The following is a 117,508-nucleotide window of genomic DNA, read 5'->3' as shown; positions in this document are numbered from 1 at the left end:
GTGCAGACCCCCCCCCCATGTACAGGGTGCAGACCCCCCCCCCCCCGTGTACAGGGTGCAGACCCCCCACCCCCCATGTACAGGGCGCAGACCCCCTCCCCCTCCCCCCCCGAGCACAGGGTGCAGACCCCCCCCCCCCCGTGTACAGGGTGCAGACCCCCCCCTGTGTACAGGGTGCAGACCCCCCCCCGTGTACAGGGTGCAGACCCCCCCCCCCCTTGTACAGGGTGCAGACCCCCCCCGAGCACAGGGTGCAGACACCCCCCCCTGTGTACAGGGCGCAGACCCCCTCCCCCTCCCCCCCCCCCGAGCACAGGGTGCAGACCCCCCCCTCCCGTGTACAGGGTGCAGACCCCCCCCCCCCCCCGCCGTGTACAGGGTGCGGACCCCCGAGCACAGGGTGCAGACCCCCCGAGCACGAGGTGCAGACCCCCCCTGTGCACAGGGTGCAGACCCCCCCTCCCGTGTACAGGGTGCAGACCCCCCCTCCCGTGTACAGGGTGCAGACCCCCCCCCTGCCGTGTACAGGGTGCAGACCCCCCCCGTGTACAGGGTGCAGACCCCCTCCCCCTCCCCCCCATGTACAGGGTGCAGACCCCCCCCCGAGCACAGGGTGCAGACCCCCCCCCCGTGTACAGGGTGCAGACCCCCCCCCGTGTACAGGGTGCAGACCCCCCCGAGCACAGGGTGCAGACCCCCCCCCCATGTACAGGGTGCAGACCCCCCCCCCATGTACAGGGTGCAGACCCCCCCCGTGTACAGGGTGCAGACCCCCCCCCCCGTGTACAGGGTGCAGACCCCCCCCCCGTGTACAGGGCGCAGACCCCCTCCCCCTCCCCCCCCCGAGCACAGGGTGCAGACCCCCCGCTCGTGTACAGGGTGCATCCCCCCCCCCCCGTGTACAGGGTGCAGACCCCCCCCGTGTACAGGGTGCACACCCCCCCACGAGCACAGGGTGCAGACCCCCCCCGTGTACAGAGTGCAGACCCCCTCCCTCCCCCCCCCCGAGCACAGGGTGCAGACCCCCGGGCACAGGGTGCAGACCCCCGAGCACAGGGTGCAGACCCCCCCCCCCGTGTACAGGGTGCAGACCCCCCCCCCGTGTACAGGGCGCAGACCCCCTCCCCTCCCCCCCAGCACAGGGTGCAGACCCCCCCCCATGTACAGTGTGCAGGCCCCGCCCCGTGTACAGGGTGCAGACCCCCCCCCCCCCATGTACAGGGTGCAGACCCCCCCCCCCCCGAGCACAGGGTGCAGACCCCCCCCCCCCCGTGTACAGGGTGCAGACCCCCTTTCCCCCCCCCCCCCCCCCCGTGTACAGAGTGCAGACCCCCGAGGGTGGAGGTCAGATTCTCCGCCCTGTGCCCTGGCGGGGGCGGGGGGACCTGCTGGAGCTCTTAACGCTCAAGAAAGTGAAGTCCGAGTTGAGAGGGAGGATGGAAGGGTTCTACAACTCATGGGCTTTGTTTATCATGCATTTTCAAGAATTGGATGACAGTGAACATTGGGGGTGTGGGGGCTGGGGGAATGTGTAGGTTATTGGGGGTGTGGGGGCTGGGGGAATGTGTAGGTTATTGGGGGTGTAGGGGCTGGGGGAATGTGTAGGTTATTGGGGGTGTGGGCGCTGGGGGAATGTGTAGGTTATTGGGGGTGTGGGGGCTGGGGGAATGTGTAGGTTATTGGGGGTGTGGGGGCTGGGGGAATGTGTAGGTTATTGGGGGTGTGGGGGCTGGGGGAATGTGTAGGTTATGGGGGTGTGGGGGCTGGGGGAATGTGTAGGTTATTGGGGGTGTGGGGGCTGGGGGAATGTGTAGGTTATTGGGGGTGTGGGGGCTGGGGGAATGTGTAGGTTATTGGGGTGTGGGGGCTGGGGGAATGTGTAGGTTATGGGAGTGTGGGTGCTGGGGGAATGTGTAGGTTATTGGGGTGTGGGTGCTGGGGGAATGTGTAGGTTATTGGGGGTGTGGGGGATGGGGGAATGTGTAGGTCATTGCTGGTCATGTACGGGGTGATGGCCTGATTCTTTTTCTTTCGTGTTCCGTATTTAAAATGTTGGAGGCTGTTTGGGAGTGAGTGGGATAAAGGGATTGTTGGCCAGGGGATTGCCATTGTATTCGTTATTGTTGATTATTTGTTGGTGGGTGTAAACTTGACGAAAATGTGAAAAAGTAGAATAAAAATATTGGAAAAAATATATAGCTGGACCTTAGCTTTCTGGCATCTGCTTTCTTAACCGTTACTCCGTTGTAATGCTTAACCATTACTCCGTTGTAATGCTTAACCGTAACTCCATTGTAATGCTTAACTGTTACTCCGTTGTAATGCTTAACCGTAACTCCATTGTAATGCTTAACTGTTACTCCATTGTAATGCTTAACCGTCACTCCATTGTAATGCTTAACCGTTACTCCGTTGTAATGCTTAACCGTTACTCCACTGTAATGCTTAATCGTTAATCCATTGTAATGCTTAACCGTTACTCCATTGAAATGCTTAACCGTTACTCCATTGTAATGCTTAACCGTTACCCCATTGCAATTATTAACCGTTACTCTGTTGTAATGCTTAACCGTTACTCTGTTGTAATGCTTAACCGTTACTCTGTTGTAATGCTTAACCGTTACTCCATTGTAATGCTTAACCGTTACTCCGTTGTAATGCTTAACCGTTTCTCCGTTGTAATGCTTAACTGTTACTCCGTTGTAATGCTTAACCGTTACTCTGTTGTAATGCTTAACCGTTACTCCATTGTAATGCTTAACCGTTACTCCATTGAAATGCTTAACCGTTACTCCATTGTAATGCTTAACCGTTACTCCATTGCAATGCTTAACCGTTACTCTGTTGTAATGCTTAACCGTTACTCCATTAAAATGCTTAACCATTACTCCATTATAATGCTTAACTGTTACTCCGTTGTAATGCTTAACCATTACTCCGTTGTAATGCTTAACCGTTACTCCGTTGTAATGCTTAACCGTTACTCCATTGTAATGCTTAATCGTTACTCCATTGTAATGCTTAACCGTTACTCCATTGAAATGCTTAACCGTTACTCCATTGTAATGCTTAACCGTTACTCCATTGCAATGCTTAACCGTTACTCTGTTGTAATGCTTAACCGTTACTCCATTAAAATGCTTAACCGTTATTCTGTTGTAATGCTTAACCGTTAATCCATTGTAATGCTTAACCGTTACTCCATTGTAATGCTTAACCGTTACTCCGTTGTAATGCTTAACCGTTACTCTGTTGTCATGCTTAACCGTTACTCCATTGTAATGCTTAACCGTTACTCCATTAAATGCTTAACCGTTATTCTGTTGTAATGCTTAACCGTTACTCCATTGTAATGCTTAACCATTACTCCATTATAATGCTTAACCGTTACTCCGTTGTAATGCTTAACCATTACTCCGTTGTAATGCTTAACCGTTACTCCGTTGTAATGCTTAACCGTTACTCCATTGTAATGCTTAATCGTTACTCCATTGTAATGCTTAACTGTTACTCCATTGTAATGCTTAACCGTTACTCCATTGTAATGCTTAACCGTTACTCCATTGCAATGCTTAACCGTTACTCTGTTGTAATGCTTAACCGTTACTCCGTTGTAATGCTTAACCGTTACTCCACTGTAATGCTTAATCGTTAATCCATTGTAATGCTTAACCGTTACTCCATTGAAATGCTTAACCGTTACTCTATTGTAATGCTTAACCGTTACCCCATTGCAATTATTAACCGTTACTCTGTTGTAATGCTTAACCGTTACTCTGTTGTAATGCTTAACCGTTACTCTGTTGTAATGCTTAACCGTTACTCCATTGTAATGCTTAACCGTTACTCCGTTGTAATGCTTAACCGTTTCTCCGTTGTAATGCTTAACCGTTACTCCGTTGTAATGCTTAACCGTTACTCTGTTGTAATGCTTAACCGTTACTCCATTGTAATGCTTAACCGTTACTCCATTGTAATGCTTAACCGTTACTCCATTGAAATGCTTAACCGTTACTCCATTGCAATGCTTAACTGTTACTCTGTTGTAATGCTTAACCGTTACTCCATTAAAATGCTTAACCGTTATTCTGTTGTAATGCTTAACCGTTAATCCATTGTAATGCTTAACCGTTACTCCATTGTAATGCTTAACCGTTACTCCGTTGTAATGCTTAACCGTTACTCTGTTGTCATGCTTAACCGTTACTCCGTTGTAATGCTTAACCGTTACTCTGTTGTCATGCTTAACCGTTACTCCATTGTAATGCTTAACCGTTACTCCATTAAAATGCTTAACCGTTATTCTGTTGTAATGCTTAACCGTTACTCCATTGTAATGCTTAACCATTACTCCATTATAATGCTTAACCGTTACTACGTTGTAATGCTTACCCATTACTCCGTTGTAATGCTTAACCGTTACTCCGTTGTAATGCTTAACCGTTACTCCATTGTAATGCTTAATCGTTACTCCATTGTAATGCTTAACTGTTACTCCATTGTAATGCTTAACCGTTACTCCATTGTAATGCTTAACCGTTACTCCATTGCAATGCTTAACCGTTACTCTGTTGTAATGCTTAACCGTTACTCCATTGTAATGCTTAACCGTTACTCTGTTGTAATGCTTAACTGTTACTCCATTGTAATGCTTAATCGTTACTCCATTAAAATGCTTAACCGTTATTCTATTGTAATGCTTAACCGTTACTCTGTTGTCATGCTTAACCGTTACTCCGTTGTAATGCTTAACCGTTACTCTGTTGTCATGCTTAACCGTTACTCCATTGTAATGCTTAACCGTTACTCCATTAAAATGCTTAACCGTTATTCTGTTGTAATGCTTAACCATTACTCCATTGTAATGCTTAACCATTACTCCATTGTAATGCTTAACCGTTACTCCGTTGTAATGCTTAACCATTACTCCGTTGTAATGCTTAACCGTTACTCCGTTGTAATGCTTAACCGTTACTCCATTGTAATGCTTAACCGTTACTCCGTTGTAATGCTTAACCGTTACTCTGTTGTCATGCTTAACCGTTACTCCATTGTAATGCTTACCCGTTACTCCATTGTAATGCTTAACCGTTACTCCATTTTAATGCTTAACCGTTACTCCGTTGTAATGCTTAACCGTTACTCCATTGTAATGCTTAACCGTTACTCCATTGTAATGCTTAACCGTTACTCTGTTGTAATGCTTAACCGTTACTCCGTTGTAATGCTTAACCGTTACTCCGTTGTAATGCTTAACCATTACTCCGTTGTAATGCTTAACTGTTACTCCGTTGTAATGCTTAACCGTCACTCCATTGTAATGCTTAACCGTTACTCCATTGTAATGCTTAACCGTTACTCCGTTGTAATGCTTAACCATTACTCCATTGTAATGCTTAACCGTTACTCCATTGTAATGCTTAACTGTTACTCCATTGTAATGCTTAACCGTTACTCCATTGTAATGCTTAACCGTTACTCCATTGCAACTTGTGACAGTAAGCGATTATTATTATTATTATTATAAATGTAGGAAAGTTTCACTCCAACTGTACAGGTGAGGCCACATCTGGAGTACTCTGTACAGATCTGGTCTCCTTATTTGAAATTACATTAGAAACAGTTCAGAGATTCACTCCATTCGTTCCAGGGATGAGGGGTCTTATGAAGAAAGGTTGGACCAATTGGTCCTAATCCACTGGAGCTTGGAGAGTGAGAGGGGATCTTATTGGATTTGGATTTTGTTTATTGTCACGTGTACCGAATTCCAGTGAAAAGTATTTTTTCTGCGAGCAACTCAAGAGATCATTAAGTACATGGGAAGAAAAGGAAATAAAAGAAAATACATAATAGGGCAACACAAGGTACACAATGTAACTACATAAACGGTAGCATTGTGGATAGCACAATTGCTTCACAGCTCCAGGGTCCCAGGTTCGATTCCGGCTTGGGTCACTGTCTGTGCGGAGTCTGCACATCCTCCCCGTGTGTGCGTGGGTTTCCTCCGGGTGCTCCGGTTTCCTCCTACAGTCCAAAAATGTGCAGGTTAGGTGGATTGGCCATGATAAATTGCCCTTAGTGTCCAAAATTGCCCTTAGTGTTGGGTGGGGTTACTGGGTTATGGGGATAGGGTGGAGGTGTTAACCTTGGGTAGGGTGCTCTTTTCAAGAGCCGGTGCAGACTCGATGGGCCGAATGGCCTCCTTCTGCACTGTAAATTCTATGTCTATGTCTATGTATATGTCTAAACACCGGCATCGGGTGAAGCATACAGGGTGTAGTGTTAATGAGGTCAGTCCATAAGAGGGTCATTTAGGAGTCTGGTGACAGTGGGGAAGAAGCTGTTTTTGAGTCTGTTCGTGCGTGTTCTCAGACTTCTGTATCTCCTGCCCGATGGAAGAAGTTTTTGAAATCTACTTATTGAAACTATAAGATCCCGAGGGGCTTTGATTGGGGCTGGTTTAGCTCACTCAGCTAAATCGCTGGCTTTTAAAGCAAACCAAGCAGGCCAGCAGCATGGTTCAATTCCCGTAACAGCCTCCCAGAACAGCCGCCAGAATGTGGCGACTAGGGGCTTTTCACAGTAACTTCATTGAAGCCTACTCGTGAAAATAAGCGATTTTCATTTCATTTCATTTGGTAGATATTGCGAGGATGTTTCTCCATGTGGGAGAGACTGGAACCAGGAGATGCAGTTCAAGAGTAAGACGTCTCCGTTTTGAGATAGGAAGATGAGGACATTTTTTTGTCTCAACTGTGTGGAATTCCCGAGCCCAGAGGACAGTGGAGCTGGGTCATCGAGTATGTGCAAGGCTGATTTAGACAGATTTTTGATTGACACGGGAGTCCAAGATTATGAGGACAGACAGGAAAGCGGAGTGGAAAGCACAACCAAAACAGACATGATTTTATCGAATGGTGGAGAACTTTCGAAAGGCAACAGGTCCCATCCCTGCTCCTAAGATTTGTGTTATGAATAGAATGAACGACTGTTCCGATACCTCCTTAGCAGAAAAAGTTCAAACCATGAATCCTCTTTAATCCCTTAGGAGAATAAGCCTTTGGACCAATGGTGTAGCGATATCATGGTTGTGTTGTAATTCACCGACTGACCACTAGGAGTCTCACTAGTGTATAAGTGGATGTTAAAGTCAGCTGGCCCCTCAGACTGGCTGGAGGAAGTCAAAGAGAGACGATGCTTGTGCATGACTTTACTGTTTTTTCATTAGTTCTCTTGTATATAGTTTACCCACACTTAATGTTGATAAATCGTGTGTAGCTTTAATAAATAAGGCAATCCGGCAAGAACATTGCATATGGTTGACAGATCACCAAAGGTCAACAGTACTGGGGGGTGGCTGAGAAAACTCAACGCTATTGTCATTTGGGGCAAGAAATATGTCACTGAAAAGATATAGGGCCAGGGTGCCAGGTTCAATTCCCTGCTGGTCACTGTGCGGAGTTTGCACTGTCTCCCCGTGTCTGCGTGGTTTCCTCCGGGTGCTCCGGTTTCCTCCAACAAGTCCCGAAAGACGTGCTCGTTAGGTGAATCGGACATTCTGAATTCTCCCTCTCTGTACAAGAACAGGCACCAGAATGTGGCGACTAGGGGATTTCACAGTAACTTCATTGCAGTGTTAATGTCAGCCTACTAGGGAAAATAAAGATTATTGTTATAAAGAATAAAGCCTGTACCTGGACTTCAGAACAGAAAGAACGTAAAGATCTCTGATGGTGAAACTCACGGGAGGTTTTGGAAACAATCCAACTCGAACATTTAACTTGGAAATGCTGCTTTGAAAATATTACAAAGCTGTCAGAATAGGTGATCTTATGCAAATCAAGTCACCAAACCTGATCAGCTTTTACTGATCCCACCACCTGCTACACCCTTTTACCTCCAGGCGTGGTTACATTCCCCATCTGCACACTGAGGTTGTTCAACTGCCCTGGTGAGGTTTTTATTGAAGATAGATTTTCAAGAATGTGCTGTGGCCAATAATTAGATAAACAGAAAACTATTGTTTTCGCAGATGGTAGATGCCTAAATTGATGAGAAAGGAAGAGTCAGCTGTTCACTCAGGTTCCTGTCACAGGAACAACAGCAAAATAAAATATGTCACATTCTGATACTGAGCCACATGTGGAAATACTCGGTCAGGTGATTCAAAACTTGGCCAGATTTTATGAACTGGCTCCTTGACCCCAGACTCTGATTGGTCAATCAGATTTCTTGTGGATCCTCACAAGTGGCTCACCTCAGACAGAATGAAAGACTTTCATTTATAAAACCCTTTTCACAATTTGCAATAACCCCCGGGTTACCCCAGGAATGCCGTGTCGGGAAGGGGATTCGGCAGGAATGCCGTGTCGGGAAGGGGATTCGGCAGGAATGCCGTGTCGGGAAGGGGATTCGGCAGGCATGCTGTGTCGGGAAGGGGATTCGGCAGGAATGCCATATCGGGAAGGGGATTCGGCAGGCATGCTGTGTCGGGAAGGGGATTCGGCAGGCATGCTGTGTCGGGAAGGGGATTCGGCAGGCATGCTGTGTCGGGAAGGGGATTCGGCAGGCATGCTGTGTCGGGAAGGGGATTCGGCAGGCATGCTGTGTCAGGAAGGGGATTCGGCAGGCATGCTGTGTCGGGAAGGGGATTCGGCAGGCATGCCGTGTCGGGAAGGGGATTCGGCAGGCATGCCGTGTCGGGAAGGGGATTCGGCAGGCATGCTGTGTCGGGAAGGGGATTCGGCAGGCATGCCGTGTCGGGAAGGGGATTCGGCAGGCATGCCGTGTCGGGAAGGGGATTCGGCAGGCATGCCGTATCGGGAAGGGGATTCGGCAGGCATGCCGTGTCGGGAAGGGGATTCGGCAGGAATGCCGTGTCGGGAAGGGGATTCGGCAGGCATGCCGTATCGGGAAGGGGATTCGGCAGGCATGCTGTGTCGGGAAGGGGATTCGGCAGGCATGCCGTGTCGGGAAGGGGATTCGGCAGGCATGCTGTGTCGGGAAGGGGATTCGGCAGGAATGCCGTGTCGGGAAGGGGATTCGGCAGGAATGCCGTGTCGGGAAGGGGATTCGGCAGGAATGCCGTGTCGGGAAGGGGATTCGGCAGGCATGCTGTGTCGGGAAGGGGATTCGGCAGGAATGCTGTGTCGCAGGCGGGTGTACTGTTTGCCATCCCAATCAGTCTGTGAGGCCTGGACACCTGAACACTGGAGGCTTCAACATCGCATGGCCAACAGCCAATAATTGAACACCCAAGAGCTTCGAGATACCCTTGTGACCAGAGGGTGGGTACGTGGATTGGGGGGGGGGGGGGGGGGGGGGGGGGGGGGAGACTACCCGAGAGTCCCAGTGTTGTTCCCAGTGAGGGTCTGGGGTCTGGGCCCCTGGCCTCCCTGCTGTGGCAGCGTGTATGGGGTGGGGACCCCAGCCCAATTGGCTGATTGGTTGGCACCCTGAGAGATGGCAGGGAACATGAGGGTGGGGGAGGCTGTGGGATTTGAAGCTATTGGAGTGGAAGCCATAACTGATTGTTGGTCTCTCAACCCCTCCAGTTTCAGACATCACATTATTGTGATATTGTGAAGCCTGCAGCAGCTGTCCTTGCGATGTTGGGGGTAGTCCAGACGACCAAACGCTGGGGTAGATGGCAGCTGCAGTCAGAGGCATGGGACAGCAGCCCATGTGCAAGGCAGCATCACAGCATTAGGACTCGGCTGCCCATCTGGCCGGGGAGGGAGCCGGAGGGGGAGGTTGGCGATGGCCCAGGGTGTACAGGCGACGCTGGTCATTTGAAGAGAGGTCGGACAGCGTGTGTCACAGCAGGTTCCTCAGCAAGGGGATGGTGGGGCATCAGTGCAGTGGAGGTTGTTTAGCTTCTTACGGCACTGAATGGAGGCCTCCTAGTGACACTCCCCGCGCTGCAGGCCGCTGCCACTGCTCCCAGATGGCACTGGCTGCCCTGTGGCTGACCCTCCGACCCCCTCGGGGGAACAGGGTGTCCCGTCGTGACTCCACTTACATCCAACTATCGAGTCAGGTCGGCATCTCCGAATCGTGGGGCAGGTCTGCACGGTGGCATGGCTGCGTGCTGTCTACGATTGGTTTAAGTGCTGCTCCTCCTTGCTAGAGGGGAGCTGGCGGGCACGGTCCAGGAGAATCAGCTAGCGGGCCAGCCAGTTCCAGCGTGAAGCACGAGGGGCATTGTTACTGGCTCTAATTGATGACATCGTCATCAGGTCAGCCATCAGGAAACACCCAGCCAATCCTGTATCACACTTTTCAATTAGATCATGTCCCATCTGTCATTCTTCTAACCTCCAATTGACACAGACCCAACTTGTCCAAACTTTCCCCATAAAATAACTCACCTAATCCCAAGTATCTATTGCGTGAACCTTCTCTGAACTGCTTCCAACATAATTCTTTTCTTTCTCAAATAAGGAGACTCAAACTGTGCACAGTACTCTCGTTGTTACCTCACCCATGCCCTGTACAGCTGTACCAAATCATCCCTATGTCTAAATTCCATTCCTCTTACAATAAACAACAGCATTCCATTCACCTTGCTAATCACTCGCTGTACCTGCTTCCCAACATTGTGTGGTTCACACACCGGCATATTCAGTTCCCTCAGGATTCTGCATTCTCTCTCCATTTATATAATTTGCTGATTTTCTAATCTTCCTGCCACATCATACTTGATCTGCCAAATTTTTGTCCGCTTTGATAATCTTTCGATACCCCTTTCCTTGTGTCCTCTTCACAGGTAATCCTCCGACCTATCTTTCACGCCTTCACTTCCAGGTGGAAACACTAGAAACAGAGAATTCATTCCCATTCCCTTTACTCAAGGGTCATTGAGACTGACACGGGGCTAGTGGAACCATCAAACGTGGTGGTCACCTACAGCGGGAAAACCTGCAAAACGCTGAATAAATTAGTCATGAAACTTCATACGTAAACAAATAGGTTACATGGCAGAGAGAAATGCTGCACAATACTATAGTGGGAGACTTTGGGGTCAGTGTTTTTATGACTGGACAGGTACCCCTGAGGCACAGGGTATGGCTGATGGTGGAAATTGAATTTGAATTTTTTAGCGTTAGATATATTGTCACGTGTGCTGAGATACAGTGAAAAGTATTGTAAAGTCCAAGCAGATCTTCCATATATGAAAAATCATAAGACATACGATAAATACGCAATGTAAATACATGGACATCGGGTGATGCATGTGGAGTGGAGTGCTCCACAGTAGAGAAGATGCCTAGAGAGATCAGTTCAGTCCATAAGAGAATCCCGGCCCTGGGTCACAGTCAGTGTGGAGTTTGCACATTCTCCCCATGCCTGCGTGGGTTTCACCCCCACAACCCAAAGATGTGCAGGTTAGGTGGATTGGCCTTGCTAAAATTGCCCCTTAATTGGAAAAAACATAATTGGGTACTCTAAATTTATATCAAATTTTTTTTTAATTTAAAAAAAATAAAAGTTCAGTCCATAAGAGGGTCATTCAGGAACATAAGAACCAGGAGTAGGCCATCTGGCCCTTCGAGCCTGCTCCACCATGCAATGAGATCATAGCTGATCTTTTGTGGACTCAGCTCCACTTTCCCACCCGAACACCATAACCTTTTATTCCTTTATTTTTCAATAAACTATCTATCTTTATCTTGAAAAAGGAGTCTGGTAACAGTGGAGAAGAAGCTGTTTTGAATCTGTTAGTGCGTGTTTTCAGACTGCTGTATCTCCTGCCCTATGGAAGAGGTTGGAAGAGAGAATAACCCGGGTGGGAGGGGTCTTTGATTATGCTGCCCCCTTTCCCAAGGCAGCGGGAGGTGTTGACAGAGTCAATGGATGGGAGGTGGGTTTGCGTGATGGACTGGGCTGTGTTTGAAACTCTGTAGTTTCTTACGGTCTTGGGCAGAGTAGTTGCTATATCAGGCTGTGATGCAGCCAGATAGGGTGCTTTCTATGGTGCATCTGTAAAGATTGATAAGAGCCAATGTGGATATCGCGAATTTTCTGAGTTTCCTGAGGATATATAGGCGCTCTTGCGCTTTCTTGGTTCTCAACGTGAATGGACCTGGACAGATTTTTGGTGATGTGTACCCCTAGGAATTTGAAGCTGTTAACCATCTCCACCTCGGCCCCGTTGATGCTGACAGAGGTGTGCACAGTACTTTGCTTCCTGAAGTCAATGGCCAGCTCCTTAGTATTGCTGACATTGAAAGAGAATGTTGTCATTGCACCACTCCACCAGGTTCTCTGTCTCCCTCCTGTATTCTGACTCATCGTTATTCGAGATCCGGCCCACTACAGTCGTGTCGTCAGCAAACTTGTAGATGGAGTTGGAGCCAAATTTTGCCATGCAGTCGTGTGTGTACAGGGAGTATAGTAGGGGGCTAAGTACGCAGCCTTGTGGGGCCCCAGTATTGAGGACTATTGTGGAGGAAATGTTGTTGTTTATTCTTACTGATTGTGGTCTATGGGTCAGAAAGTCAAGGATCCAGTTGCAGAGGGAGGAGCCAAGTCCTAGGTTTTGGAGCTTTGATACGATCTTGGCTGGGATTATGGTGTTGAAAGCGGAGCTGTAGTCAATAAATAGGAGTCTGATGTAGGAGTCTTTGTTGTTGAGATGCTCCAGGGATGATTGTACGGCCAGGGAGATGGCGTCTGCTGTGAACTGGTTGTGGCGGTATGCGAATTGCAGTGGATCAGGGAATCCTGGGAGTATGGAGTTGATGTGTCTCATGACCAACCTCTCGAAGGTACTTAACAATGATCGATGCCAAGGCCACTGGACAGTAGTCTGCCTGTTTCTTCTTTAGCACTGGTGTGATGGTGGTCTTCTTGAAGCAGGAGGGAACCTCAAACAGAGTAGGGACAGGTTCAAGATGTCCACGCACACAGCCGCCCAGCTGGTCCGCGCAGGATCTGTGTGCCCGAACAGCAACTTGGTCAGGACCTATCGTTTTCTGAGAGTTCACTTTCAAGAAGGCCGATCTGGCTTTGGAGGCTGTGACGGTGGATATGGGCATGTCCAAGGCGGCTGGGGCAGTTGACAATGGTTTATTGGTTTCCTGCTCGAACGAGCATAGAATGCATTGAGTTCATCGGGGAGGGGGGCGCTGCTGCTGGAGATTCTACTCGGCTTTGCTTTGTAGCCCATTTTGTTGTTTAAGCCTTGCCACAACCGCCGAGACTCCGTGTTGTTAGTCTGTGACTCTAGTTTAATCTGGTATTGTCTCTTGGTATCCTGATAGCTTTGCAGAAGTCGTATCTAGATGTCTTGTATAGGTCAGCATCGCTTGACTTGAACACCTCAGACCCGGACTTCAATACAGTCAATCAGGGCAGCATGGTGGCGTAGTGGTTAGCATTGCTGACTACAGCGCCCAGGTCCCAGGTTCGAATCCCGGCTCTGGGTCACTGTCCATGTGGAGTTTACACATTCTCCCCGTGTCTGTGTGGGTTTTGCCCCATAACCCAAAGATGTGCAGGTTAGGTGGATTGGCTGCATTAAATTGCCACTTTATTGGAAAAAAAATAATTGGGTATTCTAACTGTAAAACAAAAATACAGAGTCGATCTCCCAATTAAGTCATGGCTTCCAAGGTAGCATTTAATACCTTCTTTGGCATGCAATCTTCTACACACCTACTGATGGTCTGTAACGCTGGTGGCATATTCGCTTAGTTAACTGCTGAGTTCTTGAATATGGACCAGTCCACTGACTCCAAGTAGTCACGTAGGATTTCTTCCATTGCCTCAGACCAGAACTGCATAACCTTCTTAACCTGATTCTCCCGCTTAGGTTCCTGCTTATATTCCGGGAGAAGGAGCACGATCTTATGGTCCAATTTTCCAAAGTGCAGTCAGGCTGTGGATCCGTAGGTGCTCTTGATGTTTGAGTAGCAGTGGTCAAGAGTATTGTCGCACCTGGTGAGACAGGCGATGTGTTGGTGGAATTTTGCAGTACACTCTTGAGGTTGGCCTTGTTGAAGTCTCCGGCCACGATGAACAAGGCCTTCGGGTGTTCTGTTTCGTAGTTGTTTATGACAGTGCACAATTCATCCAGCGCCTTCCTCACTTCTGCCTGGGTGGGATGTAGACCGCTGTGATAATGGCTGAGGTGAACTCACGTGGAAGATAGTATGGGCGGCACTTCACGGTCAAGTATTCCAGGTCTGGGGAGCAGTAGGTCGCCAGGGTCACCACATCCAAGCACCAGGAGGAGTTGATGAGGAGGCAAACCCCTCCACCCTTTGCTTTGCCTGAAGATGCCGTGCGGTCCGCCCGGTGAATTGAGAAGCCTTCAGGTTGTATGGCACAGTCCGCTGAGGTGGGGGTGAGCCATGTCTCTGTGAAACAGAGCACACAGCAGTCTCTTACTTCCCTCTGAGAGGCAAGGCTAGCACTAAGCTCGTCCAGCTTTGTTTTGATCGTTTGGACGTTTGCCAGGGGTATGCTGGGGAGAGGAGTATTGAAACCGCGTTGCTTTAGCCTCACCTGCAGACCGCCGTGTTTCCCTTGCTTCCTCGGTTGGCGACTGCTGCTGGATGGTCCCGGGATCCCATGGGAAAAGTCTACCGTGTGGAAGGTAAGTGGTTGCATCTGGTGGGGTTCCGGGCACTGGTTGCTACTTTGGGCTTGCCAGGGGGCATCTTTGTGATCTGATTAGGCCCCAGGATTCTGCAAGGACTGGTCTACCTTTTGGTATGTTTGGGCCTCGTGTGGGTCTTTGCTGTTTTGGGGTGGTTGGTCTGCGTTTGGGTCACTGGCAGTGTCTTGCTGGGTCAGGTTGGGCTGGGTCACCTGGTCGGTTCCAGCGTTGGGACAGGCGTTCCTGAGATCGGGCCTTGGAGTAGGCCTGGTTTGGCCTCCATGTCAAAGTCAATAAAAACCTGGAATTAAAAAGTCTAACGATGACCAGGAAAACATTGTAAATTGGTGTAAAAAGCCATCTGGTTCATTAATATCCTTCAGGGAAGGAAATCTGCCGTCCATACCCCGTCTGGCCTACAAGTGACTCCTGACCCACAGCAATGTGGTTGACTCTGAAATGGCCATGCACGCCACACAGTTGTATCAAACAGTTAAAAGGTTTGAAAGGAATGAAACTGGACGGTCATCAACATAGGCACCGGAAACGACAATGGCAAACGCAGCCTTGCCGATCTTGCAAAGTTCTCCTCAATAACATCTGGGGGTTGTGTCAAAATTGGGAGAGCTGTCTCACAAATTAGTCAAGCAACAGCCTGACGTAGTTATGCTCACGGAATCATGCCTTACAAATAATGCCCCAGACACCACTACCACCATTCCTGGGTATGTCCTGTCTCACCGGCAGGACAGACCCAGCTGTGATAAATGGAAGAAATTGTATTCTATGAATCTGGTGCAGTAATGATTTTAAAAGTCTGGGTTAGAGTGTGTATGTATCTGCTGCAGTATTTTTTTTAAAATCCTGCTTAAAAAGAAAGACAGACACTGTGACTGCAAATGGTGCAATTAAGATGTTGTAAAAGTGAAATCATCGCCATTTCAAACCAGGGTTATGTTTCAAAGGAGAGGCTTAATGGGTTTTTGTTATGCTTTCTGGGGAGTAGATAATTAAAAATATTGTGTTTAAAAAATAATTAGGTCATGGGATTTGAATGGGGTAAAGATGATGTAGTGTTGTGACGGGCCAGGTCTGTGGCAGTCAGTTTGGAGTTAGTTCTCTGTAAGATATGAGCTGAACAACAGTTTGTGAAGAAGGCTTCCGGAGATTCAGCATTAATCTGACAGGATCTGTCTCTCTCACTTCAAGCAGTTTATCAAAAGATCTTTCGATCCAATAGTAGGTAAGTAGTCCTGTGTTCGCAGCTTTACTTCAAAGTGGGTTTTGACCTGTGATGGGGTTTGCTTGATTGGGGATAAAGAAGGTAGCAGCTCGGAGTTAAGTGTTTCATTTTATTGTTAGGCATTGTTTAACTGATAATCATAATTTCTGTGATTTAGGATAGTTTAACCCTGTGTGAATAGTAAAGTTTGGTTTAATACACCACATCCCTATTTGTGTGTGGGGTCACTCTGGAGTGAAATATTCTTTCCTCACAGTTTTACAACTTGAAAAAAAGTGATTTGGGTTCCTGTGCGGTACCCTAGCAAATCTTGGGTCTGGTCCAGGATCGTAATACAGGGGAGGTGGCTACACAGTGGTATGCAGTGGAGAGGTGGCTACACAGTGGTATGCAGTGGAGAGGTGGCTACACAGTGGTATGCAGTGGAGAGGTGGCTACACAGTGGTATTCAGTGGAGAGGTGGCTACACAGTGGTATGCAGTGGAGAGGTGGCTACACAGTGGTATGCAGTGGAGAGGTGGCTACACAGTGGTATTCAGTGGAGAGGTGGCTACACAGTGGTATGCAGTGGAGTGGTGGCTACACAGTGGTATGCAGTGGAGAGGTGGCTACACAGTGGTATGCAGTGGAGAGGTGGCTACACAGTGGTATGCAGTGGAGAGGTGGCTACACAGTGGTATGCAGTGGAGAGGTGGCTACACATTGGTATGCAGTGGAGTGGTGGCTACACAGTGGTATGCAGTGGAGAGGTGGCTACACATTGGTATGCAGTGGAGTGGTGGCTACACAGTGGTATGCAGTGGAGAGGTGGCTACACAGTGGTATTCAGTGGAGAGGTGGCTACACAGTGGTATGCAGTGGAGAGGTGGCTACACAGTGGTATGCAGTGGAGTGGTGGCTACACAGTGGTAGGCAGTGGAGAGGTGGCTACACAGTGGTATTCAGTGGAGAGGTGGCTACACAGTGGTATGCAGTGGAGAGGTGGCTACACAGTGGTATGCAGTGGAGAGGTGGCTACACAGTGGTATGCAGTGGAGTGGTGGCTACACAGTGGTATGCAGTGGAGAGATGGCTACACAGTGGTATGCAGTGGAGAGGTGGCTACACAGTGGTATGCAGTCGGGAGGGAGTTGCTCTGGTGACCCTCAAGACAAACTCTGAGGGAAGCACGGTGGCACAGTGGTTAGCACTGCTGCCTCACAGCGCCATGGTCCCAGGTTCGATCCCGGCTCTGGGTCACTGTCCGTGTGGAGTTTGCACATTCTCCCCGTGTTTGCGTGGGTTTCACCTCCACAACCCAAAGATGAGCAGGGTAGGTGGATTGGCCACACTAAATTGCCCCTTCATTGGAAAAAATGAATGGGTACACTAAATTTATTTTAAAAAGATAAACTCTGGACTCCATGAAGTCTCATGGCTTCAGGTCAAGCCTGGACAAGGAAACCACCTGCTGATTACCATATCCCCCCCCCCCCCCCGCCCAACAATATTCCTCCCCTTGGGGGAAGTACTGAGGATGGCAAAGGTGCAGTTGGAATTCAATGTCCATCAGCAAGAGTGGCTTATTTCCATCACAGATTGAGCTGGCCGGGGCCTAAAGGCTATTGCTGCTGGACTGGGTCTGCAGGAGGTGGTGAGGGAGCCAACATGAGGGAAACATTTACTTGGCCTCATCCTAGCCCACCATCATATTGCATGGCACGACTACCACCGTGCTAAAGGGGACAGATCTAGCAACTCAAGACTGGGTATCCATGCAGCGCTGTGGGCCATCAGCAGCAGCAGAATTTTATTCCACCACAAACTGTAACGCATGGCCCAGCATATCCCCCACTCTCCCATTACCACCCAGCCAGGGGATCAACCCTTGTTCAATGAAAAGTGCAGGAGAGCACACCATGAACAACATCTGGCATACTGAAAAATGAGGTGTCAACCTGGTGAAGCAACAACACAGGACTACTTGCGTGTCAAACAACATAAGCAACAAGTAATAGACAGAGCTCAGCAATCCCACAACCAATGGATCAGATCTAAGCTCTGCAGTCCTGCCTCATCCAGCCGTGAATGGTGATGGACAATTAAACTACTCACTGGAGGAGGAGGCTCCACAAATATCCCCATCCTCAATGATGGAGGAGCGTAGCATACCTGTGCAAAATATAAGACTGAGGTATTCGGAACAATCTTCAGCCAGAAGTGCCGAGTTGATGATCCATCACGATCTCCTCCAGAGGTCCCCAACATCACAGATGTCAGTCTTTACTCCACAGGAAATCAAGAAATGGCTGAAGGCACCGGATACTGCAAAGGCTATGGGTCCTGACTCTATCCCGGCAATAGTACTGAAGACTTGTGGCCCAATCCACCTACCCTGGGTTGTGGGGGCGAAACCCACGCAAACACGGGGAGAATGTGAAAACTCCATACGGACAGTGACCCAGAGCCGGGATCGAACCTGGGACCTCGGCGCCGTGAGGCAGCTGTGCTAACCACTGTGCTACCCTGCTGCCCGTGCTCCAGAACTTGCCACACCCCAGCTTAGTTGTTCCAGTACAGTTACAACACTGGCATCTACCCAGCAATGCGGAAAATTTCCCAGGTATGCCCTGTACACAAGAAACAGGACAAATCCAACCCAGCCAATTACCACCCTATCAATCTACCGTGGGCAGCATGGCAGCACAGTGGTTAGCACTGTTGCTTCAGAGCTCCAAGGTCCCAGGTTCGATACCTGGCTTGGGTCACTGCCTGCGCGGAGTCTGCACGTTCTCCCCTTGTTTACGTGGGTTTCCTCCGGGTGTTCCGGTTTCCTCCCACAGTCCAAAGATGTGCGGGTTAGGTGGATTGGCCGTGATAAATTGCCCTTAGTGTCCAAAAGGGTAAGGTGGGGTTACTGAGTTCCTGAGATAGGGTGGAGGCGTGGGCTTAAGTAGGGTGCGCCTTCCGAGAGCACGTGCAGACTCGATGGGCTGAATGTCCTCCTTCTGCATTGTAAATTCTATGATTCTATTCTCCATCATCAGCAAAGTGATGGAAGGAGTCATCAACAGTGCTATCAAGCGGCACTTACTCAGCAACAACCTGCTCACGGACACTCAGTTTGGGTTCCGCCAGGGTCATTCAGCTCCTGACCTCATTACAGCCTTGGTTCAAACATGGACAAAAGGGCTGAATGCCAGAGGTGAGAGTGACTGCCCTTGACATCAAGGCAGCATTTGACTGAGTATGGCATCAAGGAGCCCAAGCTAAACTGGAGTCAATGGGAATCAGGGGGAAAGCTCTGCTGGTTGGAGTCATACCCGGCACAAAGGAAAATGGTTGTGGTGGTTGGAGGTCAATCATCTCAGCTCCAGGACATCACTGCAGGAGTTCCTCAGGGTCGTGTCCTCATCCCAACCATCTTCAGCTGCTTCATCAATGACCTCCCTTCCATCATAAGGTCAGAAGTGAGGATGTTTGCGGATGACTGCACAATGTTCAGCACCATTTGCAACTCCTCAGACACTGAAGCAGTCCATGTCCAAATGCAGCAAGACCTGGACAATATCCAGGCTTGGGGCTGACAAGTGGTAAGTTACATTCGCACCACACAAGTGCCAGGCAATGACCATCTCCTGCAAGAGAGGATCTAACCATCGCCCCCTTGACATTCAATAACATTACCATCACTGAATCTCCCATGATCAACATCCTGGGGGTTACCATTGATCAGAAACTGAACTGGACTAGCCGTATTAACACTGTGGCTACCAGGGCAGGTCAAAGGCTCGGAAACCTGCGGCGATAACTCACCACCTGACCCCCCCAAAGCCTGTGCACCATCCATCAGGCACAAGTCAGGAGTGTGATGGAATACTCTCCACTTGCCTGGATGAGCGCAGCTCCCAACAACACTCAAGAAGCTCAACACCATCCAGGACAAAGCAGCCCCACTTGATTGCCACAAATATTCAAAGCCTCCACTAGCCATGAGCAATGGCAGCCGTGTGTACCATCTACAAGATGCACTGCAGGAACTCTCCAAGGCTCCTTAGACAGCACCTTCCAAACCTGTGATCTGTACCACCCAGAAGGGCAGGGGCAGCAGACGCATGATGATACCAGTGCCTGCAATCTCCTCTCCAAGTCACTCACCATCCCGACTTGGGAAATATATCGGCGTTCCCTGTCACTGGGTCAAACTCCTGGAACTCCCTCCCTAACAGCACAGTGGGTGTACCTACACCACATGGACTGCAGTGGTTCTAGGATGCCACCCCCCTTTTCAAGAGTAATTTGTGATGGGCAATATATTCTCTCCTTGCCAATGAGCTTGACATACTGTGAAAAAATCAAAACCAGTTATCGGCTGGACATCATTGGAGGTACCATTAGGAGCAAAGCTTTCCGGAAATATTTTCTATATTAACTATGTCCTGGGTGTGTGAGATGCTTCTACTGAACAATAGTGATGGTGATGTGTCCTCGTGTTGGTATGTGGCTAGACCAGCTCTCACATTTGAACATTCTGATCTTTTATTCTGCATTGTAATTTGGGAAACTCGATGGTTGACATTCTCCAGTTTCACCAAGAGACGCCCATGGAGGTTTGGGGAATAAATTTCCGAGCATTGGCTGCAGTTGTCACTGGCTGACCCGGAGAGCATTGGCAGAATGACTTCCTTGTCCCTCCTGAACCGAGCGCCCCAGCGCAGGAGCAGCGGCTCCGTTGTCCTCAGCAGCAGCAGCAGCAGCAGCAACAGGTCTGGGAGGCAGAGTGTGTCCTCCGGGGGCTTCAAGGGCCGCAGGGCTGTGAGTGTATACAGCACCCCATCCCGCAGCACCCGCATCTCCAGCGCCAGTTCGGGCTATGGGGGCAGCTTCTACTCCGGGGGCTATAGTGCCGGACCCTTGGAGGCGTTCAGCATCAATGAGAAACAGACCATGCAAAATCTGAACGACCGCCTGGCCCTGTACCTGGACAAAGTGCGCTCTCTGGAAAAGTCCAACAACCAGCTGGAGGTCCAGATCCGCCAGTTTTATGAGAAGAGAACGCTGTCAGGAAGCAAAGACCTGGGCAGTTATTGGAAAACGATTGCTGATCTCCGCCAGCAGGTATGGCAACTCTCAGCTCAGGAAGTTAGTCTGTTAAAAAGGTTTTTGTGAAGGGTCTGTGGGTATTAGTGCCTGGGCCACAATGTACTGCCCATCATCGCCCTCAATGGCCTGGCCTTGGCTCCACAGTCACATGTCGGGCAGACCAGGTCACCAGGGCAGATTTCCTTCATTGAAGACATTAGTGAACCTGGTGGGTTTTAATGGCTCTTTCATGGTCATCATTAGACTTTCAATTCCCAATTTTTATTAGATTCTCCACAGTGCAGAAGGAGGCCATTCGGCCCTTTCAATCTGCACCCACCCTCTGAAGGGGCACTCTGCCTACGCTCACCCCCTGCCCTATCCCCGTAACCCCACCTAACTGTCGGACACTCAGGGGCAATTTATCACGGCCAATCCACCTAACCTGCATGTCTTTGGACTGTGGGAGGAAACCGGAGCACCCGGAGGAAACCCACGTAGACACGGGGAGAACGTGCAGACTCCGCACAGACAGAGACCCAAGGTTGGAATCGAACCTGGGACCCTGGCGTTGTGAGGAATCAATGCCACTGTGCCAACCATTGAATTCGAATTTGACTATCTGCCGTGATGGAATTCCAACCCAACTCGCCAGAGCATTATTAGTCTGGGTGTTGGGATTACTAGTCCAGTAACTATTCCACTGTGCCATATAATCCAGTTTGTGGAAATGTGGTTGAATGGAGCTGATTGCATTCACCTTTAGTTTTGGGTCTTCCATAAACAAAGTCATGAATGATATTTAATGTTGTATTTTACAGATTAATGATGCCTCTCTTGCCAATGCCAGGATATTGCTGCAGATTGACAACGCAAAACTGGCAGCAGATGACTTTAAAACCAAGTGAGTCCGTTTTTTGGTTCCATCAAATCATTAAAATTAAGAAAGAACCCACCCCCCCCCCCTCCCAGAATAGCAGCAGCCTGTATGTGTACAGGCTTCCCAGCAGCAGCCTGTATGTGTACAGGCTTCCCAGCAGCAGCCTGTATGTGTACAGGCTTCCCAGCAGCAGCCTGTATGTGTACAGGCTTCCCAGCAGCAGCCTGTATGTGTACAGGCTTCCCAGCAGCAGCCTGTATGTGTACAGGCTTCCCAGCAGCAGCCTGTATGTGTACAGGCTTCCCAGCAGCAGCCTGTATGTGTACAGGCTTCCCAGCAGCAGCCTGTATGTGTACAGGCTTCCCAGCAGCAGCCTGTATGTATACAGTTGTCCGGAGTCCCTGAGTGGTTTGCTGGGTTCTGGAAAGGTTGCTAATCCAATGCACAATCTGCAGAATCAGCCACATTTGGGGCAGGTGATACTGACAGGGTTGGCTATTTGGGTGATTTAGAGATCTGATGCCTCGACCTTGCCTCTGAGTAAACCTAACAAAGTGTCTCGACATGTTTGGTGCCATACTGAATAAACCTTCTTCATTTCATTCAAAGAGGGAACACACCTTTGGGCCTCATTTTATCCCCAGTTCACCTGTTCCACCCTCTCCAACTTTGTGACACTCTGAATATCTATTTGATTTGAGAAGGTGCTGCTGATACACCTGTGCAAATGCATTTGGCCAACCCTGGTCATGCAAAATCACCTGATATCCATGATTTGGGCAAGGATGTCAGGGAAAGACAAGGATAAAAAACATTCTTTGAAAGTTGCCACTCAAGTGGATAGAGCTGTGAAGAAGGCCTATGGTGTGCTAGCGTTCATTAGCAGAGGGATTGAATTTAAGAGCCGTGAGGTGATGATGCAGCTGTACAAAACCTTGGTCAGGCCACATTTGGAGTAGTGTGTGCAGTTCTGGTCACCTCATTTTAGGAAGGATGTGGAAGCTTTGGAAAAGGTGCAAAGGAGATTTACCAGGATGTTGCCTGGAATGGAGAGTAGGTCATACGAGGAAAGGTTGAGGGTGCTGGGCCTTTTCTCATTGGAACGGAGAAGGATGAGGGGGCGACTTGATAGAGGTTTATAAGATGATCAGGGGAATAGATAGAGTAGACAGTCAGAGACTTTTTCCCCGGGTGGAACACACCATTACAAGGGGACATAAATTTAAGATAAATGGTGGAAGATATAGAGGGGATGTCAGAGGTAGGTTCTTTACCCAGAGAGTAGTGGGGGCATGGAATGCACTGCCTGTGGTAGTAGTTGAGTCGGAAAAGTTAGGCACCTTCAAGCGGCTATTGGATAGGTACTTGGATTAGGGTAGAATAATGGAGTGTAGGTTAACTTCTTAAGGGCAGCACGGTAGCATTGTGGATAGCACAATTGCTTCACAGCTCCAGGGTCCCAAGTTCAATTTTGACTTGGGTCACTGTCTGTATGGAGTCTACACATCCTCCCCGTGACTGCGTGGGTTTCCTCCGGGTACTCCGGTTTCCTCCCACAGTCCAAAGATGTGCAGGTTGGGTGGATTGGCCATGAAAAATTGTCCAAAATTCTATGATTAACCTACGACAAAAGTTCGGCGCAACATCGTGGGCCGAAGGGCCTGTTCTGTGCTGTATTTCTCTATCTATCTATCTCTATCTATTTTGGTATTAACAAGCTACGGTCTCTCACGAGTTGGTGAGGGTGTGTGATCTTCAGAGAACCTTTGAGGACGTCCCATAGGTATCTCCATGTCCTCCTGGAATCTCCTGTGCCCCAACTCCGAGGGGGACAATTGCTTCACAAGCGATGTCAGGGGCAGAGGAGCTGGTTTTCAGCAATAACCTCCTCGATGCTGAGCAGGTTGGTTTTGAAGAAAATGGTGCAGTTAGGCTACCTTTCCCAACACCATATTTGGAGGATCTTCCAATCTTGGAGATGCTCCAAGATTTGTTGAGGGTCGTCAGACGGATGTTACACAGAAAGCCAGAGAGAGAATGGGAAATAGGCAGAAGTACAACATGTTAAAGGGGTTGTTTGAAAACAGGTCTGTAGAAATCATACAATTAAACAGCACACGGGAGGCCATTCAGCCCATCGCGCCTGTGTGGACTCTTTGAAAGAGCTGTCCAATTCATCCCACCCGGACCTGCTGTGTCCCTATAACCCTGCAGACACTTTCAAACATTTGTCCAACTCTTGTTTGAAAGTTATTATTAAATCTGATTCAATTGCCCTTCAGATCGGAAAAACTCATTGTGTAAATAATGTTCTCCTCATCATACCAACAAACCCACTCCCTTCCCCTCAACACCCCTCCCCCCCACCCCTCCCCCCCCACCCCTATCAACCCGCCGCACACCCAGCCTTTTGATGGACGTCAGTCTCTGCCCTCTGGGTAGTGACCACCTGCCAATGGAAAATGTTCCTGTTTAGAAGGAAGGAGCTCCGGGGAAGTGGGGTTTGATCAAAGCTCCAACACAGAGGGGAAAATTCAACTTAACTTACAGAACTGGAAAATCCTTCAGCAAATAGGTGTTTGTTAGGATTCCAAAACCTTCTGCACCCCCCTCAACAACACCCCCCCCCCCCCCCCCCCCCCCCCATCCCATTCAGTGACTGCTTTCTCATTTAGTGTTAAAACAGGAAGGTCAGTCAAGGAAATGGCTTTCATGGGAGAACAAACTTAACTGGGAAGAGATTGCAAGGGTTTGTAACTTCCTGTCCATATCTGCAAAGCATTTACAAACATGGATTTATAACTCGTCATCCCTTCAACAAAATCATTGATCTCTCTGGGGAAACGCCAGACCCTAGGTCAGGATCACCAACTTTCCATAGCCTCCCAATGAGAAGACATTCCCTTTATCCTCACTTCCCATCTCCTGACCAATCACCAGCCCATGTCATTAGGTCGTCTCCAATTCCGTGCACTTTCTCTTTCACTGAACGTCAGTCAGACACCTTTGGGATGTCCATGTAGCCAGCATCCAGAGCCATTTGCCTATTCAAAGTGTGAGTGGCCTCCCCAGAACTTCCAACTGGATCAGGCTGACATCTGGAATAAATACAGAACGTAGTGGAAAAACACATCGGTCTGGCAGCATCTGTGGAGAGAGAAAGTAGAGATAACGTTTGAGTCCAATGTAACTTCTTCAGACATTTATTGGGGCAGCTGGCCCTGATCATGTGTCCCTTTAGGCCTGTAAACACTTTTGAAACAGTTTTTTAAAAGGTGTTATGGTTCTTGCCTATCTTATAGATATGAATCAGAGTATGCTATAAGACGTGGAGTGGAGATGGACATTGGAGGTTTACGCAAAGTGCTGGATGAAATGACCATCACCAGGTCTGACCTGGAGTCGCAGATTGAACGAGTGAGGGAAGAGACAGTTTACACCAAGAAAAACCACGAAGAAGTAAGCAGCCACTCAGCAATCAACCACAAAATACGCTTTGTTCTAATTTTAGTAGAATGTCATATGATTGGCGGGTGATGTAAAGAGCTTAAAGCGGGGTAAAGTGTCTACATTGCTTGGGACAGGAGCTTTAAACAGGGGAGGCTGCATAGGGAGGGAAGGTTCCCTTTTCTGAGGTGTATTCCTGACCCAGTTAAGTAAGTTTTTATGTTAATCTGATACGCTGCATCGTCAATATTCCATCAGAATTATTAAATTCACTTTCACAATGAGCCCTGGGGGGAAATGAGAAAATAATAAAAGTTCCAGCCTGGAGGAGCCCCATCTCTTGCATCCATCCACAGTTCCCATGACCCAGAATTCCACGTGCTAGCTGGAACCTGTAGATTTATTTCTGTAAATCCATTAATTTTCCTATTCCACTGTTTGCCCAGTAACTTGTTCCTGAACTCATCACCCTTTGGATCAAGAAACGGACTGGCGAGTCCAGGCCAATATCTGCTCGTATGTTAATCCACTGTAACCCCTCCAATAACAGAATATCCTGGAATACCTTTAAAACAAGAGACAGATACTGCACGTAGTGCTCCAGGTGTGCTCTTGCCAAGGCTGGTTTCAGCAAGGCCTATCGGAGTTTATATTGCTTGCTCTTCATCCCAGAATTCCGATACATTTTCCCAACAGTCCAGGGATATTGTCAGATTAGCTTTAGTGACATGTTCATTATGCCCATAATTCCTCTCCTGCTTCAATCACTCAAATATATTCACATTTAAATACATAATTCACAACAGTTACCTTGCTGGCAAATCTTATTATCTTACAATAAAGTGCATCTGCCATTTGTCTTCTAATGATTGGGTTTGTCAGAATCCTTGAGAATTTGTTCACATTGATATTCATTATTTGCCACTGCTCCCAATTAGAGATTGTCACCTTCCGGTTACTGCTCCCCTCCCATAACCATCAGGAGGGACAATCCATCCACTGGTAACCCAAACAACCTCATCGCTCTTTCCTTCTCTTTCTCCACAGGAGCTGAAGGCTCTCCACAATCAACTACGCGGCAGAGTCACGGTGGATGTGGATTCTACCCCAGGCACAGATTTGACCAACATTCTGGGCGAGATAAGAGAAAAATATGAACTCGTGGCAGCGAAAAATCAGAAGGAAGCAGAATCCTGGTACAAGGAACAGGTAATGAGACTGACCAATCAGGACTGTGCCACAGGCTGCTATGTAAATATGGCCGGAATTCTCCAGTTTTTGGGATTAACTTCTCCCGCTGACAGCATTTCTGTAGCATTTTTAACTTTAAAATGTCTCAAGGGGCTTCACACGGAACATCATGAAAATATAATTTGACACTGAGACATCAGGAATATTCAGGCAGGCAAACAAAACTCTGATCCAGTTCCCGACAATTGGTGAAGAGACAGAGAGGAATTCCACAGGTTGGAGCCCAAATGGTTGAATACATGCATGTATTAGTGAGACAAAGAAAATGAGTACATGAGTGATAAGGGAAATGTATAGGCCCCACCCGAGGTACACAGTACTCCAAAACCCAGTGAGCCCACCTCCAATAGTCTTCTAAACTCAAACCTTATCATGTAACGCTGTGATAGCCTGTAGCTGGAAACCTCGTCTGCATTTTTGATGTATCTTTTTATTGCGATTCCATCCTCCATTCCGCTATTTTTTGTCGTCGTCACAACCGATTACCTCCAGAAACTAGTCAGCAGCTATGACTGGAGTCCAGAGCAAGAACACTGGCCGTACTCTATCCAGTAGAAATATTGTAATGTGCTTACTGTCATTCCAAATCCAATCCATTAGCTTGGCACAGATCAGGAAGATCTTGGACCGGGTTGATCAGAAGCCACTGGATCATCAGAAAAGGAGACAGAGAAATTATTATATGTGAAATAATTATAAGTGAGACTGGGTACAAACTGAGTCACTCTTTGCTAACACTTTCACCACTTTCAATATTTTTTTTAATGACAGTGTGCGAATCTGAAACAGACAATGACTACGAGCACTGAGGTAATCCACTCAGAGAAGTCACAGCTCACAGAACAGAGACGGAAACTGCAGGGGTTGGAGATTAATCTTCAGACATTACTGAGTGTGGTGAGTACAGTCCTGGGTTACACCCTCAGTAATCAGATTTGTATTTACTCAACTTATAAGTTCATTAGATAGAGGGGCAGAATTAGGCCATTTGGCCCATTGAGTCTGCTCCGCCATTCGATCCTGGCTGATCCTATCCCGACCTCAACTCCACCGTCCAGCCCGTTCTCCATAACCCTTCAACCCATTACCAATCAAAAATCTGTCTAACTCTTCCTTAAATTGACTCACTATCCCAGCATCCACCGCTCTCTGGGGGAGCGAGTTCCACACATTCACAACCCTTTGGGAGAAGTAGTTTCTCCTCAAATATGTTTTAAATTTACCTCTTATCCTGAGACAATGACCTCTCGTTCTAGAATGTCCCACGACAGGAAAGCTCCTTCTCCATTGGTTACTGATTGTTAATTTCTGATGTAGAAAATGTCTCTGGAAGATAGTCTCCTGGAAGTAGAAGATCGCAGTGCTCTGGAGCTCAACAGACTGCATAGCATCCTGAATGACCGTCAAGGAGAATTCGCACTTATTCAAACGGATGTGGAGCGACAATGCCAAGAATACGCACAGCTCCTGAGGGTCAAAATGAGGCTGGAGATGGAGATTGCCGATTATCGTCGTCTCCTTGAAGGAGAAGAGAATAGGTGAGGAAATAAGGAAAACGGCCTCACGCAGCACACATTCACTGGCTCACTCTCAGTCTTCCCCTTTCCCTGAAGCTTTAATAACCCCAGCTTGATAGAAACACTAAGGGGGTTGCTTTGCTGAAGGTGTGAACACTGTTGCTGTGTTAATAAGACGTGCCTGTTTGTAAATCTGGTTTCAGCTTTCAATTTTGGTGCTAATCAGGGCAGCACGGTGGCACAGTGGTTAGCATTGCTGCCTACGGCGCTGAGGACCCGGGTTCGAATCCCGGCCCTGGATCACTGTCCGTGTGGAGTTTGCACATTCTCCCCGTGTCTGCGTGGGTTTCACCCCCACAACCCAAAGATGTGCAGGGTAGGTGGATTGGCCACGCTAAATTGCCCCTTAATTGGAAAAAACAATTGGGTACTCTAAATTTATAAAAAAAAATTTTAAAAATTTGGTGCTAATCGATCATCACAAAGATAGAAACATGCCTGTTGTTGCTGAATCAGAACTCAGGCACTGGCTGGACACAATTTTCCTGAAGGTGTGGAGTGGTCTGGCTGTCACAGCAGCTGTCAGGGTAAAGAGAGAATGTACAGCTTCTCAGATGTAATACTGGAGGCCCTGATGGAGGAGAGGAGGGATGTCCCCTCGTACTCCTGTCCACATGTCACAGTTCCCTGCTCTGGTATCATTCAACCTGGTCCCATGTCCGATTCCTGCTGCAGACTGATGGGGTTCCTTAGAATAATGCTGATGACCCAGAGCTCCCTGTGCCCTGATGGCTCTGAGAAGGTGGAGGAGTACTCATCCTGTTTAGGTGAAGCACTCAGAGACTTCCTGGCATATATGTTGCGAGAATGTTGTTGAATTATCGACAAAGTGATCCAAGAAATCTCCTGTTGCGTCTCCAGCAGCGAAATCTCAGCCTGAGTTTACTCCTTTACAGCATTCGCCCCCACAATACACAGGCAGCCTCATTAACAGGTGCCAGCAAAGCAATTTCGTCAATCGGATTCTTAACAACCCTCCTAGAGGCCGTTCACAACATGCATTCTCCTTACCGAGTTTCTGTTGTGTGCTGGACCATTCCCACAGTTTCAGGATGCAGCCTGACTCTGCTCACTGAGAAGACACATTGTCACCTTTGGAATCCAGGGGAAGTGACTAATTTATTGGAATATGCCGAATGTCTCTAACTCCTTCACTGCTTCTCCACTTTAACCTTTACAGCATCCTTTCCGACTCCACCCCAAATATCTCACTTTAACGCTCCAGCACAGTTTGTCCCAGCTGAGAATCCTATTGGTCCAGTGCACAGTCCTGATCACTGATCCTCTCTCAGATAATTTTAATTGAATTTCTCTTGCTGCCTAATTATTAATTATTCTTTGTTTCTCTTGCAGATATGTAACAGAAATCAAATCACAAGTTATCGAAGGTAAGGGATTGGAGTCAATGGGTGTCAGTCGGGATTTTGTCAGGGTCTAGGTTACAGGGGGAAGCTGGGTAGTGAGAAAGATACTGAATCCCACACAATCTGTTACCTAATGTGCTGGGAAACCCGGTGGGGGAGAGAAAGATGGCTTATTGCTTCATTCTTTTGACTTGAGCGAATGGCAGGCAGGAATGAGGGTGCTTCAGTCTGCAGGGTGTCTCTCATAGTCAGCCGCTTCAACTGGAACAGATTTGTGTTCCCAAACAAGGCAGGAATTTCAGTGATGGTTAACCTGAGGTTACGGCACAGCTCCATTTAGTATTGCCCCAAACTGCTTGAGTATGACCACATGCACACTCAGCGATGACGGTGGGTCAGCACACCTGACTCCGATGCCAAAATTTTCCAGGAGCTGAGTGTAATCTAATAACGGAGCACCAGTTTGCTCAGTACCACAAACCATCTGACACAGGCGCAGAGATTGGGATAGAGCCAGGTGAACTGGAGCAGATTTTGCTCCATTACTTAGACATTTTCAGTGCTGAGGGAGTGCTGCAGTCAGAGGGTCAGTACTGAGGGAGTGCCGCACTGTCAGAGGGTCAGTACTGAGGGAGCGCTGCACTGTCAGAGGGTCAGTACTGAGGGAGTGCTGCACTGTCAGAGGGTCAGTACTGAGGGAGTGCCGCACTGTCAGAGGGTCAGTACTGAGGGAGTGCTGCACTGTCAGAGGGTCAGTACTGAGGGAGTGCTGCACTGTCAGAGGGTCAGTACTGAGGGAGCGTTGCACTGTCAGAGGGTCAGTACTGAGGGAGCGCTGCACTGTCAGAGGGTCAGTACTGAGGGAGTGCCGCACTGTCAGAGGATCAGTACTGAGGGAGTGCTGCACTGTCAGAGGGTCAGTACTGAGGGAGCGCTGCACTGTCAGAGGGTCAGGACTGAGGGAGTGCCGCACTGTCAGAGGATCAGTACTGAGGGAGTGCCGCACTGTCAGAGGGTCAGTACTGAGGGAGTGCTACACTGTCAGAGGGTCAGTACTGAGGGAGTGCCGCACTGTCAGAGGGTCAGTACTAAGGGAGTGCCGCACTGTCAGAGGGTCAGTACTGAGGGAGCGCTGCACTGTCAGAGGGTCAGTACTGAGGGAGCGCTGCACTGTCAGAGGGTCAGTACTGAGGGAGTGCTGCACTGTCAGAGGGTCAGTACTGAGGGAGTGCTGCACTGTCAGAGGGTCAGTTCTACCCAGAGAGTGATGGTCAAATTTACGCCTTAGAACATAGAACATTACAGCGCAGTACAGGCCCTTCGGCCCTCGATGTTGCACCGTCCTGTGAAACCCTTCTAAAGTCCCTCTACACTATTCCCTTATCGTCCATATGCCTATCCAATGACCATTTGAATGCGTTTAGTGTTGGCGAGTCCACTACTGTTGCAGGCAGAGCATTCCCCGCCCGTACTACTCTCTGAGTAAAGAACCTACCTCTGACATCTGTCCTATATCTATCTCCCCTCAATTTAAAGCTATGTCCCCTCGTGCTAGACATCACCATCCGAGGAAAAAGGCTCTCGATGTCCACCCTATCTAATCCTCTGATCATCTTGTATGCCTCAATTAAGTCCCCTCTTAACCTTCTTCTCTCTAACGAAAACAGCCTCAAGTCCTTCAGCCTTTCCTCATATGATCTTCCCTCCATACCAGGCAACATTCTTGTAAATTCTTAGTCAATATCAAAAACAGATTGTTTATCATATTGTTGCTGGCGGAATCTTTCTGTGCTCAAGTTATCTGCCACATTGCCCACTGGCTATGGGATTCCTGAGGCTATGAAAGGCACTCTATAAATGCCAGTTCTTTCTGCTTATTTATTTTCATTGCTTTTTAATTTATTTCTTACAGAGCCAAAAGTGGTGACAACCAAAAAGGTCGTTACCATCACTCAGACGCTTGTTGATGGGAAAGTTGTCAACACACAGCAAGAAGTTAATGTGAAGTAACCAAACACTTCCTGCCCAGCTTTGGTCTTGAAGATCCTCTGAAGATTCTAAAATCTATGAACCTTTCTATAATGTTTTGTTCTTTGGGTTTTCTCTGTTCTTTAATAAAGTAGTTTGGAGTGTTGCAGCACAACTTTTTCTGTTTTATTGGTGTTAAACTGGTTGACCAGTGATTGGGGTAATCTGTAATCAGTTGCTGACGTTGGTGCAGAACCAGGCAAATTAGCCGGAAGGTTCCGGTTCTGATCTCCAGCCTGTGTGTGATTGGCTAATCTGAAGCAAAGCATCATTAGGGATGTCTGAATACATGTGGAACAACCTCACTCCTAGCACTGTGTCCTGATCCTGTCCCGAGGAACCTGTAGATGTTGGCTCAGAACAACAATGGATTTCTGTCTGACCATTCCAATAACAAGTTCGGATTGAAATGGGGCCTTTAATGTAGTAAAATACCCCAAACTGCTTCACAGCAACATTGTCAAAACAAAGTTAACAGTGAACCAAAAAAGGAGACAACAAGACAGGTTTGTGAAAGATGAAAAAATCAGTCAAGCTCACCCGTGAATAAATTGAATGACTTATCCTGCACTCCCGTCTGGGTGAGGGAATTCCTCCAACTGACCACCCTGTTTGAGAAAATACATTTCCTCACCTCCATTTGAAATGAGAGACTCCTTCTGCGGGCTTCTCCGTCGCCGGGAGCCTCCGCCGGCAGCGCCCCCACGTCCCCGCGTTTCTCGTCCGTGCGGGGTGGCCTTCGATTGGAAACCCCATTGGTTGGCTGCAGGAGGGGGGCATGCTGGAAAACGGGGCTGGTGGACCGAGAATCCCATTGCCGGCGAGGACGCACCGGAAAATGGGGCTGGTGGACCGAGAATTCCACCTCTTAAATATTTTTTTAATAAACATTTTATTGAGGTATTTTTGGTATTGTAACAACAACAAAATAAACAATGTACATGAAACTATAAACATACTGCAAAAGCGTCTCCCTCCCTCCCAGGTCCCACCTTTATTAACCCCCTACTCTAAGCTAAACTAACCCCCCCCCCCCACCGACCCCCCCTGCTGACGATTAATTTTCCACGAAGAAGTTGACGAACGGCTGCCACCTCCGGGCGAACCCTAACATTGACCCTCTCAAGGCGAACTTGATTTTCTCCAGACAGAGAAAGCTAGCCATGTCCGATAACCAGGTCTCCGACTTCGGGGGCTTTGAGTCCCTCCAAGCGAATAGTATCCGTCTCCGGGCTACCAGGGAAGCAAAGGCCAGAACGTCTGCCTCTTTCTCCTGGATTCCCGGGTCTTCCGACACCCCGAAAATCGCCACCTCTGGACTCAGCGCCACCCTTGTTTTTAACACCGTGGACATGACGGGCGGCATTCTCCCCTACCCGGCGTGACGGAGGGTCCCGGAGTAGGGGAGTGGCGCCAACCACTCAGGGGTCGTGCCTCCCCAAAGGTGGGCAATTCTCCCCACCTTCGGGGGCCAGCCCCGCGCTGGAGCGGTTTGCACCAGAAGACTGGCGCAAAAAACCGGCGCCCCCGGCAGTGGGGCTGGCCGAAAGGCTTTCGCCGGTCTGCGCATGCGCCGTCAGTGATGTGGGGTTCTCTTCCGCTTCCGCCATGGCGGAGGCCGTGGCGGATGCGGAAGAAAATAGAGCAGCCAGGGCACTGGCCCGGAGTCTGAGGGGGGGGCCCCGATCGCGGGCCAGGCCACCGTGGGGGCACCCCCCGGGGTTCGATCGCCCCCCGCGATCCAGGACCAGGACCCCGGGGGCCTGCTTGCGCCGCTGATCCCGCCGTTCCAGAGGTGGTTTAAACCTCGACGGCGGGAGAGGCCTCCCAGCGGTGGGACTTTGGCCCATCCGGGCCGGAGAATCGCCGCAGGGGCCTCTCCGATCGGAGTGGCGAGATTCCTGCCCCCTCCACTTCCCGGGTGGCGGAGAATCTCTGCCACGGCGGGGGCGGGATTTTAGACGCCCCCAGGCGATTCTCCGACCCTGCTGGGGGTCGGAGAATTTCGCCCGACATCTGCAAACCCCTGCCAAAATCCCCCAACCTTCGGGCATGTCCAAAACATGTGGACACGGTTCGCTTGTCCTCCCGCACATTTTGCACACCTATCCTCCACCCCAAAAAACCTGCTCATCCGGGCCACTGTGAGCCCGGTGAACGGCCTTGAATTGTATCAGGCTGAGCCTGGCACAAGTTGCGGTCACGTTGACTCAACGCGTCTGCCCATAGACCATCCTCTATCTCCCCCCCCCCCCAGCTCCTCCTCCCACTTACACTTCAGCTCCTCCGTCTGTGTCTCCTCTGACCCCATAAGTTCCTTGTAAATGACCTCCGCTTGTAACCATGGAGTGATTGGTCACATAAAGGGCTGTTCCTGTTCAAAGTCACAGAAAGGGGTTCTTTTTACCCAGATCTGGGTGGAATTTTGATGAAAAGGTGAATGATAGAGGAGGAGTTTACCCTTGGAAATGTCTTCTGAGCTCCGGAACCTGCAGAAAACAGTGAGAGGTTTGGCTGGAAAGTTGAAACAGTTTTTGTGCTTCACAGACAGTCTCTTCCAGCATGCAGGCAGGGGGAGGGGCAAGCTGGAAGGCCCCAGATACAGGAACTGATGGCTTTTATCAAGGAGGAATTCCATAAACAGAGGAAAGAAATGCATGAGGATCATGCAAAGGCCATTGCAGAAGCTGTGACACCCCTGAAGAGTACTTTGGAGCGGATGGAGAGGTGTTTGGAGATGTAGGGGTCACAGATTTGGGAGATTAAAGGAGTGATCTCGGACCACAGCGATCGTGTGGTGGCTATGGAGGTGGAGGTGGGGCTCCTAGGAGACCTTTGTAAAATGCTGAGGGCAAAGGTGAAGGAGCAGGAGAATACCTCGAGAAGACAGCACCGGCGAATAGTGGGCCTGCCTGAAGGAGTGGAAGGTGTGAGTGCCACGAGGTACGTCTCGAGGATGCTGACGGGGCTGGTGGCAGAAGGGGTGCTGGATAAGGCCCCTGAAGTGGACCGAACGCATAGGTCCCTGAGACAGAAGCCTAGAGCGGGGGAGCCGCCACGGGCGTTGATCGTCAGACTCCACAAATTTGCGCAGAAAGAGAAGATTCTGCGGTGGGCCAGGGAGAAGTGTACCTGCAACTGGGAGGGAAATAATGGCCAGAATTATCAGGACATCGGAGCCGAGTAGGCAAAGCGACGGGCAGGTTTCAACAAGGCCAAGGCGGTGCTGTACCTGCGGCAGATCAGGTTCGGGGTGCTCTACCCAGCGAAATTATGGGTGACGTTCAGAGGCCGGGAGTATTATTTTGAGACCCAAGAAACGGCCGAAGACTTAATTAAGGAGCATAAACTGGGGAAGAACTGAGTGGGCAATGCTTGGGAGCCGGGGTGCTGGCACTCTGTAATGGGCAGGAGCCGGGGTGCTGGCACTCTGTAATGGGCGGGTGCCGAGGCGCTGGCACTCTGTAATGGGCGGGAGCCGGGGCGCTGGCACTCTGTAATGGGCGGGAGCCGGGGTGCTGGCACTCTGTAATGGGCTGGAGCCGGGGCGCTGGCACTCTGTAATGGGCGGGAGCCGGGGCGCTGGCACTCTGTAATGGGCGGGAGCCGGGGTGTTGGCACTCTGTAATGGGCAGGAGCCGGGGTGTTGGCACTTGTAATGGGCGGGAGCCGGGGCGCTGGCACTCTGTAATGGGCAGGAGCCGGGGTGTTGGCACTTGTAATGGGCGGGAGCCGGGGCGCTGGCACTCTGTAATGGGTGGGAGCCGGGGTGTTGGCACTTGTAATGGGCGGGAGCCGGGGCGCTGGCACTCTGTAATGGGTGGGAGCCGGGGTGCTGGCACTCTGTAAAGGGTGGGAGCCGGGGTGCTGGCACTCTGTAATGGGCGGGAGCCGGGGTGTTGGCACTCTGTAATGGGCGGGAGCCGGGGTGTTGGCACTCTGTAATGGGCGGGAGCCGGGGTGCTGGCACTCTGTAATGGGCGGGAGCCGGGGCGCTGGCACTCTGTAATAGGCGGGAGCCGGGGCGCTGGCACTCTGTAATGGTTGGGAGCCGAGGTGCTGGCACTCTGTAATGGGCGGGAGCCGGGGCGCTGGCACTCTGTAATGGGCGGGAGCCGGGGTGTTGGCACTCTGTAATGGGCGGGAGCCGGGGCGCTGGCACTCTGTAATGGGCGGGAGCCGGGGTGTTGGCACTCTGTAATGGGCGGGAGCCGGGGCGCTGGCACTCTGTAATGGGCGGGAGCCGGGGTGTTGGCACTCTGTAATGGGCGGGAGCCGGGGTGCTGGCACTCTGTAATGGGCGGGAGCCGGGGCGCTGGCACTCTGTAATGGGCGGGAGCCGGGGTGCTGGCACTCTGTAATGGGCGGGAGCCGGGTTGCTGGCACTCTGTAATGGGCGGGAGCCGGGGCGCTGGCACTCTGTAATGGGCGGGAGCCGGGGTGCTGGCACTCTGTAATGGTTGGGAGCCGGGGCGCTGGCACTCTGTAATGGGCGGGAGCCGGGGTGCTGGCACTCTGTAATGGTTGGGAGCCGGGGTGCTGGCACTCTGTAATGGTTGGGAGCCGGGGTGCTGGCACTCTGTAATGGGCGGGAGCCGGGGTGCTGGCACTCTGTAATGGTTGGGAGCCGGGGTGCTGGCACTCTGTAATGGGCAGGAGCCGGGGCGCTGGCACTCTGTAATGGTTGGGAGCCGGGGTGCTGGCACTCTGTAATGGGCAGGAGCCGGGGCGCTGGCACTCTGTAATGGTTGGGAGCCGGGGCGCTGGCACTCTGTAATGGGCGGGAGCCGGGGCGCTGGCACTCTGTAATGGGCGGGAGCCGGGGTGCTGGCACTCTGTAATGGGCGGGAGCCGGGGCGCTGGCACTCTGTAATGGGCGGGAGCCGGGGCGCTGGCACTCTGTAATGGTTGGGAGCCGGGATGCTGGCACTCTGTAATGGGCGGGAGCCGGGGCACTGGCACTCTGTAATGGTTGGGAGCTGGGGTGCTGGCACTCTGTAATGGGCGGGAGCCGGGGTGCTGGCACTCTGTAATGGGCAGGAGCCGGGGTGCTGGCACTCTGTAATGGGCGGGAGCCGGGGCGCTGGCACTCTGTAATGGGCGGGAGCCGGGGTGCTGGCACTCTGTAATGGGCGGGAGCCGGGGCGCTGGCACTCTGTAATGGGTGGGAGCCGGGGCGCTGGCACTCTGTAATGGGTGGGAGCCGGGGTGCTGGAACTCTGTAATGGGCGGGAGCCGGGGTGCTGGCACTCTGTAATGGGCGGGAGCCGGGGTGCTGGCACTCTGTAATGGTTGGGAGCCGGGGCGCTGGCACTCTGTAATGGTTGGGAGCCGGGGTGCTGGCACTCTGTAATGGGCGGGAGCCGGGGTGCTGGAGCCGGGGTGCTGGCACTCTGTAATGGGCAGGAGCCGGGGTGCTGGCACTCTGTAATGGTTGGGAGCCGGGATGCTGGCACTCTGTAATGGTTGGGAGCCGGGGTGCTGGCACTCTGTAATGGTTGGTAGCCGGGGTGCTGGCACTCTGTAATGGGCGGGAGCCGGGGTGCTGGCACTCTGTAATGGGCGGGAGCCGGGGCGCTGGCACTCTGTAATGGGCGGGAGCCGGGGTGCTGGCACTCTGTAATGGGCGGGAGCCGGGGCGCTGGCACTCTGTAATGGGCAGGAGCCGGGGCACTGGCACTCTGTAATGGTTGGGAGCCGGGGCACTGGAGCCGGGGTGCTGGCACTCTGTAATGGTTGGGAGCCGGGGTGCTGGCACTCTGTAATGGGCGGGAGCCGGGGTGCTGGCACTCTGTAATGGGCGGGAGCCGGGGTGCTGGCACTCTGTAATGGGCGGGAGCCGGGGTGCTGGCACTCTGTAATGGGCGGGAGCCGGGATGCTGGCACTCTGTAATGGTTGGGATCCGGGGTGCTGGCACTCTGTAATGGGCGGGAGCCGGGGCGCTGGCACTCTGTAATGGTTGGGAGCCGGGGTGCTGGCACTCTGTAATGGGCGGGAGACGGGGTGCTGGCACTCGGTAATGGGCGGGAGCCGGGGCGCTGGCACTCTGTAATGGGCGGGAGCCGGGGTGCTGGCACTCTGTAATGGGCAGGAGCCGGGGTGCTGGCACTCTGTAATGGGCGGGAGCCGGGGTGCTGGCACTCTGTAATGGTTGGGAGCCGGGGTGTTGGCACTCTATAATGGGCGGGAGCTGGGGTGCTGGCACTCTGTAATGGGCGGGAGCCGGGGCGCTGGCACTCTGTAATGGTTGGGAGCCGAGGTGCTGGCACTCTGTAATGGGCGGGAGCCGGGGCGCTGGCACTCTGTAATGGGCGGGAGCCGGGGTGCTGGCACTCTGTAATGGTTGGGAGCCGGGTTGCTGGCACTCTGTAATGGGCGGGAGCCGGGGTGCTGGCACTCTGTAATGGTTGGGAGCCGGGGCGCTGGCACTCTGTAATGGGCGGGAGCCGGGGCGCTGGCACTCTGTAATGGTTGGGAGCCGGGGTGCTGGCACTCTGTAATGGTTGGGAACCGGGGCGCTGGCACTCTGTAATGGGCGGGAGCCGGGGTGCTGGCACTCTGTAATGGTTGGGAGCCGGGGTGCTGGCACTCTGTAATGGGCAGGAGCCGGGGCGCTGGCACTCTGTAATGAGCAGGAGCCGGGGCGCTGGCACTCTGTAATGGTTGGGAGCCGGGGCGCTGGCACTCTGTAATGGGCGGGAGCCGGGGTGCTGGCACTCTGTAATGAGCAGGAGCCGGGGCGCTGGCACTCTGTAATGGTTGGGAGCCGGGGCGCTGGCACTCTGTAATGGGCGGGAGCCGGGGTGCTGGCACTCTGTAATGAGCAGGAGCCGGGGCGCTGGCACTCTGTAATGGTTGGGAGCCGGGGCGCTGGCACTCTGTAATGGGCGGGAGCCGGGGTGCTGGCACTCTGCAATGGTTGGGAGCCGGGGCGCTGGCACTCTGTAATGGTTGGGAGCTGGGGTGCTGGCACTCTGTAATGGGCGGGAGCCGGGGTGCTGGCACTCTGTAATGGGCAGGAGCCGGGGTGCTGGCACTCTGTAATGGGCGGGAGCCGGGGAACTGGCACTCTGTAATGGGCGGGAGCCGGGGTGCTGGCACTCTGTAATGGGCGGGAGCCGGGGCGCTGGCACTCTGTAATGGGCGGGAGCCGGGGCGCTGGCACTCTGTAATGGGTGGGAGCCGGGGCGCTGGCACTCTGTAATGGGCGGGAGCCGGGGTGCTGGCACTCTGTAATGGGCGGGAGCCGGGGCGCTGGCACTCTGTAATGGGCGGGAGCCGGGGTGCTGGCACTCTGTAATGGGCGGGAGCCGGGGCGCTGGCACTCTGTAATGGGCAGGAGCCGGGGTGCTGGCACTCTGTAATGGTTGGGAGCCGGGGCACTGGAGCCGGGGTGCTGGCACTCTGTAATGGTTGGGAGCCGGGGTGCTGGCACTCTGTAATGGGCGGGAGCCGGGGTGCTGGCACTCTGTAATGGGCGGGAGCCGGGGTGCTGGCACTCTGTAATGGTTGGGATCCGGGGTGCTGGCACTCTGTAATGGTTGGGAGCCGGGGTGCTGGCACTCTGTAATGGGCGGGAGCCGGGATGCTGGCACTCTGTAATGGTTGGGATCCGGGGTGCTGGCACTCTGTAATGGGCGGGAGCCGGGGCGCTGGCACTCTGTAATGGTTGGGAGCCGGGGTGCTGGCACTCTGTAATGGGCGGGAGCCGGGATGCTGGCACTCTGTAATGGTTGGGATCCGGGGTGCTGGCACTCTGTAATGGTTGGGAGCCGGGGTGCTGGCACTCTGTAATGGGCGGGAGCCGGGATGCTGGCACTCTGTAATGGTTGGGATCCGGGGTGCTGGCACTCTGTAATGGGCGGGAGCCGGGGCGCTGGCACTCTGTAATGGTTGGGAGCCGGGGTGCTGGCACTCTGTAATGGGCGGGAGCCGGGGTGCTGGCACTCGGTAATGGGCGGGAGCCGGGGCGCTGGCACTCTGTAATGGGCGGGAGCCGGGGTGCTGGCACTCTGTAATGGGCAGGAGCCGGGGTGCTGGCACTCTGTAATGGGCGGGAGCCGGGGTGCTGGCACTCTGTAATGGTTGGGAGCCGGGGTGTTGGCACTCTGTAATGGTTGGGAGCCGGGGTGCTGGCACTCTGTAATGGTTGGGAGCCGGGGTGCTGGCACTCTGTAATGGTTGGGAGCCGGGGTGCTGGCACTCTGTAATGGGCGGGAGCTGGGTTGCTGGCACTCTGTAATGGTTGGGAGCCGGGGTGCTGGCACTCTGTAATGGGCGGGAGCCGGGGTGCTGGCACTCTGTAATGGGCGGGAGCCGGGGTGCTGGCACTCTGTAATGGGCGGGAGCCGGGGTGCTGGCACTCTGTAATGGGCGGGAGCCGGGGTGCTGGCACTCTGTAATGGTTGGGAGCCGGGGCGCTGGCACTCTGTAATGGTTGGGAGCCGGGGCGCTGGCACTCTGTAATGGTTGGGAGCCGGGGTGTTGGCACTCTGTAATGGGCGGGAGCCGGGGCGCTGGCACTCTGTAATGGGCGGGAGCCGGGGCGCTGGCACTCTGTAATGGGCGGGAGCCGGGGTGCTGGCACTCTGTAATGGGCGGGAGCCGGGGTGCTGGCACTCTGTAATGGGCGGGAGCCGGGGCGCTGGCACTCTGTAATGGGCGGGAGCCGGGGCGCTGGCACTCTGTAATGGGCAGGAGCCGAGGTGCTGGCACTCTGTAATGGGCGGGAGCCGGGGTGCTGGCACTCTGTAATGGGCGGGAGCCGGGGCGCTGGCACTCTGTAATGGGCGGGAGCCGGGGCGCTGGCACTCTGTAATGGGCGGGAGCCGGGGCGCTGGCACTCTGTAATGGGCGGGAGCCGGGGCGCTGGCACTCTGTAATGGGCGGGAGCCGGGGCGCTGGCACTCTGTAATGGGCGGGAGCCGGGGTGCTGGCACTCTGTAATGGGCGGGAGCCGGGGTGTTGGCACTCTGTAATGGGCGGGAGCCGGGGTGCTGGCACTCTGTAATGGGCGGGAGCCGGGGCGCTGGCACTCTGTAATGGGCGGGAGCTGGGGTGTTGGCACTCTGTAATGGGCGGGAGCCGAGGTGCTGGCACTCTGTAATGGGCGGGAGCCGGGGAGCTGGCACTCTGTAATGGGCAGGAGCCGGGGTGCTGGCACTCTGTAATGGTTGTGAGCCGGGGCGCTGGCACTCTGTAATGGGCGGGAGCCGGGGTGCTGGCACTCTGTAATGGGCGGGAGCCGGGGTGTTGGCACTCTGTAATGGTTGGGAGCCGGGGTGCTTGCACTCTGTAATGGGCGGGAGCCGGGGTGCTGGCACTCTGTAATGGTTGGGAGCCGGGGTGCTGCCACTCTGTAATGGGCGGGAGCCGGGGTGTTGGCACTCTGTAATGGTTGGGAGCCGGGGTGTTGGCACTCTATAATGGGCGGGAGCCGGGGTGCTGGCACTCTGTAATGGGCAGGAGCCGGGGCGCTGGCACTCTGTAATGGTTGGGAGCCGGGGCGCTGGCACTCTGTAATGGGCGGGAGCCGGGGTGCTGGCACTCTGTAATGGGCGGGAGCCGGGGCGCTGGCACTCTGTAATGGTTGGGAGCGAGGGTGCTGGCACTCTGCAATGGTTGGGAGCCGGGGCGCTGGCACTCTGTAATGGTTGGGAGCCGGGGCGCTGGCACTCTGTAATGGGCGTGAGCCGGGATGCTGGCACTCTGTAATGGTTGGGAGCCGGGGTGCTGGCACTCTGTAATGGGCGGGAGCCGGGGTGTTGGCACTCTGTAATGGTTGGGAGCCGGGGTGCTGGCACTCTGTAATGGGTGGGAGCCGGGGCGCTGGCACTCTGTAATGGGCGGGAGCCGGGGTGCTGGCACTCTGTAATGGGCGGGAGCCGGGGTGCTGGCACTCTGTAATGGGCGGGAGCCGGGGTACTGGCACTCTGTAATGGGTGGGAGCCGGGGCGCTGGCACTCTGTAATGGGCGGGAGCCGGGGTGTTGGCACTCTGTAATGGTTGGGAGCTGGGGCGCTAGCACTCTGTAATGGGCGGGAGCCGGGGTGTTGGCACTCTGTAATGGTTGGGAGCCGGGGTGTTGGCACTCTGTAATGGTTGGGAGCCGGGGTGCTGGCACTCTGTAATGGGCGGGAGCCGGGGCACTGGCACTCTGTAATGGGCGGGAGCCGGGGCACTGGCACTCTGTAATGGGTGGGAGCCGGGGTGCTGGCACTCTGTAATGGGCGGAAGCCGGTGTGCTGGCACTCTGTAATGGGCGGGAGCCGGGGCGCTGGCACTCTGTAATGGGCGGGAGCCGGTGTGCTGGCACTCTGTAATGGGCGGGAGCCGGGGCGCTGGCACTCTGGGTGCTATGTCTTTTCGTCCGACGTCATTTCGTCCAACGACACTTCGTCCACGTCTTTTTGTCCAACGTCTTTTTGTCCGCCCGTCTTTTGGTCCAACGTCACTTCGTCCAATTATCCAATTACAAATAGTTTAATTTAGTTTTTCAATGTTACTGCTCAAGGATCCTCTCCACCTTTTTCGCCTCTTGAAGTTGAGTTCTGCATTTGTGCTGCTTGATCTCCAGACATTATTAAGATAAGCTGCAGGATATTCACCCATGTATGCTCCAGCGTGATGAGAGCCATTGTATCTGATGGAATATTTGATCATTTCAGACCTGTAATGTCAGAAGCCACTGCCAACCCTAATCACTCGACGAAAATCGAGTTTAAATCTGCTTCTTTCAGAACTGCACTCATTGTCTAAATCCAAATAGACTCCCACTTATATCTGTGTCTGTCGGAATTGTAGAATGTCAAATCATCTTGTCCTCTCCCCATGATTCTCTCTCGGGTACAGTTCTGGAAATGTAACTTTTAGGGTATTTCGGGAATTTACCATTTACATCAATTTTAAGTAATTTCGGGAATTTTAAGTAATTAGTAAACTTTTAGATTTTTTAACTGCATTTTTAGATTTTTTAACTTTTTAACTGCATTTTTCAACTTGCATTTTACTTGCATTTTATCAATTACTTGCATTTTAGCAAGTAAATTAACGGAGTTAATTTGTAATTGGATAATTGGACGAAGTGACGTTGGACCAAAAGACGGGCGGACAAAAAGACGTTGGACCAAAAGACGTGGACGAAGTGTCGTTGGACGAAGTGACGTCGGACGAAAAGACGCGACACGGGCACTCTGTAATGGGCGGGAGCATATTTGAAGTAGGTGTAGGGATTGGGGGATTTTTTTCCTTTTTTGTGGGATAGGTTTTTCTGTTCAATGTTGAGATTGTGAGGAGTTGTCAGGATGAAAAGTTTATGTGGGGATGGATGTTCCCATCCCCCTCTCCTGTTTTATGGGACTGTTTGTGTTCTACATCCGGGGAAGATGATGGATGGTAGAGGGGATTGGAGGCACAAGCCTCCGGTAAGGTCAGTAACATGGAACGTCCGGGGACTGAATGGGCCGGTTAAAAGGTCGCGGGTATTCGCGTTCCTCAGGAGTTTGGAAGCAGGGGCTGTCTTTTTGCAGGAGACACACCTCTGTGTGAAGGGCCAGGTTAGGTTAAGGAAGGGGTGGGGTCCAGCAGGTTTTTCACTCGGGGTTTGATTTGAAATTGAGGGGTGTGGCGATTTTAATGAGCAAAGAAATTGGATTTGTGAGTGCGAAGGAGGTGAGGGATCCAGGTGGGAGATATGTGATTGTGAGTGGGGTATTGGAAGGGGCACCGGTATTGTTGGTAAATGTGTATGCCCCAAATTGGGATGATGTAGGTTTTATGAGGGGGTTGCTGGCAGCAATCCTGGATTTGGCCACACACCAGTTGATCATTGGAGGAGATTTTAACTGTCCTGGAGCCGAGGGTGGATAGATCGAGCCCCAGGTCGATGGGCAGGGTACGAATGGCAAGGGAGCTGGGGGTTTATGGAGAGGTTGGGTATTGTGGATCCATGGCGCTTTCAGAACCCAGGGGGAAGGGAGTATTCCTTTTCACACGTCTATAAGGTGTATTCGAGGATTGATTACTTTGTAGTGAGTGGTGAGATTTTGGTTGGGGTGGAGGGGGCAGAGTATGCGGGGTTAGTTATCTCGGACCATGCACCCCACTGGTTGGATATTCGGTTCAGTACGGGACGAGAGCAGAGGCCAGGGTGGAGGTTTGACTTGGGGTTGTTGGCTGATGGAGGTTTTTGAGATAAGGTGCGGTTGGCGATTAGGGATTATGTGGAGTTCAATCAGAATGGGGAGGTGTCGGCGGGCATTTTTTGGGAAGCACTGAAGGCAGTGGTCCGGGGAGAAATTATCTCATTTACGGTTCATGCGAATAAGGAAAGGAGGGCGGAACGTGACCGTCCAGTGAGCAAGATAGCGGAGGTGGACAGGGAATATTCGAGGGTTCCCACCGTGGAGGGATTGGCGAGGAGGAGAAAGTTTCAAGGGGCAATGTGACAGGCTAACAACGGGGAGGGCGGTAGGGCAACTGCGTAGGGCAAGAGGGGTGCAATACGAGTATGGGGAGAAGGCGAGCCGCATGCTGGCGCACCAGCTGCGGAGGCAGGCTGCGTCCAGGGAAATATGGAAGATCCGGACTGGGGATGTAGTGTCAGAACCAGGGAAGATAAATGAGGCATTTAGAGAGTATTACAGGGACTTTATGAGGCTGACCCAGGAGGAGAGGAGGGGGACATGGGGTGGTTTCTGGGCGAGCTGGAATTTCCCCAGGTGGAGGAAGCAAAGAAGCAGGCGTTGGAGGAGCTCCTGGGGCTGAGGGAGGTGCTGGATAGTATCAGGGGTATGAAGTTGGGGAAGGCCCCTGGGCCGGATGGGTACCCGGCAGAATTTTATCAGAAATTTGCGGCGGACCTGGCACCACATCTGTTGGAGGCGTTTAATGAAGCACTGGAGAAGGGGGAGTTGCCGGAGACGATGAAGCAGGCAGTAATCACACTAATCCCAAAAAAAGGGATAGATCCGGTGGAATGTGGGTCGTATAGACTCATATCACTATTGATGTGAAAGTATTGGCTAAGTTGTTGGCAGGGAGGATGGAGGATTATGTCCCGGGGGTGGTTGCAGAAGATCAAACAGGCTTTGTGAAGGGCAGGCAGCTCGGGAGCAATATAAGACGGCTGTTGAATGTGGTGATTAATCCGTTGAGAGCTCTGGTACCGGAAGCGGAGTTGGGAATGGAGATCATTTGGGGAGTATGGAGTGAGGCACTGCGAAGGGTAAACGGGACCCCCTCTTGTGCAAGGTGTGGTAGTCACCACTGATGTATATATTGTATATAGAGGATGTCGGTGTAGGTGTTTTGTGGTAAGACCCTGTTCTATAGGTACGGGGGTAGTTCCCTGCCTGCTGGCTCCGCCCAGTAGGCGGAGTATAAATATGTGTGCTCTCCGTACAGCAGCCATTTCGCCAGCTGCTGTAGGAGGCCACACATCTTAGTGTAATAAAGCCTCGATTGTATCCAACTCTCGTCTTTGTGTAATTAATCGTGCATCACAAGGATGAATCTGATACAGTTTAAGGTGGTGCACAGGGTGCATATGACCCGGGCGAGAATAACTGGGTTCTTTCAGGGGGTAGCAGATGAGTGAGAGAGGTGTGGGTGGGGCCTGCGAATCATGCGCACATGTTTTGGGGTTGTGAAAAATTGGGAAGATTCTGGGCGGAGTGTTCGCGGTCTTAGCCAGGATAGTGGAGGAGGAGGTGGACCCGGACCCTTTGGTGGCGATATTTGGGGTTTCAGAGAAGCCGGAGCTCATGGAGAGGAGGCACGGCGACGAATTTTGCTGGAGTGGCGGCCGGCATCGCCACCGGGGGTAGCAGCTTGGCTGGGTGACCTATACGACTTCCTGCGATTAGAAAAGATAAAGTATGAGTTAAGGGGCTCAGCAGGGGAGTTTGTGACCGTGTTTGAGGAACTGTTCGTCGCAGGGGGTTGGGGGGGGGGGGGGGGGGGGACAGAGAGAGAGAGAGAGTGGGTGATGGGGGGGGGGGGGGAGTGAAAAGGAGAAAGATCTGTACAAACTGTATAGTTGATTGTCGGGAAGAATGTTTCCCGGGGTGTTTATTTGCTGTAACCTACTTTGATACAAGTTTGAATGAAATGCGGTTTTTTTTTAAAAATTAAGTTGCTTGTAAATGTCCGAGACGCTCCCTTCTCCTACCCACCCTCTGGAAACTACCCTGTCCTGAATCCCCCTTAGCGGTAGGAACGGGAAGGTTGACACCTGTTTACATAGGAAGTCCCGTAGCTGCAGATACCTGAATTTGTTTCCCCTCGCCAACCCAAACTTCTCCTCCAGCGCCCTCATACTCGGAAAGCTGCCCTCTATAAACATATCCCCCATCCTCACAATCCCTGCTCTCCGCCATATCCGGAACCCCCCATCCATACTTCCCGGGGCAAATCGGTGATTATTACAGATTGGGGACCAGAACGATGCTCCATCTGCTCCCGCATGTCTCCTCCATTGCCCCCAGACTCTCAGAGCCGCCACCACCACGGGGCTGGTGGGGTACCGTGCCGGCGGGAACGGCAGAGGCACAGTTACCAACGCCCCCAGACTGGTGTCCTTGCATGAAGCCGCCTCCATACACACCCATGCCGACCCCTCCCCCACCACCCACTTCCTGATCATGGCTATATTCGCCGCCCAGTAACAGTTACTAACATTTGGCAGCTCCAGCCTGCCCTCTCCCTGACTCCGCTCAAGCATTACCTTCCATACCCGTGGGGTCTTGCCTGCCCAAACAAAGCCAGAGATCACTTTGTTGACCCGTTTAAAAAAGGACCGCAGAATAAAGATGGGGAGACATTGAAACATGAACAGGAATCTCGCGAGGACCGTCATCTTCACCGTCTGCGCCCTCCCAGCTAATGACGACGGGAGCGCGTCCCATCTCCAAAAATCATCCTTCATTTGGTCTACTAGTCGGGCCAGATTTAATTGATGCAGCCGGTCCCATTCCCGCGCCACTTGAATGCCGAGCTACCTAAAGCTTCCCCTGACTAATCGAAACGGCAGCTCCCCCAATCGCCTCTCCTGTCCCCTCGCCTGGACCACAAACATCTCACTTTTCCCCAAATTTAGCGTATATACCCCGAAAACCAGCCAGATTCGCCTAGAATCCTCATGATTTCTTCCATCCCCTCCATTGGGTCCGATAGATACAGAAGCAGGTCATCTGCATGGAGCGAGACTCTGTGCTCCACCCCCCCCCCCCCCCCCCCCGGACCAGCCCCTTCCAGCCCCTTGAGGCTCTCAGAGCAATTGCCAACGGCTCTATAGCTACCGCGAGCAACGGTGGGGAGAGGGGGCATCCCTGTCCAGTCCCCCGGTGCAGTCTAAAATAGTCCAATGTTGTCCTATTCGTCCGTACGCTTGCCACAGGAGCCTGAGACAGCAACCTGACCCAGTCAATAAAGCCCCACCCAAATCCGAACCATCCCAGTACCTCCCACAGACAATCCCATTCTACCCGATCAAAAGCCTTTTCTGCTTCCATTGCGATCACTACATCCACCTCCCTACCTTCCGGGGGCATCATGATCACATTTAACAACTGTGGTGAATCACAGTCCGTGTAATTCACACTGTTATTATATATGATGTACTGTGTCTGTGTAAGCTCGGTATACAAGCAGTTGCGCGGCTCTGCCCATAGGGGGAGATGAGGAGTTTGTACTGGGCTCCACCCTTGGCTCCGCCCATGGCTCCTCCCACTAACCGGTAGTATAAAGCTTAGCAGTCGTGAGCCTGCCTGCCAGTTCATCTCGTCGCAGGCAGGCTCTGTTGAAAGATTATTAAAACCACTGTTCACTTCCAACCACGTGTCGTGTGAATTGATGGTCACATCAATTTAATAGTCTTTGGAAACAAGAAGAAATCGAAGAAACAACTATGGAATCAGCCCTCAAACCTGTTCGACTAGAACTCGACCTGCAGGCTGCAGAGGCAAGAGAAATCTTTCAGCACTGGCTCAGATGTTTCAAGGCCTACCTGGCTGAATCAAGTACTGCTGAAACTACAGAGGAGCAGAAACTCAGTCTACTGCACGCAAGGGTGAGCACCATATATCTTCTCAACTCAATAGTACCAACTCGTATACGGGGGCCCTAGCCATGCTAGATCGAATGTACGTGAGGCCCATCAACGAGGTCTGCGCACGCCATATTTTTACGACCCGCCGCCAGCGCCCCGCGCAGTCGTTGGAAGAATTCCTGCGGGAGTTAAAGATTTTAGCTCGGGACTGTAATTACCAGGCTGTATCAGCCGAACAGCACATGGAACTTGCCGTTAGAGATGTGTACGTGGCAGGCCTCAGATCGAATTATGTGCGCCTGCGGTTGCTAGAAAAAGGGGCCGAGAACTTAGAGGACACGGTAGAGCTAGCAACTACTATGGAGGTCTCATTCCGCAGCCTCACCTCATTCCCCGCGGACCAAGCAACCCCATCCTGGGCCCCCGACCAGCGACTGCCCCAGGCCTGCGCCGCGCAGCCACCCAGCCATCACGCAGCCCCAGTGTGCTGGACAGCCCCAGCTCCCACGGCAGCACTGCCCGGCCCGTAACGCGACCTGCAGCAGCTGCGGTCGCAAAGGACACTATGCCCGAGTCTGCCTGGCAAAGCAGGCCTCCTCTCCTAACTCCCCCACAGCCCTGAGCACTCGTTTCCAGAATCCACAGGCCCGCAGGCCCCGAAATGCTGCGGCCTGTACTCTGACTCCGCCCCCAAATGACACGTGCGACTCATGGGGGCCGCCAGCTTAGGCGCCATCTTCCTCGCCGCCCGCCACGTGCGATCCTCGGGGGCGGCCATCTTCGTCCAACTCAGAAATTCGTCTAGAAGATTACAGACTCAGAGGGAATTCATCACGGGGCCACCCCAGCACAGCTGATCGAGCTGACGACTACCCGCAACTCAGCGCAGTCACTCTGGACCAGTCAGGTGCAAAACACCTCCGAAATTCAACGATGACCGTTCAAATCAACGGATACAGGACACCGTGCCTCTTCGACTCCGGGAGCACCGACAGCTTCGTACACCCAGAACTGGGAAGACGCTGTTCGCTCCCTGTTTTTCCTGCACAGCAAACTATCTCCCTCACTTCGAGCTCCCACTCTGTTCACCTCCAAGGGCGCACCATCGCGACCCTAATGATCAAAGGCGCTAGTTACTCTAATTTTCAACTATACGTCCTGCCCGAACTCTGCGCCCCACTCCTACTGGGACTCGATTTCCAGTGCAACCTGAAAAGCCTCACACTCAGCTTCGGCGGGCCCTTGCCCCCACTCACTATTTGCAGCCTCGCCACTCTAAAAATCGCCCCCCCCTCCTCTCTTTGCCAATCTCACGCCGGACTGCAAACCCGTAGCCACTCGCAACAGGTGATACAGCCTGCAGGACAGGGTGTTTATCAGAACCGAGATCCATAGGCTTCTACGTGAGGGAATCATAGAGGCCAGTATCAGTCCCTGGAGAGTTCAGGTGGTGGTCGGCAAGACCGGGGAAAAATTCCGAATGGTAGTGGACTATAGCCAGACCATTAATCGGTTTACGCTCCTTGACGCGTATCCCCTCCCCAGAATTGCAGACATGGTGAATCAGATCGCCCATTATAAAGTCTTCTCCACGGTGGATCTGAAGTCTGCATACCACCAGCTCCCAATCCGCCCGGAAGACCGCCACTTCACGGCGTTTGAGGCCAACGGCCGCCTCTTCCACTTCCTCCAGGTTCCCTTTGGCGTCACTAATGGGGTCTCGATGAATTCCGCCCATAGTTCAAAAATAAGAGGCGGGGACTTCCGGTGGCAGCTATGAAGGAGTAAGTCGCACATTTGGTGGCTCCCGCTCGGGTCGGACTTTTGGACCTTTGCTCCTGATTTTCTACCGGACTTGAATTGTGAAGTCCGAACTTCACCTTTTTCTTAAAAAGGATCGGCCTAATCTGGTTGAAGCCTGCTCTTCTCCTGGCCACCTCCACACTCAGGTCTTGGTAGACCTGCAGATACTATTGTCCCACTTACAGTTCCGTGTCTGCTTGGCCCACTGCAGAATGCGCTCCTTATCCAAGTACCTGTGGAATCTCACCACCATTGCCCTTGGTGGGGGGGGAGTCTCCCATTCGTGGCTTCCTCACGAGCGTTCTGTGAGCCCTGTCCACCTCCAAGGGTCGGGAGAATGCCCCGTCCCCCAGCAGCTTCTCAAACATACCCACTATGTATGCCCCAGCGTCCGCTCCTTCGGACCCCTCCAGGAGCCCAGCGATTCTCAAGATCTGCCGGCAGGACCTATTCTCCAGGTCCTCCACCTTCTCCAGGTGCCTTTTCTGCTGGTCTCTCAGCATCCCCACCTCCAACTCCACCGCAGTTTGATGTTCCTCCTGCTCAGCCAGCGCCTTCTCCACCTTCTGGATCGCCCGATCTTGGGCGCCCAATCTAAGCTCCAGGCGCTCAATTGACTCTTTTATCGGGTCCAAGCAGTCCCGTTTCTGCTTCGCAAAGCCTTTCTGAATAACTGGCATCAGCTGCTCCGTTGACCGCTAGGTCGACAAACCAGAGGTCCGGTCCTCCGCCATGCAGTCTCCGCCATGCTGTCTCCCCCATGCTGTCTCCCCCATGCTGTCTCCCCCATGCTGTCTCCCCCATGCTGTCTCCGCCATGCTGTCTCCGCCATGCTGTCTCCCCCATGCTGTCTCCGCCATGCTGTCTCCCCCATGCTGTCTCCGCCATGCTGTCTCCCCCATGCTGTCTCCCCCATGCTGTCTCCGCCATGCTGTCTCCGCCATGCTGTCTCCCCCATGCTGTCTCCCCCATGCTGTCTCCGCCATGCTGTCTCCCACAGCAGCTTCAGCCCAAACCTTCTCTGTCTTTCTGTTTCTGCCTTTACCAGCCCTTCTAGTCCTTCTCTCCATGCACCCGATGTGGGAATTCAGTGGACAATTGCCTCTGTCTTCAGTTTTACAATTCAAGTCCGGTAGAAAATCGGGGGTAAAGGTCCAAAAGTCCGACCCGAGTGGGAGCCACCAAATGTGCGACTTACTCCTTCATAGCCGCCACCGGAAGTCCCCGCCTCTTATTTTTGAACTATGGGCGGAATTCATCATTTTCCGACGCCGATTTTGTAATTGGTGATTGGCGGAGAATCCCTTCTGACCCCAAAATCGGGGGGGGCGGCGCCTGTTTGACGCAGGTTTGTACCCTCCGACCCCTCCGAAATGGCGTCATCACCTCGCGAAACACTTGAAGGCCCTCCCCTGATGCTCCGCCCCCGATGGGCCGAGTTCCCGACACCGCGGGTGACGTGTGGTCTGAGCAGTCGGAAACCCGATGTGGCGAGCGCGGACCGTGTCCAACGCCACCAACTGTCGGGCAGGAGCCGTGCTGCTGGCCGCGATGGGCTTCCGTGAGAGCTGGGGGGACTAGTGGGGGGGGGGGGGGGGGTGCTCAGGGGGGTGGCCAAGGGGAGACTATCTGGCAGGTCAGGTCCACGCGGTCGGAGCCATGTTTTACGGCGTGGCCGCTGCAGGTCGTTGCGGTGCGAATGCGCGGTCACGGACCCCGCCATTCTCCGCCCGTTTATATCGTGGGAGCCGGGGGTTTTACTCGGCTCCAAATTTTTTGTTGTAAAATGCCACAGTTCCTCCACACTCAAAAATGGTGAATCCAGGGCAGCACGGTGATGCAGTGGTTAGCACTGCTGCCCCATGACGTCGAGGACCCGAGTTCGATCCCGGCCCTGGGTCATAGTCCGTGTGGAGTTTGCACATTCTCCTCGTGTCTGCGTGGGTTTCACCCCCACAACCCAAAGATGTGCAGAGTGGGTGGATTGGCCATGCTAAATTGCCCCTTAATTGGAAAAAAATGAATTGGGTAATCTAAATTAATTTTTTTAAATGATGAATCCAGCCCCATGTCTTCATCTAAAAGGGGGAGACGGAGAATAGAGAGATGATCTCCTTGCACCAGCATAGAAAGGTCAGGCAGATTATTGCAACGAACTCAACAATGACTGGACACATTCCTGATGGTTTGTTCAAATGACCCCCTCGCTCCTGCCATTTGTCATCCATCATGTCCCTCCTCACAGCTCATCGCCATTCTACACTAATGGGAAAGTGCTGACTGATATCTCCAAAATATAATAAACAGAAATGTGGGTTTCCTCCGGGTGCTCCAGTTTCCTCCCACAGTCCAAAGATGTGCAGGTTAGGTGGATTGGCCGTGATAAATTGCCCTTAGTGCTCAAAAAGGCTGGGTGGGGTTACTGGGTTATGGGGATAGGGTGCAGATTCGATGGGCTGAGTGGCCTCCTTCTGCACTGAAAATTCTATGATTTATTTAATGCCCAATGACGCTTTTCTCAGCTTTTGCTACAGTACCCTTGAGATTAATCTTTCAGTCCTTGAGATAGGCATATAAATTCAGAGCAGAAATAGGCCATTCAGCCCCTAGGGCCTGCTCTGTCATTCGATAAAATTGTGGCTGATCTCATTGTAACAATCATTATAATAATTTTTTTTAAAATTCAGTGTACCCAATTATTTTTTTCCAAGTAAGGGGCAATTTAGCGCGGCCACTCTACCTACCCTGCACATTTTTGGGTTGTGGGGGTGAAACCCACGCAGACACGAGGAGAATGTGCAAACTCCACACGGACAGTGACCCAGAGCCGGGATCGAACCTGGGACATCAGCGCCGTGAGGCGGTTGTGCTAACCCACTGCGCCACCGTGCTGCCCTTAATCATTGTAATAATAATCTTTATTGTCACAAGTAGGCTTACATTAACACTGCAATGAGGTTACTGTGAAAAGCCCCTAGTCGCCATATTCCGGTGCCTGTTCAGGTACACAGAGGGAGAATTCAGGATGTCCAATTCACCTAACAAGCACGTCTTTGGACTGTGGGAGGAAACCCACACAGACACGGGGAGAACGTGCAGACTCCGCACAGACAGTGACCCAAGCCGGGAATCGAACCTGGGACCCTAGCACTGTGAAGTAATAGTGCTAACTACTGTGCTACCGTGCTGCCATGTGGCCTGAATGTCACTTCCCTGACTGCTCCCAATAACCCTCGACTGTCTTCTTTCTACGACATGGCATGAATCCTTACACGTGGAAGCCCAAATCCAGTCTCCCCGCCTCCAGTACCCCTGGCCTGTTCCCTCCCTGGGAGCTGGGCTGGGAACTCTGTCACATTGCGCTCCGGTGTGGCCAATTTCCATCTACTCACTCTCTTCAGTGGTTTAACTTCTCCTACTCAAGGAAAACACAGAAAGTGGGCTTCAGAGGGATCGTGTTCCCCTCTCATTTCTACGCAGAAATTTCATGTTTCTAACTCATGATTCCAGTGTAGAGAAATCCCACTGGATTGTGTGGCACCTGGTTGAGCAGGAGTGGCATGGTGGCACAGTGGTTAGCACTGCTGCCTCCAAGCGCCCGGTTGAATTCTGGCCTTGTCTGTGCGGAGTCTGCACGTTCTCCCCATGTCTGCGTGGGTTTCCTCCGGGTGCTCTGGTTTCCTACCGTAGTTCAAAGGTGTGCAGTTTAGGTGGATTGGCCATGCTAAATTGTCCTTAGTGAAGGTTTGGTGGGGTTGTGGCGATCGGGCGGGGGAGTGTGCCTCGGTAGGATGCTGTTTCAGAGGGTTGTTACAGACTCGATGGGCTGAATGGCCTCTGCACTGTGGGCATTCTATGGGGCCAGGTTGTCTGGAGATTTCTGAGCCAGGATTCTCCAGAGCGGTGAATCCATCCACATACAATAATAATAATTATTAGTGTCACAAGCAGGCTTACATTAGTCCCGAAAGACGTGCTTGTTAGGCGAATTGGACATTCTGAATTCTCCCTCTGTGACCTGAACAGGCGCCAGAATGTGGCGACCGGGGGATTTTCACATTAATGCAGTAGAACGTGCCGCTAACAGGTGCATCTGGCTTCAGAGCCCCCAGAGGATGCTCGCCAGGGCACGGGATGAGGTAAGCAGCTGGCTGCCTCAACCTCAGATGTGCATCCTGGGGAAACACCAAATGCAGGCCGACCTCCGAACCTTTGGCCTATCTCTCCCTCCTCGTGACACCCACTCACCCTCCAGCTGTGGACATGTCCCTGGAGCTGAGTCCCATCCCCTGGGTGTTTGGATGTTGGCTGCTGCCTGTGGGGTGTTGCCTCCCGCAGTGTCCAAGCATCAGGGCCTGATTGGGTTGCTAGGCAATGACTCCCACATTGTACATGACCCGCCCACCCACCAGGATCCACTTGGGTTGTGTGAAGTGCTCACTTAACCACGATTGCCAATTCCCTATTAGCGGTCGGCAGGGGTTATGGGTGGTAATTGAGGCAGGGTCCAGGGTCGCCCCCAGACATACGATCCAGTGATTGGCATGGTGGTGCCATAAGCGGTTGCCCCACCCTGGTTCCCCCAGCACTCCCCCCCCCCCCCGCCCCCCCCATGGGGCTCAACCCTGCGGTGGGTCCCCCAACCCCCACCAAGCTTTGGGGCGGCAGGCCCAGTACCCCCAGGCTCTTTGCCTGTGAGCCAAGATGGCTGCTCACCTCCTCAGCTCCCCACAGAAGCCCTTCCGCCAGGTTCACGTTTTCCAAAAGGAGCACTAATCGCTGCCAGTGTGAGCACAAGCTGGGCAGGCCGCTGAATGACAGGAGGCCGTTGGATGATGGGTGCCTCCCATTAATTGTATGAAAATTGGGCTTAATGGTGATAATTGGTTTCTCACCACCCTACGGCGAGATCCAGATTTCACCCACGGGAGCGGGCCGCTTGCGTCGCAAACTGTTTGACACCAGGCGCAGTTCTCGTTTCTGGCCTCTCCTACTATTCACCGGCCTCGTTTCGCTTGAGCATTAACGAGGCCTGAGAATCGTGCCCTACGTGTGAAGTCTGTACGTTCTCCCCGTGTGTGCGTGGGTTTCCTCCGGGTGCTCCGGTTTCCTCCCACAGTCCAAAGATGTGCAGGTTTGGTGGGGTCACAGGGAGAAGGCAGGGAGTGGGCCTGGGTAATGTGCTCTTTCAGAGGGGCATTGCAGTCTTGATTGGTCGAAACGCCTCCTTCTGCACTGGGGGATGCTGCGGTTCCCATCTACACAACTTAATTCCAGGTGGGAAAGTCCTGCCCTATATTTGAAAAGGAGTTTTTCATTGATTGGGAAGCACAGTGGGATATCCTGAGGTTGCAGAAGGCGGGATAAAAATATCAATTTCTCAAGTGTGTGCAAACAAATATCTGTCTATCTTCATGTGGTTAGTTTGAGTGTGAATTTGTGCTCACACATTTCTAAACCATTATTGGAAGGTGAGAGTGTGTGAGTAAGGAAGTTGTCTGACAGAGCGGGCTGGATGATTTTAAACTGCACAACATTAAATCACTTACAGGCCTCACCCTGAACAGGACTGGGCTTTAAGCATGTTGCCCTTCACTGACCTGACACAGGTGAATGTTGCGAGTGTTAACTGAGCTGGGTGTTGGGTTTTTTCTTTATTTGGTTATTTTGGGGGTAGTGTTGCTTTACGTTAATGATGCTGCCTCTGCCCTGCAGCAGGTCGATGCTCCGCAGACTGTACCAGCCTGTTTATACCCAGGCAGTGCCATGGGAGATGGAAGCAGCAGAGGAATGGAATTGTCCCAGCTCCTCACAGACATCAGGAAGCATTATGAAAAGATTATACACAGGAGTCGGATGGAATTAGACGCCTGCATCAGCACTCAGGTATATTTCTTTGCACAAGGCCTCTGTCTGAGAGATGAAAGCTGCATTGCTTGATTACCTCATTGCAATACTGGATTGTGATTCCCAGTCTCCTTAAAGTGTCTGGAATGTGAGAGCAGATACGCAGTATTCCAGACACTGGGTAGGAATGCTAACACTGCTTTGTTGGTCCTTTCCCTTTGCTGCAGCTACTGGAAGTCAGAGATGCGGAGCTGAATAAGGGTGAAGATTCTCTGCAAGCTGCCCGTGCAGAGTTAAACGATGCCAGGCGCCAATGGCAACGCCTTCAGGTGGAAATTGGATCTCTCCTTGCATTGGTAAGAATCACGGCACGATATTGATCAGAACTATTTTTTAAAAAATGTTCCTCCTGGTAATTTGCCTTAGCTCCTGATTTCACTGGTGTCCCATTCACGTTCCACTCGGCCATTCTTCGCGCACGAGTCTTGAAAGTGTCTGCAGCAATTCCACTGTAGTGGGCATCACACACAAACCACGCTCCCCTTCGCCCAATGTCCTTATCTGCTGACTTTCCAGTTACACAGTCTGTGGTCAGGAAGGATCTCTTGTTCCTTCACCCCCCCACCCCCACAGCAACCTGGGATCACAGAATCTAACCCTGGGCCAAGCCCAGATCGATTAACTTAACATTTCCCAACATTAAACCTATTCCTGATTGTCCATTCGTGACTCCTGGAGATGAGAGGACAGGGCTGTGCTCACCAGTCTGTGTGGCTCTGGCAATAGCACCCACTGAGAATAAGCCCAAAGTGCTCCATGATTCAGCACCTTGAGTTACAGGAAGGAGGGTGGGGAAAGATCCATGAGGCAGACAGGAATCTCTCTCTGTGATACTGGCAAGAAGATCCATGGACAGCTGTCCTGTGAGACAATGGGTGCCAGTCCTGTGCCACTGTACAGGTAGTGATGACCAGATTGATGGCTCTGGCCATATCCAGAGATACTGACAGATTAAATACAGAAAAATAAACAGACAGCGATGATAAACATTTACAAACATGGCCAGACAACCATTCCTGCGTCGGGTAAAACTTCCTCAACTCAGCTCAGATCACCTCCCTCAAACTCTAATCAAATGGTTGCATGTGTCTGTCAGCAGGCTGTGAATCATCTTCAAGCTCGTCCCAGTGTTTCCCCAGTTAGAGAGAATTACAGCAGAGAAACAGGCCATTCTGGCCATCAGGGGCAATGCTGCTGTTTCTGTTCCACACGGGCATCCTCATCTCAGCCAATCAGCATTCATTCTTGGTCAGCATCGTTCCCCACCAGGGGAATGGAAAGAGAATCTGTTCAGAATATTCAGAACCCCCGTCAGTCAGAGCTCAGACCGGCCAATCAGGCAGTGGAAGGGACGGGGAGTATGGGAGGGGGTGAGTGGGAAGAGGGTGAGGGGGAGGAGAGGGAGGTGGAGGGGAGGAAGGGGAGTGGAAGGGGAGGAGGGGTAGGAGGGAAGGGGAAGAGGAGGTGGAGGAGGGGGGAGGGGAGGAAGGGCTGGTGGGGAAGTGGGAGGGAGGAGGGGAGGTGGAGGGGGTAGGGGAGGGGGAGGAGGGAGGGGAAGGGGATGAGAGGGGAGGAGGGAGGGGGAGGAGAGAGGGGAAGGGGATGGGAGGGGAGGAGGGAGAGGGAGGAGAGAGGGGAAGGGGATGGGAGGGGAGGAGGGAGAGGGAGGGGCATGGGGGAGGGGGAGGGGAAGGGAAGGGGGGAGGAGGGAGGGGAGGGGAGGAGGGGGGTGGGGGAGGGGGAGGAGGGAAGGAAAGGGGGGGTGGGTGGGGGAGGGGAGGAGGGCAGGGGGGAGGCGAGGAGGGGCAGGGGAAGAGGGAGGGGAGGAGGAGGAGGGAGGAGGGGGAGGGGAAGAGGGAAGGGGAGGAGGTAGGGGAGGAGGGAGGAGGTAGGGAAAGAGGAGGAGGGAGGGGGAAGGGAGGAGGTAGGGGAAGGGGGAGTGTTCCTCCTTAAATTTGGAAGACATGAAATAAAATGAATTGAAAGTAAAACATCCCGAGATGATTGGAGGAGTGAGGATGAGAATGTTATTAATGATCCGGAATATTCTGTCTGAGACAGCAGTGGTAGCAGATCAATAATAACTTTCAAAAGGAATTAGATAAGTACATTGAAATGGAAAAGGTGGTGGGATATGGGGAATGATAGAGGACTGGGACTGATTGGGTAGCTCCTTCCAAGGCAGTGTGTCGGGAGGAAGGTCCAATGACCTCTTGCTGTGCTGTAAGGCGGGACTCACCTGGGGCAGAATTCTCGCCAATAAGAGGCCACTGGGGTGGCAGCACAGTGGCGCAGTGGTTAGCACCGCTGCCTCACAGCGCCGAAGTCCCAGGTTTGATCCCGGCTCTGGGTCACCGTGTGGAGTTTGCACATTCTCCCCGTGTCTGCATGGGATTCGCCCCCACAACCCAAAGATGTGCAAGGTCGGTGGATTGGCCACGCTAAATTGCCCCTTAATTGGAAAAATGAATTGGATATTCTAAATTTAAAAGAAAATTTTAAAAAAATAAGAGGCCACTGGGAAGGTGTTGGCTGCGGCGGAAGATCAGGCACTGGAGTCCCAGGATTGATGAGCGGCCCAGGCCACAGCTAAGTTTGAACTCCCTCCATCAACCTGTCTTTGTTCCACGTACCCTGCGCTAACAAAAATCTATTGGTCTCAGAATTAAAATTATTGACTGAGTTAGCATCCATTGAGCTTAGTTCCACCCTCAAGTGAAGGAATACTGACCAAATTCGCCCCTGAATGGTCTCGCTCTGATCTGAAGGTCATGCTCACTTATCCTAGAATGCTCCATTCCTGGAAAATATTTCTCTTATCAATTCCTCTCAATTTACTAAAACCCTCAATAAAATCAACTCTTAACCTTCTATGGAATACAAGCCTAGTTAATGTAATATCTCCTCATAATCTCACATTTGGAGGATTAGGAACAGTTCTGTGAATCTCTGCTACCGTCCTTCCAAGGCCAATGTTTCCCAGAACTCCACAGTGCTCCAGATGTGGTCAACCCAGAGCTTTGCGAAGCTGCAGCAAAACCTCCTCCTCATTCTATTCTGGTCCTCTTGACATAAGAGGTAACACTTGATGAAACCTTTTGATTGTGTTTTGTAGCTAGTCACTAAACCCCCCCCCCCCCACTGTCCTTAGATTTCCACCATTAATAAAATATTCCATTTTGGGCCCAGGTTTAACCTCACACTTGTGACGTTGAAATGTATCTGTCACAGTTTCACCCATTCATTTCTGGTGCCACTTCCCTCTCTGCCAGTGGCTGGCACCATCGCAAGCAGGACGGGAACAACTGGCAAGCTGCTCAAAGTCAATTGACTTCTGGCTGCTCTCGAAATATTCTCATCGATAATGCCAGCCACTGGCGTGGGACAGGGAAATCTCCCGCGTCATTGATTAATGTCTCTGGAATTTTATACTTCCAACTACACTTCTTACTATTGCCACCAGTCTTTGCGTCATTTGTAAACTTGAATATCCGGCCCTCTATTTGTTATTTAAGATAATTGAGCTCCCAGAAAAAATCGTTGTGGGACATCCGCACATGTTTCCATCAAATTCACCTACATACCTATCATTGTTACTCCGTGGCTTTTCTTACCTAACCAATTGGGGCAGCAGGGTAGCATGGTGGTTAGCATAAATGCTTCACAGCTCCAGGGTCCCAGGTTCGATTCCCGGCTGGGTCACTGTCTGTGTGGAGTCTGCACGTCCTCCCCCTGTGTGCGTGGGTTTCCTCCGGGTGCTCCGGTTTCCTCCCACAGTCCAAAGATGTGCGGGTTAGGTGGATTGGCCATGCTAAATTGCCCGTAGTGTCCTAATAAAAGTAAGGTTAAGGGGGGGGTTGTTGGGTTACGGGTATAGGGTGGATACGTGGGTTTGAGTAGGGTGATCATGGCTTGGCACAACATTGAGGGCCGAAGGGCCTGTTCTGTGCTGTACTGTTCTATGTTCTAATCCAAGCCAATAATTTACCTTCAATTCCATGAGTTTTAATATTAGTTTAACTTTTTTGTAAGTTTGGAGTACCCAATTCATGTGTTTTCTCAATTAAGGGGCAAATTATCGTGACCAATTCACCTACTCTGCACATCTTTGGGTTGTGGGGGTGAAACCCATGCCATCACGGGGAGAATGTGCAAACTCCACATGGACAGTGACCCAGAGCCGGGAGTTTTAATTTTAGTTAACAGTGTCTCGTGTGGAACATTATCAAATGCCTTCTGGGAATTTAAATAAACAAAATTCATTGGGGTTCTCCTCTTCACTACTTTAGTCACTTTCTCAGGTTCATTAGTCCCTGACTTTGCTTTAACAAAACCATGTTAAGCTCTCTCTAACCATCTAAAATTTCTCGATGACGTCAGTGGTCTGTCGTCAATTGTACGCCGCGATTTTGCGGCTGCCTTCACTGCCAGTGGAAGAGGTGATGTGGACGCAAAATATCCCGAGTCTCCGAAAGCAAGATGCTCGTCAGCGAGATCTCTGATCTTCTGATTTTCCCTCTGCCTTTCGCTGGTGACGTTCCAACGTTCCCTACCAGGAAGGTCAAGAACCTCATTTCAATAAATTAACAGTTTGTTATAGAACTTCCCCACCGTATGTCTTCAGTGGCAGTATTTTTCTGATACTATTTTCTTACTCTTGTTAATTTTAATGAGTTGCAATCTTTGATTTGTTAATATTCTCCTAATTTACTGTAAAAACTAAAAACCAAATAATTATTCAACAGCTCCGCCAGTTACCTGAAATTATTTTTATTCATTCACAGCAGGTGGCCACCATTGGCAAAGCCAGTGTTTATTGCCCATCCCTAATTGTCCTTGGGAAGCTGAGGCTGAGATACTTTCTGCTACACAGCTGAATGGTTGCCTCAACTATTTCACAGGGAATTCAAGAGTCAACAACATTGCTGTGGGTCTGAGTGATGTAGGTCAGACAGGGTAGGATGGCAGATTTCCTTCCAAAGTTCCTTCATCAGCCGATGATACAAGGACTAGGGGGACAGTCTTAATGTTTGGGGCAAGCAATACAGGGGGGATGTGACAAAGAACTTTACTACACAGCGAGTAGTGATGCGGGTGGTGGAAGTGGAGACGATGAATGATTTCAGGAGGAATTTGGATGGGGACTTCCGGAAAATAAATTTGCAAATAAAGGGATAAAGTGGGGTAATGAGAATGACTGGCTTACTTTACAAGAAACAGCATGGACTCAATGGGTCGAATGTCCTCCTCAGCCATAATGATTCTACAGCTGGGTTTGCATCCTTAAGGTGGGTAGCGGGAGGTGAGAAAGTATCTGGCTTGGCCTGCTCACCTCAGCAGAAAGGCTCAGGGACTTAAAGTTGTTTTCGTTAGAGAGGAAAAGGCTGAGAGGTGACTTAATAGAGACATATAAGATAGTCAGAGGTCAGCGCAACATCGAGGGCCAAAGGGCCCGTACTGCGCTGTAATGTTCGATGTTCTATGAGAGCAAGAGTTTCATTGTGGAGACATGGGTCTCCATATTCCGTACTTCAATGGATGTGTGGGCTCTCAATGTGCAATGAGGCTTGTATGAAAAACAAGAAATCCATTAGTCTGTTGAAACACCTGAACCCAGGGAAAGCATTGCTTCATTGACTGCTCTGACTACCTGATCTATGCTGCCAATTTCACAATGTTTATTGACACAGAATAAAGAAGGTTCAGGTGCACACCTAGAAATTTGAAACTGCTAACCATCTCCACCTCGGCCCCGTTGATGCTGACAGGGGTGTGTACAGTACTTTGCTTCCTGAAGTCAATGACCAGCTCTTTAGTTTTGCTGGCATTGAGGGAGAGATTGTTGTTGTTGCACCACTCCACTAGGTTCTCAATCTCCCTCCTGTATTCTGACTCGTCGTTGTTCAAGATCCGACCCACTATGGTTGTGTTATTGGCCAAATTGTAGATGGAGTTGGTGGCAAATTTTGCCACGCAGTCGTTTTTGTGCAGGGCATATAGTAGGGGGCTAAGTACGCAGCCTTGCAGGGCCCCAGTGTTGAGGTCTATCATGGTGGAGGTGTTGTTTATTCTGAAACGAAAGAGAAAATGTAGGAAAATCTCAGCAAGTCTGGCAGCATCTGTAGGGAGAGAAAATAACTAACATTTCGAGTCCGATGACTCTTTGTCAAAGCTAACAGACAGAGAAAGTGGGAAATATTTATACTGTGGAGTGAGAATGAAAGATGAGTCATAGCCACAGAAACCCAGGGAAACCGGGTGCTAATGGCCACAGATACAAAGGTGAAAGAGTGTTAATGGGGGGGGTGGGGGGGAATTAAATACACATTAAGAAAGAAAGAAATGGTAAAAGACAGTTAAAATGAAATGAAAACAAATGGGTCGAGGTGGGGCTGATCATCTGAAGTTGTTGAATTCGATGTTCAGGCCGGAAGGCTGTAGTGTGCCTAACCGGAAGATGAGATGTTGTTCCTCCAGTTTGCGTTGCGCTTCACTGGAACATTGCAGGAGGCCAAGAACAGACATGTGGGCATGGGGGCAGGGTCTTTTGTTAAAATGGTAGGCAACAGGAAGGTCAGGACCCTGAATGCGCTGAATGGTCTGAATTGTTTATTCTTACTGATTGTGGTCTATGGGTCAGAACGTTGAAGATCCAGTTGCAGAGGGAGGAGCTAAGTCCTAGGTCTCATGTAGGTCACAGGTAAACATCCCCACAATGAGTACAGAGATTTGGGGGTGGGGGTGGCGGGGAGGAGGGTGGGGGAAGCAGGATGAGGGGTGAGTGAGTGGGGAGAAGCCTCATTCTGGGTTCCTTTGCCCTGCTCCTGCACCTTCCCTACCCTGAGGCAAAATGTTCAGCCACTGAACCCTGCGCACTGCAACTCGCTCCAGAACCCACTGCTCCCCACCCCTCTCTCCAAAGCCTCCCAAAATCAATCTCTTCAAGCTGTGGAAGTTCCTGATTTCTCTTTGTGGTTCACAAAGCCCCCAATGTTTTGAATAGATGAATGTAAGCTTGCTGAAGTGAACTCCCATGGAAATGCATGGGAAGGTAAAGGGTTAACAACTGAGCAGGAGACTGGAAACAAATCTTTCACGAGAAATACCACCCTGATGATGCACACTTAACAAGGAGAAATTTTGTGTTTATTTTTAATGAAGCACAAAACAGGAGAGCACAATTGACGAGGAGTTTTAATGCCACTCCACATTTGACACACAGAATGAACTGTTACACTTCTGCTGACAGTCTGACAGTTAATGCAGAACTGAGCAACATAGAAACATAGAAAATAGAAGCAGGAGGAGGCCATTCAGCCCTTCGAGCCCATTCCCCCATTCATTATGATCATGGCTTTTTAAAAATAAATTTAGAGTACCCAATTATTTTTTCCAATTAAGGGGCAATTTAGCGTGGCCAATCCACCTATCCTGCACATCTTTGGATTGTGGGGGTGAAACCCACGCAGACACGGGGAGAACGTGCAAATTCCACATGGACAGTGACCCAGGGCCGGGATTCGAACCCGGGTCCTCAGCGCCGTAGGCAGCAATGCTAACCACTGTGCCACCATTCCGCCCTATTATGATCATGGCTGATCATCAAATTCGATACCATGATCTCACCTTCTCCCCATATCCCTTGACCCCTTTAGCCCCAAGAGCTGTATCTAATTCCTTCTTGAAATTACACAACGGTTTGGCCTCAACTACTTTCTGTGGGAGTGAATTCCACAGATTCCCCGCTCTCTGGGTGAAGAAATGTCTCCTCACCTCAGTCCTAAAAGACTTACCCCTTATCCTCAAACTATGACCCCTAGTTCTGGACTCCCCCACCATCGGGAACATTCTTTCTGAATCTACCCTGTCTAATCCTGTTAGAATTTCATAAGCTTCTATGAGATCCCTTCTCACTCTTCTAAACCCCAATGAATATAATCCTAACCGATCTAGCCTCTCCTCATATGACAGTCCCACCACCTCAGGAATCAGCCTGGTAAACCTTCGCTGCACTTCCTCCATAGCAAGAACATCCTTCCCCAGATAGGGACAACAAAACTGCACACAGTACTCCAGGTGTGGCCTCACCAATGCTCCATACAATTGCTGTAAATCATTGTGGTAGTATGACTAGGGGTATTACGGTACCCGGGAGTGTGAGCTGCCATTGGTGCAGAGGACTCGCTGCCCATTGGCCCAGGTATAGTGTGCCTCTCAGCCCGATTGGCTAAGAGGAAGGTAGCTACGCCTACGAGGCGGGGTATAAGAACCCGTGTTCCCCGGCAGCCAGCCATTCTTCTGTACGTCTGCTGCCGGGCTCACTTCTTGCTAATTAAAGCCTTTTGTTCGAACTTCATCTACGTTTCGTGTCCATTGATTGTGCATCAAACATCTCTGTTTTTTTACTGAAATCCTCTCGCTATGAAGGCCAACATCCCATTTGCCTTCTTTACTGCCGGCTGTACCTGCGCGCTTACTTTCAGCCACTGGTGCACGAGGACACCAAGGTCTCGCTGAGTTTCCGCCTCTCTCAATTTACACCCATTCAAATAATAATCTGTCTTCCTATTTTTGCTACCAAAGTGAATAACCTCACATTTATCCACATTATACTGCATCTGCCATGCATGTGCCCACTCACTCAGCCTGTCCAAATCCCACTGAAGCATCTCTGCATCCTCCTCACAGCTCACCCTCCCACCCAACTTTGTATCATCGGCAAATGTGGAGACATTCAGTTCCCTCGTCCAAATCATTAATATATAATGTGAACAGTTGGGGTCCCAACACAGATCCCTGCGGTACCCCACCAGTCACTGCCTGCCAATCAGAAAAAGACCCATTTATTCCATCTTTTTGCTTCCTGTCACCTAACCAGCTTTCTATCCATCTCAAAACACTACCCACAATCCCATGCATTTTAACTTTACATATTAATCTGCTATGTGAGAGCTTGTCGAAAACCTTCTGAAAGTCTAAATAATCCACATCCACCGGTTCTCCCTGGTCAACTCGACTAGTTACATTTTCAAAGAATTCCAGTAGATTTGTCCAGCATGATTTTCCTTCCGTAAATCCACCTTGACTCTGCCTGATTACACCAACATATCTGAAGCCCAGCGTTGGCAGGAACGCCGGGGGGGGGGGGAGTCTCCCCTAACCGGTGGGGCTGGCCGTACCGGCATTGAGGAGTGGCGTGAACCACTCCGGCGTCGGCCACATGGAAGGTGCAGAATCATCCCAACCTTCAGCAGTTAGGTCAGCGCCGGCGAGCTTGACGCCGCGCCAACCGACGCTGAAGGGCCTCCGCTGGCCGGCGCGAGTTGCCGCATGCGCGGGAGGGCCAGCGTGTGCTAGCGGGATCCCAGCGCATGCACGGGGGGGGGTTCTTCTCCGCGCCGACCATGGCGGAATTTACAGCAGCCGGCGCGGAGGGAAAGAGTGCCCCCCTGGCACAGGCCTGCCCGTGGATCGGTGGGCCCCGATCGCGGGCCAGGCCACCATGGGGCACTCCCCGGGGCCAGATTCCCCCCGCACACCCCCCCCCCCGAGGATCCACAGGCCGCCCGCAGAGCCAGGTCCCGCCGGTAAGGACCTTGTTTGATTTATGCCGGCGGGACTGTCCGAAAACAGGCGGCCGCTCGGCCCATCGGTGACCGGAGAATCGCCGGGGTGGGCCACTGCCAACGGCCCCCGACCGGCGTGATGCGATTCCTGCCCCCACTGTAAAGCCGGTGCCGGAGAGTCCGACAGCCGGCAGCGGGGCGGGATTCACTGGAGGTCGGAGAATCCCACCCCCGCTTCGAAGAGCCCTCAGAAGGTGAATGTGCTGCGTGATGGGATAGAGAACAGAGAGCCAGAACAATTCTCCCAGAGATTGTCACTGAGTGTGAAGGGTTAGGCCTATACAACAGGTATAACAATGTATTTACAATAAATAGCATGTCTAGTCAATACTAATGCTCCACATAGCCCCGTCAAACCCTCTTTCATGTCAGCTCCTCACGATAATCTGCTATATTTTACCCTTCATGTCCATGTCCAGCGGCACTCCCTCTGGCACTCGAGGACCTTGGCATTGCCAGGGTACCAGGCTGCCAGTACCAAGTGCCCAGGTGCCATGTTGCCCATGCCAGGGGTCAGGGCCAGGGTGCCTTTGCCCTTAAGAGGTGGGGGGGCCTCGAGCACTCCGGAAGAGGTACGTTGTGTGGACCAGGGGAGGGAGGGTACAGAGGCCCTTGAACGAGGTCAAAAGACACCTTGGAATATGGCACCCCCTTCTGCTCCACTTTTAACAGTGAATCTAGTCCCAGATTTACACCACCCCCTTTAGGATTTCTTTTGTATTAAAGAAATCCCATTTCCACAATTATTTCAAATAATGCCTCCAAACTAGTAATATCTCACAAACCTTAGCATCACTGCAGACATAATAATAATAATAATCACTTCTTGTCACAAGTAGGCTTCAATGAATTTACTGTGAAAAGCCCCTAGTTGCCACATTCCGGCGCCTGTTCGGGGAGGCAGGTACGGGAATTGAACCCACGCTGCTGCCTTGTTCTGCATCACAAGCCAGCTGTTTAGCCGAGTGTGCTAAATTGGCATCTCATGGTCCATTGCTTTTCAACTCTCTATGACTTTACTGAACAGTAACCTGTTCCAGTTCCCAATTTTCTCTGCCTCGTTAACTCCAGACTTGGAAATTTCTCTTCATTTCTCTAGTTTCGTTAACTATTACTCCATATTATGGCTTTTCATCTAGCAAAGCTGAGAGAGAGATGTTCCCCCTGTAACTCTCTAAAACCAACTGCTTCTACCAGAGCTGTAAGACCTTCCTTCTCTCTCAATATCTATCTCCATCTGCAATCTGGCTCTGCACTGGGGTGAAGATCCTTCAGATGATGACCTTGAGCAGCAGCCGCGTCCTTGGATGAGGAGGACATGCAGGAGGGTGCCGAGGAAGAGCTTGTTGAGACCGAGTCGCGAGGCCACGTGGGGGTCAGAGTGCGCATGGGCAGGAAGGCTTGAGATGTCCTTATCACCTCCCAATTGATGGAGGACGAGAACTGCATGCTTCCTGAAAAATGGACACACACATCTCTGACCTGCATCTGGTGGTCACACAGCAGCCGCATATTTAGGATGTGGAACCCCTTCCTGTTTGTGTAGGTGCCCTGGGGCACAGAGAATGATATGGGTGCAGTCGATCACACCCAGCCTCTTTGGCAGACCAGCTATCGCCCCGAACCCCATTGACCTCTCGATCTGTCTGGCCTGGTCCCTGTCGAAAAGAATCTATTCTCCAGTTCTTGCATATAGTGACTCAGTCACTCACAGATCCACTTCTGGGCAGATACCTGAGAGGTTCCGCAGTGGTCCCTGGTGGACCCCTGGAAGCATCCGTGCCAAAGACGATCAGGGTTGCTGCGACCTTGATGACCTACAGGAGCAGGTGTCCTCTGGTATCAAGTTCGTCAGGACATATAATAATAATAATCTTTATCATTGAAAGAAGTAGGCTTACATTAACACTAACTACCTCACCTTACTAAGCTGAACACAATGGACACAAGGTAACAGGGGTGAAACAGAGTCCAGTTTTGGGTGCGTTTAGCCTGCAGTGCTGAGATGGACCCCGCTATCAAACGGGACTCTGTTCCTTTGCCTCGGCAAGGACTGCCCGCTGAAGCTGCACGTATCTCGCTTCCTGCACTGATGAGCTGAGCTGGGCTCGTCAGAACAGCAAGAGATCGGGACGCCATTTTTAAATGCCGTCTGATCTCTTGACACCCCCCAACCAGACTCCCCACCGCAGCCTCTGGATTTCCTCAATGCCCCAACCAACCGGTCGTCAAGCAACCCTCATCCCTGCACGGAAACCTGTCTACCTGGGCACCTTGGCATTGCCAGCCTGGCACAGTGCCCCTGCCAGCCTGGCAGTGCTGCCTGGGCACCCTGGCAGTTCCATGGTGGCAGTGCCAAGATACCCTGGTGGCAGCGGGAGTGCCAGGGTACCATCCTGCCCAGAGCCCATCCACCCGGTGTCCTCTGATGGCCTGGGGGATCCTCCAAGGTGCCATTAAGCCTGGTCCACGTCTGTGTGGGCAGCGCTAAATGGCGCCACCTGAGGTCTGCCAGACACAGACGTTCGTTTCCGGGCCTCGGGAGCATCGGCCACAGACATGGTTAAGTCAGCCTAACTGCTCACTTAAATATGTAAATCTGGACCTCCTCCAGCGAGGGTAAGATTCACATAATGACATCTCGTGAGTTCTCGTTCAATCTCATGAGGTGTTCCAAGCGTCGCAAATCTCGCAAGAGGCCTCGTGTTACCGAGTTGGCATGACGAGTCGTTTCGATCAAGTCCCGTGTCTCTCATTATCCAGGGAAACCCTCCTAATCAAAGTCCATTAGCCCAAACTTCTATGATGCTTTAATTGCACCTCTGTCTCCAAACGTGTCGCTGTCTTTTATACCAGGGTTTTTAAAACATGACTACAGCAGTTATACACACACTAACCCACGCCTTTAACCCTTACCGCATGTAAGACATGTAATACAGTGGATCTGAAATTCCTACATCCACCCCATTCTGCCCCCTTGCCACTTATTCCTGGGCCATCAAACTGGCAGTCCTGACACAGAAAGCTGAATCCCAGCCTTTTCTCCGTAACGCAGAGGAGCTGCTGGTGTGAAGAGTTAACCCCTGTGGGCCAATTTGTCCCAACTGCATGGAGGTCAGGATCCTAACTGGGCACAATTAGTTACTCCCTCAGAGAGAAGCAGTAATAGGCACCCTGCCTAGTCAGGCTGGATAATTCAGAGAGCTTATTGCTGTCATCCCTCTGTATTTAGGCCTACTGGATTGCTAATCTTCAGATGGACCAACCCAGCCCAAAGGGGACACCCGGTTACTTTGTGTTTTGGTGTCTCAGTCACCCTAGCCTGTATGGCCCATCCGCAAGACATTCACCACATCCCATCCACCCCATATGCCCCACACTCACACTGGCACCAGACATCATCGCCCCAGCTTCCCGTGCCACAGAGAGCAGACTCCAAGGCCGCGATATTGTTGACTCCCTCCTCCCCCCCCCCCCCTGCAGGTAAAGCCACTGATGACCGCCAGCTGACCTCCTGCTTCTCCCTAATTGCCCTTGCTGGGCCATTGCAGAGGGCGGGTAGGAGTCAACCACATTGCTGTGGGTCTGGAGTCACGTGTAGGCCAGACCAGGTAAGGACGGCAGATTTCCTTCCCTAAAGGACATTAATGAACCAGATGGGTTTTTACAACATTTGATGATAGTTTTGCCCTCACCATTACTTTTTTTTAAAATTTAGATTACCCAATTATTTTTTCCAATTAAGGGGCCATTTAGTGTGGCCAATCCACCTACTCTGCACATTTTTGGGTTGTGGGGGCGAAACCCACACAGACACGGGGAGAATGTGCAAACTCCACACGGACAGTGACCCAGAGCCGGGATTCGAACCTGGGACCTCAGCGCCGTGAGGCGGTTGTGCTAATCACTAGGCCACTGTGCTGCCCTATGCCCTCACCATTACTGAGACTAGCTTTCAATTCCAGGTTTATTAAATGGTTTCAAGTTCCATTAGCCTCATGGTGGGATTGGAACCCCTGTCCCCATTAGCCTGGGTCTCTGGATTTCTTGTTCAGCAACATCACAGCTGCTGCACTCTCCCCTGTTTGCAACAGCTCAGTCTTTGTTCCATTATCTTGATCACCTTTCCCGATAATTACAAGACCCTTTTCCCTTTGAAGAACAGTGTCAGTGAGTACCGCCTGCTGGCAGGAGGGCCGGTAAACCCTCACTGCCTCTTTTTGGGGTGGCTTGCCAGTCAGGCAGTGGTGAGGGCAGCTGCGGGCCTTCCATGGCGGCAGCGGTTTTGCCCAGTGAGAGCTGCCAGCCAATCAGAGGCCATGGTTGCTGCTGGAAGGACACACACTGGAATCCCAGGCCACAGGTAAGTAATGTAGGGTCAAAGGGTTTTGTTGGGTGAGGGGTCGCAGGAAGGTTGGCAGTGTATACCTCAGCCTGTTGTCCCACCACGATCAAGCATGGAGTGCCGTTGGTCAGTGGGAAGCCCCCCTCTCCTGCAGAGGTGACAAGCAGCCCGTGAGGTTCAGCACTCGGGCACATCACATTTTTTTTAGACTTTACAGTGCAGAAGGAGGCCATTCGGCCCATCGAGTCTGCACCGGCTCCTGGAAAGGGCACCCTACCCAAGGTCAACACCTCCACCCTATCCCCATAACCCAGTAACCCCACCCAACACTAACAGCAATTTTGGACACTAAAGGCAGTTTATCACGGCCAATCCACCTAACCCGCACATCTTTGGACTGTGGGAGGAAACCAGAGCACCCGGAGGAAACCCACGCACACACGGGGAGGATGTGCAGACTCCGCACAGAGTCACCCAAGCCCATCCACAGCTGGATGAAGCCCTCAACTGGTCATTAATTGGTTGGTGGAGTGGGCGGGTGTCACCATCCCTGCCTAAGTCAATTCTCTTCCCAACTCCAAGCTCATCAACATCATTCCAGCCAGGGATCTCAGCTGATTCTGTTCCCATCTTTTTTTTTTAAATTTAGATTACCCAATTATTTTTTCCAATTAAGGGGCAATTTAGCGTGGCCAATCCACCTACTCCGCACATTTTTGGGTTGTGGGGGCGAAACCCACACAAACACTGGGAGAATGTGCAAACTCCACACGGACAGTGACCCAGAGCCGGGATCGAACCTGGGACTTCAGCGCCGTGAGGCAGCTGTGCTAACCACTAGGCCACCATGCTGCCCTCTGTTCCCATCTTGAGCTCCGAACCAGCTCACGTTCTCCATTCACTTCTCTAACAATAGTTCTAAACATCTGCGCACAATGCTCCAAAATCCCAATTCCATCTCTGAGACAAAGCATAGTAATGAGTGGGAATTAATGGGTCCTTTTCAAATTAGCAGGCAGTAACCAATGGGGAACCACAGGGATCGGTGCTGGGACCCCAGCTATTCACAATATATATTAATGATTTGGATGAGGGAACAAAATGTAACATCTCCAAGTTTGCAGATGATACCAAATTAGGTGGGAGGGTGAATTGTGATGAGGATGCAGGGATCCTACAGCAAGATCTGGACAGGTTGGGCAAGTGGGCAAATCAATGGCAGATGCAGTATAATTTGGATAAGTGTGAGGTTATTCATTTTGGAAGCAGAAACAGGAAGGCAGATTACTGTCTGAATGGTTGTAAGTTGGGAGAGGGGAGTGTGCAGCGGGACCTGGGTGTCCTTGTGCACCAGTCGCTGAAGGTAAGCATGCAGGGGCAGCAGGCGGTAAAGAAGGCTAACGGTATGTTGGCCTTCATTGCGAGAGGATTCGAGTACAGAAGCAGGGATGTGTTGCTGCAATTATACAGGGCCTTGGTAAGGCCACACTGTTGCCAATTTAATGGAATACTATAATAATGTTGCTCTTTAGAGTCGGCAATATGATACTGAGGCTCTTTTTATGATATGATGTTATGTCCCAACAGCGTCCCCAATAATGTGGGTGTTTCTGTTTCTCTTACTGAACCACAAGGCTTTCCCGTATATCGGTCAAATGGCCACACAGCCAGTTAGTCAGTTCAAGTTCAAAGATGGTTTATTTACACACAAGGGTTACTTCGACATGCAAGCACAATATACTACAAGTTAAACTACACCTATCAACTACAATAACCTATACTTAACTTCAGGCGACCGGCACTGTACAAGTGGATAAGGCCTTTATCTTGATCACGTGGCTGGTTTGAAGAGGTGGCTCTGTCTCTGCTGGGCTCATCCGTCAGGTAGCGATCGTTGGTCTTGAATTTGGCTGTCTGGTCGTTATGCTGCAGTTGGGCTGGCACAGGCCGGATTCAAAGGAGGCTGGCACAGGCCGGATTCAAAGGAGGCTGGCACAGGCCGGATTCAAAGGAGGCTGGCACAGGCCGGATTCAAAGGAGGCTGGCACAGGCCGGATTCAAAGGAGGCTGGCACAGGCCGGATTCAAAGGAGGCTGGCACAGGCCGGATTCAAAGGAGGCTGGCACAGGCCGGATTCAAAGGAGGCTGGCACAGGCCGTCCCAAAAGAGACTGAACACATGGCTGTGTCCCCTTTTATCCCTCAATGGTTTTGTGCTCTTTGGAGCGGTCCTTAATCTTGGACCCAATAGTTCGACAGGGCTTCGATCACTGCTTCGATTTCGGCCAATAAAGGGGCGGGTGCCTTGGTGGCTGGGCAGGTCCATAGCGGTCATTGACCTTGGCAGTTGGGCTCTCTGAGTAAAGGGAGTGGCGCCGATCAGTCTGTGGCTGTACCGGTTTATTGAGTGCAGTCCTATTGTTCTGGGGAAATGGGCCATTAGAATGCAAACGAGCGGGGGTTTTGATCAGGTCTAGCTACCTGCGTTTCAAATGCACAGAAGCTCTGTATCTGTCTGAATCCTGGTTTGGCCATAATTCCCATGGTCCTTTGCAGGTGGCCATCTCAGATGGCTACAACACCTGGAATACTGTGGGCAGTTTTGGTCTCCTTTACTGAGGAAGGATATTCTTGTTCTCGAGGGAGTGCAGCGAAGGTTTACCAGACTGATTCCAGGGATGACGGGACTGACGTACGGGGAGATTGACTAGGCTGGGATTGTGCTCGCTGGAGTTCAGAAGAATGAGGGGGGATCTCATAGAAACCTATAAAATTCTAACAGATCTAGACAGGGTAGATGTAGGAAGGATGTTCCCGATGGTGGGTGTGTCCAGAACCAGAGGTCATAGTCTGAGGATTCAGGGTAAACCATTTCGGACAGAGATAAGGAGACATTTCTTCACACAAAGAGTGGTAAGCCAGTGGAATTCATTGTCACAGGAAGTAGTTGATGCTAAAACATTGAATATATTCAAGAGGTGGCTAGATTTAGCACTTGGGGAGAATGGGATCAAAGGACATGGGGAGAAAGCAGGATTAGGCTATTGAGTTAGATGATCAGCCATGATCGTGATGAATGGCGAAACAGGTTCGAAGGGCCAAGAGGCCTCCTCCTGCTCCTATCTTCTATCTATCTATCCAGATCCCAGGATCCCAGGCCACAGAGCTTTTTGATTTTAAAGACGGCGCTTGCTCCCAGTTCTGCCAGACCGCGTGTCTCGCTTCAGCTGCAATGGACTTGGGCAAAGTGGAGATGACAAATCTGGAAATTGGGTTAAAAAAGTAAAATTAGATGAAGCACAGATCTGAGGAGCACAGCTGGCCCAGGCTTTTAACATCATCCTTATCTCCATTAGAAATCTTTACATTGAGATTCCTGTTATAAGATAAATCAAAATACTGCAGGGGGTGAATGTGGTGAATATAACATTGTAATTCACACTGTATATTTGTAAGCGCAGTAGCGTTACCCGACCACTGGGGGAGTAGCTCTGGGAATGCTCAGGAGCTTGTACAGGGCTCCACCCTTGGCTCCGCCCACGACTCCTCCCCCTTGTGCTGCTGTATAAATACCCTTGTCCAGAGTCAGCCTGCAGTTCACTGAGAGTTCATCGACAGGTAACAGGCTGGCTCTGAAGTAAGTTGATTAAAGCCTAGATTCATATCGAAAACACGTGTCTGGTGAATTGATGGTTCCATCAGTGTGGAAATCTGAAATTGAACAGAAATTGCTGGAAATGCTGAGCCAGTATCTGCGGAGAGAGAAACAGAGTTAATATTGGGCCCAGTTTTAACTGACACACAGATTTCAAATCAGGTGCAATGTTTCCATTCATGAGTTTTCTTCGGAATGTTCTGGAATGAATCGTGGGACTGTAGCATGCATACAGCAGAAAAGGAGGCCATTGGGCCCACTGGTCTGTGTTAACCCTCTGCAAGAGCTACCCAGCTAATCCCACCAACGCACCCCCCCCCGCCCCCCGCCACCACCACCACCCCCCACAACTTATTTTCTCTTCAGATGTGATCGATGTGAAGATTAGAATCATCACTGAAAAATTGTGAGGATTGGAAATAAGGTTTTTGCAGCATACACTAGACTTAGACGAATGCAACAAAGCTGGCGCGATGTGTGTGATGAGCAACTCTTGTGAATTTAAAAACAGCTACATTTCTTCTGAGTATAAATATTAGGTCAAAGCCCTGGGCCGGGATTTGTCACTGACCTGTTTTGAATTGATGTGTGTTCTCACAGCAGAAGGGACTGCAGAATTCTCTGCAGGTCACAGAGCAGAGGTACCAGCTCCACCTGAAGAGTCTGGGCTCTGTGATCCACCATCTGGAGAGCGACTTACATGATGTCAGGAAAGACATTGAGAATCAGGTTTGGGAACACGAACTGCTACTCAACACCAAGATGAGGCTGGAGAGGGAGATAGCAATGTATCGAAGTCTCCTGGACAGAGAGGAGAGCAGGTGAGCAATGAGAGTTGACATTGGCTGGTGAGGGGGGAGCGATATGGCCACTGATGGAGTAGGGGGTAAGGTGTGGCTTGTGAGAGGGGGGGGGGGGGGTGAGTGGGGAGGGGGTGGAGTGTGACCGGTGAGGAAATGGAGTGTTGGCCGGGGAGGGGGTGGAGTGTGGGCCGGTGAGTGGGGCGGATGAGGGGGGAGGGGCAAGGTATGGCTGATGAGGGTGGGGAGGTCTGACATATTTTTGCCTCGATCTGTAGGGAAGGAGTTAGTAACAAAACAACAACAACTAACATTGATATAGGACCTTTAATGCAGTAAGATGTACAAAGACACTCAGAGGAGTGTTCTTGAACAATATTCAACACCAGCCCATATTGGAACTGGGGCAACTGAAGTCAAGGCCGTCAGTGGTGGAATGATTCAAGTCAGGAAGATGAAGAGGCCTCTCCCTCTTTCAGACACCGATTAAAACCTTTGATCAAACCTTTGGTCATTGCCCTAGTCTTGTCCTCCATGTTTTGTTTTTTTTGTTCCTGGGATGTGGGCGTCGCTGGGCTGGGCCGGCATTTATTGTCCATCTCGAGGTTGGCGTTACCCGGGGACCCCAGAGCGTTACCCTGTCTCCCCAGAGGGTTACCCTGGGTCTCCGGGTTACTAAACTAGCGACAGTAATAATAATGGCTTATTGTCACCAGTCGGCTTCAATAAAGTTACTGTGAAAAGCCCCAAGTCGCTACATTCCAGCGCCTGTTGGGGAGGCTGGAACGGGAATTGAACCCGCGCTGCTGGCCTTGTTCTGCATTGCAAGCCAGCTGTTTAGACCACTGTGCTAAACCAGACTACAACTCAACTGCCTCAGCTTCAAATTGTGTTTTATGGGGTCACTGTGAAAGGTGCAATATAAATGAAGGTTGTTGTTGTTGAAAAGCAGAATTAATATGAAGCAGCTTGAACAATGATTGGAGGGAAAGAGTTTAATTGGGAGCTTCGATATTGGGGAATGAGAGATTATTCACCTGCTGTGTAACAGATTGACTTTTAAACAGGAACTTCATTTGCCACTGGCTCGAAAACGTGTCACTCAGAATGGCTGATAAACTGCTTTAATTACCCTGCATTTGTAACCGTGGTGTGATTCTCCGCTCCCCACGCCAGGTGTGAGAGTCGCAGGAGGGACGGGCGACTCACGACACGCCGTCCCGGCACCCCCCGCGATTCTCCCACCCCCCGCTCGGAAGAATCGGCGCTTGCCGTTTTTCACGGCGACGGGAGATTCTCCGGCCCGGTTGGGCTGAGCGGCTTGACGCTGGTCGCTGCCGTCGTGAACATGGGCGCCAAATGCTCGTTTGTGGCTTGTGGGGGGCGGAGAGGTGAGTGAGCACCACGACCGTGCTCGGGAGGGGACTGGCACGCGATCGGTGCCCACCGATCATCGGGCCAGCGTCTCAATAGGACGCACTCTTTCCCCTCCGCCGCCCCGCAAGATCAAGCCGCCACGTCTTGCGGGGCAGCGGAGGGGAAGACGGCAACTGCGTATGCGCGGGTTGGAGCCGGCCAACCTGCGCATGTGCGGCTGATGTCACTTTGGCGCCGCCGTCATGTCATTCTCGGTGCGCCGCCTTGACGTAAGTGTCAAGGCCCGGCAGCCGAGAGTAACGGAGCGCCGCTCCTACCCCCCCGGGTGAATAATGTGCGAGGAGCGGCCTCCGAGGCCGTCGTGAAACTCGGCCGAGTTCACGACGGCCTTCCTGATCCATCGCGGGAGCGGTGAATTCCGCCCCCTGTGTCTGTCTGTTTCAGAGATTGCAGTTTTATGGAAGATGAGAATCTTCCCATAACTAAGACTGCTGGTGGGCTGTCAACTCAAAGATCGTCCACAACCAATGTTTCCCTCTGACGCTGAACTAATAATTTGACAAAGTTTTCTCCATTTTCTATATTCCAGACTCTGTGGTGCCTCGTCTGATAGAAATCAATCATCCCGCAGCAGATTCAGTCAGAAAGGAATGACCCCACCTCCGGGTAAGTGTGATCTGTGATTTGTTTCACAATTTTGAAAGGAGGCTTGTCGAAACACAACATCCAGTCTGTGGTTCAGGCATTTTTAATCGAGTGCCCCACACAGTATCACAGCTGGATATTCATGCCTCAGAAACAGGGTAGAGGGAACTTTACTCTGCAAAAAAAAGAAAAATCCTCCTCGCAACTTACCTTCCTATCTATCTTTGTAACATCTGGAAATATGGCTACGATCTCTTCATCCAATTGTCAATGGTGGCTCTTTGGGTAGAGTTTTCTCCATTTTGTTTTTCTTCCTGTTTCATACACCACCCTCTGCAGGGAGAAGGTGTGGACGTGCTTTCCTGAGGGATGGCCATGCCATAGTGGTCTCAGTGTGAACAGGCTACTCCCATTGGTCAGGAGACTCCCCTCTGGAAAAGAGGAGAAATCTGCAGCATGGTTTTGCAGAACTTCATTCCGACAGCTTGGTTTAACATTGATGGTATTGTTTCTATTTAGTCCCTGGATTGGGCGTCGCCAGCAATCTCATATTTACTGCACATCACTGCTTGCTCAGAGAAAGCTCCCACCTTGTAGTGGGGGGGTGGGGAGGGGGGGGGGGGGGGGGGTGGATTTTACAACCTACCTCAGCAAGTTGTGAAATGAATTGAATAAATCTGGTCATTTTTGGGCAGGCACATGCAAATGACCAAAAAGATTGATGTCATTAAAATAAAATGTAACCGAATTCACTGATAAACTTCAGACCCTGAAGCCTGGCATGTCGAAACTGTCAGAAACACGTTTGGCGATCGGCCAAAGAATCCAAATGGGGGGGCGGCGATGCTTTCGCAATGCTCCATCCCTGTCCAAAGCGGCTTACTCAGAGAGTATGCCACGCCACATAGCGATGGACTCAGGACATTGCCTGAGGACGGGCCCCCAATGTTCTGTCCCCCACCAGCCGGGTTCCCTACTGCGTCGGTCTCACCCAACGGGAACTTCAGCCTGGCGGCTGCGGACTCAGTCCAGTGCCGCCACAGCCGGGGGAGGGCCGATCTGCGGGCGGGGGAGGGCATTATTCGGGTCTGGGGGCACTGTGGGGGGGTGGTCCGGGATGTGGGAGCCGGCCGAAGGGGGGACGGACCTGGTCTGCGAGCAGCCACTGCCATGTAGCACGGTGCGGCTGCTGTAGGCGGGGGCTCTACGCTGTCGTCCTGCTAGACCCCAGCAAAACGGGGAATCGGTGGGCATTTTGCACCATTTTTTCTGGCGTGAAACGCCGCCGTGGCCACGAAGGTGTGGAGACACAGCCCCAGAGTCAGAGAATCCAGCCCCACATCTCAGAATGAACAGAAGAAAACTGACTTTCTTAAAATGGTTGCTCAGAGCTGTTAGAAACTGTTCTCCTTGTGAGGAACCTTCTAACCAACGAGAGTGGTTTCACCCCCATGGATGTCAGAAATTGTGCGTTTGTTTTCAAACAAAGTTTGGGCAGCAGGGTAGCATGGTGGTTAGCATAAATGCTTCACAGCTCCAGGGTCCCAGGTTCGATTCCCGGCTGGGTCACTGTCTGTGTGGAGTCTGCACGTTCTCCCCCTGTGTGCGTGGGTTTCCTCCGGGTGCTCCGGTTTCCTCCCACAGTCCAAAGATGTGCGGGTTAGGTGGATTGGCCATGCTAAATTGCCCGTAGTGTCCTAATAAAAGTAAGGTTAAGGGGGGGGGGTTGTTGGGTTACGGGTATAGGGTGGATACGTGGGTTTGAGTGGGGTGATCATGGCTCGGCACAACATTGAGGGCCGAAGGGCCTGTTCTGTGCTGTACTGTTCTATGTTCTATGTTCTAAAGTCCAATCAAAATTTCAGTGAGAGTTGCGGGGCCAATCCCAGCCCACCATCCCCCTCCCCCCCTCACAAAGCAGCCATTCCACCATCGTTAGGGAGTAGGGTGCTCCTTGTCAACCTTGACCCTCAATGAAAATGCACAACACCATCACCTTACAGCAATGAATGGAGAGCTGCTGAGTTCTGACTGTTCTAGCACAGGGACAATGATTGAGTTAATGCACCAAAGACCACCTAGCTCTCGACTAGTCAAATTTATTATCGTGTAACAAACTGTGGGTCGGAAACTAATACCAACAAACTGGAACAATCACAAAATAAACTAACCACGAGGAATTCTCCTGCAGATTCCCCCTGGGTGACAGTGTTACATGGGATAACTTGCCTGCCACCTAGTGGTTGGAGATCTAACATATTTACGTGTACAATTGCTTCTGCATATCACTACACTGATTGTTGATAGATTTGATCCACAGGGTTTGATCAAACAGCGTCTGCAGCAATGTCCACCATCGCAAGCCGCCTTGAGCAGAGGATCGAGATGGTCACAACTCAGGAAATTTTAGGCTGCAACTCAGTAGCTGAGAGTTCAAAAGCTCGTGGCAAAATTCAGTAAGTGGAACCATTTTTATTTCATTCTTAACAGTGCATTGAATATGGAAAGGAAAATTGCTGCCGAACTGTTTCATTCCTTCACTGGTAAGGGCGACAGTCACTCCTCGTTATTGTGAGTATGCGATGCTCGTTATTGTTTCACCAAGTTATCGGTTTGCACTGAACAAACCAGGTTATGATTTTACCACCAGGGTGTGTAGCTCGAGTCAGTTTAAAGGCCCCCATCATTGCTCAGTCTTCACCCCAGGAAGACGGGAGCAGGGGCAGGATAGAGTTGGTCCCACCAACCTTGGAAGCAGATTACAGGCGGCCACAGTGATGGGTGGGCCTGTGCCAGGTGAGCGAGTTAGAAAGCCACGTGGAAACTCCTACCTGCACTCATCATGGCTACCTTGCTGAGGTACAGGATTCACAAATGCATTTGCTTATATTGGCTCTGTTTTGACAACTGAGTGGAGTGTTTACTTTGTTTAACATCTTAATTTGGTTGGAATTAACTATTTTCTGTCATTTCTTTGTCCATGTCTGTATGTTGATTTGGGCAAGATACTGATCATTGCCATGTCAGATTGACACGTTTGGAGGGTGGTAGGAGCAACACTTTGTTGCAGAGGATTTCTGAATGGGTGTTTTTTCTCTCTCAGCATTTCAACACTTCCCATTGTAATTATTTGGTTCATTGGTCCATACATAGCGCATACAGGGTGGATGGGTATAGAGGGGAAATAGAAGACATGGACCTGGCATGGGAGGCATGGAAATGGCATAGAGGGCATTGCTGTGCTGGCATTTGAACCTGGTTGTAAACCCCTAAGCTTCACAATGGGAGAGCACTCCCCATTAAAGCACAGTTAGGAGTATGTCACAGATACATGTTCATTTGTCTGGGGATGAATATCATTGCCTTGCCTGAGCTATACTGCTACAATAGTGAATATATTTTAAAAATAAATTTAGAATAACCAATGATATATTTTTTCCCCATTAAGGGGCAATTTAGCATGGCCAATCCACCTACCCTGCACATCTTTGGGTTGTGGGGGTGAGATCCACGCAGACACAGGGAGAACGTGCAAACTCCACACGGACAGTGACCCAGGATCGAACCAGGTTCCTCGATGCCGTGAGGCAGCAGTGCTAACCACTACGCCACCATGCAGCCCCTTACAATAGTGAATATTGACCAGTTGAGTTAACAACAGAACACCTGAATTTGAGCAGTTGCCAATAGCAAACCTGATCTACATGGTTCTCAGAGTTTGAGGTGAGGAACATAGGAACAGGAGGCTGCCATTCAGCCCCTCGAATATTTTAAACCATTGAATGAGCTCACAGCTGAACTATAACCTAGATACCTGCCTTTGACCCAACTCTCTTCATAAGTCTGGATAACAAAAATCTCTGAATCTCAGATTTAAATTTAACAATTGATCCAGCGTCAATTGCAGAATTCAGAAATTCTACTACTCTCGTGTGTAGAAATATTTCCTAATATTACTACTGACTCTAATTTTTAAATCTAATCCCTAGACCTGGACTCTCCAACCAGGTTTTCTCTATATATATCCTATCTGTTCCCCCCAGTGTCTCAAAAACTTTGATTAAATCACCCCTTAACTTTGTAAATTCCAGGGAATACAGCCCTAGTTAGTGTAATTTCACCTGGTAATTTAACCCTTGGTGGTCTGGTATCATTCCAATATATGTACACTGCACTCACACCAAAATCGATGTAGGCTTCCTAAAATGATGCAGGCATCTGGGACAGTTCATACTAACTTCAGAAGTCGTCAAACCAGAGATGTGCATTTCAGTATACATGACGGGATTTATAGAGTAAATGGGGAGAAATGGTTTCCAACGACTCAAGGGTTAATAACAAACAGACAGAGATTTAAGGCGGGAATCTCCGGCCGTGTTGGGCTCTAGCGTGAGTGCAACGCGGCCGAAGAATGCTGCCAAAGTTCTCCAGCTCCGGGCCTCCCGGGATTCTCCAGAAGTCTAGCGAGATGTGGGAGTCAGAATCCCGTCCCAAATGGATGGGACTGAATGGCGCTCGCGGACATAGGTGGGAAACCTACTTATAACCTACCTGCCCGGGATCCACCAGCCTCCCTCGAGTCTCCGGCCTCCCTAGCGAGGCTGCAGATGGGCCACACAAACGTGGACCAGGTGGAAAGGCACCCAGGGGGTCTCCTGGGCCATCGGAGGCTGCAGGGTGATCAGTGTAAGTAAAGGGTGGCTCCCTCCCCCCCCCCCCCTCCCAGAACGTGGGCACCTTGGCACTGCCACCCTTGCAATGCCAAGCCAGCAGGAGCACTGCCTGGGTGCCAAGATGCCAGTGCAAGAGTGCCTGAGTGCCAAGATGACACTGCCAAGGGTTGGGGGCAAGGGGGGGCCATGCCCATGAAATGAGAGTGGAGTGGGGGGGTTTGAAGGGTGTAGGAGTGCAGGGTAGGGGCCTTCGGGAGGTTGGGTGGGTGATGGTGGGAGTCCTAGAAGGGAGGGGGTGCTGTAAGGGGGCTGGGTGGGGGGCCCTGAAGAGGGGGGACCCCCCAAGACCCCATAGCGGGGTATCCTCACCTGGAGGGTGTGGGATAGTGTCCATGTCTGTGGGGGTGACATTGTCCATGGGTCGGGGTGGACCCAGAAGCTCATTTAGAGATCGGGGCACCCTTTCAAAATGAGTTCAGCTCCCCAGTGCAAAAAAAAATTCTGAGTGTGGCCTAAACAGGTGAGAAACTCCCCAGGGCCCAGAAAAGTGACTAAGTGTCATTGAATAGTGGGGGGGGGGGGGGGGGGGGGGGGGGGAGCTCGCCGGCAGACCCAGTGTGAAACTCCCTGAAAAAAACGCCACAAATTAACTTCGAAATTTTTGGGGAGAATCGGGCCCTTACGATATTAGGACAATGAGAATGCTGTGATTTGGAATGTTCTGAACAGGTTCAATAAGGGAATTGAATAAAGACTGAAATTTTCAGGATATGAGGAGAGATTAGGTGAGTGAGACTGATTGGCCAACTCTTTCAAACAACCAGCACAGGCTCAGTAGGCCGACGGCCTCATTCTGTGCTGTAAGATTCCATCGAGTGAGTAATCAATACTGTGCTTTTTTTTTTCCGCTTTAAAAAACATAAATTTAGAGTACCCAATTATTTTTTCCAATTAAGGGGCAATTTAGCGTGGCCAATCTACCTAGCTTGCACATCTTTGGGTTATGGGGGTGAAACCCACGCAGACACGGGGAGAATGTGCAAACTCCACACGGACAGTAACCCAGGACCGGGATTCGAACCCAGGTCCTCAGCGCCGTAGATCAATGCTATGCTAATGTGTTCAAAGTCAGTCTGCTCAATATACTTGTGATTGTTTCAGAACAGAGAAAGTGGACGAGGTTATCAAAGAGTGGGAATGTTCCTTTTTCAAGGATAATCCACACCTCCGGAAGAAATCCACATCACTCCGGTTCGACCTGCACCTGGCAGCGACAGATGAAGGCTGCCCACAGAACAAACAAGGCAACCTCCCTGACATCGAAGTCAGGCTGGTGATGAGAAAATCAAACAGTATTCCTTCTCTCAAATCATAACTGTCGCCAAAGCACAGCATAACGAGTGTGGTGCACAACACGCTCTATCCTCAATCTCTACCTGAAGCTCTTGCAATGTACTAATTGGTGTGTAAGTGGGGGTTCAGTGGGGGAGGGGGGGGCTTTACTTCAATATTCATTATGTTTCTAAATGAACGAAGGCGCATGAAAAAAAGCAGCTGTAAGTTAATCAGAGAAGTGTTGCCGCAAATCAAAATACTGCAGATGCTGGAAATCTGAAATCAAAACAAAATTGTGGAAAATCACATCTGGTCTGGCAGCATCTGGAGAGAGAGAAACAGAGTTAACCTTTCAGGTCTGGTGAACTTTCTGGAGACCTGAATCATTAACTTTGATCCTCGCTCCACAGACGCTTACTGACCTGCCGGGTGTTTTCACAATTTTTAGCTTTATTTGTATTTCATAGAAAGTTGTTTCTCAATCAATTGTTTCTCACGAATATTTTTCCCGGTGGAAGTGGGGTCATTTGTTATTTTATTTCAAATTAAGAAATGTTACGAAAATTACATTTGATCTTTGTTGTATCTGACAAAGCATTCAGTAAAGTAGGTTAAACTATCGACACCCCCTCATTGACACTGGCCAAGTCCGGCCACTTCCCGCGATAGCCTCTTCCAGAACTCCCGACCATCGTTACAGCCCGTGAAATCTAACAAGATCCGGCCCACTTAGCTATGCCTATGTCAGATCGAGGGATCTACTGGCCTCGCCTACACAACCCCAGCCGGGCACCATTTAGCACAGGTCTCCACAACCACGGACCAGGCATACCGGCACTTGGGGGGTGGGTCAACCATGTGTTCGGAGGCCCCTGGGTGGTGGCACCCTGCCATTGCTGATGCCACCCAGGAGCATTGTGATACTACCAGCCTGGCACCCTGGCAGGTGCCCCCTGATGGCACTGCTAGGCAGGGGCAGTGCCAATGTGGCATTTTGCCCATGCTGGGGATTGGGTCCATGGGCTCCCTGTCCATATGAGGTGACGTCTCAATCCTTTCCTGCATTGACGAGCAAAGCTCCTGTGCAGTAAATGCGACTGAGTGCAGCCTTGGGGGGGCTGTTTCTCCAGCCCCCCACCCCCCCACCGAGGCCCGAGGAATAACAGAGCGCCATTCGATATCGGGGTCGTTCCTGCCTCTCAATGACATTGCTAATCCAGCCCCGTATGGGGCTCTTGCTTTTTCAGTAGATCGAGCCCTAATTTTAACAGTGGGTGACAGTCCCACAGCTGGAATTGACCTCAGCACCTTAGTTGGGTTTGAGGGGTAATGAATAAATCAGTCCTGGCTCCTAAAATATAAATGCACAGAAATGGCAGACAGGCCAGGAGTGGGCTCGGGCTCTGCTGAGAATTACTGTCAGGGTAAGGGCTGGCAAACAATGGTCTCACCTTCAGGGGAGAGAAAGAGAGATAAGAAAAAATCTATAATAATCAAATGCAACATGAATATGAAAGGCCTTAAATAGCTTCATATTTTAAATGATAATTTGGTTCCTATAATACTCAGAGATCATTAGTGAATGTACTCAGGTAGGCTAATCTGTGGAATGTATCATTTATCGCTCATATACATACAGCAAGCAGAAGTGAAGAATGAGAAGCCATGTTGAAAATAGAGGAAGTATTGATTGTGCCGTACGGGAGAGGCTCTGAGATTATTGCCAGGTTTGCAGGACAGGACGGTAAGTTTGGTAGAGTGTTTCTGGTGCACCTGAGTTAGCCAGGTGGTTGCTGTTTAAATCCGGGGGGAGTTTGCTAGCTTGGTTTGTTTAGCCGGAGCCTCTTTAAGCAGCATTTTCACAGCAACGGTAACAACAACACCCATTAACAGATAAAAAAACAAACAAGGAAGGATTCAAAAAGTATGAAAAGTAGGCAGCATTATTCAAAGGGAATGAAAGATAAATGAGGAAGGGCAGGATAAACCCGATTGTGATTAGGCAAATTAACCAGACAAGTCGCAAAGTATTTGAATGTGGCCAGGAACAATTGGACTGTCAGCTCTGATGTGTTCCCAGAATAGATGAGAGCTCAAAACTCAGAATGAAACATGGAGAATGCAGGAAGATTGGAGAATGGCACACTCCAAGTCACACTCCCATGTATAATAATAATCTTTATTGTCACAAGTAGGCTTACATTAACACTGCAATGAAGTTACTGTGAAAAGGCCCTAGTCGCCACACTCCGGCGCCTGTTCGGGTACACAGAGGGAGAATTCCGAATGTCCAATCCACCTAGCAAGCACGCCTTTGGACTGTGGGAGGAAACCGGAGCACCCGGAGGAAACCCAAGCAGACACGGGGAGGATGTGCAGACTCCATACAGGCAGTGACCCAAGCCGGGAATTGAACCTGGGACCCTGGTGCTGTGAAGCAACAGTGCTAACCACTGTTCCGAAGCATTGATTTTAATTTTTTTGTATCATTTGGTAAGGGCACTCCATGTTGAGAGTCAGCAGCATTTAGGCTGACTCTGGTAGGACAGAGTTAACTCCAGAAGGATAGACTTCAGACAGAAGGCGAAAAGCTGCCAGAATGCTGGAGCTGGATTAATATGGGAGAGAATTTAGGGTGTAGCTGTTCCTGCAACATTTTCTTACAAAAGACACTTTCTTTCAGATGCGGATGAGTTTGTTGTGCATTTCCGGAATTTCCTGTTTTGAATTACACACCTCCCTATCTGCACCTGTCAACCTGCCTCACCCACCCCCACTCAGCTCACTGACATGCATCTGCCCCCAGGCAACACCTCAATTAGAACATTCTTATCCTTGTCCTGGAATCTCTGCAGGGCCTCGCCCTCCCTCTATCTCTATAATCTCTTCAACTCTACAATCCTCTCATCTATGCCCCTCCAGTTCCATCCTTTTGCCCAAATCCCAGTTTGACTCTCTCCACCTTTAGCTGCCTGGACTATCTGGAATTCCCTCCGTAAACCTCTTCACCTCTCCACATGTTCCTTCAGGATGCTGCTTAAATCCTACCTCTTTATTCACACAGGACAGGCTAAGCTTGTATCTGCTGAGTATAGACGAGTAAGAGACGACTTGATTGAAACATGTCAATCCTGAGGGGTATTGCCAGGGTTAGTGTGAAGAGGATCTTTCCTCTTGTGGGAGATTCTAGAACTGGGGGTCACTGTTTAAAAATACTGGCTGTCTATTTAAAACTGATTTGAGGAGAAATGTTTTCTCTCAGAGGATTGTGGGTCTCTGGATTCTCCTCCTCAAAAGATGTTTGACGCAGTCTTTCAATTTTTTAGGGCAGAGGCAGATACACTCTTTATAAGCAAAGCCCATTAGACGGGAGAAATGTGGAGCTGAGGGTAAAATGAGATTTTATTGAATGGTGGAGCAGGTTCGAGAGGCCAAATGGCTTCCTCCTTCTCCCAATCCGTATATCTGCAACAGGAAGCAGGAACAGATTCTGGCAACAGGTGGGATTTATGTTGCTGATGTACATTTGGCCCAGCCTGTCTACGTTACCATTTATCCCCATGCTTGCTTGGTATTCAAAATGCACCAAGAAAACACTGTGATAGGTGGGCTAGATGGGCCAAAGGAGCTTGCTATGTTAATGCCACCAACTGGTGTTGAAATATTCCTTCTGAGTTTCCATTAGAATTATTGGAGATTTGACTATAACATTGTCTCTGAGGGTCACTCGACAAACACCATCATCCCAAGCTCAGACTCACAGTAACCGGTCAAAGAGGAGAGCGAACTATCAGCACTAACCGTGTAGTTGTGGAATGCAGTGATTATTGCAATGTCAGAGGAACAGCACTTTCAGGAAATTATTGTTACTCTAAGCAAATGGATGGGATTTGAGTGGGCTAAAATCTGTAATTGTTCCTTAGGAAGTTGCATTTTCCAAAGCATTTCCCTGGGTCTCAGGAATCCTAGACCAGGAACATTGTCAGCCAACTAACTATGATTATTGTTGCTTACAATATCATCACAGAAAAAAACAGCCAGCCAGACTTGTAGATGGGATTGATCAACAAGATGCTGTTACACAAGTACGGTTGACTTAGTCTCAGAACTGCTTTCCCCTGTGAGAGGGAGAGCTGACTGCTGGTGATTTAACCTGAGGGTCGGGCGAGGGACAAGGTTGAGAAGGTGAGGCCTTCAGGGTAGAGGGATTGTACCTGTGCTGGTCACGCTCTGTATCACAAACCAGCTGTCCCACCAACTGAGCTAAAGAGAAGGGATTACATAATCCCTTCTGGCCAAACTGTCTCCATCAGTTGCTCTTCTTCAACAACTCAAGACGGGGGCAAAAGCAGCAATTCCCCAGCTGCTCCTGGATTTGTATAATTTCCTCAGCCTCCCAATCCCACAATGCAGCCTCAGGTCAGGTGTCTGGGTAAGGGCAGCAGGTATCCTTACTTGAAGGACCTTGTGGGAGTTTTTATGGCAACTTTTGTGGTTGTGTTTCATGGCTCCAGCCTACTGATCACAGGATGTAATTAATTCAGTTTCACAACTTGCCAGGATTGAATTTGTGCCCATAACTATTAATCCAGCACCGTAACTATTAATCCAGCACCATAACTATTAATCCAGCACCATAACTATTAATCCAGCACCATAACTACTCATCCAGCACCGTGACTATTAATCCAGCACCATAACTATTAATCCAGCACCATAACTACTCATCCAGCACTGTGACTATTAATCCAGCACCATAACTATTAATCCAGCACCATAACTATTAATCCAGCACCATAACTACTCATCCAGCACCGTAACTATTAATCCAGCACCATAACTACTCATCCAGCACCGTAACTATTAATCCAGCACCATAACTATTAATCCAGCACCATAACTACTCATCCAGCACCGTGACTATTAATCCAGCACCATAACTATTAATCCAGCACCATAACTACTCATCCAGCACCGTAACTATTAATCCAGCACCATAACTACTCATCCAGCACCGTAACTATTAATCCAGCACCATAACTACTCATCCAGCACCGTAACTATTAATCCAGCACCATAACTACTCATCCAGCACCGTAACTATTAATCCAGCACCATAACTACTCATCCAGCACCGTAACTATTAATCCATAAGACCATAAAACATAGGAGTGGAATTAAGGCCATTCGGCCCATCGAGTCCACTCCGCCATTCAATCATGGCTGATGGGCATTTCAACTCCACCTACCAGCATTCTCCCCGTAGCCCTTAATTCCTCGCGACATCAAGAATTTATCTATCTCTGCCTTGAAGCCATTTAGCGTCCCGGCCTCCACTGCACTCCGCGGCAATGAATTCCACAGGCCCACCACTCTCTGGCTGAAGAAATGTCTCCGCATTTCTGTTCTGAATTTACCTCCTCTAATTCTAAGGCTGTGCCCACGGGTCCTCGTCTCCTCACCTAACGGAAACAGTTTCTTTGCGTCCACCCTTTCTAAGCCATGTATTATCTTGTAAGTTTCTATTAGATCTCCCTTAACCTTCTAAACTCCAATGAATACAATCCAGGATCCTCAGCCGTTCATCATATGTTAGACCCGCCATTCCAGGGATCATCCATGTGAATCTCCGCTGGACACGCTCCAGTGCCAGTATGTCCTTCCTGAGATGTGGGGCCCAAAACTGGACACAGTACTCCAAATGGGGCCTAACCAGAGCCTTATAAAGGCTCAGTAGCACATCGCTACTTTTATATTCCAACCCTCTTGAGATAAATGACAACATTGCATTCGCTTTCTTAATCACAGATTCAACCTGCATGTTTACCTTTAGGGAATCCTCGACTAGCACTCCCAGATCCCTTTGTACTTTGGCATTATGAATTTTCTCACCGTTTAGAAAGTAGTCTATGCTTGGATTCTTTTTTCCAAAGTGCAAGACCTCACATTTTCTCACGTTGAATTGCATCAGCCATTTCCTGCACCACTCTCCCAAACTGTCTAGATCCTTCTGCAGCCTCCCCACTTCCAGCACCATAACTACTCATCCAGCACTGTAACTATTAATCCAGCACCGTAACTATTAATCCAGCACCATAACTATTAATCCAGCACCATAACTACTCATCCAGCACCGTAACTATTAATCCAGCACCATAACTATTAATCCAGCACCATAACTACTGCCCACCAATAATTAGAAATCCAGATACACCCATTTTCTGAAATATTTTTAAGATGATTGGAACCACTGTATTTTTGGAGTCACAGAGGGTCTACAGCACAGAAAAGGCCCTTCGGCCCATCGGGTCAGTGCTGATCAAAAACAACCACCTAACTATTCTAATCCCATTTCCCAGCACTTGGCCCATAGCCTTGTTTGTCTTTGCATCGCAAGTTCAGATCTAAATACTTCCTAAATGTTATGTTCATAAGTTCATAAGATAAAGGAGCAGAATTAGGCCATTTGGCCCATTGAGTTTCCTCCGCCATTCGATCCTGGCTGATCCCATCCTGCCCTCAACTCCACCGTCCTGCCCGTTCTCCATAACCCTTCAACCCATTACCAATTAAAAATCTGTCTAACACCTCCTTAAATGTACTCACTGTCCCTGCATCTACCGCTCTCTGAGTCAGCGAATTCCACAGATTCACAACCCTTTGGAATTTCTCCTGAACTCGGTTTTAAATTTGCTACCTCCTTATCCTGAGACTATGACGTCTCGTTCTAGAGGAAGCATCCGTCATGTCTACTTTATCCATACCTTTTATCATGTTGTATACCTCAATTTGATCTCCCCTCATTCTTCTAAACTCTGGAGAGTAGAGGCGTAAACTGTTCAATCTCTCCTCAAATGACAAACTCCTCATCTCTGGAATCAACCTAGTGAACCTCCTTGAATTGCCTCCAATGCCACTACATCTTTCCTCAAATACGGGGACCGAAACTGAGGGTCTCTGCCTCCTCCACCCTTTCAGGCAGCGAGTTCCAGACTCCCACCACCCTCTGGGTGAAAGGCTTTCCTCACATCCCCTCTAAACCTCCTGCCCCTCACCTTAAATCTCTGCCCCCTGGTCATTGACCCCCTCCCCCAAGGGGAAATGTTTCTTCCTGTCTACTATATCTGTGTCCCTCATTATTTTATACATCTCAATCATGTCCCCCCCTCAGTTTCCTCTGCTCCAAGGAAAACAACCCCAGTCTATCCAACGTTTCATAACTAACACTCTCCAGCCCAGGCAACATCCTGGTAAATCTCCTCTGCTCCCTTTCCAGTGGCTATCACATCCCTCCTATAATGTGGATTCCAGAACTGCACACAATACACTAGCTGTTTTATACAGTTTCAGTATAACCTCCCTGCTCTTAAACTCTAGGCCTCAGCTAATAAAGTATACCATTTGCTTCTTAACCACTGTATCCACCTGCTCTGCTACCTTAAGGGACGGGTGTACATGCACACCAAGGTCCCTCTGACCCTCGGTGCTTCCCAGGGTCCTGCCGTTTATCATGTATTCCCCTTGCCTTGTTTGTCCTGCCCAAGAGTTAATACAGCAAGCAACTAATAAATTCACCATCACATATTCTGGTCTGCCCTCTGGAAATGGGGAATACCCACAAAATAAAACATCCAAATTAAAACTGTTTGCACTTTCTATTTCCCAGCAGTGACACGTTGTAGTAATCTTATGGAATCAAGATTGAATAATGAGAGATGAAGGTAATATTTACCTGGAGATTCGATCGCTGCTATTAATGAATGAGCCAGGTTCCTGTTTGTGTAACTTTCCTCTGTCCCATTTTACACAGGGGCTGGTTTAGCACACTGGGCTAAGTCGCTGGCCTTGAAAGCAGCACGGTTCAATTCCCGTAACAGACTCCCTGAACAGGCGTCGGAATGTGGCGACTAGGGGCTTTTCACAGTAACTTCATTTGAAGCCTACTCGTGACAATAAGCGATTTTCATTCCATTTTAAAGGACACAGTTTATAATAATCAGGGTAATGTCTATGTTATATCTGCAGTGTTGAATTCTCTCATTCTCAAGCATTACAATAAATTCATTCATCTAGTTTTGCAAAACATGCCATTGAGAGAAATATCATTCAGTTCTGAAGTTTTAACTCTCCAACAATTTAATTGATGATTGTCACACTGTCCAGATCTCCCGGGTTTGCAATAAATATATAAGAAAGAATTACTCTTCTCAACACCTTCCATAATCACAGGATGTCTCAAAACATTTTACAGCTCAGTAAAAAACTGGAAATGCAGTTACTGTGAGGAACGCAATGGCTAATCTGGACACAGAAAGATCCCATAAAATGATGTAAGAATTACTAGATAACCCATTCTACTGATACCGGCTATGGATAAATATTTTCCTGAACAGAAGGAAAGGCTCTCCTGGTCTTATTGCAATAGGGGCCATGGGCTATTTTACATCCACCTGGCAGGGCAGAAGGGCCTGGAAATGTCTCATCCAACAAGAAACAGCACCTCGTACAGTGCAGCACTCCCTCAGCACTGCACTCGGAGTATCCTGTGCAAATAGAGCCCACAGGCTATGGAACCATCATCAGGGGCTGGTTTAGCACACTGGGCTAAATCACTGGCTTTGAAAGCAGACCAAGGCAGGCCAGCAGCACGGTTCGATTTCCGTAACAGCCTCCCCAAACAGGTGCTGGAATGTGGCGACTAGGGGCTTTTCTCAGTAACTTCATTGAAACCTAATCGTGACAATAAGCGATTTTCATTTCATTCATTTCATGAGTACCAATCACTGAGCCAAACTGGGAATAAGATCTGGCCAGACTATCAAACCCCTGACAGCATCATAGAGCCCTTCCTGGCAGTTTTTAATAGCAATCTAAGTGCACTCTTGCCTCGTTATATTTTCATGTCGGCACAAGGTCGCATTGATCTGAGACCAACATCTGTCAAAGTCATTCTAATTCGGGGCATGTCCATTTCATAGATCATAGAATTTACAGTGCAGAAGGAGGCCATTCGGCCCATCGAGTCTGCACCGGCTCTTGGGAAGAGCACCCTACCCAAGGTCAACACCTCCACCCTATCCCCATAACCCAGTAACCCCACCCAACACTGAGGGCAATTCTTGACACTAAGGACAATTTAGCATGGCCAATCCACCTAACCTGCACATCTTTGGACTGTGGGAGGAAACTGGAGCACCCGGAGGAAACCCACGCACACACGGGGAGAACGTGCAGACTCCGCACAGACAGTACCCCAAGCCGGGAATCATACCTGGGACCATGGAGCTGGGACCAGGGGCTAGTTTAGCTCACTGGGCTAAACCGCTGGCTTTTAAAGCAGGCCAGTAGCACGGTTCAATTCCCGTACCAGCCTCCCCGGACAGGTGCCGGAATGTGGCGACTAGGGACTTTTCACAATAACTTCATTGAAGCCTACTCGTGACAATAAGCGATTTTCTATTTCTATTTCTGAAGCAGTTGTGCTAACCACAATGCTACCGTGCTGAAATGACAATCTGGAAATAGTATTGAGACTGAAGCTGCTCATTTCACATAGTGAGACTCTGAGCTGGATGAAAATGAAGCAGGAACTGCCTGTTCTCCAAATCATGTCAAGCTAGTAGAACAGGCTCAATCACAGTCACCAAAAGCAGGCGAACTGATTCTTTGCCTGATTGCTGAATGTGGAATCTTCTTCGTGACAAGCCAACTGTTGCGTGCAGAATAACTTTCACCCAACATCAAGGGTTTTCAAGTTTTCCTGAGAAATGATACAGTGTTGGGTAAAAATGAACATATCCTAACAAACATTAGAAAAATCAGAGCAGCATCAAAAAGTGTGAATGATAAGATATTTATGAGTCCAATGCCGTGCATCAGCTCCTTCTCAATCATTGTATTGCACACACCCTGGAACTTTCAATTTAAATTCTGAGCTAGTTAAACTCAGGGCCCTGTGGGTTCTGCATATTTCTGCTTTAAGGTGCAAGTGGATTGTCAATGATTGTTTAATGTAACAAACTGCTGACATTGTCATTTTTGCTGGGAATTGCTCCCTAAATGGCTTGCAGCTCCTGCCATTTACAGCAGGAGGCAGTAGTTCCTGCGAGAGCCAGGACATCGAGTGATGACTGGCTCTCTGGCAATGGTAGGCATCGCAGCCCTCAGCCTGTCCCCCCCCCCCCCCCCCCCCCCCCCCCGCAGCCCTCAGCCTGTTCCCCCCCCCCCGCATCCCTCAGCCTGTTCCCCCCCCCCCGCAGCCCTCAGCCTGTTCCCCCCCCGCAGCCCTCAGCCTGTTCCCCCCCGCAGCCCTCAGCCTGTCCCCCCCCTCAGCCTGTTCCCCCCCCCAGCAGCCCTCAGCCTGTTCCCCCCCCCCCGCAGCCCTCAGCCTGTTCCCCCCCCTCAGCCTGTTCCTCCCCCCCCCACAGCCCTCTGCCTGTTCCCCCCTCCGCCCTCAGCCTGTTCCCCCCCCGCAGCCTGTCCCCCCCCCGCAGCCCTCAGCCTGTCCCCCACCCCCGCAGCCTGTCCCCCTCCCCCGCAGCCCTCAGCCTGTCGTCCCCCCACAGCCTGTCCCCCTCCCCCGCAGTCCTCAGCCTGTCCCCCCCCGCACCCCTCAGCCTGTCCCCCCCCCAGTCCTCAGCCTGTCCCCACTCCCCCGCAGCCCTCAGCCTGTCCCCCTCCCCCCCAGACCTCAGCCTGTCCCCCTCCCCCTCCCTCAGCCTGCCCCCCCCCCCCGCAGCCCTCAGCCTGTCCCCACTCCCCCGCAGCCCTCAGCCTGTCCCCCTCCCCCCAGACCTCAGCCTGTCCCCCTCCCCCCCCGAAGCCTGTCCCCCTCCCCGCAGCCCTCAGCCTGTCCCCCCCCCCCCCCCCCCCCCCCGCCTGTTCCTCTATCGCAGCAGTTGGCAGCAATCAGAACTGAGAGCCTGGGTTTGGTGGCAGCCATACCCAGTGAGCTTTTTCTAGTAACATGGGAGGCCATTCAGCCCCTTCATTATTCAATTTTATCACAGCCAATGTATATCTTTAATTAATTCCTCACCACCAAACAATCTACCAATCACAGTTTGGAAGTGTTCAATTGACCTTCAGCCTCAAGAGCTTTCTGGGCAAGATTTCCGTTCCCCTCTGTGTGAAATGCTTCCTCACACATCGCTGAGTGGCCTGGCTGGAATTTTAAGGTTCTCCCCTCCTGTTCTGGACTCCAATCACCATCAGAGAAAATAATTTCTCTTTAGCTGTCTTTTAAATTCCCTTAATCACCTTAAACATGTCAATTAAACCATCCTCAAACCTTCCAGAGATCTGGATGACTTTTAAACATTAAAGATGTTTGCTCTGTTACAGTGTATGGGCTCTTTGCAGAGAGCAAATGTATGATTTTAACTCTAAGTGAATGTCGACACAAATAGGGTAACATGTCTGTAACATGTTACTGTCTGTGTGTAGTTTATACGTTCTCCCTGTGTCTTTGTGAGTTTCCTCCGGGTGCTCCGGTTTCCTCTCACAGTCCAAAGATGTACAGGGCAGGTGGACTGGCCATGATAAATCGCCCCTAATTGGGAAAAAAAAGTTTTTAAATACCGAGATTTATATGTTGACATATTTTCAGGTAAACAATTTCAAAACAAGTACATTCTGATTAGGTTAAATACATTTTGCTGTTTCCTTTTATCTTTATACTTTGACTCTCACCCCAGCAGGGCCTGGAAAATAAATTAAACTGGAGATAATCACCATCAATGTCAGGGACAGAAAACAAGCTGAGGTTATAGGGACAACAGAAATGTCACAGTGGAGATCGGGACAGTGTAGAGGGAGCTTTACTCTGTACCTAACCCCGTGCTGTACCTGTCCTGGGAGTGTTTGATGGGGACAGTGTAGAGGGAGCTTTACTCTATATCTAACCCCGTGCTGTACCTGTCCTGGGAGTGTTGATGGGGACAGTGTAGAGGGAGCTTTACTCTGTATCTAAACCCGTGCTGTACCTGTCCTGGGAGTGTTTGATGGGGACAGTGTAGAGGGAGCTTTACTCTATATCTAACCCCGTGCTGTACCTGTCCTGGGAGTGTTTGATGGGGACAGTGTAGAGGGAGCTTTACTCTGTATCTAAACCCGTGCTGTACCTGTCCTGGGAGTGTTTGATGGGGACAGTGTAGAGGGAGCTTTACTCTGTGTCTAACCCCGTGCTGTACCTGTCCTGGGAGTGTTTGATAGGGACAGTGTAGAGGGAGCTTTACTCTGTATCTAACCCCGTGCTGTACCTGTCCTGGGAGTGTTTGATGGGGACAGTGTAGCGGGAGCTTTACTCTGTATCTAACCCCGTTCTGTACCTATCCTGGGAGTGTTTGATGGGGACAGTGTAGACATTTATTCTGAATTTGACCCATTCTGTGTCTTTGATGTGGTCACTGTGTGACATTTGTTGCTTCATTTTGCTGTAACAAACAGCAGACTGAATCAGCTTTTAAAAAATGATTCATTTCAAACTGTTGGATCCTGACCCTCAGCCGCAGTCTCTGCAGCAAATGTACATCTCTGGGACAGCTCAGAGGTGAATAATGATATGTCAGTGAATAAGTTCAATCAACCCTTGATAGGATCTGAGCCCCTGAAAGGTCTGTGGTTCCAGCCAGTATTTACTGAATGAACGATCAGGCCAACCCTCAAGAGTGTTTTCAGATGATGTGAACATCTTCTGAAAGGTTTTAACAACAATTGCAGGATCTTTGAGGTGATGTTGGCTGAATGATTGGGCTAACATCCAAACTCATGCCTTGCTTTTCTTCGACATCTGCTTGTAACCAGTATGTAAACCTGAAATCTATCGTATTGTTAGACTTATTATTGCAATGGAAATGAAACACAACTGTTGAAATGTGAAAACTATATTTATTAATATCATGTTGAATTACTAAATAAAAGTTATATTGTTTCTATGGTTTCTTGTGACTATTAGATAATATTGGCCGTGAAAAATTCCTTTGCTTAGATATTCCCGATCCCTATCCCAGTGGAATTTAAGAAAGCAAACAGTGTCTAGAGTTAGCGTATTAGCTCTGTGCTGGTATCCCCTCTCCTGACACAAGGGATGAATTTGGAGAAATCTTGAAGACACTATTAGAGACAGATTAGTGTGTGGGTTAAGAAGTGAAATTATTGAAAAAAACACTGTTAAGAGGAAGCAACTTAAATCTAAAGAAGGTTTAGAAGTTGTGATCTCAATAGAATTAGCAGCTAAGGAAGTCCAACAATTCGGTTTGAGCACTAAAGTCCACAAAATGTTGGTGCAGACCCCGACGCAGACACAGGGTTGAAATGATCACCAATGTGCACAAACTGGGCAGGCAGCAGCAGGCTGCTGGTGCAAAGATGCAAAATGCAGTGTGGTAAAATACGGGGGGGGTCACTGAACTTGTGTGTTAGATAGATAGATAGAGAAATACAGCACAGAACAGGCCCTTCGGCCCACGATGTTGCGCCGAACTTTTATTCTAGGTTAATCATAGAATTTTGGACAATTTTTCATGGCCAATCCACCCAACCTGCACATCTTTGGACTGTGGGAGGAAACCGGAGTACCCGGAGGAAACCCACGCAGTCACGGGGAGGATGTGCAGACTCCACACAGACAGCGACCCAAGTCGAAATCAAACTTGGGACCCTGGAGCTGTGAAGCAATTGTGCTATCCACAATGCTACTGTGCTGCCCTTAAGAAGTTAACCTCCACCCATTATTCTACCCTAATCCATGTACCTATCCAATAGCCGATTGAAGGTCCCTAACTTTTCCGACTCAACTACTTCCACAGGCAGTGCATTCCATGCCCCCCACTACTCTCTGGGTAAAGAACCTACCTCTGACATCCCCTCTATATCTTCCAGCATTAATCTTAAATTTATGTCCCCTTGTAATGGTGTGTTCCACCCGGGGAAAAAGTCTCTGACTGTCTACTCTATCTATTCCCCTGATCATCTTATAAACCTCTATCAAGTCGCCCCTCATCCTTCTCCGTTCTAATGAGAAAAGGCCTAGCACCCTCAACCTTTCCTCGTACGACCTACTCTCCATTCCAGGCAACATCCTGGTAAATCTCCTTTGCACCTTTTCCAAAGCTTCCACATCCTTCCTAAAATGAGGCAACCAGAACTGCACACAGTACTCCAAATGTGGCCTGACCAAGATTTTGTACAGCTGCATCATCACCTCACGGATCTTAAATTCAATCCCTCTGCTAATGAATGCTAGCACACCATAGGCCTTCTTCACAGCTCTATCCACTTGAGTGGCAACTTTCAAAGATCTATGAACATAGACCCCAAGATCTCTTTGCTCCTCCACATTGCCAAGAACCCTACCATTAACCCTGTATTCCGCATTCATATTTGTTCTTTCAAAATGGACAACCTCACACTTGTCAGGGTTAAACTCCATCTGCTACTTCTCAGCCCAGCTCTGCATTCTATCTATGTCTCTTTGAAGCCGACAACAGCCCTCCTCACTATCCACAACTCCACCAATCTTCGTATCATCTGCAAATTTACTGACCCACCCTTCAACTCCCTCATCCAAGTCGTTAATGAAAATCACAAACAGCAGAGGACCCAGAACTGATCCCTGCGGTACACCACTGATAACTGGGCTCCAGGCTGAATATTTGCCATCTACCACCACTCTGACTTCTATTGGTTAGCCAGTTTGTTATCCAACTGGCCAAATTTCCCACTATCCCATGCCTCCTTACTTTCTGCATAAGCCTACCATGGGGAACCTTATCAAATGCCTTACTAAAATCCATGTACACTACATCCACTGGTTTACCTTTATCCACATGCTTGGTCACCTCCTCAAAGAAGTCAATAAGACTTGTAAGGCAAGACCTACCCCTCACAAATCCGTGCTGACTATCCCTAATCAAGCAATGCCTTTCCAGATGCTCAGAAATCCTATCCCTCAGTACTCTTTCCATTACTTTGCCTACCACCGAAGTAAGACTAACTGGCCTGTAATTCCCAGGGTTATCCCTATTCCCTTTTTTGAACAGGGGCACGACATTCGCCACTCTCCAATCCTCTGGTACCACCCCTGTTGACAGCGAGGACGAAAAGATCATTGCCAACGGCTCTGCAATTTCATTTCTTGATTCCAATAGAATCCTTGGATATATCCCGTCAGGCCCGGGGGACTTGTCTATCCTCAAGTTTTTCAAAACGCGCAACACATCTTCCTTCCTGACAAGTATCTCGTCAAGCTTATCAGTCTGCTTCACGCTGTCCTCTCCAACAATATGGCCCCTCTCGTTTGTAAATACTGAAGAAAAATACTTGTTCAAGACCTCTCCTATCTCTTCAGACTCAATACACAATCTCCCGCTACTGTCCTTAATCGGACCTACCTTCGCTCTAGTCATTCTCATATTTCTCACATATGTGTAAAAGGCCTTGGGGTTTTCCTTGATCCTACCCGCCAAAGATTTTTCATGCCCTCTCTTAGCTCTCCTAATCCCTTTCTTCAGTTCCCTCCTGGCTATCTTGTATCCCTCCAGCGCCCTGTCTGAACCTTGTTTCTTCAGCCTTACATAAAAGTCTCCTTCTTCCTCTTAACAAGACATTCAACCTCTCTTGTCAACCATGGTTCCCTCACTCGACCATCTCTTCCCTGCCTGACAGGGACATACATATCAAAGACACGCAGTACCTGTTCCTTGAACAAGTTCCACATTTCACTTGTGTCCTTCCCTGACAGCCTATGTTCCCAACTTCTGCACTTCAATTCTTGTCTGACAGCATTGTATTTACCCTTCCCCCAATTATAAACCTTGCCCTGTTGCACGCACCTATCCCTCTCCATAACTAAAGTGAAAGTCACAGAATTGTGGTCACTACCTCCAAAATGCTCCCCCACTAACAAATCTATCACCTGCCCTGGTTCATTACCAAGTACTAAATCCAATATGGCCTCCCCTCTGGTCGGACAATCTACATACTGTGTTAGAAAAGCTTCCTGGACACACTGCACAAACACTACCCCATCCAAACTATTTGATCTAAAGAGTTTCCACTCAATGTTTGGGAAGTTGAAGTCACCCATGACTACTACCCTGTGACTTCTGCACTTTTCCAAAATCTGTTTCCCAATCTGTTCCTCCAGATCTCTGCTGCTATTGGGGGGCCTATAGAAAACTCCCAACAAGGTGACTGCTCCTTTCCTATTTCTGACTTCAACCCATATTACCTCAGTAGGCAGATCCCCTTCGAACTGCCTTTCTGCAGCTGTTATACTATCTCTAATTAACAATGCCACCCCCCCACCTCTTTTACCATCCTCCCTAATCTTGTTGAAACATCTATAACCAGGGACCTCCAACAACCATTTCTGCCCCTCTTCTATCCAAGTTTCCGTGATGGTCACCACATCGTAGTCCCAAGTAACGATCCATGCCTTAAGTTCACCCACCTTATTCCTGATGCTTCTTGCATTAAAGTATGCACACTTCAACCCATCTCCTTGCCTGCAAGTACTCTCCTTTGTCAGTGTTACCTTCCCCAGCCGATCGTTGCTGGACTACAGATCCGGTTCCCATTCCCCTGCCAAATTAGTTTAAACCCTCCCGAAGAGTACTAGAAAACCTCCCCCCCAGGATATTAGTGCCCCTCTGGTTCAGATGCAACCCTTCCTGCTTGTACAGGTCCCACCTTCCCCAGAATGCCTTCCAATTATCCAAATACCTGAAGCCCTCCCTCCTACACCATTCCTGCAGCCACGTGTTCAACTGCACTCTCTCCCTATTCCTTTTTATTTTATTTTTTTAAATAAATTTTTAGATTACCCAATTATTTTTCTAATTAAGGGGCAATTTAGCGTAGCCAATGCACCTACTCTGCACATTTTTTTGGGTTGTGGGGGCGAAACCCACGCAAACACGGGGAGAATGTGCAAACTCCACACGGACAGTGACCCAGAGCCGGGATTCGAACCTGGGACCTCAGCGCCGTGAGGCAGCTGTGCTAACCACTAGGCCACCGTGCTGCCCATTCTCTCCCTATTCCTAACCTCGCTATCACGTGGCACCGGCAACAAACCAGAGATGACAACTCTGTCTGTCCTGGCCTTAACTTCCAGCCTAACTCCCTAAACTTGTTTATTACCTCCACATCCTTTTTCCCACCTACATCGTTGGTACCAATGTGCACCACGACTTCTGGCTGCTCACCCTCCCCCTTCAGGATCCTGAAGATACGATCCGAGACATCCCTGGCCCTGGCACCCGGGAGGCAACATACCTTTCGGGAGTCTCGCTCGCGACCACAGAATCTCCTATCTATTCCCCTAACCATTGAATCTCCTATTACTATTGCTTTTCTATGCTCCCCCTTCCCTTCTGAGCCCCAGAGCCAGACTCAGTGCCAGAGACCTGGCCGCTGGGGCCTTCCCCCGGTAGGTCATCCCTCCCAACAGCATCCAAAACGGTATACTTATTTTGAAGGAGAACGGCCACGAGGGATCCCTGCACTGTCTGCCTGTTAGTTTTCTTTCCCCTGACTGTAACCCAGCTACTCTTGTCCAGTACCTTTGGTGTGGCTACCTCCCTGTAACTCTTCTCTATAACCCCCTCTGCCTCCCGGATGATCCGAAGTTCATCCAGCTCCAGCTCCAGTACCTCAACACGGTCTCCGAGGAGCTGGAGTTGGGTGCACTTCCCGCAGGTATAGTCAGCGGGGACACCAGTGGTTTCCCTCACCACCCACATCCTACAGGAGGAGCATGCAACTGCCCTAGCCTCCATCCCCTCTTACTTTACAGAATTAGCTGCCCCGTAGACCAACTGGACCTCTGCCCTCTGACTCTGCTTCCAGTCAGCTGTACTCTAAACTCCTGGCTCCCTTCACGCTCTTTGATAAATATAGGAAATGAAATGTAAGGAGCACCTTGCTCCCTCCTCACCTAACTCCCTCAGTCACTAAACTCTCACTGTAGCACTCAAATGCCACAAGTTCAGCACTCCCTCAGTCACTAAACTCTCACTGTAGCACTCAAATGCCACAAGTTCAGCACTCCCTCAGTCACCAAACTCTCACTGTAGCACTCAAATGCAACAAGCTCAGCACTCAGTGCAAACTAAGTCTGCACTGTAACTAGCTCAGATTTATACTGTGACTCTAGCTTCTGAAAACTGGCCTAATGCAATTAACTAATTAACAAGCTCCAGCTGCAATTAAGTCCAAGTAGAACCTTGTTTAAAGCTGATTCAAATTCACCTTCTTATAGACCAAACAGCAACTTTTAAGTTAATTAACTAAATAAAAGAAATACTAGACTTTAAATAAAAATGAACCCTTATACTCCCTCAGTCACTAAACTCTCACTGTAGCACTGTAGCACTCAAATGCCACAAGCTCAGCACTCCAGTGCAAACAAAAAAGGAAAGAAACAATAAATTCCAAACAAGAACGAGGACAAGGAAGAACCAAGTGTACCAAATTGAAAATGAAACAAAGGGAAAAGGACCCATGTGAAACAAAAAGGCACAAAAAAGGACCAGAGTCGTAGTCAAATGACAAACTATTGTTGAATGTACTGGCTATTGCGGGTACAACAAACGGTAAATGGGTCACTCTTTTACTGGATGGACAACTGGTGAAAATGGAGGTGGACACTGGAGCAGCAGTATCATTAGTGCCACAAACTGTTTACCAAGAAAAACTACGACATATCACCTTAAAACCCTGAACCATAACATTTTTATAGAACACCCTACAGTGCAGAAGGAGGCAATTCGAATCTTCACTGACTCTCTGAAAGAGCACTCTACCTCGGCCCACTCCTCCACCCTATCCCCAGGATCCCATATCCTAATCTGCACATTTTTGGACACTAAGGGGCAATTTAGCATGGCCAATCCACCTAACGTGCACATCCCTGGATTTGAGACCTATACCAGAAAGTAGTTTTGTTATGAGGCCGTATCGATATAATTGTGCAGATAAATGGACAGACCGCAGACTTGTCCCGCACATTGTTAAAGATAACAATCCAGGCCTCATGGGGAGAATTTGGCTGGAGGGAATCAAGCTAAACTGAACCGAGGTGAATTTCATGTCAGCGTCCAAAACAGGTCAATTTGGAAGAAACATGCCATAGTCTTTAACGGAGAGATGGGAAGCATGAAAGAGACCTCAGTCAAGCTTAAGGACGAAAGCCAAGCAAGATACTGAAAGGCTAGTTCAGTCCATATGCCATCAGGCTGAAGGTCGGGACAGAATTAGAGAGGCTGGTCAAGTGGGGGGTCCTGAAACCCATTAATGTGAGTGATTAGGCCACACTGATTGTACCGTGATGGACAAAGATGGTTCAGTGCACATATGTGGTGATTTTTTTTTTTTTGGATTTTTTTTTGTAAATTTTGAGTACCCAGTTATTTTTGCCAATTAAGGGGCAATTTAGCGTGGCCAATCCACCTACCCTGCACATCTTTGGGTTGTGGGGGCAAAACCCACACAAACATGGGGAGAATGTGCAAACTCCGCACGGACAGTGACCCAGGGCCGGGGTCGAACCTGGGACCTCGGCGCCGTGAGGCAGCAGGGCTAAATCACTACGCCACCGTGCTGCCAGATATGTGGTGATTTTAAGGTCACTATCAATCTGGTACGGTGTGCAAAGCAGCATCCTTTATTTAGTTGCTAGGTTGGCAGGAGGCCAGCATTTCAGTGAGGTTAAGCTCATTTGTTAAGCTCATCTTCCGATCCCGATTCACAGTCTGACACACAAAGAGCTATACCAGACATCTATTTGGCATCACACCCACACCTACATTGTTCCAACATGCCACAGTTCAAATTTTAAGCGGACTAGGAGTCCAGTGCTACTGAAACAATGGGCACGATTTAACGGAAACATTTCAGAGTAATTTTGGGCATGATTGGTGGGGTGTTTCTCCGTGGCCGCATTGTATTTAACGGCACTTGGTGCTAGAAATGAGCCCCACCAGCTTCTCGTCATCACTGGCTGTCTGATTGGTCAGACCCGTGCCTCAGTGTCTCGTCGCTAACAATGGGGATCTGCTTTCAAACGCTCTGTCACCACTCGCTCCCAGCCAACACTGAGACCTCACCCCCTGGAAATCGCAGAGTTAACTGAGGAGAGAGCAGTCACCGACAGCGAGGGTGCTGTGTGCCGCGGAGGTGAGGATCCACTGTCCCTTCACCCAGATGACCTGTCTCTCAAGTGAGTCGTTCATGTCGGACAAAATGATCCTTCCTTCTCACTGATCACATGTCCATTCTCTCGCAGGATCTCCCTCTGATTGGGCCAGGCCATCCAGAGTTGATCCACCCCCCACCCCCGCCATTCAATCTACTAAAGTTAGCCGCTAACATGCAACCTGGGGACACACCGAGACATGGCACTAGACCATGTAAGATCGACAAGATTGATCACTGAGTTGGGACTGGGTGGGAGTTGGGTCACTATCTGTAGCTCGGGAAAATGGAAATGTCAAATATTCAAACTTAAAACATGTAACACCTGGGCCGGATTCTCCCCTACCCGGCGGGTAGGAAGTCTCCGCACCTTTAGGGGCCAAGCCCTCACACTGAGGGGCTAGGCCCGCGCCAGAGTGTTTCCCACTCCGCCGGCTGGCGTGAATGGCCTTTTAGCGCCCCACCAGCTGGGGCCGAAAGAACTTCGCCGGCCGGCGTAAGTCCACGCATGCGCCGGTGCGTCAGTGGCTGCTGATGTCATACCGGCGCATGCGCAGGGGAGGGGGTCTCTTCTGCCTCCGCCATGGTGAAGGCCATGGCGAAGACGGAAGAAAAAGAGTGCCCCCACGGCACAGGCCCGCCCGCCGATTGGTGGGCCCCGATCGCAGGCCAGGCCACCTTGGGGGTACCCCCTGGGGTCAGATCGCGCCCCCCCCCCCCCCAGGACCCCGGCGCCCGCCCGTGCCGCCAATCCCGGTGGTCAGGTAGGTGGTTTAATCCACGCCGGCGGGAGAGGCCTGTCAGCAGTGGGACTTTGGCCCATCCCCGACCCCCCGCTGGGCCGGAGAATCGCCGGGAGCCGGCGCGATTCCCGCCCCCGCCGAATCTCGGGAGGCGGTGAATTCGGGACACGGCGGGGGCGGGATTGACGCCGGCTCCCAGCGATTCTCCGGCCCAGCGGGGGGTCGGGGAATCCCGCCCCTGATATATGTGAAGCCTGTGTTACTTTAATCTTCACACTGGCCTGCCTGCACTCCACCCCCATTAACCTTCTGTCCCGTCTCCCCCCCCCCCCCCCCCCCCCCCCGCCCCTGCCCCCAGGCACAGTGGAACAAGATCAAACAACCCCGATGCTGACCCCGGGTGGGTGTGAGCGGGTTGTCAGCAGAAAGACAGGAGTCAGACATTGGCATCAACTGAGGAGCAGCAGCAGTTGATAATCACTCTCCTGCCGTGTATATTGACCCACTGTCAGACAATGCCACATGCCCATCTTCCTCCCCCTCAGGCATGTCAGCCCACTGCAGTGCCAGGTTATGGAGGACGCAGCAGACCACCACAAAGCGGGAGATCGTCTGGGGGGGCACCACCAGAACGATCCAGGCATGGGAACCGCATTTTAAGCAGTCCGATGTACCGGTCAATGATAGTCCAGGTGGCCACATGGGTCTCGTTATATTGGGTCTCAGTCTCGGTCTCCGGCCTCCACACTGGCGTCAGCAGCCAGGACCTCAGCGGGTACCCCTTAGCCCCCAAGAGCCAACCTGGGGTGGTCCTCAAAGACACTTGGGATCTCTGAGTGTGCCAGGATGTAGCTGTCATGCTCACTCCCTGGGAAGAGTGAACGCACATGTGCATGATCTGGAGGTGATGGTCACACACAAGTTGAACATTCAGGAAGTGGAACCCCTTCCTGTTAATGAAGGGCAGTCCCTGATACCCCGGTCAGCGCAGAGCGACAGGCGTGCCATCAATTACCCCCTGGACCTGGGGCATCCCGGCAATAGCGAAGAATCCTGCTGCCCGGGCATCTTGATGGGATTGGTTCAGCTCAAAGTTGATATAGTCAGCTGCCCCAGGTATACTGGGCATCGGTGAATTCACGGATGCATTTGTGGGCTGTAGCTTGGGAACTGCCTCGCGAGTGTTTGGCAGGACAGACAGGCAGAGGCTGTCGTGGCCCCAGGAATAAACCCGTTGCATAAAGGTTCAGGTCTGCTCCGACCTTCACGGCCATCAGGAGCGGGTGTCCTCCTCCTCCACGGATGCAAATCCGCGAGGACATGGCACAGCCTCCTTGTTGAGACGGAGTCTCCTGCGGCACACGTTGTCCATCATCTCATGATGAACGATGCCTGTGCACCTCGGGCAGTCACCGGGGTCCCCCTCTGGGTCCCTCCCCAGCCTGATTGGGGGGGGCCGAATCTGCAGTGAGTGTGATGGCACATCGGGTTCCGCCTCGAGCCTGCGCCGTTGCTGCTGCCACCTTATCCGGCGTCTGGCCGTCTGGGTTGCCACCGTGACGGCTACTGCTGCAGAATCACCACCTTGGTGGCTGTAAGGAATTGGAGGTAGAGAGAGGAGACCAACAATCAGTTAGGGCTTGAACCCCAGAATCCTCAAATCCCCTGAGCCTCTCCCACCCTCACATGTCCCGCCTTCTCTCAGAGTGTCGTCCACCAAGACAGTGTGCTGGAGGACCCTGCCCTGCACACTCACCCCCGTCCACATCAGGAGCCCCTAAGACCCCGGAACCTGTGCTCAGGAACCCGCCCCGATCCACATACCCACTCTCTGGTTGCGGGGATATCCCCAGTGCTGAAACCCAGCTGTGGGGTGTTTGATTGTTGGCTGCTGCCAGACCTGGACAATATCCAGGTTTGGGCTGACAAGTGGCAAGTTACGCTCACGTCACACAAGTGCCAGGCAATGACCATCTCCAACAAGAGAGGATCTAACCATCACCCCTTGACATTCAATGGCATGACCATCACTGAAACCCCACACTCAACATCCTGGGGGTTACCATTGATCAGAAACTGAACTGGACCCAGCCACATTAATACTGTGGCTAAAACAGCAGGTCAGAGGTGAGGAATCCTGGGGTGAGAAAGTCACTTCCTGACTCTCCAAAATCTGTCCACCATCTACAAGGCACAAGTCAGGAGTGTGATGGAATACTCTCCACTTGCCTGGATGAGTGCAGCTCCAACAACTCTCAAGAAGCTCGACACCATCCAGGACAAAGCAGCCCCACTTGATTGCTCCCACTTCCACAAACATTCAAACCCTCTACCACCAACGAACGGTGGCAGTCATGTGTACCAGCTATAAGATGCGCTGCAGAAACTCACCAAGGTTCCTGATGCAGCACTTTCCAAACCCACGACTACTACCATCTAGAAGGGCAAGAGCAGCGGATACCCGGGACCCCCACCACCTGGAGGTTCCCCTCCAAGTCACTCACCATTCTGACTTGGAAATATATCCGTTCATTGATTGGGTCATATTCCTGAAGCTCCCTCCCTAACAGCACTGTGGTTGTACGTACACCACACAGATTCCAGCGGTTCAAGAAGGCAGCTCACCGCCACCTTCTCAAGGGACAAATAGGAATGGACAATAAATGCTGGCCCAGCAACACCCACATCGCATGAATGGATTTTTAAAAAAAAATGTTTTTCCTCTGTGATGTTGCCTGAGGGATAAAGTGCTCATGATACTGGAGACAATCCCCTTTTCTTCTTCAAAATAATGATGGGGGAGCTTTTACTTCGGGAAAGGCCTCAGTTAAACTTCCATCTGAGAAAAAGCACCTCTGATAGTAAAACACTCCCAGTTCCAGGCTGGAATACCAAACTTGGATTACGTGCTCAAGTCTCACCAAATGGGACATGAACCCACACCCTTGTGATTCACAGATGAGAATGATGTCCACAGATCAATAGCTAACATCAAAGGACATGTCAGAGAACGACTTAAATAGAGCTCTGAAACTATTATTTAAAAAAAAAATTTAGAGTACCCAATTCATTTTTTCCAATTAAAGAGCAATTTAGCGTGGCCAGGGCGGCGGGCGGCGCAGTGGTTAGCACTGGGACTGCAGCGCTGAGGATCCGGGTTCGAATCCCGGCTCTGGGTCACTGTCTGTGTGGAGTTTGCACGTTCTCCCCGTGTCTGCGTGGGTTTCACCCCCACAACCCAAAGATGTGCAGGTTAGGTGGATTGGCCACGCTAAATTGCCCCTTAATTGGAAAGAAATATCTAATTGGGTACTCTAAATTTTAAAAAACCATTTAGCGTGGCCAATCCACCTACCCTGCACACCTTTGGGTTGTGGGGGTGAAACCCACGCAGGCACGGGGAGAATGTGCAAACTCCACACGGACAGTGACCCAGAGCCGGGATCGAACCTGTGACCTCGGCGCTGTGAGGCAGCAGGGCGAACCCTCTGAAGCTATTGCTGAATATTTAATTCTAACCATTAAGATGAATTTTGTGACAACATTCCCGATGAAATACTCTTTCAAGCAGCTTGAACAATCAGTCAACAACACACTCTGAATTGTAAAAGCTCATCATATTTTAATGATGATTACGGTGAGTCTTTGTTGGAACTTATTTTGTGGGCGCATTTGTTTAAATGTCAGAGATAATTGAATATTTCACCATTAATGATGTGTCTTTGGTGCCCTGGAGGGAGTGAGAGAGAGAAGTGAGTGAGGGGGGTAGAGTTACCACATTGCTGCAATTCAAAAAGTGAGTTGTACTTGACATTGCGTTGGTCAGTTTACAGTTAAGTTTCAGGTAACATTAGTTTGCACAGCCAAAATGTAAAATCTCCAAGGGACCAGTGAAATAGGACAATGTCATAGAACGTAATTGTTTACTTTTTTGTGTGCAAAAATATTGTTTGATGTTTTTCAGATTGGTAACCCAATGCAATTTTATTAATATAGGTGAAAATAGGCTTTGAACTGTTGCCCAGTTAATAATAATAATCTTTATTGTCACAAGTAGGCTTACATTAACACTGCAATGAAGTTACTGTGAAAAGCCCCTAGTCGCCACATTCTGGCGCCTGTTCGGGTACACAGAGGGAGAATTTAGAATGTCCAATTCACCTAACAGCAAGTATTTCGGGACTTGAGGGAGGAAACCGGAGCACCCGGAGGAAACCCACGTAGACACGGGGAGAATGTACAGACTCCGCACAGACAGTGACCCAAGCCAGGACAAGCTGTGAAGCCACAGTGCTAACCACTGTGCCACCTCCATGCTGGTAACAAGGCTGGTTCCCTGCTCCTGAGATGATCCAGGTGTTTCTTTACGACCTTACCCTGGACCTTCACTTTCTTTGACACTGACCCCATTTTCTCCAGAATGATCCCAGGGACCCAGCAAGGAATATCTCCAAAATGTATTTTCTGCTTCGCTTGTTGGCACTGCAGCCCCTCTGCCAGTTTTGGGAATAGTTGGCTTCGCCATGTGTACGAAACCAGCATCCCATTAGCAGTTCCACCAGGGGGATTGCTGTTGTTGTGTGAGGAATGGTTCCATAGTCAAATAAAAATCGTGCCAATTGGTCCCTATGGATACCGCAGGTTGTGCCAGTTTTAAAAAATAAATTTAGAGTACCCAATTAATTTTTTCCAATTAAGGGGTAATTTAGCGTGGCCAATCCACCTACCCTGCACATCTTTTGGGTTGTGGGGGCGAAACCCACACAAACACGGGGAGAATGTGCAAACTCCACACGGACAGTGACCCAGAGCCAGGATCGAACCTGGGACCTCAGCGCCGTGAGGCAGCAGTGCTAACCACTGCGCCACCGTCCTGCCCTCTTCGTGGCCATCGTAACGTCATCCAAACCATTGCTACCTCGAGAATTGATTACAACTATGCATTCATGGCTGGTGTCCCACATTTTATCGTCCATGAAACTGAGCTCATCCAATACTCAATCTCATCACACAAGTGCCACACAATGGCCCTCTCTAACAAGAAATGAAATAAAAATCGCTTATTGTCACGAGTAGGCTTCAATGAAGCCACATTCCAGCTCCTGTTTGGGGAGGCTGGTACGGGAATTGAACCGTGTGGCTGGCCTGCCTTGGTCTGCTTTAAAAGCCAGTGATTTAGCCCAGTGTGCTAAACCAGCCTCAACCACCTTCCTTTCACATTCAATGACAATACCTCTGCTCAATCCACACACTAACAACATCCTGGGTGTCACCATTGACAGAAAACTGACATGGACCTGGCGTATAAATACTGTGGCTACAAGAGAAGGTCAGAGGCTGGGAATCCTGTGGTGAGTAACTCACCTCCTGACTCCTCAAAACCTTTTTACTATCTATAAGGCACAGGTCAGGAGTGTGATGGAATACTCTCCACTTGCCCGGATAACATTTAAAAATCTCAACTCCAACCAGGGCAGATTGGCACTCCATCCACAAACATTCATACCCTCCACCTCCAGCGCACAGTGGCAGATGTGTGCACCATTTACATAACCTTCTAAACCCAAAGAACAAGGGCAGCAGATGCATTGGAACACCATCACCTTAAAGTTCTCTTCCAATCACACGTAACCTTGACTAGGAATTATATCACATTCCTTCAATGTTGTTATATTAAAATAATAGGGCTGGAGTTTTCCAGTTATTCATGCAGACGGGATCGCCGATTCCACTGACAGCGTAACCCTGCTTCCTGGCAGCGAAGGTGTGCCGTCAGGAGACACGTGGCAGGTTGTGCAGATAATCCTGTCCTGGAACCTTCCCTTTCTCCCCATGTCTGCGTGGGTTTCCTCCGGGTGCTCCGGTTTCCTCCCACAGTCTGAAGGCGTGCAGGTTAGGCCGATTGGCCACGTTAAATTCCTGTTTAATGTTCAAGAGGTTAGGTTGGGTTACGGGGATAAGGCCGGGGTATGGGTCTGGGTAGGATACTCTTTCCAAGGGTCAGTGCAGATTCGATGGGTCGAATGGCCTCCTTCTGCATTGGAGAGATTCTAAGAATTCCCTTTCTAACAGCACTGTGGGTGTACCTACACCACATGGGCTGCAGCGGTTCAAGAAGAGAGCTCACCGCCAGCTTCTCGAGGGGCAATTAGGGATGGGCAACAAATGCTGGCTGAGCCAGCGACACCCACATCCTGTGATCCAATAAATTAAAAAAATCCTCTGCTTTCTATCTCTTAACTCATACCAAATCCCATTCACTCAAAAATCTTGTTCTCACAGACTTACACTGCTCCTGTTCCAGTTCAGTCTCAATTTTTAACATTCTGATCTTTGTTTTCAAATTCCTCCATGATCTCGCCTGTTCTTCTTGATGTAATCTCCTTCCACCCACATCCCTCCACCCCAGCAGTAAAACTTGGAAATAACCTTGAACAGGTAGAAGTGGTCCTGTACACCTGGATGGACATGGGACTCCAGTAGTACCACTGCCAATGGTTCTGGCTTTTGAACATTTTCAACAGTATTTTCCTTCCAAGATCGATGCACTCCTCCATTTCACAACAAATCTGTCACACCTCCAGTTTTAATTGTCTTACTGTAAGTGGGTATGCTTTCAGTTTTCTGGGCTCTAAACTCTGGAATTTTCTCTAAACTTCTCCACCTCTACTCTCTTCCCTTTTTTCAAGACGCATCTTAAAACCTACCTCTTGGATAAAGCTTTTAGTCAACCGTCCTAATATCTCCTAATGTGGCCCAGGGCCAAATTTGTCTGCAAAGGACCTTGGGATTAAAGGTACTATATAAATATAAGACATTATTGATGATGGGGCTGCATAGTCAGCTGAACAACAATACGGTGGTGAAGATTGCACAATAAGTCTCAGCAGGTCCAAACTATGGTGGGAAAAATGCAAGGTAAGCTGTTTGTCTGTATAGATTCAATTCAGGAATGTGGTGACAATTTACTTTTAAAGGTCATTCAAGGAAAGACAAGTGAACAAAGCCATGTCTGGGCATGTTGATAGCACAGATCAACAAAGTACTCCACCCTGTCACTCCCTGTCAAATCTCACCCCCACAAAACAACCTGGTTTTGCTTCATTGCTTCGCCGTACATTTGAATGAGGGATCACATTTCCCCCCAGTGTTTCCTCTCCTTGTCACTGAGAGGCCCAGGCAAGGGAAGGCCTCACCCCAGTGGCTGGTCTTCATGGGGTAACCTTGGCATTGAGTGTAGGAGGCCACTCCATTGTGGGAGTCATTACACCATGAGCTCCCATCGTGGCCTCTCCAACTTGCATACACGTACATGGATGTTTTACAGCAGAGAGTCACTGGATATCAATCAGGAGCAGAGAGGGGAATGGGCTGTTAGGCAGGGGGAGGGGCGGATTTTACACTGTCCCAGTTTAAGGTACAGCACAGTTACTTTTTTCCCCCCACAGGATGTGGGCGTCACAGGGCTTTGAGGGGCCGAGACCTATCGCAGTTTGGTCAACCTGGAGCCCTTTTGTTGATCTTTCAGTTAAATCAGCAGCTGATCTATCAACTGAATAGAGATTTCAAAATGCCTCTCAAGTCATGTGACCTCCTTCCTCCAAAATTACTTCATAAAGAGATGTTTAACTGGTGTCTGGAACTGGCTTTTATTTTATGGTTTATAATTTCCCAGTTATTATCCTCTGAAAACATCCTAATCCATATTTATGATCTTGTTCTGTGTAGTTATTATCTTGGTACACCCTCAGACTCTGCTGGAGGGATCAACTCATAAAGATTCAAATAATTCATTCTCTTCAATAGTTCATTTTTTAAATGAACCTTGACAGTCCCAGATGTGAGATGGTGGCTGTTACTTTCTCTGCAGGTATGACGAGTTCCACTGTCTCCCCCTCTGTTATAGCCCTCTGGTTTAATCAATTATAACGTGTTTTTGCAGTTAATTGTGAGGTTCCTAAGGATGAATGAAACTCTTTTGTCGTTGTAACTGCTGTTTGAAATTTCCAGAAACTACAGCCAATCTAGTCAATCATCTGACCTGTAGCAGCCATCTTTTGGTTCAGCAAAGTCCATTTCTAAATAAGCAAAAATAATAAAGTTTGATTTACACAGTTTACGATTTATTTCACATCTTACTGACACGTCAGTGTGAATGTTTATTGTGGTGATTAGAGTGCCAATCAAGCGGGGCTGCTTTGTCCTGGATGGTGTTGAGTTTCTTGAGTGTTGTTGGAGCTGCACTCATCCAGGCAAGTGGAGAGTATTCCATCATACTCCTGACTTGTGCATTGATTAAATGCTGCCTTAACTTCCAGGGAAGTCACTGCCATCTCATTCGGTGTTTCAGTTGCTTCAGCTAATCAGTATCAAACTCCCCACCAGTGTAACAGAGTTAAGCAACAGGGTTACTGGTCAGAGAGCTGCATTACAATTAGGAGAAACTTTGCTGTGACCTGACAGAAGTGCATAAGATAATCACTGGTTAATGTCTTCAGACTAACCAGCTATTGGAGTATTAGTTTATCAAAGTATGAATAAATAACACATTTAAAACTGATAGCAGGATGTTTTAGTGAAGCCTTGAACACAAGATAATTATTTTGCAATAGATTTAACATGTACAAAACAAAACAATCTTCCCAAACAGTTACCTAATTATAAGGTTTAATTGCCAGTTAAATATCAGTGTGACTGCCAACGCCAATCAGCCTGTTTTCTCAGACTTGCCGATTAATCTTGTTTGAACAGCCTGGGAGGAAAATGTGATGCCCACAAAGCTCCTGTGCCACTCAGGGTAGTTTGGCCCTGGCTGGAACCAATAGGATTTATAGGGGAGCCCCGTGGTCACCAATGAGAGCCTGATAGCTCTGTGTTTGCTGTGTGCTGTTAGGTAATTTGGACATTCTGAATTCTCCCTCTGTGTACCCGAACAGGAGCCAGAGTGTGGCGACTAGGGGATTTTCACAGTAACTTCATTGCAGTGTTAATGTAAGCCTACTTGTGACAATAATAAAGATTATTATTATTATTCAAACCCCTCACCCTGAAACCTCCTTATCCTGGGAATGTTTACTCCCAAAATGAGTGTTCAGCAAGTGCCCAGTGAGGAGCCCTCCTCTTGACTCCACCCGGAGGAAACCCACTCAGACACGGGGAGAACGTGCAGACTCCGCACAGACAGTGGCCCAAACTGGGAATCGAATCTAGGACCCTGCCGCTCAGAAGCAACAGTGCTAACCACTGTGCTACCGTGTCACTCACAATAATGGGAATAATGGGAATGTGAACAAATAAATAAAGGGAATAAGTGAGCTGTGTGGATCGAGAGGCTGGGCACTGGGTGTGTGGATACAGAGGCTGGGCAGTGGGTCCAGAGGCTGGGCACTGGGTGTGTGGATCCAGAGGCTGGGCACTGGATCCAGAGGTTGGACACTGGATCCAGAGGCAGGGCACTGCGCTGTGTGAATCGAGGCTGGGCTCAGGATCCAGAGGCTGTGCACTGGGTGTGTGAATCCAGAGGCTGGGCACTGGGCTGTGTGGATCCAGAGGCTGGGCACTGGATCCAGAGGCTGGGCACTGGCCTTTGTGGATCCAGAGGCTGGGCACTGGGCTGTGTGGATCCACAGGCTGGGCACTGGGCTGTGTGGATCCACAGGCTGGGCACTGGATCCAGAGGCTGGGCTCTGGATGTGTGATCCAGAGGCTGGGCAATGGATCCAGAGACTGGGCACTGAGTGTGTGGATCCAGAGGGTGGGCACTGGATCCAGAGGCTGGGGACTGGGCTGTGTGGATCCAGAGGCTGGGAACTGGGTCCAGAGGCTGGGCACTGGCTGTGTAAATCCAGAGTCTGGGCACTGGGCTGTGTGGGTCCAGTCTGGGCACTGTATCCAGTGGCTGGGCACTGGGCTGTGTGAATCCAGAATCTGGGCACTGGGCTGTATGAATTCAGAGGCTGGGCACAGTATCCAGAGTCTGGGCAATGGGCTGTGAGAATCCAGAGGCTGGGCACTGTATCCAGAGGCTGGACAATGGGCTGTGTGAATCCAGAGGCTGGGCACTGGGCTGTGTGAATCCAGAGGTTGGGCACTGGATCCAGAGTCTGGGCACTGGGCTGTGTGGATCCAGAGACTGGGCACTGGGCTGTGTGGAGCCAGAGACTGGGCACTGGATCCAGAGGATGGGCACTGGGCTGTGCGGATCCAGAGTCTGGGCACTGGCTGTGTGGATCCAGAGACTGGGCACTGGGCTGTGTGGATCCAGAGACTGGGCATTGGCTGTGTGGATCCAGAGGCTGGACACTGGGCTGTGTGGATCCAGAGACTGGGCATTGGCTGTGTGGATCCAGAGTCTGGGCACTGGGCTGTGTGGATCCAGAGACTGGGCACTGGCTGTGTGGATCCAGAGTCTGGGCACTGGCTGTGTGGATCCAGAGGCTGGGCACTGGCTGTGTGGATCCAGAGTCTGGGCACTGGCTGTGTGGATCCAGAGGCTGGGCAATGGGTCCAGAGGCTGGGCACTGGGCTGTGTGAATCCAGAGTCTGGGCACTGGGCTGTGTGGAGCCAGAGGCTGGGCACTGTATCCAGAGGCTGGGCACTGTATCCAGAGGCTGCGCACTGGGCTGTGTGGATCCAGAGGCTGAACACTGGGCTGTGTGGATCCAAAGGCTGTACACTGGGCTGTGTGGATCCAGAGTTTGGGGACTGGGCTGTGTGGATCCAGAGGCTGGACACTGGGCTGTGTGGATCCAGAGGCTGGGCACTGGCTGTGTGGATCCAGAGGCTGAACACTGGCTGAGTGGATCCAGCGTTTGGGCACTGGCTGTGTGGATCCAGAGGCTGGGCACCGGGCTGTGTGGATCCAGAGGCTGGGCACTGGCTGTGTGGATGCAGAGGCTGGGCACTGGCTGTGTGGATCCAGAGGCTGGGCACTGGGCTGTGTGGATGCAGAGGCTGGGCACTGGATCCAGAGGCTGGGCACTGGGCTGTGCGGATCCAGAGTCGGGGCACTGGCTGTGTGGATCCAGAGACTGGGCATTGGCTGTGTGGATCCAGAGGCTGGGCACTGGCTGTGTGGATCTAGAGGCTGGGCACTGGCTGTGTGGATCCAGAGGCTGGGCACTGGCTGTGTGGATCCAGAGTCTGGGCACTGGCTGTGTGGATCCAGAGGCTGGGCACTGGGCTGTGTGAATCCAGAGTCTGGGCACTGGGCTGTGTGGATACAGAGGCTGGGCACTGTATCCAGAGGCTGGGCACTTATCCAGAGGCTGGGCACTGGGCTGTGTGGATCCAGAGGCTGGACACTGGGCTGTGTGGATCCAGAGGCTGGACACTGGGCTGTGTGGATCCAGAGGCTGGACACTGGGCTGTGTGGATCCAGAGGCTGGGCACTGGCTGTGTGGATCCATAGGCTGGGCACTGGCTGTGTGGATCCAGAGTTTGAGCACTGGCTGTGTGGATCCAGAGGCTGGGCACTGGGCTGTGTGGATCCAGAGGCTGGACACTGGGCTGTGTGGATCCAGAAGCTGGGCAATGGGCTGTGTGGATCCAGAGGCTGGACACTGGGCTGTGTGGATCCAGAGGCTGGGCACTGGCTGTGTGGATCCAGAGGCTGGGCACTGGCTGTGTGGATCCAGAGTTTGGGCACTGGCTGTGTGGATCCAGAGGCTGGACACTGGGCTGTGTGGATCCAGAGGCTGGGCACTGGCTGTGTGGATGCAGAGGCGGGGCACTGGGCTGTGTGGATCCAGAGGCTGGGCACTGGGCTGTGTGGATGCAGAGGCTGGACACTGGCTGTGTGGATCCAGAGGCTGGACACTGGGCTGTGTGGATCCAGAGTCTGGGCACTGGGCTGTGTGGATGCAGAGGCTGGACACTGGCTGTGTGGATCCAGAGGCTGGACACTGGGCTGTGTGGATCCAGAGTCTGGGCACTGGCTGTGTGGATCCAGAGGCTGGGCACTGGATCCAGAGGCTGGGCACTGGGCTGTGCGGATGCAGAGTCTGGGCACTGGCTGTGTGGATCCAGGGTCTGGGCACTGGCTGTGTGGATCCAGATGCTGGGCACTGGCTGTGTGGATACAGAGGCTGGGCACTGGCTGTGCGGCTCCAGAGTCTGGGCACTGGCTGTGTGGATCCAGAGGCTGGACACTGGGATGTGTTGATCCAGAGTCTGGGCACTGGCTGTGTGGATCCAGAGGCTGGACACTGTGCTGTGTGGATCCAGAGGCTGGGCACTGGGCTGTGTGGATCCAGAGGCTGGACAGTGGGCTGTGTGGATCCAGAGGCTGGACACTGGGCTGTGTGGATCCAGAGGCTGGACACTGGGCTGTGTGGATCCAGAGGCTGGGCACTGGCTGTGTGGATCCAGAGGCCGGGCACTGGCTGTGTGGATCCAGAGGCTGGGCACTGGATCCAGAGGCTGGGCTCTGGCTGTGTGGATCCAGAGGCTGGGCACTGGGCTGTGTGGATCCAGAGGCTGGGCACTGGGCTGTGGGGATCCAGAGGCTGGACACTGGGCTGTGTGGATCCAGAGTCTGGACACTGGCGGTGTGGATCCAGAGGCTGGACACTGGGCTGTGCGGATCCAGAGGCTGGGCACTGGGCTGTGTGGATCCAGAGGCTGGGCACTGGATCCAGAGGCTGGGCACTGGGCTGTGTGGATCCAGAGGCTGGACACTGGGCTGTGTGGATCCAGAGGCTGGGCACTGGATCCAGAGGCTGGACACTGGGCTGTGTGGATCCAGAGGCTGGGCACTGGGCTGTGTGGATCCAGAGTCTGGATTCTGGCCGTGTGGATCCAGAGGCTGGGCTCTGGGCTGTGTGGATCCAGAGGCTGGGCACTGGGCTGTGTGGATCCAGAAGCTGGGCACTGGGCTGTGTGGATCCAGAGGCTGGGCTCTGGCTGTGTGGATCCAGAGGCTGGGCACTGGGCTGTGTGGATCCAGAGTCTGGGCTCTGGCTGTGTGGATCCAGAGGCTGGACACTGGGCTGTGTGTATCCAGAGGCTGGACACTGGGCTGTGTGGATCCAGAGGCTGGGCTCTGGGCTGTGTGGATCCAGAGGCTGAGCACTGGGCTGTGTGGATCCAGAGGCTGGGCACTGGGCTGTGTGGATCCAGAGGCTGGACACTGGGCTGTGTGGATCCAGAGGCTGGACACTGGGCTGTGTGGATCCAGAGGCTGGGCACTGGGCTGTGTGGATCCAGAGTCTGGACACTGGCTGTGTGGATCCAGAGGCTGGGCACTGGGCTGTGTGGATCCAGAGTCTGGACACTGGCTGTGTGGATCCAGAGGCTGGACACTGGGCTGTGCGGATCCAGAGGCTGGACACTGGGCTGTGTGGATCCAGAGGCTGGGCACTGGGCTGTGTGGATCCAGAGTCTGGACACTGGCTGTGTGGATCCACAGGCTGGACACTGGGCTGTGCGGATACAGTGGCTGGGCACTGGGCTGTGTGGATCCAGAGGCCGGGCACTGGATCCAGAGTCTGGGCACTGGGGATCCCGAGGCTGGGAACTGGGCTGTGTGGATCCAGAGGCTGGGCACTGGGTTGTGTGGATCCAGAGTTTGGGGACTGGGCTGTGTGGATCCAGAGGCTGGACACTGGGCTGTGTGGATCCAGAGGCTGGGAACTGGGCTGTGTGGATCCAGAGGCTGGACAGTGGGCTGTGTGGATCCAGAGGCTGGACACTGGGCTGTGTGGATCCAGAGGCTGGACACTGGGCTGTGTGGATCCAGAGGCTGGGCACTGGCTGTGTGGATCCAGAGGCCGGGCACTGGCTGTGTGGATCCAGAGGCTGGGCACTGGATCCAGAGGCTGGGCTCTGGCTGTGTGGATCCAGAGGCTGGGCACTGGGCTGTGTGGATCCAGAGGCTGGGCACTGGGCTGTGGGGATCCAGAGGCTGGACACTGGGCTGTGTGGATCCAGAGTCTGGACACTGGCGGTGTGGATCCAGAGGCTGGACACTGGGCTGTGCGGATCCAGAGGCTGGGCACTGGGCTGTGTGGATCCAGAGGCTGGGCACTGGATCCAGAGGCTGGGCACTGGGCTGTGTGGATCCAGAGGCTGGACACTGGGCTGTGTGGATCCAGAGGCTGGGCACTGGATCCAGAGGCTGGACACTGGGCTGTGTGGATCCAGAGGCTGGGCACTGGGCTGTGTGGATCCAGAGTCTGGATTCTGGCCGTGTGGATCCAGAGGCTGGGCTCTGGGCTGTGTGGATCCAGAGGCTGGGCACTGGGCTGTGTGGATCCAGAGGCTGGGCACTGGGCTGTGTGGATCCAGAGGCTGGGCTCTGGCTGTGTGGATCCAGAGGCTGGGCACTGGGCTGTGTGGATCCAGAGTCTGGGCTCTGGCTGTGTGGATCCAGAGGCTGGACACTGGGCTGTGTGTATCCAGAGGCTGGACACTGGGCTGTGTGGATCCAGAGGCTGGGCTCTGGGCTGTGTGGATCCAGAGGCTGAGCACTGGGCTGTGTGGATCCAGAGGCTGGGCACTGGGCTGTGTGGATCCAGAGGCTGGACACTGGGCTGTGTGGATCCAGAGGCTGGACACTGGGCTGTGTGGATCCAGAGGCTGGGCACTGGGCTGTGTGGATCCAGAGTCTGGACACTGGCTGTGTGGATCCAGAGGCTGGGCACTGGGCTGTGTGGATCCAGAGTCTGGACACTGGCTGTGTGGATCCAGAGGCTGGACACTGGGCTGTGCGGATCCAGAGGCTGGACACTGGGCTGTGTGGATCCAGAGGCTGGGCACTGGGCTGTGTGGATCCAGAGTCTGGACACTGGCTGTGTGGATCCACAGGCTGGACACTGGGCTGTGCGGATACAGTGGCTGGGCACTGGGCTGTGTGGATCCAGAGGCCGGGCACTGGATCCAGAGTCTGGGCACTGG

General features: G+C 50.9%; 2 protein-coding genes across 2 annotated transcripts; both read left to right on the top strand.

Moving 5' to 3' along the window:
• The first annotated feature begins 20,457 nt into the window (after positions 1-20,457).
• Positions 20,458-31,571, top strand: LOC119954095 (keratin, type I cytoskeletal 19-like). Its single transcript, XM_038778973.1, has 8 exons — positions 20,458-20,945; positions 21,731-21,813; positions 25,092-25,248; positions 26,284-26,445; positions 27,259-27,384; positions 27,805-28,025; positions 29,418-29,452; positions 31,341-31,571. Exons 1-8 carry the CDS (start codon positions 20,505-20,507, stop codon positions 31,436-31,438), a joined length of 1,323 nt encoding a protein of 440 aa, XP_038634901.1. The 5' UTR covers positions 20,458-20,504; the 3' UTR covers positions 31,439-31,571.
• Positions 31,572-55,035: 23,464 nt separating this feature from the next.
• krt222 (keratin 222) lies at positions 55,036-83,943 on the top strand. Its single transcript, XM_038778974.1, has 6 exons — positions 55,036-55,194; positions 55,383-55,511; positions 73,441-73,661; positions 75,607-75,683; positions 77,983-78,118; positions 81,497-83,943. Exons 1-6 carry the CDS (start codon positions 55,075-55,077, stop codon positions 81,708-81,710), a joined length of 897 nt encoding a protein of 298 aa, XP_038634902.1. The 5' UTR covers positions 55,036-55,074; the 3' UTR covers positions 81,711-83,943.
• The last annotated feature ends 33,565 nt before the right edge of the window (positions 83,944-117,508 follow it).

This window comes from Scyliorhinus canicula, chromosome 19 (genome assembly GCF_902713615.1).
Source record: "Scyliorhinus canicula chromosome 19, sScyCan1.1, whole genome shotgun sequence".
NCBI lineage: Eukaryota > Metazoa > Chordata > Chondrichthyes > Carcharhiniformes > Scyliorhinidae > Scyliorhinus > Scyliorhinus canicula.
This window is presented reverse-complemented; position numbering and strand designations above follow the sequence as displayed.

Coding starts and splice junctions, on each gene's coding strand:
- LOC119954095 (XM_038778973.1), top strand. CDS start 20,505: ATGACTTCCTTGTCCCTCCTGAACCGAGCGCCCCAGCGCAGGAGCAGC. Junction 21,814..25,091: donor GCAGATGACTTTAAAACCAA/GTGAGTCCGTTT, acceptor CCTATCTTATAG/ATATGAATCAGAGTATGCTA. Junction 29,453..31,340: donor CAAATCACAAGTTATCGAAG/GTAAGGGATTGG, acceptor TATTTCTTACAG/AGCCAAAAGTGGTGACAACC.
- krt222 (XM_038778974.1), top strand. CDS start 55,075: ATGGGAGATGGAAGCAGCAGAGGAATGGAATTGTCCCAGCTCCTCACA. Junction 73,662..75,606: donor CTGGACAGAGAGGAGAGCAG/GTGAGCAATGAG, acceptor TCTATATTCCAG/ACTCTGTGGTGCCTCGTCTG. Junction 78,119..81,496: donor AAAGCTCGTGGCAAAATTCA/GTAAGTGGAACC, acceptor TGATTGTTTCAG/AACAGAGAAAGTGGACGAGG.